Below are 144179 nucleotides of genomic sequence, written 5' to 3'. Positions count from 1 at the left end.
ACGCTTTGGAGGATTAAATATTCCGGGTGTTTATGAATGTTTCATGGTTTTCAGCAGATTTAAACAGTGATCCATCTTTTAAAGTTCAATAACTCAATTAAAGATCCACAGTTTTAAAAGGAAAAATTATTGAATATATATAGTTTTCATATGATTGGATTCATTTCCCATTGTTGGATTCATTTTTTATGGTTGATCTTTTTTATGTAGTGAGTTAGTTTTTTGGGTTTTTTTTCTATTTGTTTCAGTCGTGACTCATCAAAAATCTTAAAGTTTGGTCCGGTGAGGCTTCAGGCTTCCCGTCAATAACGCCTTCATAAAGAGGATAATCCACATGTGCACTGTCAATGAATGCATGACCAAATTCTGTTGGTTTAGATGAGATCTTTAGGAATATTTTTCTATGTTGTTTGATGATTTATAATACGAGTAAAACTGTTATTTAGCTACTGTAAAAAAAAACTACCGTGAAGATCAAGATTCAATCATCTGACAGACAGAGTGATGCCGTTTAATAAGGAACACTTGAAAAGCATCAGACTGTGCATTTAATTATATTCATCATCTTAGCAGCCTCTGTGTACATGTATAATAATGAAAAATGGCAGATGCTGTTCCCCTCGAGATGTGAATAAGATCAAACCTAAGATAGATTTTTGTTTGTCAGAGGGCATGTTTGGAAAGAAAATGTGAGAATAGATGTGTAAAATCAGTTTTGAATCATCAACGTGCAGAGTGGCTCGGTGAGCCCTTAAATCCAGAAGGTTTTTCACACCATCTGGAGTGTTAATGTGCTGCAACAGCTCTCAACACGCAGCCCCAATCCCCAGGAAATGACAACACGTCATAACGCTGCACTAGAAAGGTGCAGTTACAAAAGGTGTCCACTAGATAGCAGTCGGGTTCCATGAACGGTCCACATGACGGGGTGTGTAATTACATATGTACAATTAAATAAGTCGTAATAAGCTGCTCTAACAATGTTCCCCTCCGTTGGACAATAACAATTATATTATCTTCAAATATAGCCTTAAATTTTTATTTTTACATATATATAAAAGTTCAGTCTTCAAAATTACATTTTGATGGTGCATTCAAGGCGCAGGGAATTTTTTCTCCACGTTTCATGAAAAAAAAAATGGCTATGTAGCAAAGCTGCATGACAATGTTGATGAAAATGACATTTGTATGCATAAAATGCCAGCGTACATTTGAGCTGGCTTGGATCTAGAAACCTTACTGTGAGCTGACATAAGTCATCACTTATCACAGGGATGAATTGCTGCTTCGCTGCCCTTCCGAACGAAACTTTCCGCAGTCCGAAGAGCATGGAGACGAGCAGAGAAGCCTGATCCCGTCTGTGAGCTAGTGGCAGTGTTTTTCCATGACAGCAGCCTGCTCAGCTGAAGGAAAGCAGCCAAAGAGACACAGACAGAGCTCATAAAAGAGGTCCAAACTGCTCCAGACTTCAGTTTCACCTCAGCACTGTTAACAGACTTAATTATTTTCAAATACATAAGCACTTTTCTTAAACACTTATGAGCCAAGGTGGACTGTTAAGCTGCCTTTGCTTCCTCAAGGTCAACCACTGTCCAGGTTTACAGAGGTCTTTTGTCCATTATATCAACTGCTGAAAATTGCTTTGAGGCTTTCTATCTTTCCTCATGTTTCCTGTCTTTATTTTGAGTTCCTTACAGCAGCTTCCTATTCTAGAGAATTCGGGCTCTTTCCGCCTTCGTAGAAGCTCTCCTCATCAACACATTCAACCACGGAGACAAACGTGACTGCTGTGCTGCTGCTTATAGACTCTCAAACCTTCTATTCACACCGAAAAGGATCTATGTGGTGGTAAAACACACATGTAGACTCCAATAAAATAAGACCTGTGGAAAAAAATGCTGTCTACTGAAATACAGGCTGTTGTTGTTTTCAGTCAGTGAAGTATATGTATGTATATTTACATATACCCACAGGTATATGTACTGTACATAGAGAGAGATAGGGAGGAAGGAGGAGCGAATCTCTGGATTTCTGCAGAAGTTTCCTACTTAGAAAAGAACAAAGTTTTCATGTTGATTCTTTCTTTTGTTTCTGATGTGAGGACATGGTTTTCAAAGTAACGATGCAGACGCCTTAAAGACACGCCGTGCTTCCTTCCTGGCATCCTTCCTTGCCTCCTTCCTTCTTTCCACCCTCTCTTACCCTCCTTTCTCTCTCGCTCTGGGACCTCGTGCAGACTCTAGCCAAACACGGCTCCCTTGTTTAGGGCTGGGCGAGCTCTGCGTCTGACCACTCCTTGGGCCAATAATGGTCGCAGAGGTTTTTTTCCAAATTATAACCACTGATAAAGAGTGTTGGCTGATGGGAACGAGCGATTGCGGAGGCCGCAGAGGGCAGAGAGTATCTGGCATCGGCCTAATTGTCACAAACAATCTGCCTCATTGCTTTACCCTTGTTGCCAGGGAGTGACTGCTCTGAGCACACTTGATGGGCAAACCCTTTATGAGTGATCTCTGTGGGGACCACTTTGAAGTGGTCCGCAGCCGTTTCTCAAGAATCTTTTGCTCTCACAGGCAACGCTGGAATTGTTCGCAAACAGTTGCCGTGGCCTCTGCTGGGTTTCTGCTCCTCAATCCTGAGAGCAGGGAAATATTCCGCCGCTGTGACACATTCGATCTAAAGCTCTGCTCCCACAAAACTCTTCCTTTTTATTAAAAGGCTTCATTTTGCCATGTGTGCTCTCAAGTTATGTCGGTGCCCAGGGGTTCTAAGTCAGGAATTTTATTCCTGCTCTCAGGCTAAACCAGCAACCTTCCTGTCCCAATCCTGTTTTCCAGCCTTTTATACCGCACTGATCCCTTATTTCAGCCTCATTGTGCCCAGATGTGACCATGAGTAAACACGCAATGCACCTCTGAGAGTCTTCCAACGGCTCTACGGAGGAAAGACAAAATAAATCAGCATCAACACAAGTGAGAAGCAGGTTGAAGGATTGATTAAAGTCAGGAAGTTGTGACCTGGTCTCCTCTTCGTCCCTCCCGAGGCTCAACACCAGCCAAAGTTTGCAGCCCGAACACCCTCTGAGCAGAAAGACAGAAAGAGGAAATGACCCAGCAAACAGGAAGTCCTGCAAGGTGACCAGTAGCTAAGGTGGGGACGGTGTGCTCATGAATGTGTGAGGCTTTGGTTTATGTCAGCCGCTGGTCCCACTACACTGTTTTAGCAGTTTGAGAAAGGAAACAGCTGTGGAGAGCGAGGTTAAAGCCTGCTGCATGCAGCCGTTTGAGGCTTAGACTGCGGTACTTGCCAGTATCAATCAAACTGCGAGAGGCTTGACTTTCACTGAGCTAGAAAACCCACATGATGTTTGCACGTTCACACAGCTCAGCCGTCTACCCACCCCCGTTGAGGGTCAGGTTTTAGATCCAGGCATCGATTCATCCTGGCAAAGGCAAAACTAAACTATATGCTTTAAACCTGAAGCGGGGGCTGAACCGGCAACTTTAAGCAGAAGTTTGTCCCTTAATTAAGGGAATGTTTTGGGCTCTATGCTTTCCAGTGAGGACGTGTCACTTTCTGTGTAAATCAGTCACACCCCCTGAGCCGATCCGGCCACATCACCATGTTGGATGGCTCCTCTGTGGCTTTCTTGCCCGAGACGGTTAAACATGTCTTCCACTAATGAAAACCACAATTCTGCAAGCTGATAGATTGCAGTGTGTGTGTGTCTGGGTGTGTGTGTTCATGTGTGCACATTACAACCGGACAGGATGTTGGCAGAAATGGTGTTTTTTTTAAGAGAAATCGACACGAGACATCTGAAGTTTCTTTTTTTTTCCCACTGGGCACTTCTGCCTGTAGCTACAGTCGTTCCTGCTGAAACTGAGTTATTTCAGGTGTGCACACTTTGTCAGGTAAAGTTTCTTCACCAGGACAAATGATAGTATTAGCGCCTGTTATAGTTTCCCACGATAATGGTGCGATCAAGTTGTTGTAGGGCATGGCGGCGACCCTATTTTGCAGCTTTGACAGTGTAAAAAACAAGCCCAATTGTAGCAGGAAGTTCGTTTGTGAGGGTAATATTTAATTAGCTGGGGTGTGTTTGAGGTGAAGCGCACGACAAAATAAATCAAAGCATCCTTCCATATACAGCTGCTGGTGCGTAGCTTCTATCCAGACATGAGATGGGCAGCCAGATCCCTTCTCAGGAGCTTCATGTCGTGTTTTTGGACATCAAAACACACTGGTAAGAATGTTGTGTTCAGGACATCCAGCGTGTCTGTGTTGTGTGAGGCCTACAAGTGTCTGGTTGGTGATTTGGGACTCGATGTTAAAGCCGAATGTCTCTTGATGCACCGAAGCTCAGAAAATTCGAAATATGTGACAGAAAGGGTAAAAAAAGAACCAAAAGTTATCGTTTAATGCAACGACTGGGAGACTGTCGTGCATTAGTAGGTAACAGGAGAAACCCTCCAGGAGAGCCTCGCATGAAGCCGCTTTGGAGCAACCCCAGTACCCACATCTGTGACCTCCACGTTATTCTTGTAAAACCCTACATAACTAATGCAGCATGCAAGTCAGAAACTGAGCCGAGTGGCAAAGGAGCCCCAGGTAGCATTTGGTCTATTTGGTGTATTAGATATTCCTTTAATCTCCGGCTTTTGGTGGCCCAGAATAAAGAGCTTTATTGCGCAATAGCTGATAAATGGTTCATCGGAAGTGCTGCAATTATCATCTAAGATCAACTAGAAGTAGCAGCTGGAAGTGTTTATAGAACGATCTGAATCTGCGTGGATCTGTCATCCAGACGTGAGACTGCGTGTTGCAAATGTGCAGCTATACATCAGGCTGACTCTCTCCCCCTGGATCTGCTTCTTTTGCCACCTAGAAACTGTAACAGGTGGAAAAATGCCCAATATAATAAATCATCAATGGAGAAGTTTAAAGGACAACCTTTAGCTTTCTTAATGTAGCCCATTATTGTTATTATTATTATTATTACTACTACTATTATTATTAGTAGTAGTACTCCTATTACTACTGTTATTAGTAGTAGTAGTCACAGTAGTAGTGGTATTGTTGTTGTTATTAATTGTCATCTTTCTCTAGCTCTTCCTTCTTCATTTATTTTTATGGAACACACAGTTTACAGTTCTCAGCTATGTTTTACCTCCTTTAGATGGCTAATTTGACCATTAATGTCTTATTTCAGCTTAAATGAGGACACGTCCATGTCCAGCTCCTCTGTTGCCACAACCTTGTTTACAGATCCTTCTTCAGCGTAACTGTTGCCATGGTTGCTTATGAAACGCACAATTTTTGATCTTTATATGCAGGGAAGACATTAACAAAAGCCAAACGTCAGTGGTACCAACCAGAGCGTTTAGCAGACGTGCTTTATTTGGGGGGCATCAGTCTAAATAAATGAGCCTCTTTTGCTTGTCTCTTCCTCTTTCTCCCCAACACACTCTAATCTGACGGCCACAACACACAACAAACAGACCATGCTAAGTGGGGCTAATATTTACAGACTGGCTGTCTGGTGGATTTGGCTGGGGAGATTTGTCTGAATCCTCTCACATCACGCTACACCCAGATCTGTAGGACGCCACTCCCTCTGCTCTGGTTCCCCCTGAGTGAAATCGTCCTCCGTGAGGACACAAACAGCATAACAAGACCTTCCCGTGTTTGACAAGCCTTTATGTTTTATATTTATAATCATTATTTTATGCTCAACCTGTCAAGGAAACTCAACAATGAGAAAAACTATACAAAAGAGAAGAAAGAAAACAAATATATGCATGGAAAAGAAATAGAACTCGCAAAAATGGCATGAAAAAAGAGAACTGACATGAGAAGAAAAACAAGGTGAAGCTCTGATGGGTGTGTGGGTGGAAGCTTCTGGATGGATACAATTACAGCTGAATTCTAATCATTTAGTTTGATAATCATGTCATCTGAGCCCACACAAACAAGAGATCTAAATAGTTTTGTGATCATGTATTAATCAGATAGAAATGCATTCATTGTGTCAGCTTTGGTTTTATGGAAAGTCCAAGACATTCAAATATCTTCATACATGTGAAAATATATTTATCAAAGATTCTATTTAGGCTGTTCTGGCTTGACTAAAACCTCTGGAAGCCTCTGATGCGTCATTGTTAGTGTAATTACACATGGTTACCGATAGAGGGAGACGAGAAGCCCCTCGCGGGAGGCTTAAATACTGTGGGTTTTATTTGCATACTTATATAATTCAATGTGATACGTTGTCGGTTGAGTTTTGATTGTGTTTGTGTGAGTTTTGTGTTTCCGCTTCAGTTTGAATCTGGTTTCTTAATGACTATGTGTCTTTGTCGGTCGCTACAATGTTAAAGGTATTCTTGTCAGCGTACTTCCTGTTTGTCATAGTCCTTTTGCAGATGAGTCAAAGCACAATTAGCAGAACTTGTGCAGCATGTGTGTTCGATTTTCAAACACGTGGCTCTGTCTGAATGCGTTTGGTGTCAGTGTGGCACATTAGGAACTCGTTAGATTAGAGTCTGTTTCTGTTGGAGCACTGGGCCACATATTTGAACCGTGTGTGTGTGTGTGTGGTGTGTGTGTGTGTGTGGTGTGTGTGTGTGTGGTGTGTGTGTGTGGTGTGTGTGTGTGTGTGTGTTCGAGAGAGAGAGAGAGAGAGCACATGAAAAACACATTGGGAGAGAGAAGTGCTGCGTCTGCAGTTGCATTCCTTAGCAGGAACATGCAGGGTGAAGGTTCGGGACGAAGGGAGAGTTGGCCACGGTCACAGCTGAAATTCCAGTCATTGTTTGATGAACAGTTAACTCATATATTTAAGGTATCCAAATGCCTGGAAGAGTTTGAGCGTTGTCACTTCAGTGCCTACTTGCAGTGACCCCCAGATTCCGACAGAGGGCAGCAGTAAACCGCTACAAGTCTAGCTCAGAGAAACAGCCCATAAACTAGTCAATGACTAACGTCCATCAGCCTATCCAACTCATTCAATTTAGCTTTGTTTGATTTTGTGGTTAAAACTGCCTGTCTAAAGGAGCCAAACCACCAATAACTACTAATTAAAATAAGATTTGTCTCCCAACCATATTGTGATTATTGTAATTATCAGTCAGTTTTGGCAAATATGTGTGTTGATGGAGCCCAAACTGAGTTTGGATAACAAGGAAGAGCAAAAACAAGTGTCGGTACTGTCTGACAAGTGTTTGTACCCCCTATTTCCCCCCAAAAAATCCCTAGTTTATTGACAATATTTGTGATTTTTGAACAACAAAACAATGTTCAACAAGTCTTAATAAACTCTTTGACCAGTCAAACCAAAGTTTATGATTTGGGCATTGAGAAAAGTTATATCTGTCAGTTCCACTTATGAAATATATCAATTATGATCGTGAAGAAGAATCTGGGAAGCGTGAATGTCTCAGCAGAGTGAGATGGATGCCATGTTGCCAGAAGGAGGGTAGAACATTAACACACTGCAAAGAACAAGCTGTACTTGCTTGTGATCCCCCCCCAAGACCTCATCAAGGGTCCACTTTAGCTTGTCATCATAAACAGAGGTCACTTGGGTGAAAAGAGAGGGAGTGTTCATTCCTTCATGGGTTCATGTACTCCACTTGGAATTTTTTCATATTTACATTGCTTAATAGTCTTGGTAGATGTGTTTATGATATTTCCTCTCACTGTTTGTTTGTGGCTCTTTCTTCTCAACTAATGTTCTGCTCCGTCCCTCTTTTGCCCTCCCTTTTTATCTCTTCTCTTTAAGTTTATGCCCAGCAGGCCGACCTTCTTTTCCTCACCGTTTCGACTAGAACATACACCCTGCTGACGTAGCGCTGATGTTGCCATTGGGACAAAATTCACTTGAATCCAAAATGGGAATCTAAAAAAAAATAAATGGAAAAGCCAAAGGTTTTGTTCCGTCAACGCAGCAGGAATAAACGCTATGGATGACTTACCATTAGCTTACCTTTCCTAGCGACTTTAGCCCGGCCGTGCACCTACCCGATCACTCAGCGTGGCACCGAACACAGCCAACAATACACACTCTGTCCTAAACCTTGGAAAATCTGGAGACATATGGAAAATAAATCAGGCCCGCATTCATTAAACATAAAAGCTGTGGGCAGATTTATTTCATTATTAGGTTTCTCTCTCCCCCCCATCTCTCATCTGTCTTTAGAATCAACACAGCTTTCCAACTTCACCCCATTTTTTGGGGGACACTGAAAAATGGCCCAGCCACCAAAATTGCTGCCTGAAGTCCAAGTCTCCTACAAGACATCCCCCACTTGAACAAATGTAAGAGTCACTTTCCTGCCACGTCTGAGGAGGTGTCTCAAGGTGTGTGAAGGCCAAAGAGCCCCCTTGTCCCTGCTCATGTCTAAGTGGGCACACTAACCAAGTCCTCACCAAGTCTCCTTATTTACTCTCCTTCCTGAAGACAGACCAAGTACTCTCCTCCCTGTCACCGGGTGACCAGAGCTTTAGATGCCCAGTCACCCACAACCTGAAACCTTCTTTTTCAGCGTCCGCCGACATGTCCTCTTCATCTTCCTCACCAGCAGAGTCATCCTCCACGCCACCATTCTGTCCTGCCTGGCTACACGCTCACCCGCTAGCTTGCACCCACCGATCATTACATCTCACGGCCTGGGATCCGAACCCACCACTTCCTGCACTATCATGTCCCCTCATGTGTCCCCCTACAACCACTCACTACATGAACATCACACCTTCAAACTCACCACTCTGTCCAACACACAAGATAACTAAAAGCATTTGACGCAATAACACGCACACATAAACTCACGTACATCCAGTTTAATTGTTTAATTGTGTAGCAACTCATTGGAGGGGGGTTAAAAACTGTTTTTTTAAATATCTGTTTGCCCTCGTTTTTAACGTTCGGTACCGTCTGGCTGGCAGCAGCAGTTCAAGCAGACTGTGTTTGGGTTTTGAGGGGTCCTTTAAGATGTTGTATCCTGCAAGATGTGTGTAGATTTTCCAGGGTCTGGAGAAAGAAACCCAAGGATCTTCTGTGATCTTCTTCCTCTGTGTTACGATGCTGTCTATGGAGCACTGATCCAGCAGTCTTCTAGAGATGTTGTTCTTTCCCAGCCCTCTCAGGAAGTGCCTTCTTCAGCAGCTCAGAAGCGTTCACACTCCGGGCCAGCTCTTCCTGGATGTTGCCTCCTGACGTCTGCCACCGTCTCCGTCCTTTGCATAGATGAAATCTGTATCAGCTAAGTCAGATGCAGTCATGACATCTAGATGAGAAGCACAGCTCAATTTGGTTCCTTTGTCTGCTGTTCGCTTCCAGTGTGCTAGTTGCTTTATCTTGAGGCTTCTCTCCTGCTTGCAGTTTTTCAGGAAGCAGACGTGGATGCAGCTAAGCCCGCTTCCTTTCCTGCATCCTCATCTGTCACTCACAGGTTGAGTAACTGGAGTTCCCTCCTGTTTTTATCTTTATAATCAGTCTTAATCTGATGCTGGTTTTGCAGATGTCTCTCCTGATGTCTCCTTGATTCAAATATCGTATTTTGCTAATAAAAAAAAGTGCAATCTGTTTTTCCTATTTGTTCTTGTGACATCTGATAGTTTCTACAAATCAGCTGTAAGAGTTTTGGCATGAAAAACACCCTTCTTCTTCCTCTCTCTGGTGTGTTGAGTGTTGATTTTTAACCATATTTGACTCAACAAAGTTGGCAGAGCAACAAAGCCGCAGAGCACCATAACTGCGAAACCACAACACCAGAATTTGACTTTTTTGCTAAAATAAACATCAGGGTTTGGCAGTTTAGCATAAAACCATACAAGTGTTTAAGGTTTTGGTTTTCTTCTCCACACTTTTTCCTTTTTGAAACTCCACAGAACAGTCTCTATCTTCATGAAAGCAACAGTAAACAGAGCAAAACGGCCACGGTTGATTGAAAACATCTCGGGCCTTTGAGGAGCATTACCTGTTTTGGGGTATGAAATGGCCGCGTCAGTCTCTTCGCAGCTGCTGACACGCGGCTAACTTTGAGGTGCCGCTATCAGCTCCATCCTGCCAGCATCCTCTCAGGAAGGAAGCAGGGTCGCATTAATGCTCCACAATCTTTGGACCGCCATCTCCTGCTTGGACATCAGTTATTTTTGGACCTAGGGTGGCTCAGATTGCAACTTTGAGCAGACCCCGCCGACAGGATATCATGCAGCGTGTCACCTAGCTCCTGCATTCTTGGCCCTCGGCCAGGCTGACTGGACGCTGGTTGGTAATTCAGTCCCACGTGCAGACGGCGATTAGAGGGAGGAAAGCCCAGCTGAGCAGGACAGCCATCTTCTTTTCAACTCCGGATGACCTCTTTCCAACTGAAGTTCCTCCACAGAACCCCCCCGGCCCAGTGTGACATGAATATTTATCACCACACCCAGCAAACTCAGACATGAAGTTCACATTACTGCAAAATTTGCTGGATTTAATGCTAAGCTAAGATATGGTAGCATAGGTGTAGTCGACGGCACCAGTGGCCCAGTTTCTTTCTTTGTTCTTGTGAAAACAGATCGTATTAGCACCACGGAGGCTTTCTGCCACAAATCTAAGTTGTGATTCCAAGAGTCCATTTTCCCCCACAAAATCAAAATCAACGTGGGCAACTTCTCGCACCTTTGACACAACACGTCATGGTTTTACACTGTAGTCACGCGTCCTGGGGTGAAGCGTTTCATCCATGTCAGCATCTGGATGTGTCAGAAGCTTATTTAGCAGTTTGTTTGTTGGTTTTTGGATGACACAGAGTTTAATTGCCGTTGGTCTACAGAGCTGAGGACCAGATTGAGTCCAGCTTCCACAGGGCTGTAATGTTTCCTGAATCACTTACATTCCCTCCATCAGACACAGAATGTGCTCATCTCATGCGGTGCCATTTGGTTCATACGGGAATTCCTGGGGTAAACTGGAAAACCACATAGTTATTATGTGGGAAATATCAAAGGCCGTGTGGCCGCCAGGACTGAAGCACAGATCCTGGGAGGTTTGGAGGGGGGGTGTTTATTTTCCAAAGTAATGTATATATGGAGAGGAGAGCTGTGGCACCATCTCAACACTGGCCATTTTCAGCTAAATCTTTAAAAACATTATCCTATATGGTCTATATAGAAAAAGTTTAATTGATCAGCGCGGTCGATAGCAACGTCTGTTGTCAGGCCTGTTTTTGTGGACAAGAACTGGGTTTATTGGTGTCCACATCAGCCTGACCTCGGGGTTAAAAGGCTGTTGCTTGAGCAGCTCGGGTTACACGACGCCCATCCACCCTCACAGAGAGCAAAGGTGGTGGTGGTGGTGGTGGTGGGGGGGGGGGGGGGGGGGGGCACTGAAACGTGTGGAACTTCCACAACACCACGCAGCATTTGGCCTCCATTATGAAGCGGCGACGGGCAAATAAAGCATGCGTGCGCTCGCTGATGCCTTTTTGCTTCCAGAGAACGTCATCAAGTAGCTGCACAAACACATCGACAAGTTTCCTAAAACCTCTAGAGCTGCCAGTTATAAGTATGTCAGTGATGTTACAGGTGAATGACAGTTGATAGAGAAAAGGAGACTGTTGTTTCGTCGGTCATTGAACATTAACACAGCCCATCACTGTACACGTTTTATACAGTAAAGAAGTACCATAAAGGGTGCTGGAGCTTTTAATTAATTGCTTTAATTATTTACATTCAGGCACAACTCTCTCTACTATGTTAGATGGTCTCCAGGTGGGATGAAGGGTGGGAAATAGCACAGCAGAGTTCACACATGACTCCTTCAGCTGGCAAAAGGCTAATGTGTCTAATCATGATAGCCCATTTAGCTTCTTGGTTGCTTCCAGCATATATGTAATATAGACCGCTAATTTTGTTTAATCAGCTATCCTATTTTGATTAATATCAACATTGCTGCAGACAAGCAGTGGAAATACTGAAAGAATAAACAGGGGTGTCCTGCAGGAACCTTTCACAGCAGAAACTAAAGAAATAACCCCACAGAATCAAACTTGAAATAAACGGAATAAAGACCAACTCGGATTTTGTCCATTAATTGCCTGGAAGGTATAAAGAGTGAGGCCGAAGGAGTCAGCCATCTCCTCCTCTTTCATCCTTTCCCCGCTGCTCCAATTCCACCGCCGCAGCACCAGAACCCACCTTCATTAAAACTCACTAGAGGGTTATGAATGGGCCTGTCTGGCCTGCTGCACAGCCTTGAACGTCCAGCTGGTTCTTATTACAGACTGTGTGCATGTGTGTGTGTGAGAGAGAGAGAGAGAGATAGAGTGAGAGAACCAAGCCATCTGACACTCTGAGGGGTAACAGGTTCTGTTTAATCCCTGGCAGGTAGTTCTGATGAGACACAGAATTCAGGTGCTGCCAGACTGGATCGAGGACGGAGGAGACGGAGTTGTGACAATCTGACCTTATAAGGTGTTTACCTACGTCTTCCTTCCTTCCTCCTGGCTATTTGTTGCCACCTTCTCATCTTCCAAATGTCCCAGCTCTTCTTCTTGCTCGCTATTATAGTTTAGTCAGGATGGGATGTTTGGCTCTGAGCCAGAAATGCACGTATACAAATATATTGTGTTTTTATATGTATAGGTGTGTGTGTGTGTGTGTGTATGTATGTATGTATGTATATGCTCCATCCCATGTTGGGGTCCCTTCTTGAGCCTATGGAATGGTAGCTTTATGCATCATTGACACAAGGGTGGGCATCAAATGTTGGGGATTTGTTACAGAGAAAAAATGGGAATAAGGAGACTTATAATGGTTTTAAGTATTTTATTTCATTAACCTGTGTTGTCCCGACGTCTTTAAATTCATTTTTGTTTTCTTGCAAAACAGCCACAACATGTTACAGACTGTTTTCTTGTATGTGGAAGGGAGGATGTCAGTTGTATAGTATAAATAATTCCCACCAAACGTGTGACAATCACACTTTTTCTTTGCAGTTTGCAACAAATGTAGCACCTTCCTCATGTTCTACTCTGTCAGCGGTAACGTCTGCTATGCATCTCATGCACCATTGAGTATCAGAGCAGTGAGAGTGACAGATGCACTTCATCACAGTCGCATGGAAACTTCATGAGAAGCTGTGTAAAGAAGTCTTCACTTATAGCGCTTTGTGTTTTGGACAAGATGGTTTAAATTGAGTCCACTCCAACAACTCATGTCTCCCGACTATATATTCCCAGGCTCGAGTAAATCGCCTAACTTACAACAAGGTTTACGTTCTCATGCCCTCCCAACCGCTGCCCCCCCCCATGTCCCCCACAAACAGAGTTTTTTTTTTTCCTCCATTCCTCTGTTTCTTTCTCCCATCAGTAACACCCTCATTCACAATAATAACCTACTACCCCCCTCCACCACCACCACCACCAGCCCCAACGCACTAAACTGCTGCACAGTGCAACACATGTGCTTCCAATTTGCTTTTCTTTTGTCAAGACTTGAGTCTTCTCAGACCCCCGCCCCCTTTTGGTATTCACACACCCCCACTTTAGTTCACATGAACATGTGTGTACAAAACATGAGTCGCACATACTGAATATCGGCTAATTTTGATGCAGTCATTCTTGTATGTTGCACTATTCATTGCGTTACAGGTGTGTGTATAAAGTGGATTATATGACCGCAAATCATGGATACTGTAAGCACGGGGGGGTTGGGGAGGGAGGGGGTGTCTACCATAAACAGCAAATTATCATTTTTATGCATTACTCCCTTCTTAATGTATCCCACCCTGACACAATGTGAAGAGAAACACGTATCCCTTGTAGTTCTGATTGTTACCACTAGAGGAGCCCAAACAACACAAGACAGCTAAAGTCAGTTCAAAAGCACTAAAAATTAAATAGAGATCCACGCAGGCATGATTTTATAGGCCCCTTATCTGTCATTTCTAAAAACCAATGCTTACTGTAACATTCTTATGCCTTCCACACAGATGTGCAGTGTATTTAATTACACTTTGCAGCTGTCTTCATTGCTTACAAAAAACGACAGGTTGATATGTTTGCCAAAAAAATACTGTTAAAAGTTAGCGTACATCAAATATCAGCATTGTTTGCATCGTCTGGTAGGCTGCTTCTGCTGCTGTGTGCATTTGAAATGACAGTTTCCTTGGAAACGCTCTAATTTGGCTTTTAGACATTGCGGTTTGAGCAACAGGTGCCTGTTATTTTTGCTTTCTGCGTTGCAGACTGCCGGGTGTTGAAGAGGTGTCTTTCGTGTGCACATGCGTGTCTGCCAAAGATGCGTGCACGCAGCTCTGTGTGCTGAAGTGTGTCCTAGCATGCTAGATTTGCATCTACAGAGGGACAGAAATATGCACTGAGACAATCTGGAAAAGAAAACACCCAAGGGATCTGCAGCTTTGGTTAAAAAACCCCCGTCAAGGTGTGATGGTTATTATATTTTTTACAGTTTCTTACTTTAATTCACCTAAACAAGAAAAGGGAAAAGCAGGTCGCCGTGCATTCAACACCCAGTCACCATGACCTTTCAATTTTTCCACCATTGCACAAATGCTGGTGTAGAGAAGACACACGCTGTCTTCAACTGTGCACAGTAATCTGCTTTTTCAGAGTTCTCTCATTTATAGCAGGGCTTCACACGGGAAGCAGGCATCCAATAATTCTGTGGTCATTCAAGTCTTCACAATTCAATTACTGCACACCTGCAGTGAACATGAGCGGCTAGAAGAGTCCACTTTATTGGGACCTCATATACTAAATGCTTTTTTTGATTTCTCTAAAACATGCATGTTGTGCGTTCAGCAGGCGTTTCGGTAGTCGCATCCACGTCCTTGTGACTGAGATACTGCAGAGCCAATTTAGAGACTTCATATAAGAGTTAGAATGACTGAATAGCTGAACAAAACAGCTTTGGTATGGACACAATTGCAATTTTTTTTAAAAAGAAGCAAAAACTAATATCATGCATCAAGTGACTCGGTGGGCAGTTCAGTATTAAAGCAGCCACCGCAGACAAGTTTCCATTAAAATATTTGATTATTACCAAGGTCGTAGGAGACTCTGGGCCAGGCCCTCCGCGACCTTTGCCTGTGTTCACTCGACATAGTCAGTCGTGAGCCGTCCACCTCCCTCTGACGTCCTGCTAGCCCCAGCTATATTATTGAGAGAGTGGGGGGGGGGGGGGGGGGGGGGCAAAGAATTCTCTGGACTCGTGACCTCTGTCCAGGCTTAGGGCTGGGAGTGAGCCCGAGCTCACCATGTCACAAGACTCTCCGCTGCATGGTGCTTTTCCCTTGTGTTATTTCAACTCTCTTGTTACAGTCCTAAACCCGAGGGGGTCTTTAACAGGGGGCCTTGGGATCACAGGCCTGACTGTTAACAGCTCTGGGGTGAGAGGCCCAGGACACTGCCCTGAGCTCCCCATGCTACACACTACCCTGACTGAACTCCTCAGAGACCTAGACCCCCTCGGAGGGCTTTTGTTGGTTGTCAGTTCTTGTCCTATATGTGGATTCCTTGGTATTATATTACTGTTAGACCATGTTGTTACGTTGGCTTTTGTCTATTTTAGAAATTGTAAATAAGTCTCATTAGGTTGTTGATAATTAACCCTGACCTCTGAAGAGTGATCAGAGGTGTGCCTGCAGTTTCCAAAAATGATGAATTGCCTCGTAGAAAGTGATCGTGCATTCATTTAAATATATGCGTGTGTGTCAACTAAATATTCAGCTTTTGTTTCAGCCCCTGCTTTGACCTGACCATTTGTCTTTTTGACGGGTGCTGCGTGCAGGGAAATTTCCATCATTACCTGCTTTTGTACCAGAGTTAAACCTGTCAGAGTCCATCCAGATGTGATAATTGATACGAGATCCACCGCGACCGTCAGCGCTCTCTGCTCGTTGGGTCAAAATTACACTTGTCTTTTTCTATCTGAAGACGTGTCTCTCAAGATAGCAGTGGCACTTCTGTCATTTTGTCTTTTCTTTCAATCCATTTGAGTCTTTAGTTCCCTCCTGTTAATTTCATGATTCAAAAGTGTCAGAAACAAAGAATCCTGAGTACAGCAGAAACAACATGGGTGAGCAGTTGGTTACGATCATATTTATGTTGTTTTGTCTGTCCTGGCTGAGGATTTCCTTCGGGAAGTGGCTGACTTCAGCTGTGATGATAATGATGATGATAATGGGTGGAGGTTTTACACATTAACAGGTTGAAGATGGCGTGGTCCCTTTTCTCCATCAGACAACAATGCTGCAAATCTGAGAACACAGTGAATAGAGCATTGACTCATGCTGCATTTTGGTCTAGACTGCGTCTCCTGTGACCTTTAATGTTCTGCTACTCAGTCATACGTATCACACCTACGCTGGCCAGCCACTGGCCTTGTTCTCCTATTGTCTTCCAGCCCTAAAGTCATGACCTCCAGTGCTGCTCTGCATGGGGTCTGTTCCTATTTATAATAAAGGAATGGGGGCAAGGGAGGGTTTCCTCCTCTTGTATTGTTGCTATTTTCCAGCACTTCCTTCTTTCATTCACTGACCTCTTCTCTACTTCCTGTTTGTGCAGTAGACTGGTGGTCATCCCCAGGGTAGTTTACTAATCCTTGAAGATTTTACTCGTAAAGGGTGTGGTGTGGCCAGCATAATCAGTCTGTGTACTGGATCACGTTTCCATGTATCCAGGTGTTGGGAATATAGGTCCATAAAAACTGTTTATCTTTCTTTCCATGTGTTTTATGGCATAACTCAAGGGTCTAAACCCACTAATGTAAAATAAATGGTCAGAATAACCACTAAGGTTCTATTTTTCAAACCAATAAAAGCTGTGACCAAGAGAAAAATGATTCAAACTAAACTATTTCATTCTAGAATCGCTCTTTTGGGACAAAACTGCCCATAAAATGATCACACGTGTTACCATTGTGTTTGATTGAATAGAATCAAGAACAAGTATACGAAATTGCCTAAATTTACAGCCAAACTTACTCTTCTCTAACTTTTCCTGCCACCATTATGAATCAGTTGGCGTGCAGTTGCCTCTGATTGTGGAATAATCTATGAGTTCCATTTCAGCTCTCTCAGGGGAGACCTTTTTATAGTTTTACAGGAACCAAATCTCCCATGTGGTTTATATTTATTTGCATGAACGACACAGATTTCTTCATTATATCTCTGTTATTTTCTTCTTTTTATTTTCTTCTTGCAACATAGCCAGCATCTGTAAGCAGAGCAGGACTGTATATCTTTGTTTTTTGGAAGCAGCCAGGGAATTAGTTCAGAAGTGGAACCTAATTACTCTTTACAACTGTATTGCCAAGGCTACATTCACAAGCTGTTGGGTGCCAGTCTTTTGTTTTCTGGTGACTCAAATGTTTAGATGAAATTTTGGACACAAACAATGCATCTGATATTGCGATTCATATTAAACACAATGCGCAACAATGAGACACAGCTTGGGTGATATGAGTTAATAGCAACACTGACGCGTACTTTGTTGCCCAGACGATGACAAAACTATGGCCGGAAATGATGTAAATGGTGACCTGCTGAAGCAAAAACATTGTATGCAGGGGGTCTCATGAGAGTCTGGCTGACAATGGATCAAAAATGAAACCAGGAACAATGGAGCAGACGTTATTGACAACATTTACGGCTTCAAGCAGATGCTAGTGTGAGAAAAAAAAAAGAGTGTGGCTTGATTATTTGGATTTGTGTGCTGCTGGAACCAAGGCTACAGCCCACCTGGATGTTCCAAAAGCCTCATCAAACAGAGATGGGAGGCTGAACTCTAATTCATGTCCGCTTATCTTTTTCCGACATCTGTTTGCACTAGGTCTCCCAGATGTTTCCTGCTTGGCTTCTGCTCATTTTTAGATTGGCCAAGGGCCTACACACTTGCCTCTCCTCTCAGACCAGAGCTGGTGAAAGGCCTTTGGGTCCCATCAAACATGTTTACCTAAAGCCCCATGCTGATAGCAAGTTGGCGACGCGGCTAAATCATATTCCAAATGTGTAAGTGGGAGAGGCAACTTATTTTTGATACGGGACAAGTGCTCTGGCCTCACCACACTGGAATGGGAATCTTTTCTCTGAGTTCATTTTTCATCTATATTATATTATTACATAATGTTGTGTTTGTGATTATAAGCTGACTCTAGACAGGACTACGTGCTCTTGGTTTGTTTGGAAGGCAGCCAAATGTGTTAAACTGAAACATGGACATTCATTTTAAATGTACTAAAAAAATCAGTTTTAGGTTCAAATATTTAGTGATGATAGATATTGGGTGGACTGTGCTAAAAATCAGTTTTTCAGTTGAAACTACTTAAGATGACCAATAAATGTTCGTTTTAAAGCTTTGACAGTGCTTGTGTCAAGCATAAATGGGCTACTTCCGGATTTCAGAAGCTTTTTGGGTTCTTCAACTGGGAAGCAGATCCCCAGGTATTTAACCTCTAGTGGGGTGATGTAACCCTAATGACTGATGATGACAGGATGGGTTAAGAAACCTCAGGATCTCCTCCAATGTGACAAGACCATAAAGTGTTACATTTCTCTTAGTTTTCAGACTTTACAAAAGTCTTTCAGATAAGGTTAATAATACTCAAAATCCGAGAATACATCAAATCATCACACTTTATGTTGTGCTTTGAGGACATGTATTTTTGAATCAATGAGGAAGTCAGAATATTTAAAAATGTCATCAAAAACAATTAGTGGGGAATTACCTTCTATATACTGTATGTGTCTGCAGTCAACAGGCGAGAGGCGGGGACAAGTCCACACATGTACTTGGTATCTGCTCTCACACACACACACTGTTCAGCAGCTCCAATCACTCTAATGTGTGTTTTTACAGTTTAGGTGGAAGATGGAGCATGTGGAGGAAAGTCACTCAAGCTCAGGGAGTGCTGGTGAAGTCCTAAAGGTCCTGTTCCTGTGTCCCAGAGATTGAGCCTGACTAACTGAGGACGGCAGGGATGAGTGTTTTACTGCAGCGTGGCCAGAGTTCAAGCCAGTCTCTTGCATGCTGCTGACTTCTTCCTTCCTTTGTGACAGCAGTGGAGTCTGTTTGTCTATCTCCTATCCCGTCCTCCTCTTCTTGATATACTGTACATCCCCTAATCTTCGTCTGTGAACTTCGCTTCCCTCTTCCTCCTCCTGTCTACCTCCTCATCTCTTCTTACTGTCCCATATTCCATCATAGCAGCGAATAAAGAAAATAATAAACTCAAACAAAGTTGGAAAATGATTTATCATCACAGTCTTATATACTGATTCTTATATTTGGACACACAGCTTATTCCAAATTTGGAAAATTACTACAGAATGTGTCTCTGAGAGACTTGTTCTGAAATATAATGCTTTCAGACAGAAGATGATTGGTTAACGGCACCCATGCATTTGTATAGAAATTGTATTTGTGTTTATATATTCTCAGCACATTCTGGTGTATTTTGCTACGCGTGGCATTGTGGTTTTTCTTTGTCAGTGTGTTGGTTTCATGTGTCACTGTGAAACTGCGCTTATGTCATTTTTCCCGTTACTTCACTTGAAGCCATGTTCTGAGAACAGGCCCTTTACAACACCATCCCAATGAACGGAAATGTACTGACACATTCAGCTCATTTAAAAAAGCCTCCTTCTCATCAAGATATGGATGGACTGTAAGAAAGCAGAGAGCGACTGTAACCTATCAAACACCCTCTCTGTAAACCTGCCATGGATTTTGAATTATTTCTACTAAGCTTTTATTCCTGGCAAGTTCCTGTACTCACATCACTGGCACCCATATATGCTGGCTTTCAGGCAATGGGATCCATTTAATATCCTCCTACGTTTCATTTGAATTATAAGGATCAGGAAATATTTATAGGATGTACTGCCAAGACGTGTGATGCTTTCCAGACCATTTGGCAGAATGCAGAGTGCCCCTACAGATGGCTCTTTTATTCATCTCACCTGCAATTTTTTACTCCTTGTTTCTCATTTTTCTTTCATAAAAATGATCTAGTTCAGCTTTTTACCTTCATTTGTACTGTTTTCGGAGAACAGGGGGAAAAGGTGTATCCTCCAGGTTTCCTGTTAACTATTTTAGCTTGTTGCGGAAAATCCTCCTTCCACCCACACACACACACACACACACACGCCCAGATGCACACACACGCTTGCTCACATCTCTTTATAATAGACAGCAAATAAAATCCAATAGTTAAACTATCTTTGATGTTAAATATCTATATGTAGCATATCCATCCACCCATCCATCCATTCATTCCTCCCAGCCTAGCTGCCTTCAGCTGAGAGGTGGGATGGACCCTGGACAGGTCGCTAGCTCATGGTATCGCCAACATATAGACAACCCAATTTTTTTTTCATCTGTTTCAACTGTTATTTTGATGAAGAATCAATTTCCATCTGACTTTTATTTAATCTGTCTTGGGAATAAAGCATAGCTGGCAGTTAGAGGGTTAAACATAGTACAGCCCAACACTGGCAAAGAGATGATCAAGTGCCCCATCTGGATTTAATCCCACCTGGGTCCAAATAAAAATAGAGGCTGGTTGAAGACATACCACTTCTTGTTCTTTAGTGACAGTGGAAAGGCCTGTATTGTCCGGTTTGAATTCAAGATAATATGTTTTTTAAATTGCATTCATCACGGCTGCACTTTCTCTCTTTATCTGTGGATGTTTTGCAGGTGTTGGAGAGGAGTTCTCCACATTTTAGTCCCTCTGGAGCTGTAGAGGAGTTGGCCGTGGTTTTAACGCTGGATTGAGATAGGCCTTTGAACCGTGGGGTCAGCCCCCCTCCTTTGAGCCTCCTTTCACAGATAAAATGCTCAGTTAGGACATGTTGAAAGGATATGTTTCCAATTTGACTCGTGCCACCCTTATCCTCTGTGTCTCCTCCCCACCCCCATCATCTCCCTATTCCCCTCTGTCTGCCTCCCCGTCTGCCTCGGTCCACGTGTCAGACAGCTGATTAATTCTCCAGAGGAGAAAGGGGGGTGAGCGAAAGAGGTGAATTGATAAATCATCTCTTTATTCAGTCTAAGGTAAATAAAAACCCCACGTCTGCGCTCAGAGATCCATCGATCCAGCCTCTGACACCCACAGATGCTCTCGATTAATACCTTCCCAGCTTCAGTTGCTGTACAAACTGCCCCTGCCTGCAGAGCGCAGGGAGGACTCTTCTTTCTCATTCTCCCAAAGGGCCTTTTCTAAGATTCCATCAAGGATATCAAACATGCTTCTGTCAATATAAATTAATGGGTAAAAATAACTCAAACTAGACATTATTTGTCCAAGGTTTTTGCAGAAGAACGTGGGTGAAACCATTTTACATGAAGCTCTTGTTTAGCTGGTATGAAACCCAGCGCATGTGAATGACACTACTCAGTCTTTACATGGTGTTAATGCACAGTTAATGTTCTTTAACAGAAACACTGAGTATCTCTTAATTTACCTATAGATTCTAGAACAAATGGTTCCAAGAAATAAGTGTTACCTGCTCAAGAGTAATATTAATATAATGTGCATTTCCTGAGTTGAAAATGTGATCCACAAAATGAAAATAACAGTACTTAGAATGATTAGTGGTTTGTCTCGGTCTATTTATCATGATGTATACCTCCGAGTACAATCCCTGACAATAGAAAACCTACATGTTTGCAAAAGCTCCTTTTCCCTAAACACAAATAAATAATCCATCAGTCAGGTAGATCAAACTGCATCATGACAAATAATGAGGCTACAAAGATGAACGATGCGTAAAGAATAGACTGATGTAAACGTGACGTGAACATCAGCTTTTGTGTGTCACACTTCATAAATCTCAATGCCTTTGGAGACAAAAACTCCAACATGTGCTGTAACTCACAGTCAAATCAATAAGATTATCATTAATGTGCTCTATAACATCAGTAGAACTGGGGTGGATTTATTAAAAGCACTTGTTTCGTTCTTGCCTGTCAGTCCAACAACTCTGGAAAGTGCTCACGAACAAAAACTGAGAAGATACCCATTTGTGTTTTCATGTGGTGTCGCTTGTTTCTGTTCAGCGGGAAAACACGTATGGAAACTTACAGATGTGATGATTTAGATTGTGCTGGCTGAGTGTGTTTGGTTTTGCAGATACAGTAAAAAAATTAGTTTGGGTGGAGTTTATGATAAATGTGGTTTCCTGTCTTTCTTCTTTTAGCAAGTGTGTGTACCCATGTGTGTGTGTGTGTGTGTGTGTATGAGTGTGTGTTTGAAACAGATAGGGCTATTGAGCTGAGTATTTCTAACTAAACAGAAACTGGAAAAGTTCATCAGCTCAGCAGAGCACAGCCACTCCGGAGTGTTTCTGTGTTTTACTGGGGTTACACTGTACGTGCGCGCTGATAATTTATATGTGAGCACTTCACCTCTTGTGCACTGTGTTTACAAGAAGAAGGTTGCAAATGGTTGCCTGGTCAATGACACCGAAGACAGGCTGCCTCCTTCCTTCTCCTCCTGCTCAGAGGATTTATTACTGTGGTGTGTGCAGCCCGTTTATCAGCTAACAGGAACTGGCAGACTTCAAGTGTTACGGCGCTCTCCTTCCTATGTAGACCTGCAAGTTACTTAGAATTACACATGCTATACATCTGCACATCTAAAACCATCTCCAGACCACTCAGAACACCTCACAGGTCTGAAAATTAAACTTTATAAACTCTGCCATTAAACTCTATAATTCATCCAAACCCACTCAACAACAATAATTGTCTAATGTTTATGTTGTAATTTTACTTCTATTTTATTCTATACTTATGTATGTATGCTTATAATGCTTATAATATGTATATATTATGTGTATGTCTCTCTCTCTCTCTCTCTCTATATATATATATATATATGCTTATAATATATGCTGTATATATGCTTATAACGTTCTAATCTTATTTGTATTTATTTATTCTATTTCTATACTTTGTAAATACAAAACCTAGACTACAGTTATATTAATCCACATTAGGCTGCTACTACAATTTAATTTCCCTACGGGGATGAATAAAGTACATCTTGAATCTTGAAAAATCTTGAAGGTTCGCAGAGGCGCCTGGTTGCTGTGAGCACAAATGAATTTGTTTTTATGTACGTTGAACTTCAATCAACACTATGCCCACGGTTACAGCAGTTAGAGCAGAACATCTCGTTGTCGTGGGGTTAAAACATTTCCTGTGAATGTCAACACTAACGTTCTCCTGTAATGTCTGCCACTCAAGCCAAATGATCTCCTCTAAAGCACAGCTGATCTGTTTATTCTGAAAGTTGCCCTAAACTTGCTGTTTGGGGTTGAGGTCTAATTTTAAGGGGCAGGTTTGTTCAGATCTATCTCTTGTGTGGTTATTTTTCTATTTTATTCTTTTCTCCGTGTCCTCTTTACCCCTCCCCCCAATCCCAATTCACTTAATGTGTTTCACCTGTGTCTAATCATCCACAGTCTATTTAAACCTGCTTCCCTTCGCTCCTGTGCCAGACTGTCTTGTGTGAAAGTGTCTGGTCTACTTCTACTGTCTTGTTCTGATTATATGGTTTTGGGTTATGTCGAAAGATTTGGGCTGGTTTTCCTGGACTAATTTACATGAAGAACATCTTAAATCAGAGTTCAACCTTCCCGACCAGTCTGTCATTTGTGCCCTATTGAAGTCCTTCTTAAGTGGGATTGAACCAGTCTGAACCAGTCCATCAGCTTCAGTGTTCCAGCAGATTCCTTCTGTCCCGATAAAGAAAATAATGTTTATTTTAATGGTCAATTCAACAAAAACAGCCGCTACCTCTTCACCATGTATTATCATCCTTCTGGCCACCACGGTGTGATAAATATAATTCTCAAACTTAAAGTGTATTGGTTAAATATTATCTAGAAATAGTTTAACTATCCACCACTATCTGGGGGTGCTGGAGTCTATCCTAGTAGTCATGAGGCCAACATAAACCCTGGAGAGTCACCAGTTCACACACATATTTGCACACTCACATCTAGGAGCAACAACCTCTCCGGTCAACCAGGAACCAGAGAAAACAACTCATGAAAATCCAAAATTCAGTGTCTCAGAAAATTCCTTCTGGGAAAAGTCCAATTATACTTGAGGTGTCACACTGCCTTTAACTAGTCTTCCAGTCTGGTTCAGGAGGCTCCAGGCAGAACACTTCTTACTGGACATTAGACGGAAGCTGCTGTTCTCAGAGTGCTGCATCCAAGCACATGAAAGGAAATGTGAGAGGAACCCAAGCAACAGGAACAACCACAACCTTAAGAGGACTGTGGAACTAAGCTCGTTCAAGAATAAGGAAGAGATTCATGAGGAGCTGGAGCTGCAGCTGGAGTCAGAGTTTTAAGAGCCACCAAACACAGATGGATCCAGGACATGGACTGTAACTGTCACAGTCCTGCTGTCAACCAGAGACAAGGACTGAGGTGTCTCACCTGGGCTGAGGGCAAGCAGGGCTGGATGGAACTCTCCACAGTCAGTGATGGTTTGAGGAGCCATGTCCTCTGCTGGTGCTGGTGAACTGTGTTATTATCAGGTTCCAGGTCAGCACCAGAAGATTCTAGAGTATCTCATGCTTCCTTCTGCTGATAAACTTCGTGAAGAGGTTGAGGCAGCCTTGGGCTACTGCCCACACAGCTAAAACAACTGATACAAACCGATATGATTCAATTTCCCTGCGGGGATGAATAAAGTACCTTGATACCTTGTTTAAGGACCAAGGTATTCCAGAAAACTAGCCTGACCATTTGAGTTTGACTTTTTAAATTGAATAACTTAAATAAAGTTTTTGATCATCTTGTGCTTTATTGAGATTGATCACACATACTCCAGTTGGTGTTCGTGGAAAAGGAACCCTGAATTTTTAGGTCTTTATACCTGCAGTCAGCTCTCATCTGGTCATCAATGTGCCTGTGAGCCACCTGCCCTGAATGTAGCTTCCCTTACTTTGAACCTGGTTACTGGTTCCTCTACATGGCCACTATCTTGGCCAAACTGAAGTCTTCTCCACACCATGAGGACACATTTTTGTTTTATTATTGTTGTTATTGTGATTATCATTATATGTTCGCAGTTTTTAAACCATCAACACAGGTTTCTTTTATTTGTTCCTGTAAACATGACAGCCTCCATCAAAAATAGACTTCCTGTAAATTCTCTATGGAGGTGCTCCAAATACATACCATAATGCCATGAGCAAAACACCCAAACAACGGTGCCCCGCCAACACAACTTAAAAGTGATCAGCCGACAGCAACCTTGAGTGTTATGATGTGACAGACAGGCAGTACGAATATGTTATTACATATATGAACAGTCAGGTACATCATGAATTTCATCTCCCTCACGCAACCTTCTAACTGGAATCTTATTTTGTTCCTTTGCTTTAGCCAGAATTTTTGAACCAGCACTTCTTCCTGGGCTACTGGCCTAACTTTTGGCGTCAGTTTCTCCAGTGTGCCTAAATGTCTAGATTTTGATTCTCTGTATTTTCTTCCATTGGTTCTACATCCTCAGCAAACTGTTCCACTGGTTTTATGGCTACCAAGCCTTTTAACTGGTCTGGTATATAAAGTGGAAACACTTAGAGGATGAAAATGAATTATTTCGTCTATATTTTTGCACATCTCATGAGCTTGATTACTTTTTTAGTGTAACTTAGGATGACTGGCCAAAGTGTGGCAACAAAACCAACCATTTCAAAGAAAAAAGTTTGGATGAACGGACAGACATTGCATAAAAGGGTTAAAAGACTGGATTTTAGCTAACCGATTTTAGGATTTATATGTCAAGCCGGAGCAACAGTTGTGTGCTGTGAATTATTACGTAATGACAGCTTGAAGCTTTTGTATTTGCGATGCTGTTTACTGACAAAATAATCTTATTTGAATAAGCCATACCATAGTTTTGTGACTAAACAGAGTGAAAAGGTGAAAGCTGAGCAGCAACATATCTCGAATCTTAAAGGTTTGGATACAACAAAAATTTTACAGTATTTATGTCTTCACCGGCACCACTTGATGACCAGTGTTTATGCGAACCTACATCAGAATGCTGAAAACAGAGGAATAAACATTTTGCAATGACTTTATCCAGGCCTAGATTTGACCAACATGCTATTATCCTAAGAGAGCTGTAAAGAGAGGTTGACTGTTGGGAGTTTACTGGCTGTTGTATTGATCTTTGTGGCTTACCAGCTACTCATATATGTCATTTTATATCTGCAATTGACGCTTGTCTTTATGGTTTGTGCCTTAAGACAACAGATATAGCTTACCTACTGTGCTAACTTTGGCATGTTGAAACATGCTGATCAATGCACACTGCCTTGATATCAATAAACAATAAAAGCAAGTGCTCACAAACCCTGAGGAACTGGGGCAACATTGTGCAATCCCTCCAAATGATGCAAGAGCCTACTAACAAAAGGAAAAATGTTTTCTAATTCTTATACTTCGTCACAAGAGTAACCTGCAATGTGGATTGTTGTCATGCGGCTGAGTGTTTTCCCAAAGATCCTACACAGGACACTCACCATTACAAAAAAGAGAGAAAGTTCTTCTTAAACTCCCTTTTCCTATGAAAGTTAAGTAAGTGCCATGCTTTTTTACTACACACGAGTCATCCATTGACTTAATAGTTTGGCCTAAGTCCCTGACCATAGTTGTTCCTGGAGTCCACTCCCCTCTCTCTCTCTCTCTCTCTCTCATCTGTCTCTTTATCTCTCTCTCTCTCTCACCAGGGCTGGTGAATACAGAGGGGAAATGGTGAGAACAGTGGGCCGTAGCCTTTCCCAGCCACAGAAGATTGCTGTGGAGCAAGGAGCCCATCTCTCGCCTTGTCCTTGGCCCCTTGGCCCCCGTAATGTGGGAAAAACTGGGAGAGTGTCCCACTGAGTAGGCACTCCATTCTAAACTTGTCATTAAACCTTCTAAGCTATAACCTTAGTCAGACTACTGAAACAGACACAACAGTAGCTGGCGTCGGGTTGGATTGTTGGCCATGTATTCACATTTTGGTATAGACTAAACAGTGCTACTCATTTTTGAGTAAATGTGGCTTAAATTCCACACATGAAAATAAAAGAAAATCGTGAGAAAATGGCTGACGTAAGTCAGATGATAGTTTTCTTATAAGTCTCTGCTTTTTATCAAATTCCTACTTGTCTTAGTATTTGTTGCTATTGTAATAATAAACCATGTTGTTACTGGAGACTTATATTTGAAGTGTAAGGACTTGCATTCCAGCTGCAGAGAGCAGGAGGGATTCCGTAGAGCTTTGAGGAACTGCATTTTAAGATAGCGGCTGATAATGTATGGCTGGCTCCGGGTCCAACACGGTTATCATCTGAAATGACTCAAAGATGGACATTCTGGAACCCTCCAAACTCAGCTCATGAAATGAGAGGCAACGTAAGTCAGACATTTCCGTGCTCCTTCATATCCTATTCTAAATTTCTATATAGCGCTCAGTCGACCTCCTGTATGTGTCCTTGGGCTTTCTTCTTCTTCTGCAGTCTCCCATCACTGTCCTTGTTGTGTACCGGAACACTGGGGTAATTCAACTCTTTGCTTTCGTTCTGTTATTTACCAAACTTAGCTAAGCATCTAGCTGTCCTTCCTCTGTATCCCTGGAACATGAACATCAGTCCTATTGAAACTGCTCTCAGACATCATATAATGCATTTTTCATGGGGTTTAGTTATTTATGCTTGGTGCATTTATGGTTGCGCCTGGCCTTCATGCACAGACCATGCAAATTACACCCGAGGTGGTGTGTTTAGGCTCAGCAATTCTTTGTGGCCTGAGACAATATTCAGCATAACTTTCTCTTCAGTGATAAACGCAGCCAGTTAGAGTTCAGGGCAAACCCTCATTTGAGGCAGATGTGGTGTTTGCAAGTACTCTTAACTTGGTATGACGGAGACAGCCAGGAGAACGTCCACAGTGTTTCAGTTTGGACCTTGAGACATCCAGGATACTTGCGCCGTGGGGAAGAAGCATGAGAAGATGGTTTGTGGTAATGGCAAAAACAAGGTCTTGGCTCAACTCATCATGTGAATGCTTCCTCTGACACAGTCAGGGTGCACAGAATGTTTTATTGTAGAAACCAAGTCACATTAAATATGATTACATGACAACCACAGAGAGTTTAAGCATCTCAGGTTAAGCATCTCTTATTCAACAGCATTGAAGTTCTGTCTAATACAGCTCCATGGTGAAGTATAAATAGTTAATAGTAGTAGGTTTTCTTGGCATAAAGTCCTTATCAATTATTAATTATCAGTGTTCGTCAATCATGGAATCAACGTGGAGACGAGAGGAAGTTCAAACACTGTAGCCGATCTTAAACTTGTGTATTTGTGTAGAGCTACACAGCTCTGCCTGCATCCAAACACCTCACTGGCAATGATGCTGGTCTGCACTGGAGAGTCTGTCTTTCCATTTCGGTTTAAACAGAAGTTGACAGAGTATCCACATTCAAATTGTATGCCCTTATTAAATCTTTCTTTGAATTATTGCCATATTTGCCATTGAGGGTGTGCAAAAGGATTTTAAAGTGTACAAATATTTGGTGTTTAGCTATTTTTACTGGGGTAATGAAGCGTTACATAACTGAAATAATCAGTTTTATTCAGTATTTGGCACTACACTCAACATTTTTATGATACATTTTGAGTAGAACGTACACACAAAAGCAAAGGGGTAGATGGATGGATGATAGATGATAGAGAGAGAAGGAGAGAGATGGATAGATTGGGATAGAGAGAGAGAGAATCTGGTGTTCTCAACGTCCACTTGAACTAAATTTAAATCGTCTTTGACCCAGGACTTTAAAGAGGTCTCTGTTTTCTATAAAATCACAGGCTGTTTTTCTTCCCTGACTCCTTTGGTCCCCTTTAGCTGCCAAACACAATAAAAACTGAAGAGACAAAGGATATCAGTACCAGAGACTCCCTTCATTTTCTAACTAGCATCTTGCAACAAAATACAGCAGGTACTCATCTCAGTGATCAGCAGTATTTGAATAGACAGGAATTGTGAAGAATGGATCAGGGGTTATGATATTGTCGTATCATTATCATATTATTTCACACAGTGCGTTAAATCCATTTGAATCAATATTATTAACACTTACTCCAAAGAGAATAATACTGCAGATTTAGTTTGGTGGCAGCTTTTTTCATTCCTCATCATTCCCTCTTCTCCTCTTCCTCTTTGGAATCCTCTTCTACATCTCTGTCAGCTGTATTAACTTTTGCTATTGAGCAAACCCAATGGAGTTTTGACAAAGTACTGCAATACAGTTGAGACTTGTTTGATATAGTCCATCACAGGGGCCTATACACACACGCACAGACATGCTGATCAGGTTCCATTCAGCCTAATGTGCATACTGGTACTCCACTTGCTTTTCAGTCCCACAGAACCTTAACCTCTGAAGCTCCAAATCTCCCAACGTCTTACTTCATTCATAGCGTTTTTTTGCACATGCATAAATGTGCTTAGATTCCTTAAGTGCACATAAAGTTGTCCTCATCTGTAATACATACAAGGCAAGAGGAATATTTCCCAGCCAACAATGAAGAAAGCTGGACTAAAGTCCAAACTATCATTGCTGTATTTACAGTCTTTTGAGGTTTAACTAAATCTACTTTGTGAAAACGTGAAGTCCAAGCTGATCTATTACCCAGCCACCTCCTCTACAAGGTAAGCCAAAACAGAGCATGCATCATATCACAACCCACATCATCAGCCAGTTCTCATGACTCACTGGGAGATGTGGAAAAGCAGGTGTTGAGGTCTTGCTTTTCATAGCTTTTTTACATAAAACTAAGCTATATTCACACCACACAAGTCTTGCTCTGTTTCTTGGACATTGGAGGAAATTGTTCACATATCAGAGGGTCACCTAGGGAACCGGGAATGATTGCATAGGAGTTTTGTTTTGGGGCTTATCAACTAAAATCAGCATCATAGGTGTGCACTGATTGGTGGAATACATACAAAAGACTGCCACCTGGCATTTGTAAAAGCCTCAAAAAGCACATACTCAGTCACAAAGATGGAGATTGATGGGCTAACAGTGAAATCCAGGCATTTCTACTTCTGCTTGGCTCATACCTCTGGGCATTCCTATGGCAAAGCAGTGGTTGAATAAAATATAAAAGTTAAAATGCCATTTTTAGTTGCTGAAAGTGCAGAATGCTGTGATAAATAACATTTCTGTCAGCCTGCTTTCAGTCATTTAACAGTTCCTTCTGGCAACACGAGTAAAACCAAGAAACAGACTCTGGGGGGAAATTGGTTCTCAGAAGGCTCCCCCAATAGCTAAGGGCATTCCTACGGTTATACAGCATTCAAGCACTCTAATGGACTTGGCGACAAAGCCCCGAAGAATTGTGCATACATTTGATGCATTGGTTGTGATTAACTGCATTTTAATTATTTTTCATTATTTTCATTATCTGGGCTAGTGACATGTCCTCACATCTACCGGTGCCTCTCAGAAATATATGAACTTATATTAGTATGTGAATAATTACAGTTACTCAACAATGAATTAGATTGTTGTGGTTCCAATAAATGCTCTAAATGTCAAATCGTGTTTCAAAGTGCAGGGATCTGCATATAATGGCTGCTGGGCTAGCTGACAGGTGAAATACTGGCTGGTGGGTGAGCTCGCTGGATGGATGGATAATGGGAGGGTGGGTGGATGGATGGATGGAGGGTGGGTGAATGTAACTCAAAAAGTGTTTAGCATATTAAAGAAGAATTCATGTAATATTCTCCAGGTGCTTTATTTACTCCTTTATTCTCCCAAGAATCTGCAAAGACAACTGAGTAGTTGATGAGCTGAGTATTTGTGTGTATTTGCTGGAATTATATGCTATTCCTAAAAATTCAGCCCTCCAGTTTTCATTTTAAACAGTTTAGTTGTTTATTTTAAGTTTCACTAATTGCTGGATGGATGACTTAATTAGAAAAACCCAAGCAACCCCATTGATAAAGAAAGTTTATTCTGTCTAACTGAGACAAAGTAGTTATTTCTGCAGGGAAACTTCAGATTTATTTGCGTGGTCAGACTGAGGATTAGTCTTTAACCACCAGTCAAGACTACCGTACTGTAAATGTACTGTAAATCAGGCCATGCCTATAAGACCAGTTGGGTTGAGGATCAAATGGAACAAAGGCCAGTGTAGGTCGAACCTTTAGCCCCTCTGGAGCCCCCCCTTTTGTTTCACGGCCATTATGTTTACTGTGAAGGGGACTCTAATGACAGGTATGTATAGTAGAGAGTAAAAGATGTATTTGGATGATTCAAAACATCCTGTAAACTCATCTGGGCTTGAACACCAAAATATGTATCTCGTTAATGTCTCCATCTCTGATAAATATTTAGATTGGTCCAGCCTTTAAACTTTGGTAAAGCTATTAAGACCTGTTTGGAAAGAATTCCAAATTTCACTCGAACAACTTCATAACTTCCATGTTATTTGTCCCAGGATTGTTTAACCTTGTGGACCAGAGCCCATTAAACGGCGCTTCACAAGAAGAGTCTTAAAGACACCAACAAGCACGAAGAGCTGGATTAACAGCTTAGCTCATGTGTTTCTCTCTGCCTACACTTTATCAGCATGCTTATTTCTGAAAATCTATGGGAAGCACCTGCTACAATAAGCGGAATTTTCGGCAGTTTGTTGACCTGTTGGAGTGGATTTGAGGCCACAGTGTAACCACACAGAAAAGCCCAAGTTGAAAGTAAGAATTTCCCAAAAGTAACTGGCACCCTGAGTTGATGACCGTTGTGTTCTCATCCAAACCTTTACTTACTTATCACGTCAATCGTTGCATTTCCAAAAATGAATATGCAATAAAACATTTTTTATCCCGCCAAATTCCACGTTCTCTGTTCTTGGTCACAAATGTATCTAAACCCAAAAACATTACATTACACTAATTCAGTCTCTCTCTCTCTCTCTCTCTCCCCTTGCTGTCTGCAAAACAGAGAGAGGGAAAGAGAGAGAGAGGCAGTCATTTCACCATCACCAACTTTGATTGGAAGCAGATGTTGGCGCTGGCCAGGACAGGGGAGAAAATCTTTCGGAAAATTCTCAGGGCTCAGCCTCGTTTTTCTGGGCCCTGGCCCGGGCAACCAATCACCGCTCAGCACCGGCTGATCTTGGGGGTGAAGTAAGCCTTCTTATTGGCCTGAGATTCAAACGTGGGCGTCAGGAGCAGATGTCCTGGGAAAGTTTCGGAATCCAAGTCGACCCACAGTAAAAGAAAAGTGAAAACATTTGCTTGCTCAACTGGACAGTGACCAAAGCCTCTTTTAATCCAGCTAAACATGCCCTCTCTCTCTCTCTCTCTCTCTCTCTCTCTCTCTCTCTCTCTCTCTCTCTCTCTTCCCTATCCTCCCTCTCCTCTATGCATTGTCTATCTTTGAGCTCCACATTGAGAGTGAAACCTTTCAAACTAAATATGTTTTAAACAGTAAATAATTCCAAAATGTCAAAAGACCAGAGCGTAATAAACATTAGATGTTTTCAGCTTTGGGAGACATGTTTGGGATCAAGGCTGGTACAACTTTCAGGAATGATGGGAGAAATTAACAATGTTAATGATGGTGGAGTCCCTTCCATAAAAACGATGTAACATTTGAATCGGGAGACATCTGTACTGTAAATTGTTGAAACTGAAGCAGGGATTTCTTTATATAAACTCAAATACAGTATAGCTGTACATTTAAAAAGCACATTTTAGTCTTAGTAATTGGGAAGCAGTTTTTTGAAGTTCTTAAGCTTCATGTTCCATCTAAATGCAGTTTGTCCCATCAGAATCTATGCTGTCCTATCCCATCTGCAAATGTAAAAATCATATAAGTAGACACTGACAAGCTCTGTCTGCTTCATCACCTTTCATCTAATTTTTTAAAAGGGCTGAAATGAATAGAGCTGGCTCCTCATTGTTTCCATCTCCCATTACTCATGGTCACTCTCTTTCTTTAAGAAAGCTTTGTCCTGTTTCGTCTCCTAACCTTCATCTATTGCACCTGCCATTCCACTTCTCATCCCTTGTTTTATCCCTCCCTAACCCCCCCTGCTGCTCCGTCTCTCCTCTCACCTTCCCTCTTGCCCCATCATCAGCACTCTGATTTAGTCACAGTCTGGTTCACACACGGCTTCACCTGCACACAAAGAACAATTTCTTCACTTTATTGTGCCAGTCTATATCCTATTCACAGCCAAAGCACAGCACAAATCAATCATCTTTCCTAATGGAAAGTCCACATTAACATGAGAGGCCACTCCATTTCCGTCCCAGAATGCCAGGTCAACTGGCGCCTGGGTTTCAGCCATTGCTGATCCAGGGACCAGTGGGCACTCTCATTTCAGGTGAGATAGCAGGGTGCTGCCGTTAGGTCCGGGGTCCGCTATGGGGGTCAATGGTGTATTAACTGAGGATGCGACAGCTGCAATAAAAATGCAAATTACCAGGCAAAACAGGCAATGGCCTGAATCTGCCCTCCATAAGTCTGGATAATACAGTCAGCACACCTGTCAAGACATGTGGTTCAACACATCTCAGACACAACAATACAATGACGGAGAGGGCGGAGGAGCAGGAGACGTAACAGGAGAAGGACGGGCGAAGTGAGCAACCTTGAACCACTTCTATCTGGCAGCCATTATAAGTTCGTCAAACCACTTTCTGTTATTTTTAGCACAAAATTTTCTTCAATCATCAATGTAAAAGTTTGAAATTAGGCAACGTTAATCTGTGTGCTTCCTGATTTCTGGGAGTCAGAGTTCCATTGTGTCTTATCCACTTATGTGAGTTAAGTACTGCGACCCCTTTTGCTCAGTCATTAACACAGTGAATAGGCCACAAAATCAGGGTCCTCGACGGACTTTTTCTGTTTATGTTAGCGTACATTCTTCCAAGTCCATTGATCGCGTCAGGGATGCTTGTCTTCAGTCTCTCTGTCCATGAGAAGGGTCATCTTTGAAACAACATGCTGGATGAAACTCCCTGGACATCTCTGTGTTCACAGAGGCTCAAGTCAACCATGACAGACAATGAGACATGGGGAAAGCATGGAGAACACATCCCCGGGACGACGTGATTTAAGCTTGGCCTTCAGGGTCCACTGGGACGCTGGTCATATTTCACAGCTTCTCTGCGTAATGGAATCATTGAGTTGGCCCTAAACGTCACATGGCTTCTCAGGCTAAAAAAAGACGCTAATTTCTTGTGGACCAGCATCTTCCTTTCATCCAAAGTCAACGTCGTTAATCCAAAAATGCACAACACAAAAAGTGACAAGCGCTCTAGCCATTAGGGCGCACTTTGTATACTTTCACTGAGGTTTCCTCTGGCAACCTACCTGCCCTGGTGTTCTTCTGTACTTCCCCATGTGGGTATTTCCTATAACACGTATTGTGAAATCCAAAAACCTTATTCAATCACACCTCAAGGGCAGAAATTATCCAACCCATTCAACAATGGCATCCCAGATTGTCTGGAAACTTGTTAAGAAATGGTGAATATATTCTAACTAACAGCCATACAGTGCACATGAAATAGCTTCAGAAAAATTCTCATTATCTGAACACGTTGGACGGTGAGACACCCCGGTCCCTCTCCCTCGGTTATGGCTCCATGCAGGAGACAGATATATCTAGGTGAGAGCCTTTAGACAAATATTTAGATTAGAAATTTGACAAAGCGCCTACATTCCAGTGTCAGAGAGCTGTGAGAGCTGCTGGTGACAGGATGATGCTTTTTGTCAGAAATAGTTTCTGTGCGACTGCCAGGTGTGACAGGCTGGTGTTCTGAAAGACTTCCTCTTTTCTGTGTTTGTCTTTCAAACACCGCGTTAAATCAGTGGAGGCTTTATCTCAGCGGAGTGGAGAAGAGTGGAAAAACGCGGCAGACGCCAGTTTTATGTCTGAGTGTGCCTGAGTGAAATCAAAGTGTCGTGGAGGGTCGGAGATGTCCGTTACTATGGCGTACTCCGGCTTTTCAAACCCTGCCTGGTGATCTGCATCTGGTCTGGATCATCGCTCTGGAGGCGGAATGAGAGAAGAACCACCTGGGTAACCCCCGCCTGCCCACTGCCAAGAGCACAGCAGCAACACCAGAAATATTTAAAACCTGTAAATGCATGTGATTTCACGTTATTTATAGTAAATCTGTTGAGATGGCCTATCGAACAGCATTGTAGTGCCTATGTACACTATATACTTCCCATTAGTCTAAACTGCATCTACTTACTCTACATTTACGTTCTGATTGTGTAAACCTGGAAAAACACCCTAACTGGATCTGGATTTTGGCCCCAGACTGCAGCAGAGAGGCCAAACAGCTGTGCAGCTCAGGGCAGCAGGCCACAGCCCTGTATGTTTTCTATCTACAGTGGAATTTATATGAGCCTGAAGTTACAAGCACATGAATGGGCCCCAGTGTGTTCATTCTGTTTTGACGTCACTTCATCAGTGCGGGTGGGACACTCCGTGCCCCAACAAGTATTTCAGAAGAACTTTCTGCCTGCTCAGAAGAATGAAGCAATGTGGTTTTGAACCAATTCTAGATTTGTCAACTTTTGTTGCTACTGTGTTGAGAAATATTGCAAAATGTCCATCTAGATCATCTATAGATCAGTTCAGGTCATGTTCTCTGTGTACAGAACTAAGAGACATGACCGGAAATGTTGCTTTCGCAACAATCTGCAGCCATTCTCGCTATTTGAAACGGATGGAAATCTAATTTGCTCCAAATCAATCATAGTTAGAGTCCAATCATAAAGGCCCTGAGGCTATTTAGTGATCTTATATCAAGATATATCTGTTTTCTTGGCTTACGTTACCTATTACATCCCAAAAGCTACATATCCCAAAACATCAGTGGTGCAAAGTAATAACTTACTTGCCATCCAGGAAATACTTGACAATAATAATTGAAAATGAGCATCATTGTGGCAGTAAATTAGTGTAATTTCAACAACTGCAATATACACGGTAACGTGATGAAATGTAAGAATGTGCGTGACCGATTTCCGATTGTTAGCAGGTAGCATCATGTGAGGCCACCTGTGGTTGATTTGGAAATGAATAACTGTACTGTACGGCGTTCCGAGCGGCCAAGAATGAGGCAAAAGTCGCTGTATAAACAGTCCATTGGAATGAAAACCTACTCACAGCCTTTGTTCACATATATTTTATAACATTTTGAAGTACAGTAAGTACAATTTAGAAATAGAAGCTACAGTTTATAAAACCTTTCCAGCAGAAATCATTGATGGGCCAGCATCAGCCTTATTTTTCTCTAGCAGACAGGTCCATTTTTGCATAAAACAAAAGATTAAAAAAAACAAAAAAGTCGCTACATTGTTTTGTCCTGCGCTACCTTTTAAGTCCCATGAAAGCACCAGCTGTCTGCATCTCTTATCTTTTATAAAATATAAATTATTGAAAAATATTCAAATGTTTGTGAACTAAATACAATAAAAAATGATCTCATAACAAAAATACAGAGACACTATAAAATGTACAAAAAACAAAACCAAAAAAAAAAAAAAAATCCTTCTATATCCATTTTGAGATATGCGTGTATGTTACATACTACTGGTGTTTACACACATTTCCTGACTATGATTCCATAATACATAAGACCTGCAGTAGATCATAATTTGTGACATTCAACAATACAACATTTTAGGTAACAAGGTTTTCTTTAGCACATTAACTTTGAGCGGGGGGAGGCCAGTGACAGTCGTCTTAGTTCTGTTTAAAGCTCTGCAACACAAAACAGTGACAATAGGGGGAAAAAAATAATCGAGAAAAGAAAGAAAAACAGTGTTTCAAAACCTTGACACGAAGCAGAAAACGATGCAAAGGACAGTGCGGCTGTTCGCTCATGAACTTGTTGGATTCGGTATCCAATGGTTTCAACTGCGTCAACCCAGTGAAACCCAACAGGAACACATACAGCATCTCCTCTTCCTACGTCCCGGACCCAAAGCTCATTTCACATAAGATGAAAAGCAAAAGTCGACTCTTTTCAGAGATGCGAGAGAATCTGGCATCAGTGGACGATGCATGCAGCGCGGCCGAAGACCTCACATGAGCTTTGGTTATTATTCCTGCTTTGTCTCTTGCTTATTTGTCTAATCTGGGTCTCTATAAAGCGTTATGAAATGCAATCTGTACAAATAGACATCGTATGAGCTATTTTCATCCATCTGGCTAAGATACAGCCACTGTAAACAATAAGATGATATTCCGCTTTGGCATTTCCCATAAGGCCGGAATGCAGCCATAGTTCCCAGTCTTGAGGAGAAAATGCTGCCAATTAACTGGAACAAGAAAATCTTTACAGTGATTTATGTTCTGGACAAAAGGCCAATGTACGCAACCTGTTCAATTCCTTCAATGCACAATTCCACACATCACCAGCAACTCCACACCTCTCAGATCCACCTTCATTTATCCCGTAACAACTTCCTATTCTTTTTTTTTCCTCAAGTGTCTGTTGCATTTGAATACACTGTACCTTCCTGAGTGGTGCACAGAAGGAGAATTAAATTAAATGAAATGGCTTCCTTTAAAAAGAATTTGAAAAATCTGCATAAAACTATGTAAATAATGTTAATACTGCCGGTGGGTAATGCAGAACGGTGCACAAGTTTCAGTCATCATGGGTAGCGAATGTACGTCAAGCAGAAAGCATCAGTTTCTGAAGCAACGGTTCCTTTCAGTTGAATACCCGTCAGACGTTCCTGAAATGAGTAACCTTGTCGCGCGCTGCGCAGCGCTGCGCTGCTGTCGATAGTGTTGTCTGGTAATGAAGCAGCTTATTACTGCCAATGCCTCTTTGGAGAACCTAGCCGCTAACGTCTGCTTCCACTTTAAAACCTTCATTGACAACATAAAAACAGTCATTCCAACATGTGGCTGGCAGCTTTACGCTGGCTCTTCTGAATGTGGATGATATAACACTGGCTCCTCAGACAACTAAATATAAACAGGTATTTGGTCCACGTCTAAAACTCCCTCTTTTTGACAAACGGGAGAGTGATCACATCTGTAAATAAAAGGGAAACAGCCCAGAGTTTGCTCGGATTCTGTCATCCTCTTTCTCTCAGCCTGAACATTCTGCCCACTATCTGTTCACACTCACGGTGAAATGAATCTCTGATTAGTCTCAGTCTTTCCGTCTTGGTCCTCATGGTCTTCCCATCGTGCTACTTGGGCAAAACATTGGACTCTACCTGATTTGCTTTGAGCTGCTGCATAATACCAGCACAGATCAGGCACGCACGCGCGACACATGTCTGGGACTTTAAAAAACAACCAAAAATAAACCCCATTGGTCTGAGAGATGGATGCCTGATGTTGACAAAGACCATAAACTGACCATAAATTTAAAAAACAAAAAAAACCAAACATTTTGGTCCCCCCCAAAAAGTTTGCCGTTTCTTACAATTAAGACCACATTCCTCGCCAAAGTCCGCATGGCTCCCGAACGTTCGCATTCGTTCTTGTGCTTTCACTCGTCCGTGTCTGGCTTCACATCCAACATTGCGTGGAGCTCTTCGGGCGTGTACCCAAGCAGGCTTTTTAAGTCACAGACAAAGCGGTAGACGTAGCGTTTCCCCGACGTCTTGTGGATGATATTTTTGTCATAATAATAGCGAAGGCCGCGGCTCAGCTTCTCATAGTTCATCTTGGGCTTGTTTTTTCTCTTTCCCCACCTCCGAGCAACCTGAAAACATAAGTAACACTTGTGTCATGATGAGCCATGCATTAAAAATAACCCCTCACTTTATACCTGCTTATGCTACTTTATTTTAGGTCATCTCAACAAATGTGAAAAAAATGTGTCAACCTTTAAAAAAAAAAACAGCCCAGAGGAAGGAATGCCCATGTTTTTAAGACAGTTAGAAGATGTCTTGTTCATCTGGCTAACTAATCAGGACCTCCCAGCACGTGCAACAGTGACCAGCAGGGTTGCGACCTCTCACCTCATCAGGGTCAGAGAGCTTGAATTCCCAGCCGTCGCCTGTCCAGCTGATGAAGGACTGGCAAGACTTGTCGGTCAGGAGCTCCAGGAGGAACTGCCACAGCTGGATTGGGCCACTGCCTGCAGAACAGAAGGCAGATATTTAGAAATTAATTTGATTTACACATTGTTAGACAGAACAATTGCACTTTTTTATGCACACATTGACCAAACAACAGTGAGAGAAATCATAGATCCTTGCAAGGGTAAATAATCTTGAACATTTCTGGCACATCAGCCTTCTAATCTGGGTCAGGCTTGAAGTCCAGCAGTGGAACCAAACGTCCTCTAAATACAACGGTTCCATTCATCACGCCTTTCCTTGTCTGCCAGTTGGAGTATGTGAATTTCTACTGTGTCCGTATGCGTTCCAGACTGATGAAATCACCAGTTTAAAAAAGGAAGGCTGCTTTTATACTTGTACAAAACATCCTAAGTCCTGGAGTATAGACTATATGATACATTGGGCAGAAAAAGGAAGCAGTGGTCATCGGTAATAGCACGGTTTATGCTTGTTGAATAATAAATCAGTCTACTATAAACGGAACTGCAGTGATATTAAAGGAAACTTGCATATCATTTGGAGAAAAGTAGAACAAAATGACGGCTGTGTGCAATTGTTTCAGAGTGCTTTTCGGTGCAGCGTTCTTTGATCTTGTGGGTTTTTTCAGCATTCGTAACACCCACTGTTGAGGCTTGCATGCAGATGTCACACCTGCCTGTGCAGCACAACCGCCGAAGCAAAACTGAAGCTAAGCAAAAAGTCACCCCTCTCCAGAGCCCCAGAAAACCAAGCGTACTCTTTTACAACGCAAACAGGCCTGTGGGTTTGAAACGGCACTCGTTCACTCGGGTTGCTCCTGTTTTGATCGCAGAAGTTGCAACAGCCACCCAGACTTTGGTTAAAAAAACTGAAAAAGCAACACTTGCACCTTATCAGGCTGACAGCTTTGACTCATTGCAAATGTCGGCTACAGTAACAGCCCACATAAGGGTGGACATTTACCAGCACCCCTCTGCCAGAGTGTAGGTGACCCTAAAAATCTAAAATTATCGGCATGTCAAGATAGGATAGTAAAATATGCTAAAAAGAGCGACGGCAGCATCTGGATACTGTACCAGAAAAGTCACAGAAATTTGATTTCTTTCTTTTTATTTCTCTCTTTTGTACATTCACATGTGGACAAGCACATGTAAGTAGTAGCAAACTCCTTCTGCTTGACATTTTCAATATGGCTGAAACTGAATAAAGCAGTCTGAATGTCATATGTATATTTCCACAAGCTTAGGTTTATGTTACCTGTTGGTGTAACTCTTTAGCCTAAGGATTTTCATACCATATTATATCATGCTAGCCACATTTTATGGCCAACCTGAACTTCTGTTTGTATGTAAACCTGTTTTTAACACACACTTTAATGGCTACTTGCAGCCTTTTTACACAGTAGCTCAAGTGATGCGCGGAGGATCATGAATGAACATCTTATTGTTCCCTCTGCAGCGCATAAACCCATGTGAACCAGCCACCACACATATGACCAGTAGAAGGTCGACAACGTGCACTCTGTAGAATGCAGTGACAAGGAGATTTTTTCTTGATTACTTCCTATTTTTGAGGCCAATCTAAGAATGTTGTGATTTTCCTCCATGATAGCGGAAAAATCCCCAAACACGTTGGTATTAAGACACTGTTGCGCTATTGCAACATAAGCCTGTGCGCGTTACTGCAATGACCTATTACCCGTTCCTAGATGTGTGATTCAAAGTGCTCATAAAAACACACGTTATTTTATCACCTCCCCATTCTGATCTGCATTGCTGAGTTCATGTAAAGATGGCACATTTGATTTCCAATATAATGGGAAAAGGTGGTGCTTTCAGTGCTCAGACATGCACAAAAGCATTTCAAGAGCATAAACACACATAACAATTCCCATAAAGCTGAATAGAACTTCTAAATGTGAAGTTTTTAGTAACAAGGTCATGATTTATGGACTGAATGTAGAATTTACAACACATCTGTCCACCAAAACTAAAAAACAAATGCTACAGGAGGGAAAAAGGAGTGTTTAACTTGTGAACTGGGGTGAAAAGTATCAAAAGATGCATTATTAAGAAGTAGTTCATAGAAAAAATAAAATTTTCTATATCACTCAGTTTGAGTATTTATAGAAGCAGTAGCTGTGGTTTACTCCCCATCTCTAAACAGCATTTGTATATTCTTAGCGGCAGCATTCAGGCGTTGCTTTGACGAGCATACAGTTATCTCCACATCTTATAGAGTCTGGAACACGTAGAAACCAGCCCGTGGATGACGTTGTATGAAGGTGCCTCAAAGATGGAGAGATAATTTTACCCGCGTATGCAAGGGCAAGCACAATTTTTACATTTCGGCACCGTTGCCAAGACGACGCAGGGGGAAAAAAAAGGACAGGTTGAGATGTGGTCTGCAGATAAGAAGTAGTTGAGAAGTGAAGACAACAAAAGAATCCAAGACAGAAAAGGAGAAGAGTGAATAAGAGACTCTTCTTTGCCCACAACTAGAGCGTGCCAAGCTGAACTTTTAGAATTCACACACACACACACACACACACACACACACAGAAAAACAAATGCTGCTTTTAAAATTCATATCATATTATATAATATCATAAATCTTGTACCTGTGTATCCTGCAAGTGCCGCTGCCGGAATGACGGGTTTGTCCTTGCTGAGGTCCGAGCGCTCCCTCACGTAGTCTTTGAACGTGCCCTTAGGCTTGTGGCCGTGCAAGGCGGTGGGATAGTCTTCCGAGTCGAAGCTGTCGTAGGAAGGTACCCGCTGCAGGCTGCTGAAAGATGACTGACTACTCCAGGACTGGGTCAGCCGCTCGCAGCTCTCAAAGCTCTCGATGCTCTCGAAGGAATCCTGGCCACCAAGCTTGCCTGGAGGAAGAGGGCTCGTGTTATTTTAAGTCATTTTATACTTTACATTAGTCTCCCACCACTCGTAACTTTGTAGCAGTAACCAATCTGACAACAACAACATAGTAGCAAAAAAACTATGTGTCTTGCCAAGAGGCTACAGGTCCAAATATGCTAGTTTTATTTTCGATCTTAGCAAAGGATAAAGGAGTTTCATTTTATGGTGAGTTAATATCAAATGACAGACAAGGAATAACACAGAAATCTGTTAAAATGGATCCATGTGTGGCCATCAGTGGTGCTGAGAAAACACTTTCCCACGTTTACAGACGCCCGGTGCTCAAAAGCCTGGTGTGCTTCATGCACGGAGATTGGCCCAGATACCTTGCAGGAAACCGTGAGAAGAAAACCCAGACTTTATGGCTAAAATATGTAAACCATGTTACTAATTCCTCTGTAAACTATCAGCGGGAGAGGAAACACGGTGGAGCAGTCAGAAACGCAAACAGCTTCTTGAGAAAAGCCCACGCTTGTAATTCGGCACGACACGTTTATCTCGAAAGCAAAGGAGAGGAGAGCGAGAGAGGCAGAGAGAGCAAGAAAGGGTTAACCGCTTACATAAAGGTTAGACAACAAGAGAAGACGTTGCGGCTTGGTTTGTGTATCACTGACAAAAACAAGTTTGCTTTTTTTCCCCCCCAGTTTGGTGTCGAGTGCAAGAGACAGGTGCAAACCACAAACCATCTAGAAGGGCTGCTTTTTGTCTTTTAATTTATGAACATTGATCTGGCAAGATAAATTTCGGTGGCTTTGGCACGCAAGCCTACAGGCAAATATTCTCACGCAAAAATATTAGGACAAGTACTGAAGTCACATTCTTCACCGCAGTCCTCAGGGTTATTTTTACCCCTCACCTCTGAGACGCCCGACACACATATTATCAGGGGACACCACTTCTTGCTTGACGGAGAAGTAGTCCCCCTGCAGTGGGTTGAGGGGCGTGTCCCGCAGGATGACAGCAGGGTACTCGCTCTCGGTCTTCAGCGTTAGCAGCTCCTCTGAGCTGATGGGATGAAGCGTCTGGTAAGACTCTGTGATGAAGCCAGGTTCAGAGTACTCAGATGGGGGGACGCACTGAGCATGCTCCACACCGTAGCCTAAAAGGTGGAAAAAAAGGAGGAATGCAAATGAGATGAGAGGAAATAATGATGATTTCCATTCACATTCTAAGCAGGATGGACAATGTAAACATTAAGGGCTTACTGAAAAAGTAGTCTGAGGTATAGCGTGATTCCTGGAAGTTGGAGGTCAGTCCATTGATGGGGTAATGCTTTGTATCCTCTTCATGAAAAATGAATAGAGAGTGAGCATCAGTGACCCTGCCATTGATTTCATGTATCGTGTAATTGCATCCAGCATTATCAAAAATTAATGAAGCCTGGCTGAATTGCGACTTCCTGCTCGGCTCCAATTACAAGGGAAAATGCCAACAGAACAGAGTGCAGAGCTGATATCACTATTTCTTAACTGTGGTGGTACGCGAGATAAAATGCCTGCGGCCTCAATAGGTGCGAGTGCATCGACACATTATGCCAACCTAAGAAAGAAAGGCGCTTACCTTTCTGAAGCATCTCTAAGTGTTCCCAAAGGATGTCTCCCACAAAGTCAGGTGCCAGGTCCAGGAAGCGATCCTTCCCCATGGCACAGAGGAGAGCTCCATTCATGCAAAATTTGTCAAAGTCGACATTTTTCAAACTGAACTCGTTCACTGTCCATGTTAGCCACTCGGCCACGTGGGTTTCAGTCCACTGCCTGGGATCTGAGGAGATCAAGCATGAGTGCGATCACATATACGTTCAAGATATACAATTAGAATCATTAACGCTACTCTTGTGTACCATTATGAGCCCTGTTAAAATGCTCAAGTGAAGCAAAACTTCATTCAGTTTGCTATTGAAACTTGTCCATCGTGAACACATTATTGGACAGGATGGATGTAAACAGCATCGGGAATAACAAACCCTTGTTTGTAGATGCAGGACAACACAACCAAAGAGTCTGATGGTTTGAAACAGCATGAAGTGCCTCTGACTCATTGTTTTACTGCACGTCTGTCTGGGAGTCTACATTCCTGAAGTGTTGCAACCGGTCCGTCGGTCAGTCAGTCATTCAGTCAGTCAGTCAGTGTGTCTGGAGCCAAATGTGTTTAATGCAGCTGAAGGTGTGGAAGCTTCCCGACGTGAGAGAAGCTTTCTGATAAAAAGGTCTGACTCAACAAGCACAATGATGTGATGAACAGAGCTTTTACTGGATGTGGATTTAACTCAAAAAAAGGAGCTTAAGGCACCAGCAGTTACATTTCTTACCTTTGGGAATGCCCAACCGCTGCTGTTCCTTTGTGAAGCCACTGAAGGTTGCTTTCAGAGCTTGGGACATCATCTCTTTACTTCCTGGTGTAAGGAGGGGGACATCTCCACACTCAGGGTCTGTGAATCACAAACAGCAAACGCTGTAAAATCTTTACAACGGGAATATAATAATTCCAATGTGTTGCTTTGGTTATTGCCCACGATTATGGACTGGAGAACCTTGCGTACGTGCTTCACTTCACACACATCAACAACATCAATGTAGAGGTATCCGACCGTGGCCAACAATTACAGTTACAACCTGTCTAGATATAAACTGTCTCTGTATCTGAATTAATCCTAGTTAGCTCCCAAAATGTGTGATGTGACCCGTTTGCAAGGTGTTGGCCATTCTGGTGCAGTGATGCAGTTGTATAAGCCAGCAGAAGGACAGTATTTATAAAGAAAGGTTTATGCCGCATGGTGTGTTTAGGAAACTATACATGCACTCCTTTAGTCTCTCAGCCACAGTCGCAACATAAATCCAACTCATCTGGTCCTTTGTGTGTACATAAACACACAACTTTGTTTGCAAAGACTACAAACACGAACATTTCTTCCACCAGCACATTCTGGGTGGGATAGCAGTGCCTGGTGCCCATCCGTGACACTGCGACCCCATGCTAGCCCTCCTACAATGTCCCCCTTAAACAGTGGGCCCACTGTCACCAGACCAAGCATGGGGTCAGTCTCTCTGAGGGGTTAAAGGTCGAGAGATGGGGTGATGATGTCACCTTGGCTACTGACGGGTAGCTAAGAAAGTCGGGGGTGGGACATCTTAAGGGTCTCAGCCACACACTAGACTTACTGTTCTCTGTTCACAGCCAGTGGCCAGCCAGTAGGGAACAGAGCTCTCTTTGATGGGTTTAAATAGTGCCTGATGTCCTGGACTCATCTAATTAGATTGGCCAGGCTGCACAAGTATGGACGGATGGGTTGGAAGCGAGGGTGATGACAAGGCGATCAGAGGAAAGACCCCAGGCCACTAGAGTAGTCTGCTAAATAGCAGTCTGCTGGCGTTGCAGCCAATATCTTGTAAAATGACACAAAAATGTCCCAACATCTCTAATTAGCTGGCCTGCTTTCAGTGCATGATTAGCAAAAACGCCCAATCAATTTCTACAGCAACTGTGGACCAAATCGCGACCTCTTGCTGCGGCAACACTATTTTCTCTGATAAACCTGCTCGGGAAGAAGGGAAAAAAAAGATATGTGCTTTAACAATATATTATCCTTGCAGAGTTCCAATAACTAAAACTGCTACGAAAATGAACACAGGTCATAAAAGATTTTAAAGGAAAACTATTGCTGCAGGGGAAAAAAGTTGCACCAGTTGCCTAACCCAGATGTTTTGGCCTCTCCACAGGGGCAACATACACTCCATGCTTGTTTTTAACCACTTACTGACGTCTTGACCTCATCTGGAATGCTCAGCAGCTGTCTTTCCTTTGCAAGTGTAACCAGTGTCTGTCTGGCTGATTGAAAAATTAGGTCTCCCACTTTCTTTTCGCTCCATTTGGGTCCATTTTTTGGCTTTTCCTTTCCTCCCTCTCTATTTTCCTCTATTTCGAAAGACAAAGACCCTCAACAGGACAAACAGGAGCTCTGTTTAATTCAATTGGGTCTGTGATAATACTTTGTTCTGCAGTGGAGAATAAACAAAGACCTTTGTTCACGTCAGACAAAAAGGAAGGCAGAAGATTGGAATAAACATGTCATGACAGTCGCGTCGTTTATGACGGTCGACATCAGACGGTTTCATTGAGAAAGTACGAACCGGGACATTGTTGTGCAAGTTAACGGAGATTCAGCGGTGCCTGGTCTCGGCTTGATCTCCGAGTAAAAAGGAACATGTTGCAAACGGCTGCAAACTGAGATGGGAGATGAGGCTCAGACAGTCGCCGCTTTGATGTGAAGGCAAGAGGAAAAATGTGGCAGTACATTTAAGCAGGGTTGAGGGGAGCCTGTCTGCACTTTCAAACCATTTATGCCCCTCCCTCTCCATTGCTTTTATCAAGTCGCCTCTGCCCACGCAGACTTGAACCCACTTAAGCACTAAATCCTCCATCAAAGACACACAACACAAGTGAGCATGAGCATTACCATTAGGCACTTAAAAGAGACAAGTACGTCAAGCACGCTGGAGTGGTTTAAAATGTCATCTGCAATTTGTGTGATTTTTCATTCATTTTAAAATCTGTAAAATAACTTTTCCTTACTAAGAGCAAATTAAAATACCACCTAAGAATGGGACAAAATGCCAGATTTTCCTTTTTAAAATGTATTTTGCGTGAACCATACAGACCGCAGAGAAGAAAGGCAAAATAATTTACCACGCAACAGGGAAAAGCTTTTCTCACATTTTTGCAAATGGTGTTCTTTAAGAAAACTTTAGAATTGGCTTTTAAAATGTTTTGTAGCACGCAGCACGACTGCATGGGAGTGACGTGGATCCCAGTAAAGTTATCTGCGGCACAGTTAATGTAGCAGCCTGCGCCCATTAGCGAGAGGAGAGGCTGCAGCTAAACAAGTTCAAGTAAGTAATGAAATTCTGATAGGATTTCAATGCCTGTGAATCCCATTAGACACACAATGGTCAGGACAAACAGAGAGTTAGAGCATCCACGAATTATCACTTTCCACATCGGACAGTGTGGATTAGTGTGTAAAATGAGTGCCACCCTCTTAGCCCAGGAAGTGTGAGAGAGGAAAGTGGATTATTTTCACTTAGAAAACTTTAAAAACGACCTTGAGAATCTCGAGTGGAAACAACACAAAGCCATTTTCCATACATGTAGAGGCCATAAGAAATTCTGATGGAGTAAGGCCTCTCTTTACTCTGAATGTACAGTAATAGGATATTGATTAACCGCTCCCCTATTAGTCCAGTTCTGAGTAATGGACAGGCTGCTGAGTATGACGATATTTCCCCAAGGGATATGACTGACGGGCCGTATACGCATTAGCCAGCGGGTGCGCTAAAGCAGCAGCACATATAAATACACATATACGCGTAAACTGAATTAATACGGCTCTTTGTGGCCGCTGAAGCGTGGGCATGAAATTGGGATTTCTGTGACTGGGTCTAGAGTCTGTGGCGCTGGATCAGGCATGGCCAGCCTGGGCAGGGCTGGGAAAGATAGCGGCTGAGTGCTGGGGGTTATAAGTCACTCGCCTGTAACATGAGCCCATCACAGGATAAGTGGGGTGGGCACAGCAGAGAGAGTGGGAAAGAGTGAGAGATGAATGAATGGGAGGGCTCATACCGTTCCCTTCCCTTCTCTCCATTTCTAGAGTGACATCACCGCGGGATCGCTGCCATCTCTCAGCCTCTGGCGGAGAGTCGGCTCATTCATAAATCCTGGGCTGCTGCAATGATGCAACGATTCACACAGAGCAGGCCACCAGACCAAAAAATAAAGGACAGTATGCTTCCAAACAACACAGCTATAAATAGCCCTTTAGAGTTTTAGCCAGAGCCAGGGTGGTCTCAACAATACCCCTATGATGGGTTCCTGTCTCTGCTGCCAGCATTTCTGACCCCATCTACTTCATTTCTCCAAGATACAAGGTTATTTAAACCGCATTCATTCCACATCTGTAATCATCGGGAAGTTGACATTTTTTACGAACAATGAACCATTTCTGCACAAACGTTTGGGAGTTCTGGAAAGAAAAAGAGAAAGAAAGGCAGGCAGCGATGTGCGCCCTCTTGCTACTGAATGTACCTGTTTCTTTGGGGGTTGTTTCTTTTCGAGAGCCAAAGAGTCAATTTCCTGTGGCTAAGTTGCCATCCCTAGGGAAGTGAGTGATGGGTTCAGTTGAGGGTCAAATAATTTCCGACTTGTCGCCGAGGTCTTACACCCTTCCTAAATAACCCCACAAGTCAACAGGTACATATCAGCAGACTCGCAAAAAAGGGTATACAGACATATAATTGTCTCTTTGAGGCCAGCTAGAGCGCCCGCAGCAGAGCAGAGGTGACGCTGGTATGTGAGAGGCTCTTTGATGGAGATCTATATCTGGACCCCTGGTTGGAGAACACAGGGTCATAAAACTGACTTCCATGAAGGGGGCCATTGAGAACCACAGGGCGATACAACCATGCTGTAGTGGGGCAACAGGAGCAGGGTGAGGTGGCGGCTGGGATGTGAGAGGGCGGCTTGTTCAACCGTGGCAATTTAGACTTTTCATTTCAGTGACAACCAGGAACAGACATGGCGTCTTCTCTCATGTCAAAGGGGTGTTAAACTTAAATCCTGCCATCGCGGATGATGCTGACACATAGGATCTATTCTTAGGTTGGCACGACTGGCTGCTGGCTGCACCGCTGAAGAACAAGCCCGAGGCGGCTTAAAAAAAACAGCTGTGCAGGATGAGGCCTGCTGCTGACATCTGTCTTTGGCCATGAAACAAGAGTGGTCCAGGATGATCACAGCACAGACATACTGGCTACTGAAGCTGACTGTAAGTGAGACTAATACCCCATAGCTGCCTTTCTTACTTTCCACTTCCTCCATCAAAGAAATCACATTAGCTTATGATGTAAAAGTGCATCAGGACTAAGGTCTCACCACTTGATATGGCATTACCTCTGCAATCGGACGCACAGCTGCAAAACATCGATTCTCAAAGCTGAAGAGAAGCTATTTGAACAGTTTTGCTCTGCTTATTTTTTTTTAAACGTCAGCAGCCAAATTTTCCAGCATGTCTGCATGCAAAATTGTAAATGTAACTTTTTTTTTTCATAAACTCGAAGAAACAACATAGGTTGTGACTTTTATTCTGAACATGTTGAACTGATGGGAGAAGCGGTGTAAACTAGATGGGATTCTTTTAGGTTTCCTGTCTTCGGATAGGAAAAAAAAATCTAACAAACCTCCCACAAATTCTCCATTAGGTTGAAACTGAGTCAAAAAGATCAACTCCCCATCATGTCTGCAGGTGGAAACTATGATAGAAGCACTACATGTCCAATAGTATCAGACTGACATGTTATGTCTCCGACGACAACAGTGGCAGAGAAATGAGAACTTCAGGATGTGCAGGTGTTGTTAGCATGGCTGCGTCCAGGCTGGCAGGCCAGCATTGCTGTAAACAGACAGAGGATGCTCTGGGGGGGGACTGTTTAGGCATTTAACCAAACACACAACATATCTGACAAACTGTTTAATCTTAGTGTTCTATTTTTTCCACCAAACAGTGCTTGTCCCATTTTTTAGTCCAAACTGATACATTCCACAACCCTATTTATGATGCCACCATGGGACCCTACAGGAAAACAGTCACACATGGAAAATGTAGCAGCGATTTGTCAAATGACCGGCATTCTTGATGCATGCGCGGGTTATTAGTGATGCAAACGCTGTCTTCAATTATATTACATGCACAAATGGGCGTGCATCATGTTTGAAGTCCATTTATAGTCTACAGATGGATACTTGATGAATAAATTTGCTCCAGACCACAGTGTTTTCATGTTGCGTGCCTGGCATTCCACCTCCGTTTTACAATGACTAAAGTGCTTCTCACAGCTTTCTAGTTTTCCTCTAATGCGACCAAAAAATGACTTGTGGTTCCAGCGTCTGAATGGTTTCGGCTTCAGACGATGAACGATGCCCTTCTATTTAAAGCACTCTGGAGACTCCATGGCTGATAACAGTGCTGAAATATCAAAAACCCTGGCTACGCCTCTCTTTATCTCGTGTTTGGTATGCTGCGGGGGTTTTTAACGATGATGTGAATCACCTCCGTTTGGCTGATTTTGCTGATGGTAACCAAAATTTGATAACTGGGAAGCGTTGCGCAATAGGAGATTAAGTGATTTCACTTGCACACCGCTGCCGATGTAAAAAGTCACGCTTCTCCGTACATTCCTCCATTTAAGACACGCACAGTGACTCACTGGTTTTAAAATGACTGGACATGAGGGGATATCTTCCTGCTTCATTTGCCAATGTGACTGGACATGACGACAGCACTGACCATACCTTGTAAAATTCCTGCTCGGTGACTCAGTTGTGACACGGCTGGTTTAAACCAGGCAAAAAGAAAACAATAAAAGGAACAGTTTCTTTATAGAATTTGGCACCTATATAAAACAGACTGAGCTTATTTCCAGCTTAACTTCAACCTCTTCCAAGGCTCCTGACACACATGTGCCTCCTATCTGACTGCCACTGAAACTGAACTCATCATGAACACACCACAGTGTTGCACTTTGAGAACAGAGTCATTCACCCACACAAACACACCCTGATTTATCACCCTGTGCTTTGACAGGTGAGCAATTCATTATGAATCTGATGCCCTGGCTCTGACACGCATCAAGTCTGTGGCTTTTCCCCAATTGTTCTCGTGATTACAAAAGCAGCATGCGATCCAGGCTGACTGCAAAAACAGCTGGTGAGCAGCAAACAGACTAAATAAGAAACCAAAGGGAAGAAAATCTGGAACATCCATGTAGAAAATGAATGACATGGCCCCACTGGAGGACATGTGAACAGCTCTGCTCATCTTCCAAGGGTGATTCTGAAGGCATGGGTTTTAAAGTAACCTAGATTCCAGTTTGCCTTTCTGAAAACACAACTGCTAAATATGGAACCACAACAGACGCACCAACAAAATGAAGTACGAAAGCATTCAAGCTGAAATGAGTGGGTGGTTATGGAGCCATTTAGGGGCTGTGGTGAGTTCGCAGCCTCACTGGGAACACAGAGAATGGAAAATCTGGTGGGAGCTGAAACCAGCCCAACCGTGCAACAGCCGATCCTGTAGCAGGTACAAAGTGTTACGACTGAGACACTGCTGAAAGAATTGGCTGGAGATGGGACGGAGAGCACTCCCTGGGAACACACGCAACACAACACACCACATCAATGCGCCATGAGGAAAACTCATGTGGCCAAGACACGGGAAGCAGGGGAAGAAAGGGAAAGGAATGAAGGCGGCTATGTGAGTGGGCGGCTGAAAAGTGTTTTCTGTTATGCAAAAAAAAAATTGTCAATGCAACCAGAAAACATACTTTTTCCTTCCTTTTCACTCTAGCTCGAGCTAAATAGTAGTAAAACCAAAGAATTGGATTGCCATGCAATATTTTTTATAGGCTAACAACGCACCATATCAACCACACCTTGCGCATGTCTCGAGCCAGGCCTCAGACCCACCAACACCTCTGCAAACATATGCTCACTATTAGTGGACTGTTGTATCTGGTGCTAACACGCCTCACTTTATGACTAAACTTCAAGGCGTGGAGTCACCGGGGAAGCACTCACACTGGACCCACGCAGTGTAAGTGTTTTATGTTTTTTATGGACGACACACAGCAGATGAGGAGTTGAATGAACCAAACTCCAAATGAATAATGAGGGGAGACACATTTTGATGTCATACAAGGTGCTTTACACAGGGATTGTGAAACATAGCAGCAACAAAGCCCTCTGTCAGCACATCACAGGGGTCATAGCAGATCGCACTCCACAAAATATTAAAGCCTGCCCCCGCACTTCACCCATCTCAACAGCTCAGAGACTGGCACTTTGTTGGTATTCACCCAGTGGCCTCCTTGTGCTTTTCTGTCTGACGAGCACAAGGAGGCCCATTGAGAATGCGGGGACGCTGCCTTGGCACTGACAGTATGGTGAAAGGCTGCCTAACACCATGTGGGCACGGGCCGAAACAGGTCAATTTGTGATCTGGTATCCACACCAGATGAAAAATGAACATGCTTGCTCTGGCTCGATTCATTGATGTGCCACATCAAGAAAGGGCTGGATCACCCAGACTGTTTGCACAGCTGCCAGGCGGCCGCGCGCGCTCAAACACTAGCATACATTACGGAGCGCTGCTGAAAAAGTGCTGATACAAAGACAAATAAGGAAAACGCTGAAACTCGCGTAACAGCCTCTGGTCAACAACGGGAGGCACCCAAAATATGTCAGCAGAGCCATTTGTGTTGCAAGGCCACTGCACGTTGATGTGCACGACACATTGGTGCCTTATAAGGGATCATAAAAGAAGCATCAGGCAAACACCAGCAGTTCTCATCTGATAAAAGCCCCCCACTCCTGCTTATGACAATCAGCAGGGTACGTTCACAAGCATTCCTGTCCGTCACTGATGCCTGGCCTGAGGAGCCAATGAGCAAAGTAGAAGAAGAAGCACTCAGTGGGAATGCTTTGGGTTCTGTGAATCATTTACAGTACTTTTCAGCGCCAAATGGTATCACTTGGAGCAGTAACAGCGTGACTGTGGGTGACAGCTTTGTTAATGATGCGCTTAACCAAACCTGATTTGCCTTTTTCACTACTGTAACAGCACTGTCAGAAACTGGCACTCGAACTAGACAGGATACTTCCATACCTTGTTTGGGTGCACCTCTGACCCCAGCTGCATGTCACCACTTTAAAGCAATTACCTCAGGCCATAGGTAACCTGACACTACTCATAATTCTGTTCCAAATCAACAGAAAAGTAGGAGGTGAGAACAGTTGGAAGGAGGCTGCAGGTGTGTTTAGAATGAACCTCACTAAAAAGACAGTATCATTAGCAGTACCGGCGCTTACACTCTGGGACAGCTGCTCCATTCACAATCCCAGAAATCAATAAATGTACTCTGGCTTTGGAGCACTTATCAGTTTCAACAAGTTGCAAGGAGGGAGTGTGTTAAGGCCCATTATATACCAGCAGCATAGAACATTAATGTCTCCAGGTCGGGCTATAGTGCATTTATCCATGCGTGCATACCACAGAGTGAACAGAACAGTGTGTGCAACTGTGCGTGTGTGCGTGCATGTGTGTGTGTGAGAGAGAGCGAGAGAGAGAGTTGTAAAGAAAAGATGTCTGGTCTGTGTGAATTTGTGAACTGGTCCTTGGCAACCCCAGCTTTAACTGAGCGTTCAACGTGAGCGTAGATGATAGTCAGAACTGGCCTCGTAAGACAGAGCTTAACTGCAGCTTTCAGCACTTTTGCGAGTGAGAGCTGTAGATGTGCAAACCTCTGCTCTGCAGGTATGAAGCAGAAGGTGGTTAATGCGGTGACTCACAGCTCCTTAGTGGGACAACACAATCAGTCTCAAATTTCCATGATGCACAGTGCTGCGTGTAGGTCTTCAGATGAGAAAACACAAGGAGGGTTGGTTGCTCTAAAAAGCTGAGAAATGAAACCACTAAAGGTCAAAAACAAGCACAACCAACAGTTGCGGGCATCACTGAGAGGTGGCCTCAGCTTATCCTGAGGAAAACCAAGAGTTCCAGGCAGAGACCAGCTGAATCATCACCTCAGCCTGCCTCTAAAAGTCTGTTTCCAACACTGGATGTGGAGGGGGGGGGAGCTGAGAAGAAAGGAGAGAGATGGAGACAGTGGTGGGGAGGGAGGGAATGTGATTAGGCAGTTCTGCTCGTCTCCCAGTCTGGCTGAACCCAGTGGCCTGCCTCTCCCAGGGTGGCACAACAGCAACAGAGATGGGTGCAAGACAAGATAGGAGATGCAGACAGATCTCCAGACAGATGAAAGCAGAACAACAAAGAAGAGTTTCACTCATATCAGCAACACGGCACCTTATCATCAGTCTGAGCAACACTAATGATAACGAGGTCAACTTACTTTAAAAAAAATAAATAAATAAATAAAAATAAAAAACACATTTCATGTAACGCTTTCATAACTGGTACCTCCCTCACTGATGTTGGATTTAAAAGAGAAATAAAATGCAATATGCATGTCACAAAATATACATAACTGGCAGAATTATGTCAGATATATATTCATATAATGCCACGGTGTTAGAAATTGGCCTAATAAATATTTGATAATTAACTTTTTGGTTTAGGATCTATAGACAGACGTTAATTTGGAGGTCTTGAGCAAAGGGGGTCGTTTTCTTTTGCACATAAAGCGCAGTTACTTTAAAACAAGGCTAAAAGTGTGAGTGACGTAAAGAAATCACTTAATATGTCTGCATCAACTCAAATCATTTTTTGTTTTTTTACTGTGAGTAAAACGATCTCTGACTTTTAACACCTGAGTATGAAATGAGGAGCCAGAGAAGTCCGCGGAAAGGCGCTGGATGCTGTGGATGACAGCGCGTCAGAGGCGCGGTTGCGTATTTTCTCAAGCGTCTCTTATTGTGACAGATTGAGCAACCTTCACATTCGCGCCGCGTACGAGGTGTTCCCTGTCAGAGGAGAGGAGCACCGGCAATGTTCTCCTCTGATTACGCTCCCACCAGCTGGTTACGTGCCAAAGACGCGCCGCCACACTGGTGGAAGCTGTCACACGCAGAGTTGCTACTTACCTTCCATTTTTTCAGCCTTTATGATAGTTAGCGTCGGCTTCATATCGACAGCTGCCGTCATGACCATCGGATCAACGTGACTTAATAACGCCGCGTCCCTCCTCTCTTCTCACCAAGAAAACACACGGGGAATCTTTTCCTTTGGCACTCCGAGTGGCCTTTTTTCTCTCTGACTTACGAGAAATAATAAATGAATGAAACCAAAAAAGAAAAAGAAAAACCAAACAAAAACAAAAAAAAATCAAATTCTTGTCCTCCTAACTTGCCTTTTCTCCTTTCTTCCTCTCCTGTACATGTACACACTCCCTCTTTTCCTCGTTCTTTCTCTCTCTCTTACTCTCTCCCTCACTTACACTCCTTCCTCTCGTCTCTGGCTCAGGGGGCGGGGCGACGCGCAGAGCGAAGCGCGACGACAGCTGAAGGGGGCGGGGCTTCGCGCTGACCTGCCATTTAGTCACAATTCAATTACTATGTCCCGCCAACCAAGGAACGTTACACAACACACACACACACACACACACACACACACACACACACGCACACACACGGACACGCCTTCGCAATCTGTGAGAACCATAACCTCCCCTTTCACGTCATCCATTCTGTTCCTGTAAATTACGGGCGTTTTATAGGCATTAAATACTGGAGAAACAGTTTTAAAACTTTTGCAGATGTTTATGGTTGTTTGTTTTTTTTAAATCCTCCACCAGTAAATAATCATTATTTACTTCAAACAAGTGATTAAACTTCAGAAATAAATCTTTAAGAGGAATGAAGTAGGACACAACCAAGAAGTAGGTTGGATTCTTCACTGGAAATCACCTAAAACTGCTACAGATGCCTGGAGCACCTGAGCAGCATCTCCTGAAACACAACTGCTGGCGCTAGCGGGCTGGACCAGAACCCTCACCTACTGTCGTGTGGTCAAACTGAAAACTTAGTTCTCAAGCCATTTTATTCTCCCCTGATATAGCTACTGTAATATAAGGTGATCTTGTCATGCATACCTGTTTAACACACATCTTTAAAAACACTGACCAGACACGAGGGGAATCATCAATCTTTCAAGGACTTAGAATCCTAAAATTGCTGCATCCCAGAGCTGCAGGTTGGTGTGAAGCCACGAGCCAAGAATTCTGTCTGTAGATTCCTGCTTCCTCGTAATGTGTAACTCACCCTCATAAACACCTCAGAGTGTTTCCTGTTCCCCTTGTGCTCATCAATAAAAACAATCATGTATATTTTTCTGTCCATCTGTCTGGACACCAATGTGTTTTTAAAAGTTGGACGGATGCTAAAGCTCCTCCAAAGCTAACACCGTTCTTGCGAAAGCAGCCTCGTCGTGTTGTTCCTCAGGGTTGCTCATCTTCAAAAGTCAGGAACAGTGGCTGTGTTATGCTGGAAATTGAATCAAGGTATTTTTTTTCTGAAAAGATTAGACACCAGAGAGCAGTGGGATTGACTGGACACAGCAGGTCCCTGTACCATTGCCATTAGAGACAAATAAAGCCATAAGGAAAAAAGACATAGAGAACTTCTGTGCTTGCTAATAAACAAATGAGATTTTTCCCAAACCCTATTTGTCCCCCAAGTATCCAGCCTCCTCACAGCAACCTTGTTATAGAATGTCACATGACACAATGTCCGATGCCCGTCAGTGAGCTACGTCTGTGTGCGCAGTATGGACATGGAGACAAGGGAGCCAGCGATATTGATCACGTATAGATTTTCAAACCGGTGGTACTTCAGAGGCTCCATTAGCAGCTCCAGATCAAGTTTCACTGGCCTGATAGGAGCCTCATCTGGGATGACTGCTGGTGGGCTTTGTGGTGAGAAAAGCTGCTTCACCAGCAGCAAAGTGGAGGGGTGAGAGAAATAATGGGGGAGGTGCATATGTGTGTGTTTGTGTGTGTGTATTTGAGGGGGGACAGTACCTCTCACTTATCTCAGTCAGTCACTGTGGGACTCTCTCTGACTGAACCTCTTTGTTTTCTGTTAATGAACTCCCTAATATCTGTTCTTAAAAGGACAACCCGGGTCCTTACGTGCCTGAGGGCAGCCATTAGGAACTTTAATGGTGCTGCTGACTAATATCTAGGCTGGCGTCACTTTGGCCCATTTTATTTTCCTCAGACTACTTTGATTTTTTTTTCTTCACAGACTAAAAATCCCCATTAGAAGTTTGAAGACACTCGACAAGTTTGTTATGAGTGAAATTAGTGAAATATGAGTGAAATGTGGAGGAGCTAAGTGCAGTCTCATAATAAGATGGTTCTGGTTCTATGCTGGCACTGTCCTTTCAATCTAGAGCTAGTATGTTCTTCCCGTCCGATTAGGGAGACACTAAAATAGCTCCCAAGTGGATTTGTTGCCCCCTCCCCACCCCCATGACCCTGATTAGGCAGGGCAAGCGGCTATTATAAAAGAAAATGATGGATGGCTGACTGACAAAGTTCAGTTTTGATGATATTTGCCATCCCGTGAATAGATTTGAAAATGTATGCTTATAACAGGATCTGGATTCTGCAACCAGATCAGTTACTGGTCTCGCTGTAACTACTATTACAAGTTAAAAAAAATGTTTAGAAGGAAATATTTTATCATCACTTTTAAAGGAGGGAAATCTCAATATCCAGCCAATAAGAAAAAAAATGTGTTAAACCCAGATTAAAATATAATGAGGTTGCTTGAGGGGTAAAAATCCTACAGGTTAAGCAGCGCTACAGCAGAAACAGATCATCAAGTCTCATGGACTTCATAGGGGTCAAGTATTGCCCTCAAAAAGACTTGTCTTATTCTGTAAAGCATTGTTGTTCGGAATGCTGTGTTTCAGTGCATTGACCATTTCGGTGACACGGGCAGCCTGCTGTACAATGACCCTGAAAACAAATGTGTTTAAATGTGCAGGACACTGACATGAGGGAGGGAGCAATGTTTTTAAGAGCTTTTTATCAACTCTTAAGGGTTTTACATGACACAATGCCTTCATCAGACAAAAGAAAAGTGTTGGTATGAAGAAAAACATCCCAAACCCGCTTCTCCTCTCTATCTGATAAACACCGTTGCCATGGTTTTCATGGTTTTGATAGAAAGGTGGTTTCACTTATTTGGATTGCAGTGGTTGTGATGCACTGCTGCTCGTGGGCACACGTTTTCCTGGATCCTGACAGGCACCTGCTTCCTGTCACAGAGGTGTGTTTTAGAACAATCCATACAACCATCAGGTACTCGTCACCTTTGCTGTGAGCCTCATCCTTGGTCAGACTGGAGAGCACACTACATTCAACTAGTAGTCAATCACAGACATGAGAAAGAGAGAGAGTGACGAAAAGAGTGGGGTCCTTTGTGGAATAGTTCAGTCTCATCTATCAGTCTGATGTGCCACCCGCTGAATTTATTCCTGCTGAGATCAGAGGGTTTGCTGGGTGTAGCTGTGTCTGTGTGAGCATTTATCTCTCTGCACCTCAGATTCCATAATCTTCACTGAGAGTCCACTTGTGTGTTTCACTTTGTGAATGTGTGTTTTAGTGTGTGTGTAAATGCACAGGGAGGGAGGCAGGAGCCTCCCAGAACAAAAGCACCGCTCTTTTCTGAACAATTAGCCTCGCTAAAAAGGACATCTCTTCCTCCATTAGCAGCACCACGTGCCCCCCATCACTCCATTGTGCAGATAATTCAATTATACACCCCCCACACCCTGCCAAGTCTCTTTAGCCTTCCAGAAATCTTTCTATTCCTCCTCTGTAACCAGTCTGCTTGTGCATAGAATTGCCCCAGGGTTCCTTCAGCTGATAAGAAAACATATATGTAATATGTGAATTTCATATGTCACATTATGAATTTAATGGTACTCCCCAACTTGCTTCTTTAAACAAGATGTTGCTTTCAACTCAACACTTGCAAGCCACATCTGCAAGCCAACAATCTATTGTTAAAGATAGAACTCTTAAAGCAATCATTGTTCCTGAGAGCGTCTAAATATTGCTTGTGGTTTAAACATTATAACAATGACATTACTCTCTTGGGATTAATTACAGTACCACCTTTCCTGATGACTGAGCATCTGTTGCATCATCAGCCGTCACACATTAAAGTACTGAATGTTCCTTAACTGAAGTGATGTGTAATTAGTCACCGCCCTATCAAGAGGAACTTACCATATGGAGACTTCCTCAAAAAAAGAACTTGTGAAAAGTTAACATGCTAACATCACACAATCATGACTTTTGTTTGTCAAGAAAGACAGTCCTGTCTTGTGAAACGCTATAACCTCTGGAACACCTATGTCCTCACAACTGTGATCACATCACGCATTTCAAGTCAAGGATAATGGCAGCAACGCACCTCATTCCTCCACAGTTGTCTGTCGTTTTTCCGTGTTTCCCCTCTTGTTTTGTTTTATTGTCAGTGGGGGAAGTGTGCAGCAGCCTGATTAGCATCACTGTTTCCTCCTTTCCCATAACCCCCAGACCCCCGCAGACTGCCTGTTTACTTTTAAAAATAAAAAATGGGCCTGTGCCTGTGAGGACGTGCCCCTCATCAGAGGCGAAAGAAGCCCTCCGCCCACCCCTTAACCCCCTACGTACACACTCCAAACTCAAGGATCTACATTTTGAGTCAGCCCCTACGCCAGGTCCCAGTGACTTATCCCACTCCTTATCTGTCCTTTCTGTATTCCACACACTCCACTACCCCCCACCCTTCCACCCCGCTCTTCCCACTGTCCAGCTGTCAAATCACATCAAGTAAAACAGGCCAGTGGTCCCTGAGTGCCAGATCACAGCTGTGTCTGTGTGCACTAAATGGGAGGGCATGTTTAAATGTACAGTGAACTCTGGGAGTTCTCCCCCCACCCCTCTCTCTCTCTGTTCTGCTCATGTGCATGTGTGTGTATGTGTGTTAAGTGTGTGGGCGGGTGTGCCTTCAGTATGTGTGTTAGTTGCATTACTGAATGGGAGGATGTAGAAGCACACAAAGGAGTGCAGGTTGTGCATTTAATGAATGAATTTGTTGATAGTGTGCACGTGTATGTGTTCAATATCAGCTCACGCGCACCTCAGCTTTGAGAGATGACACAAAAGTGCACACTCACTGTATTTGTTCCCCACATACACACCCAGTGAGGTTCCACAGTGGGAATTTGCAGCAGCAGGCCTCGCAACTGCTGGGATAGTGAAGAGTAGTGCTGAGTTAGTGTAAACACGACTGTGGCATGGCTGTTGTCAGGAAGCAGTTTGTGTGACATTGGGCTGGGAGCCAAACATGCAAAGGTTCTTTAACATCCCCGCCTCACATCTGCTCTGTACTCTTTCAGTCTCACACTAGCACATTTCAGTTTAACCTCACCTATGCAAACGTTGAAGAAATGACTTGAGCTTGCTCATTTAAAAAGAGCTTATTCTCTCAGTGCCCAGCATGGATAAAGTAAACTGGCCCTTTATTTTTTAAATTTCAGATCGCCTTTAACTATGATTAATATTGAAAACCCACTTTTCCCTTAAGTTTGTGATAAACAACTTTGCAGATTTTCATTGCTGTATATTAGATAAACAGTCTCTTTCTCATCTTTGCTTTTAATGTTGCAGTTGAATGAGTGTGACCTTATATAATTAGACATAATAGTCAACTATACAGTATACAGTAACTATAAAGTCAACTACTTACCCCTCTGGAAATGCTCAATGAAACAACACATTAACTCCAGCATCATTCTCAGTTAATACTTTTATACCTTTTTAAAATTGTTGTATTATCATTCCAATCTCTCCCCCCATTGATGGGTATCGCTGGAGAGAGATGAGTCAAAGCAACGGCTACAGCGTGTAATAACTGTGTCAGAGTTGAGTTAGGCGCCGTTGAGGTTAGCCCACGATCAGCATCGTGTGCCTGCAGCGTGAACCCTTCGGTAGCTCGAAATGACACGAGCAGGAAGACGCAAGATAACTGAATCAACATGTCCAGGTGGCTCGAATGTTCTTAGCCTGTTCTGCAGAATTCAGAGGAAGGCAAAAATAGGTCAGCACCCGGTCACTTTTTTCCACTCAGTAATGTTTATGTCAACGGTTTAGCTCTCTGGGAGCAATGAAGTGAGAGATCCAAAGGAGTGTGTCTCTGGCAACAAACATCAGCAAATCCCATCAAATCCTGACTCCCTCACACACACACACACACACACATATGCACGCTCAGCCCCCCCTTTGCATCTCCAGAGACCAAACAAGAGGCTTGGGAAAAAGATGGCCGCCCTTTGCCCCATTGCATCCAGCTCAGGGAGGTGATGGAGTTGGCTTACACCCCCCGCATCACCCCCACCCTTCTCCTGTGGCCCGAGTCCCAGTCCAGGGGCATCAATCACTTTTGAGGATGAGGGGCCGAACACAGGCATATTGGAAGGAATGTTCCAGTTTAAAATAAAACTCATTAAAAGGAAAGAAAAAAAGAGTTGGAAGCAAGACAATGCAGGGTTATAAAGAGAGATGGGGGGAATCTCTGTTGGAGCTAATGCCCAACCTCGACAGCATCAGCAAAAAGCTGGGTTTTTGTGTGCGCTTGTGTGTGTGTGCGTGTGTAAAAACTAACTGGAGTGTAAATGTCTATTTCACAAGACTATCATTTGTTGCTTGATCATGTTTGCATCTCCAGTGTGGAGTGTGTAGCTACAGGTGTTTACATCACTAAATACTGGCTCACAGAGTGCAAAGACATGATTGTTTAAATAGAAAAACTGACAATTCTGTATTGACCAATCATCAAACCGCAGCGCGTCTCATTAGAGATCACCGAGCTTGGAGATGCAGGCTCGAGTGTCCAGGTTCCCTGCTGGAGTCTAAAAGACTGGATTACTTATAGGATTGAGGGGTTTCGTTGTGTAAATGGAAGGAAACGAGGACGCCTGAGCTACTTGTGATATGAAACCATTTCTTACCTGCAGGACTGGTTTCGTGACCATTGGGTACTTCCTGGAGGGGAACGTCCTGAACATACAGCGGTTGTGACGGATAGTACTGCTGCTGGGGGTGAACCACACCTGGGAACTGGGGGGGAGCCCCCACTGCAACACCTCCACTTGGCCTCTGGACACAAGCAACAAGCTGTGAGATCTCTTTGGTGGATATCACAGTATCTCTATTATTATTAGTAGTATTATTAGTATTGTTATTATTATATTATTAAAATCAACCAGCATTAAAACATGTAAATACAATTGGATGGAAAAATAATGTGTCATTTTTAGCATGTAAAGAATTTATTTTGCAAAACAGGAAATGTCACAAAAGGTCACACTGGATGACCTGATAGCATCACTTCAGGTTTAAGAAAACATTTTGTTTTCATTACTTTTCCTAAAAAGATAACCCTTCACAACTACATTTGATGGATTCACTTTATCTCCCGTGTTGTTTTATTCCTGCTTATCACTGAAACGTTCACGTAAGAGGTTGCACTGGGCTGACAGGGGAGCAGGAACAGATAGACTCTATGTGAATACTAGAGATCATAAGGGGGAGCACAGTCTATTCTGAGCTTATCAAATCCTTTGATAACAAACAAGAACATTCAATAGATATTGTTGCTTGTTTTTGTCTGAAAATGATGTGAACAGGGGCCTTAGGTTTTTCTCACAAGTGCCTGCAGATTAATGCTCTTTAACTTAACACAGACAGGCTAGAAATGATGTTTTGTCATTAAATAAATAACACTAACATTTCCATGTCCTGTGCATCTATGTCCTGTATCATATTCCATTCCAGAAAAAGGAATGTAGTGCTGAAGAGCTGTCATTTCATGTGTAACACGGGTCAACAGTGCTTCCTCTGGCGAAGCCTGAGAAAGGTGATTGAAAGGTGTTAGCTTGTCGCATGTTAGACGTTTTGTGTGTCACTGACAGACTGGCTGACATCAGATAAGCATCCCCCATTTAAGCACAGTAACATTTATCAGTGATGCTGCCTGCTTTATGGATGGCAAATATGAGCAGGAGGTTGAGGGAGGCCGGTTTACGAGGTTCTTCCGAGGTTCTGCGTGGGACGCTGCCTTCTCCTATCGGTCCAAGATAGATGGGAGCATGGAAAGGGAAGCCATGTGGATTATTTACAGATTAGACTGATGACAGCACGTGAAATCAGCTGCAGAATGTTTTAAAATGCAAAGATTAGCCAGTAATTTGGAAATTCGTAACATCAAGCACTTACTCAACTTTATTTTGGATGGATTTTTTATTTCACTGGAGCTTGAGATGAAATTAAACTTCAACTAGATTTATTTTCATGTATAGCCATATTAATATATGGGCAGTAGAACAAATGAATGAGTGAATGAATGAACTGCCTCTGTGCTCACTGCTATACATTTATTGCTACTGTAATTAAATAAAGATGCTTGAGGTTGTGAATTACAGATTTATGAATACTTTGAAAATGTGGTAATATCACGCAGAAAGTCTGGAAATCTTTGTTAAATGGCAGGTGCAGTTGGAAACTTGTTATTGTAACGAAACAAACCTTTAAAATGAAATGATCATGAGTGGAATGTACTTTGCACAGCACCACATATTTTGTTTTACTAGATATAGAATAGTAAGAGCACTTCCAATGTAGAAAAGAGCCAGTAGAACTTGCAACAAAAAGTCCTTTCTTAGGCAACCAAATTCAACCGATCATATTGTTTCATCATTTTAGCTCAATTTTCAGGACAGTTCAGTGTTGCATTTAAAATGGTGTAATAATGATACTTCAGTTTACTCCAGTACGTTTACTTCAGTATGTGCACCTTCAGCCTGACCTGTGCTTTTAGATAGTCATGCGTGATTCCAGGGCTTCCAGAACATATACATATGTATGAATGGATGGATGGATGGATGGATGGATGAATGGATGGATGGATGGATGGATGGATGGATGGATGGATGGATGGATTAAATGCCAGAAAAATAAAACAAAGTGAGACTCCCTCCTTTTGTACACTAGAGGATCTTGTAGATGTTCTACAGTTGAAGATCTTCCTTCTCCTCGGTTTTGTCACACCTGGAATCCCTATAGCAGCAGCCAATGCCATGATCCTGGTTTTCTGGAAAACCTAGTGCCGTATTTTCATTCTCTCTCTCCCTGTTACCCCATTAGGCCCACCTGGGCAGGAGCACCGGGAGCAGCTGAGGCCAGGCACCAATCAGCTCTCTTTAAAAGGCTGCCCTGGTTTTCCCACCAGTGCCAGATCTGTGTCTGCACCAATGCTATGTCTTATGTTGTTCATCTTTCCCTTTGTGACATTCATTGACTGCTCAATGTGGTTGTTTTTCCAGTCTGCTGTGTTGAGGGTCCTCTGGGGTGGTGCCCCCCCCCAGCCACAGTGCTTTTATTCAGTACTGGAGCAGTAGATACTGTTTTCAGTCTCTTTCTAGATCCCTGGTACTTTAGTCGACCAAACTACTAATAAGCTGCATCACTCAGTGGTCTTAAAGGGAATGAGAGGGTCTAACCTCAAAGTAAAATTGTCTCTTTAATTGGCAATTAATCCTCCTCAATCATCATACCAGGAATACATATTGCTTAGGAAAATCCAACAGTCCCATCTGTAAGACCTGCACCCAAGAATAAAGCCCCCTGTTGTATCTTCACAACTAATTCACAGAGGTCTGTGCGAGTAGAGATGCAGAAGTGGTTTTACCTTCTGACCCGGTCTGCCCTTGTATACAGTTGTCTCATTTTCCACGGCAAGCCCCAACACCTGAGCCAATTAGGAGCCAGGAAGCTGTATCGTTCTATGTTTTCTATCAGGCCAGGTTGGGGGTTTCCATTAGCATATAACCTCGGTCTCTTATCTTAATGTGCCAATGCTCTGCATACAAATGGAGGCATTTATTTCGCTGTTCCTTGGCCTTTACCCGTCAAACGCTCGTCTGACAGGAATCCCAATGTTCCCAGAGACCACCGTCTCTGACTGTGTATTCAGCACTCTCATTTGGAAAGTGTTAAGAGCCTCGGTCTTCTTGCAAACAGAGTGCTGTGAAACACTAAGCGCACGAATTCGCTGGCAAAAGTGTTATTTAGCTGATCGGCGGACTTCGGTTTGACTGGTTAGTAGCGAGGTTGGAGGCTGATCGGTCTGACTGTATACAACCTTGCTGGCTAGAGAGGGTTGCATCTCAGGTGATTGTGCAACACAGGATTCACACACACACACACAACTTCACAGAAAAGGAGCTTGTTCAACAACTCTGTTTGCTAGCGTTTGATAAAATCACCAGGAACAGAGTGTTCAGATATACTCTTGGTGCAGCTTTGGAGGATTGAACTCAACAGGAAAAGTGGTCAGATAGTGTTCCTGTAACTTTCACACACAGTTCATATGCACCCCCTGCCTGCATTCCTGCACTACCATATGGTCCAGCAGCTAATACACACACACACACACACATATATCGGCCCATTTTGTTGCACTCCTGGCAGGTAACTGAGGCAGCCTTAACTCTGACGTAATTTACGAGGTAGGTCTTACCATCATGCCCAGATGGTCGCAGGGGTGAAGGGCCGGGTAGGAAGAAACTGGATCCAAGTAGTAACTCATCCCGGGGGCTGCAGACAGCAAAACCAGGGCCTGCTGAATGGATCAACAGACTGATGAGTCAGGGTGGAGCCACCCATCTATCACAATCTGTTTACACCCTGTGTGCAACGTGTAGTGTATACTGTGTGTGAGGTCTTTAGTATGTGTACATGTGGGTGTTTAGAGAGGGCAGAGGAAAAGGTTTTAAAAGGAAAACCAATCAGGGGAGAGAGAAATCCGACCTGCATTAAAATGTCCTTCACTGCCAAATTGTGTAACAGATGAACGCGAAGCTCTGCTGTCGGAACGTCTGATTGTATAGAAAAGGTATGTCATTGGATCTGCTTGGTTCTGTTCACTGAGGGGTTTTTGCTCCCTATACGGATATTATGTGAAAATTGGGGTATCAATTTTTAGCTGATTGCTCCGTTTTTTCAAATTAGAAGCTTGTTAACCACATATTGTTGTATATCGGCAGATAGACCAGAATACACCAATGGGAATGCAGTGATCAGAGGATAATATATAGTATTATATGGTATTCTATGGGATAGTCAGCATTTGCTCCCCCATCCCCGGGGGATATTGACGAGTAGTCAGCTAATGGCATGTTGTCAACTAGAAAGACTGAAATGGCACGCACACCTCACTTGTCAAGTTTTTTTTTTTTCTTTTTTCAGTGTAAACCAGTGCACCAGTGAAAAACTGGTCTGTAGTTTTCATGATAAAATTTCTGACCCACTGGTAAAGGAGAACCGGCGTAGTCCTCATTGATCTGAGCACATTGCTGAGGGCCTTTCATACAGAGGCTGGCCAGTAACTTTTCAGTCACTCCTCTTCCCTCCTCTTCTCATCTGCCTCATCTCTTTCTTCTCCTCCTCCTCTCTTCCTTTCATCACTCACATTTGGCTTCTTGCTTTACATTGCTAACCTGAATCGGCATCAGCTAATGGGTGTTCAAAACCCAGCAGGATGATGGCACCCGAGCAGGAATTTGGTGTTTATGGGCAGCGGCAGGTCCCAGCCTCTTCACATTCATATGTTAAGCATATTGGCAGATCTTAGTGTGGCAGCTGCTGCCAGACTGAGAGGAGATGGAGCCACATACGGCATCAATGCATGCAGATGTGCATCAGCTGAAAAACATTCACAAGCTCTTGTCTCAGCAAAGAAAAAGTATCACACAAACTCACCCGTGTTCAAATCAGTGCCTCATTCAAGCTTTATATTTAGGTTGAAATGAGATTTGACGCGTTAAATAACAGGAAAAAGCAGCTTTATTTTTGTTAAAATTATTCGTCTTGATATTTATAGATCGTAGATTGTGAAAATTAAAGAAAATTCCGAATAAAAACCAAGAACCAAATAAAGGTGTCTTTTAAAACGGAGCCAGAATTGGACAGCAAAGTTGAAATTTTCTTGGAGTATTGACAGCAATGATGAAGGAGCCATTAAAAGCGGTTCAATTATCGCGCCGCGGGGTTTCCGATTCTTCCGAATCCTGAGGGAAAAAGCCGAGAACTTTAAAGCCAAACGGTGCTCCGCGGTTTATTCGGCTGGAATGGAACTTTGCACTTACCGACTGTGGAGTGAGAAGTTTCCCTGTGGAAGTGGAGGAGCTGCCAGCTGTGCGCCGCTGAGATGTTCTACCTGCTCACAGCGAGTCCCGCAGAGGGAGGAATATGAAGCGCACTTTTAGTCCCTCCCTCCCTCCCTCCATCAGACCGCGATCCTCTCCAAATCCTGGTCCGTTTTCAGTTCCATGCGTCCTCGGAGCAGGTGTCCTGTCAATCCTGCCTTTCATTCACTCTTTTCCCCTCCCAAACACCAAAAACGTGGTCGCTGATAGAAATGTCTATGTTTTGTGTGTGTGGGTTCAGTATAACGGAAGCTACATTTAAAATTAGCCTATTTATTTGTTTGTTTTCTCGTCTTCTTAAAGTCTACTGGGGGGGGGGGGGGGGGGATAGCAGGAAAAAGGCAGGAAAACATCAGAGGGAGACAGATAGAGGGTGGGGAGGGGGGCGGGGGTTGACTGGCTGATCTTCCTGCCATGCTGTCAGCAGGAAAAACAACCCTGCCTGAATGTTTAAAACACACAGAACTAGTACATTTTTTCCCTGTTTTTTTCCCCCCTAATTTTGTTCTGTAGGTGACAAAACTTCCATCAGCGCAGCGAGCCTGGAGAAAACCCGCAAGCGTCAAACCACGTTGCCTCGGAACTCTTGAGAGAGTCAAATATTTCCTTCCCGACCGTCACATCATCCTCCACCTCATAGCGCATAAATGCAGCCAACAGTATGTGAGACACTGATTAAAGCCAGAGGAGAAGCATTGACTGGTCTTCTGCGAAATGAGAAGATGGAGCTGCATCCAGGCCCTGTGATGGAGCCTGCTGATAAGCAGTTAGGGGTGAGAGGCCGTGTCTATTTGCTTATTTATCAGTTGATTTGTTTGGATTTTTGTTAACTTCCACACTGTGAGCATGTCGCTAGCGTTCCACTGCCTCGCCGCCAGGCGCCATGAAGCGCTGCCTCTTTCCCGCTCTTGCTCTCCATCAGATTAACACTTGTGAGTCGTCTGAAACACCTTGTGACTTCACGATAATTCCATGATGTGCACTGCGGCATTTGTTTGAATTAGAAAGTGCACGGTTCAAACTTTCTGACAGCCACCGCTCTTAACGGTAAATCATGTGTGTGTTGGAGAGAGAGAGAGGTGGGGTCAAGTCCAAGGTGAAAGGCGTGAAGAAGCATCATCAGAGGCTCTGTGGCAGGAAGCCTGCTTTTTTTCCCAAGTCCCTGACTGAATCCCTCTGCTTTCAGTGGGCCTCAGTGCCTCGGGGCCCCCTTGGGGAACGCAGATGGGCAACGCGTAGAGGGCAAAAGGCAACGGTATGACTTATTTCCATGTGGAGGGAAAAGCATGGGATGTGACGAGACTGGGCTGAATGGAAGCGTGGTTGAATGTGATCCAGATCCTCAGCCTATGCCCTCACAATCCTGTTTCAATTAGATGGCTCGGCAGTTCAAAGACGCGGTCCTCAAGCCTCTTTTCTCCATGTGAAGCCACTATCATTGCATTGCCCCCTTTACCTTTTGTCTCACCATCTCTTTGCCAGCTTTGACTCCTCAAGTCAAAGTGCTGCTGCCCTTGTGGTTCACATTAAAAGGATCTGGGGTGCTTTTCCTGCAGGGGGGGTTACAGTATGTCCTTTATCAGAATGGTTGAAGTTAGCATTGGTGCATCTACAGATAGGGACAGAATTACTGTAACACATCTCCACCGCATGACGTTGGAGATGTGTTACAGTAATTCTGATGCATTATATCACATCGGTTACATCTCCAGCCATCGAGGTCAATGTGTAAAATCTGCTAGGCACTCAACAAAGATTCACCCTCCGTGATGCGTTGCCGTGTTGCATTTGCTGTGGGATATTGACAGATTTCTGTTCTCTTTAAAAGGGCAGACCGAACCACTCTGTGCTCAGCTCTCTGGGTCTCGGTGAGCAGCTCCAGACTGCGAGTCCTTTCGTCTCATTTTCTCGTTTTGGATCTTCCAAAGATAGCGCTGACAGGTGATATTAATGGCCTTTTATTAGTATCATCCTGATTGCTGCAGATTTTTGGAAGTGAGAGAGAGAGAGGGAACAGATTAAAAAGGAAAAGATAAAGAGAATATGGAAGTCCTCCGCCCACCTCTTCTCACAGGAGTTCGCCTCTCTTTGATAGCCTGCCTGGATCTGTTCCCCCCCTAGAAACTGCCCTGCAGATGTTGTTGGTGCACGCCGACTACAAAGAAGGGCCCTTTATGAGAGGAACGTCTATTTTGGGCCTCAGTGTTTCCGAGCTGCGGTGCTGAGCAAGTGAAGCACAGGCCTGATCTTTCTACCGATGAAAACTCTGTTTTATTCACTGCCCGCGATATTTTTAGATTAAAGCTTGCTTCTAATGAATAAAGCCAGGATGTAATATTTTATGACGGTATCAATATGCAGGCTCTCCAGTAGGCCTGGGTCTGAATAAACCTGCGCTGCCTTTGGCACCGGTGGAGAGAATGTGGGGGACAGCCCTGGTGCCTTTGTATCAGGCCTGTTGCCGTTCGTCTGCAGTTTTCTGTGATTTTCTCTCTCACCTTTACCCACAAAATTGCAACTGTGGCAACCGTGAGGCAAAGGTCTGGGGGTGGGGGGGCAATAATAGCTCTTGATATTATCTTTAATTAAAACACCAATCCCTCAGCCAAGTTGTCCAAACACTCCTAAATAGAGCCTGTAAATCAGACAAACATCCTCAATATTTGATATATCCGAGTGTGCACTATTGCCTCCAGATGGTTTCGGTTTCTCGAGCCTTTCACAAGGGATGGTACAGGACAGGGATCTTCTGTCCGAGCATGCCTTTTGACAAGCTGAGTTCCTCCAAGCCACATGCTGAGGGACTGGATTTCTGCCGAGGCCACGCTCCGGCTTTTCTTTTAGTCTCTCCTCTGTGGATGCATATACTGGGGCTTTTGTCAATAGATGTTCTGTCTAATTAATGGCTTGTTCACCGCCATTTCTGATACCACGCCAACTAAAGCGCCACAAGCACAAAACTGAGAGCAGTGAAGACAGTGATGATTTTTAGAGTGAATTCATGCTGCCATTCAGTCAAATGTTGAGCTGAAAAACAACTGAGAGATACAATCATGGAAGGAAGTCGGAGTGTGAAATGTGCACGGCAGAGGTGAGCGTGAACTCATCACTTCAGCAGTAGTACACAGTTATGGGAGGTTGCCACAACCGCAGCGATAAGCTCCGGCAGCCTTTTGACCCCTCACAATCAGCTGCAGTAAGCACAAAAAAGAGAAGAAATGGTGAAGAAATGAACCAATTATTTTATTAGTTCATTTAGCTTTCACGTCGGAGGTTGTGCCACGTCACACGTGCGCATTAAAACCGTTAAATGTTGCTCGTCTCAATATTGCCGAATCTTGCAAAACCAAGTAAGATGAAAGCGGGTGGAAAAAATGAGCAGAGGAGGGAGGAAGAGAACAAGATGCTGAGTTTAACATGCTTCAGTTGATAAGCTGTTGGAGTGGCGCCAGAGTACTCCCCCAAATACTCACACACTTACACCACACCCAATGGCTAGTTTGACCCTACATACACACACACACAAACAGAGCACTGCTCACTATTGCTCTTCATTAGTGCCCCAGAACGAGATGCTTGTCATATAATTAGCCGAGGAGGTTTTCTGTAACGCTCTCATTACAGAAGTGAGAGAAGGCGAGGGGGGGTGGAGGCCTAGAGTGAGACGAATGTGAGACAGAGTAAGAAAAGCTTGTGCCAGAAATGAGTGTTGATAACAGCTAGAAACACACTGCCTGTTTGCAGCAGGATTTGTGACTCCAGTGCGCCAACTAGAGAGGGAAAGTGGTCTGACAAGAGCTCAATCATCCCTCCCTTTTCTGTAAACCACTTATTCTATCCAGGGTCCCTGGGGAACAGAGCTGTCCCAAATATACCTCAGTTATTTGTTTAAATTATTTGAGTGTTTTGCTGCAGCCATTCCAGAACCATTTGTCAGATCTAAAAATGAGGCCCGTATTATTTTGTTTCCAGGTCAGTGGGTAAGCGACATCATTAGCTTCACTAAAACCTGTTGAGTTCACACTGATAACAGTGTCGGAGCCTCTTGAAGACCTGTCAGCTTTGTCTGGTCCGTCCAGTGATTAGGTGGGTGGTTCAGGCTGCAGATGAGGCCTTATCAGTGTGATGAGAGGGAAGAAAAAGGCTGGTTTTACACCTCCATGCTGTATCCATGTGCATGTGCACAAGAGTAAGACCTAAAAAAAAACAAACACCTGACACCACTTAAAAAATAACTTTTCCAAGCATCATAAAAAACATCTGCCATCTAAAATATAATGCACACTTCCATTAAACTGAGGACAAATTTACTGTGTCTGTCCTGTGGCTGTGTGGATGTGTCCCCTCAGTGGTTCCACAGATATCACATCACTGTTTGTTTTTTTGTTTTTGTTTTTTTGTGATGATGATGAGCAAAAACCTGCGGGTTAGAAGATAGACCAGCTAATACGAGTCAGAATCCTCTATCCTCTAACTCAACCGACTGTCCCCACTGGTCCGGTGACACCTTGTGGTTCTCTAAATTGGTCAGCAAAGATCTAATTTTTCCTCCTTCTGCAGTAAAGTCATTTGATTGGATTGGACCAAAAACTCAGATTTGAATTATCGGCATGAGGAGCAGAAAACTGTCCCTTTTCCTGTGTCACCAAATACCTGCATTGTCTTGACTCGCCTCTGTGTTTGTGTTTAGTTCAAATCCATCTTAGAAGTGATTTTATTAACAATATTCACTTCTGCTAATCTGACCCATGACCTCGCCCTCCTGCTGGTCAACAGTGGTATTACATCCCGAGTGTGTTGGACTTGGGTTTGGCCTTTTTTGCCGTGTCAAACTGCACAGATTGGTTGAGGTGAGCCTGTCTCTGGTCCGTGACCGATTCCCTCTTTATCAGTCTCATCTTACGTGGAGGCAGGTTCGGCTGTTGACGTTTCAAGGGAAACGTTACCTACGTTACAATGACAGCAAACTTTGATTTTTCCTACAGAGAGATGGGTGTCGCCACAGCATTGGCATTTAAAGGTATTTGGTCATTTGCGCCAATGATTCATCGGGTGAGCACAAAACCCTCCCTTATCAAGATTGATGTTGTGTCCCAGACAAAGCGGGCACATGAAACTGCGAGCCGGGGCCGTCTCTCATCACCAAAGTCTGAGAGAGCTGTTTTTTTTCCCTTCTTTCCATTTTTTTGTGAGCAGTCTCTCGTTGCTGCTCCCACTCCCATTTACTGCAGCACACGAGAGGTTATTTTTAGAGCTCACTTGATTGTTTAAGGATGTTAAGTTCACACTGTGTCATGGATTTTGAGGGAGGAAACTGCTAGTTTGCTTTTTGCCCCCTAACCTCCTCTTCATTTCCTTCTCTGTATCCTCTTGTTGCCTCTCAAAAGCCCTTTCCCTCTCACCAATACACTTTCTTTTCCTCATATACCCCTGTGTCTCTCCCTCACCACTACAATCAGACCTCCCTCCTCACACCTACACACTTCTCTTGATCCCACCTTCTCTCTTTTTGTCTTTGTTCTACCTTTTCCTACTGGGAAAAGAAAGGAACCGATCTTTCAATCTGCTCTGTCATCATTTGCGACGTTCTGCTTCTCTGCGTGTGGAAAAAGCTTTCAAAGTGGCACCTCACAGTCTGGGCTACAACTTTTACATTTTACAGTAATAGTTGCAAAAGAGAGTGAAGAATAAAAAAAGAAAAATAACTTCTCAGGTTTCTTTTGAAATACCTTTAAAAAAAATCGCGCAGATGTAGTTTGTAGAAATATAAGATCACATACTTTTTACTAAAATTACCTAAGAAACAAACTCAAGACATTTGAATCTGCATTCAAGTCATAATAGCAATAATAATCTTTAACAAACCTTGTCTTTGTGTTGCAATAACTATGTTCTGGGGGTTTGACTGTCTGACATCGCGTCTTTCACAGCTCAATTCTGCCCTCTAGCATCGCATCTCTGCAACTTGCGCAGAGGTCCTGGGTTTGAGCTGAAGAGAAAATAGTTTTGTGGAGATTTTTTGGCCATCTCAACAGCTGCTGCCACTCTGCCCAAGTGAAACCAACCTCTCCTCCCTCTGACACTGTCAGAGACAGCCAGGAAACCAGCACGGCCACCTACCGGCTTCTGTGCGTCTTACCAGCCTTTCCAAATAGCTCTGGCCATATGTTAACACTTTGCTCCCCACACGCCCGTGATGACAGCATCGCCGTGTCTCTTTAAGGGCTGCTGTGGAATGCTGTGGTTTGCCAGGCGGCTGGGGTAGTGCCCTCGCCCACACACACAACAGAATCTAAAGTGACAGTAAATGACTGTGATTCACCCTTCTCTTTCAGTTTTAAATGCCTTTCAGTCCATAAAGACGCAGTTTGCTTCAAATTGTATTTGTCGATAATAGTTATTAGTATTTTAAAAGGTAATTCATACTGATGGCCACACTAAAGGACAATCGGTAATTAAATAACGGCCACATGCCTCAAAGGGCTACATTTTGCTGTGCCGAGAGCCCTCTAGTGGTAAAATGCGGTACTGTGTTTCGGGATGAATAGGATCAATAGCAAGCCCCCTTTATTAAATCCAGATTTGACCGTCTGAAGGCACAGATGAATGATTTTGTAGTCTGTTGAGCAGCCCACATCGAGTTCAGGCTGTCAGACATGTCTGGGGGAAGTGGGGGAGGAAAGAGAGATGCAGGCCTCAAAGTAAAAGCCTTGAGAATACACTGCTGGGGTAAAACCCTAAACCTGAGAGCTCAGTCTGGGTGAGCAGCCGTCCAAGAAACAACACTTTTCTTATTGAGCCAGTGGGCCAGGCCCAAATGAGAGGTGACAGCATATTCATTTCACTCCCTGTTTTTCTTTAAGGGTTTTTAAAGAAAATAACCCAAAAAAAAAAAAAAGACTGCTGAATGGTGAACAATCAGTGGATTTACAGTTCAGGGGATGATTTAAGCTTTCTAAATGGCTACGCTTGCCTTCAGCTCTTACTGGCTTGGCATTTATCTGGACTAACACTCATTTTTGGAGATTTTATCTCTAGCCTCTTGTTGACATGAAGATCCCTCATTGTCGCCTGGCATTAATTTTAGCAGTAAAGTCAGCACGATCCTCACGTAGTTTTGGAAATAAATGCATAAAAGGACAGAAATTAGCCCTGTTTTAACGGCTATTTGGACAATGTGAAATTCCTGCAGCGGTCCAGACACTCACCCAAACTCAGTTTTCTTGATGAAACACATACCAAAACACGCTTCGTGAAATGATAACGTGCATTCTGTCTTGACACCACATGGCCACAAGCCCTCATGTCAGCGTACCCCCATCCCACCCCCACCTCCCCATACCCCCCGGGGCTGAAATACCAGCACTGAGTAGAGGAGGTCACATAGTGGACAGATCAGTCGTTCACTTCACATGGTGAGTGGTGACACGTCAGGGGGCATCGTTAATTTATAAGGATGCCGTTACCTTTATAAATGCTTGCCTCATAAAATCACTGTTTCACTTTAATTTAATACTTCCCCTTGCTAATTTTGGCACTCTGTGGGAGCTACGCTGTGTTGATTCAGGTAAAAGCCGGCCTCAAACGCTCGTTGTTGTCCTCTCTGGTTCGTTAAAATGAACTCCTGGTTTATTTTGCCGCACAATGCATCATTTTAGCTGCACCACAGGGGTGTGACAGTCACCCTTTTCCACGCAGCACACCAAACAATCCAAACTTTCAGACTTCTCTCCTCTGTGGCTTCACGCTGTTGCACATCTGGCTCGCCATGCTTGCAAACTCGCACTGAAAGATTTGATATTCTGCTGCCCTGCCTTCCCTGGTGCCACACTGCCATTTTCTCTCTCCCTGAGGATCCCAAAAAAGGGGGGAAAGAGGTTTGGAATGAGACCAATCTACATCTCTAGATCATCAGTAGCCCCTTCAGCTAAATAAATAACTCATTACAGTTCAGAGTAAGGAGCTTCATTTACTCTGGCGATGTAATCGCACATAGGTTGCCCAAGTCATCTCAAATATGACTCTTGCTGAGGTCTCGAGAGAGAGACTTCAGAAAGGTTAACATGCCATTGAAGCCAGCCTGGCAACAGCAGACTGAAACATTAAATGTGAAAACAAAAGTAACAGAACTCAAAACGAACCGCTTGAATTTGTCACAGCACAAACACTGAGACAGCCTTCAAAACTTTGAGTTAAAGGTAATTACGGTTCATAGTATGCTTTCCTTCAAGGAACCCACCCACTCAAAAGAAACCAAAAAAACAGCAGCTGGTGCAGCTGGTGAGACTTGCATAAAAGTCGGCCGTATCCTGTTTGCATTTGCATTTTGTCGAGAATGATTGAGACTTCTGACCCCACCGAGAGGATGAAACCTGTTTCTCTTCTCAGACAGGACAGAGCTGACGGCAAAGAAGACACAAATTCAATCCCAACACTTTAGAAGCAAACCAAACAAAATAGGCCACTTGCAGGGGTGGCCACGTGACCAGTGCCGTCGCTAGGGCAACAGTTTGGTTAATAAAGACAAATGTCAAAGAGGGGAAAAAGCCGCAAAGAGGCTGCAGCTCGGGCCTGGCATCAACTCTGCAGGGGAAATGTTTGAGTTTGAAGATGTCTGTGGGTTGTAGGATAGTAAATAATAAATGTGTATTTAAAATGTTAAATTAGTGCACATTAAGGATGCTGGTTGTATGTTTGAGGGCCTGAAACGTCACCTCGATATATTGGCTCAAGTCCCCGATTGATGAATTATGAAACCCCTTACCGTAATAGCACTTTTAAAAATATATATCTGTATTTTCTATATTTATACTATACATTCTTTATATATATACTTGATTAGACCTCGCTGGATTTGCTATTTCCTCTCCTACAGGGGAAGCTGGAGATGCGTTAACCACCGCGTCAATAACACCCTTATACGCTGTTTAAGAAGATGAAGCCGAATTCAGGGTGAAATCATAATCTCATCTCTTTGGGATTTTTTGTTCTGCGGTTGCAAATTAATAGTTGTTGTTTGAACGTGTTAGAAAACTTATTCTGCTACATCCTGAGGAAGCCAGCGCAACAGGCGCATGAATGCCATTTTTCAGTCAAACGGATGTTGGGATTTCCGTCTATTGTTTGGTGCTGGGAACACTATTATCACTGTTGTTGTTTTTAATCATGCCATTAGGAAACGCTGCAACAAACACGCGCCGATAAAAGATGACCTTTTTACCAGGTGGCCGCAAACACTGTCAAAGATTAAAATGTTGCTGTTTCGTAACGATGACTTGATGATCACTCACGCACGGAGCTCTACTCTCAGGTGCGGTTTGGGGTTGTTTTGCGTGAAACAGCGACCTTGATGAGGCTGTAAAAAAAGGCTCCGCTCGGGTGAGTCTCCTCGCTGTGAATTGGCCCCGGATCCTTTGAGGGGACTCTTGGGCGAAGATGGGGGCAGCGCTGCGAAGGAAATGGAGTTAGTGAACTGAGCTGAGGTCAAACGAGCAGGAAAAGACAAATCCGCTTTGGAGGAACCCACGCCACTGGGGAACTGTCACCACCAGCAGCCTGCTGGAAACCTGCTCCCGTCTCCCTCATCATCTCTGTTAAAAGATATTAAACTTGGTACATCGCTTAGTTTTCGTTATTTCCCCCCACAATGGATTCATAAACGGCTCACCCGAAAAGGTGCGATTCAAATACCAACAATAAAAAAGTTTTCCAGAGCAGTGGAGTTCTGACAGTCTGATTTATTTTCCAATATATTACTGGCAGGTAAAAAAATGATATTATTTTACTATTTTAATGACCATTCAACAGTTTCGTTCACCGTTCACCGTCGTTTTTGTCGCGCTTGTGCGCCACAAAGATGCTCCTGATTAATTCACATCTGTTTTATAATTGTATCATCATTTCGAACTTTTGCAGGAATGAAATTGAGGCACAAAGCAGATTTACGAGGCTCCTTCTCTCTGCTTTTCCCTTATTTCACGGTTCAGTGGCCTCACAGGCGAGGGGAGGTTTTCTCTGACTCTTCATTGGTCGCAGCTCCGCCGCCTGAGCAGCATTTCCATCCGCGCACCCGGCGCTCCTTTAGCCCCGTTTAAAATAACTCACTCTCTTCATCGTCGCAAAACGACTTCTGTAGGACGGAACTCTAATTTTCGCCCACGATATTAAAGATAGATATTTTTTATTTCACCTGAGGAGTAAACAGACTCGAGCGACGGAAGTCGGCGGGACGTGAAGCGACAGGTGAGTGGGAGCATGAGAGAAGAGGCAAATTACTGAGCAGTGAATCGTGCAATTTGTTTAATCGGTGTAGATGCAGCGAAAGTTGCAGAGGTTTAATCAAACGTTTCCTCATTGAGCAGCGGCATCATTGACATCGCCACGGTGACCAAACCAGCGAATCGATTTCGCGATTTCTTACTACGGGTTTATTCAGGTCTGAGTCAGCGTTGCGAGCTTGTGAATCGAAAATAACATTTGCATGGTCGTGGTAGCTGCGTTGACTCCCTAGGTGCAGCTTCTCTTTGGGGGATTCTGCGTGGACGCTCGGAAAACTCGTGCGTATACGCGTATTAGTTGGAAATGAGTCTGCTCTCGTCTATGATGGATAACAGCGAGGTAAGATGCTTAAAATGTAACACTAGAGGGGTCCCGGCCCACGGGGCTGTCTCGGAGGGAGGTTCACGCCGTTATTCACCAGTCCTCCTCCGCCTAATTGGCTGCAGATGCGCTATCCCGTGCGCGATTTTTTTTTTTAACCGCGCAGAAATTGGCTGGTTTCTGGAGACTTTATGGGTCGAGCCCATAGGTTCGCCTGCAAGATATAGAAAAGAATCCCCGGGACCTGCACTATCTAATTAATCCTGCAGCAGTCATTATTTGTGATAAGCTCTAATCGCACGTTTTATTGATTTGTTGATGTGTTTATTTTCAAATTGTGTGTTTCGAAGCGACTTAACACCCCAAATATCCCCCAAACTTCATTTTACTTTAGTTCTTATGCTGGTTTTATATAATGTGGGTCTGTTTTTGGTTCTTTTGTTAAAAGCACAATGATGAATAATAGTCATACTGTACTTTAGATCTGCTGTGTAAGATGTCCACTGGCTTCCTAATGAGTGTTCTAAACGGGACACCGTCCTCTGCCTGACCTTTCACCCCGGACTTTGTAAGCTGCACTTATTAAAGCGAAAAGTGTTTCAATATGTGGTAAGCTTTAGGGGAAAACGTGATGGGGGTTGGGATGGGGGCCTCTTCTTCTAGCTGCCCTGGTCTTATTGGACGACTTCGGACCAAGTCACCCGTGTTACCACTATAGGTTTGTCATGTCGCTTCGCTGGTATAGTTAATGTAAGGACAAATGCAACCTTCTCTGTATCTGTATAGCTGACTGAGGTCTCAGGCAATGAATATACTCAGTCTGTGTGTGTGTGTGTGTGTGTGTGTGTGTGTGTGTGTGTGTGTGTGTGTGTGTTGGGGCACTAAGTAAATCTGACTTTTCCTTTATTTTGGTGGAAGTGGTAACCCCGGCCTGTCCCACATGTGGAAGTTCAGCAAAACCGCGGTCATTTCAAGCATTTAAAATGATGTTTGAATGACAGCTAGTATAGTGGTAATAATAATAATAATAATAGTCAATCATTATTAGAATTGATTGTTAACAGCATCAAAATAAGTAATAATAATAATCTTTTTCAGAGTCCGTTAGCCGAGCATCCCCGTCTGCAGGTAGACATGTTTCAAACTGTTCCTGACACGTCGTCTTACGTCAAGGTAAGACATCAACGTCTCTTCCATCAGGTAATGTGGGAGGAGCCTCGGCCCCTGCTCTTATTTTGAAAAGCTAAATCTTCAAAGCTCCACATTTTATGTAATTACACTATACTTCAAAGAAAATCAAGAGTGTAGGAAATTAAATCTAAAGGAATTTCGTTTTTTTGGTTTCGTAGTCCACAGGCCTCGTGAGTAAAAGAAACAAGGCCTATTTTGTTGTCTGTTCATTGTTAATTTTAAAATATCAGCTGTGTGTTTGTTGTGAAAATGACTGGAGTTTGACATAATATCTTCACATCTGTTTTTTCATGAAATATTATTTTTAATCGTGCAATGGATAAGAAACATCAATATATAGCGAGCGTCTGAATTCGTGTGTGTGTGTGTGTGTGTGTGTGTGTGTGTGTTGGGGGGGGGGGGGGGGGTCCACATTCATCACGATAATTTGCTGCGACGGAGCCTCGTTAAAAACGGCCCATTGTGAACATCGAGCCGAGGCGATATCTTTATAATCAAGGCTCTTTTCCTTTTCAAAGAGGCGTCGCGGCGATGTTTTGAGACCTTATTTCCCTTTGGAATAAGGACTCTTTTCATCCAGCCACTGTGGAGACCTTCGGGGCTCCGGACAATTGCGGGATTGTTGTGAAGTTTTTGCAGAACATATAACATATAACGAGTCTTCCTCTCCACTGAAGACCGATTTGGATGCGTCCTAGGAGGAAGACAACAGGCCGAACGCTGCGTATTGTGAGTGATTAAGGGCGGGTGTGTTGTTGCGTGCAAGCCCCTCACATGCACATTCGGGGAGATGCTGGTCAAGGTGACACGCCTCAGTACCAGAAGTGAAGAAATATTCCTCATTCGAGCGAATGCATGACCCAGCATTTGGTTTTGTTTGTTTAAGGCCAGGCGAGACGGAACTCTCCAATAAAAATAAATCTCAAATTAATGATGGCCCAGAGCGAGGGGCCAGACGGTGCGTGCTTACAGTATATGCGCTGCAGACTCCACTTTTTTTCCTTCCAGTGTTTTGACTCGGCCTGTCTTTTGGAAGGAATGGCCAGAATTGTGACACGTAGCAAGCCTCGCCTCGGCCTGATGGGCTATTTATTTGTTGAAGGAACCCGCCGGAAACCGTGACAGTCGTGATGGACAGACGTCGCCCACCACCGCGCATCAGCGTAAACACAGAGGTTGCGCGTGTCCGATTAAAGAGATTCATTCATCACTTTTCTTCTGGGGATTGATTTTATTTGTCAGGCGTGGTCAGAAGAAACCAAACTTTCACTCGGGAGACACACGTCTTCACACATTAAAGCCACCATAGCGTCACAAACTAATGCTCAGCAGAACCTTTGCATATATGTCGGCCATGACTGGCTGCGTGCCCCGGTGCAGAGACAGAGCACGCTGTCTGGCTGTCTACATCCAGCGTCAAGCCAGATGTTCTGTGGTTTGCTGTGTAAACCAACTTGCATCTGTTTATTGGCCTTCCAAAATGTTTGGTACCACTGTATTCATTATGGTCTTAGTTCTTGGCCCCCAACTCAACATGTTCTGTGCTCGGGGATGGCAGGTATTTTATTTTTCAAAGGCCGGAGTGGAAGCCTACTCAAATGCAAAGCGGCTATTTCTTGTATTAACATGGCGTCTGTGTTGAGAGTTTATATTTCGATGTTGTACCCTGCTTTAGGGGGAAGAGAAATGTATTTGCAGTTATTAGATACTAATGGAAAATGCGTATGCAGACGTCAGACATTGGAATGTAAGAAGAAAACGATACGAAAACCAGCCACTGAAGAGTTAAACAAGGTGTCTCCCTTAATTACAGCAGCCCGAGCTGGCCTCAGGCAGGAGAAGCCTTGACCCTTAGCAGGATCCAGATGTGGTGGTCCCTAGGGTGCTGGTGGTGGAGGTAGTGGGCCCCCGCAGCCCCACCAGACCCCCAAGCGGAGAGCAGACAGGCCGGCCCTGCTGTCAGTCGCCGCGACGGCTCAGTTGTTCCCTGAGGCAGGAGCCCAGAACACAAGCAGCACCGAAGCATCGGATCCACAAAGTGGGGTTAAAATCTGGGTTCCAGCGTGTGAGTGGTTGAACAAAAGTCCGGGTGGAATCCAAAGTCGACTGGCTTTAGGTCCCTCGAATGAAACGTGCACGTATTCCTGCGGCGCTGCCGGGCTGGTCTGGGTCCAGCACCGAAATTATGCTTGAATTGATGAGGGTAATTTTACGGTGGAGACTAAGAGAAAATACTTACGTGGGGGTTGGGGAAGAAGGGGGGTGGGGAGGGAGGGGGGGCACCGGAGGGGGAAAGAATTAAAAACTCAGTAACAGTTAAAATAATATTGATAATATATTCCTAGCTGACTTTCAAAGGCTGTTCAGATGCGCACGTGTAGCGCAGACGCGCGGATTATGAGCGCGGTTCGAGGCTCACGGCTCTTTTTAATAACCATGTCTCAGGAACAACAAGAACTGGGGGTTCGGGTCTCTGATGCACATTCATAGCCCCCCTTCCCCTCCCCGGTGCGAGAGAAACATGTGTCAACATTCAGATCAACTTTATTTGAGCTATCAATTCCTTCCCGGGATAAATATGCTGATTTCAAGGGGATGGAGGCACGGCATTGTGGAGTGTAGGCGTGAAAACATGAGGTCACACAACTCAGTGTCGTGTGACAATAAACGTCAAAGCAGAAAAGCTCAGACGAGCGTGAGCAGAAATAAATGTGTTTTTAAAAGCGGACAAATGGGAGTCCAGAACCCTCCGCGCCGCCTGTGAGACTCAGTGGGAACGCAGCGGTGTTGGGAGGCCGGCTACACAGCGATGGCGGTGCTGAAGGCAGGCAGTCATCCTGTAAATATTTCCGAGCAGAAAAACATAACAGCGGAGCGAACACTCGATTGTTTCCCTCGCTTATCTCTCCGGGACAGTATCCTGCTTTTTTGAAGGCAGGGCTTTCGGCGACACACAGCTTCCTTTTCAACCTTCTCAACAGCGGTGACTTCACTTCCCAAATTTAGAGGAAAGAAAAAACTCAATCCGGTAAAAGTGTCTTCGTCTCTCCGCCACATACCGGGGGCTGGAATTAATTCAGGAGCGTGTCATGTTTGGGATATTGTCGAGGTCCGCTGAAAATTGCGCAAAATGGACGGAACTATTAAGGTAAGGGTGGAGAACGGGGTGTATGAGTTTTTTGGGAGACTGCTTTGGGGAGATGCGCCTCCTTTTTTTTGAAGCAGCGGGCAGAAATGCCCCTCTGTGCCGAAGTGTGAGCGGCGACCTGCAACGAGTCTGACCACGATGAGCGGCTTTTCCCCCCGGTTCTAAAAGCGGTATCCAGATTTCCTTCCTTTTCCTTTTGGTTTTGAAACTAGCCACTTTTCTCTTTTTTTCCTCTAAGTTGTTTTGAGGGCTCGTGTGTGGATTCAAAGTTTAGGAGAATCTGGAAACTGGATTTGAGGGACATAGCGCACCTCTGCCCACGCCTGGAAACGGCGATTCTTTGTTACGGGCTGTTGATTCTGGCATCTACGTACAAGTAATCAAAGAGTCCATCGGTTTGGTTCGATCGTGATGAGTTGAGCAACAGCCAGGACTGGACTTATCCTTTGGTACGACGCGTCGAGCTGCGCAGCCGCGATGCGACGCGTCGCCCGGCTCCGTCCGGAGATTCTGTCGTGTGAAAAGTAGGATGATCTGGTCTTTATATAAGATATTGCGTTTCTTCTAGTTGATTTCTGGTGCACGTAACTCCGACTATTGTTCAGATAGTTTCACGAAAAGTTGCCATCTGCCGTGTTCACGCAGCGCGTTCACGCTTATTCACTTTGCAACTTTTCGAACCGCACGCCTTCACGGTGATAGATGTGTCCAGAACCTTTGGAGCTACGCGGCTCTTTTGGAGCGGGGCTCGACAGAGCTGCTCAAAAGTAACATTAGCTACTGGCTACTACGAGTCAAATTCCAGATGCACAATGGCTGCAGCCTCCAGATGTTCAATGGGAAGTCGAGATGCGTTCAGGCTCTGCTTAACAAGTGTTGCTCTGAGGAATGCTGCGTTATTTGCTCCGATTTGGGTCGAAAAAAGGGAACGTCTTGTTTTCTTTTGGGAATTTAAAGCAGCGGGTTTGTGGCAACTGGGTGTGGTGTGACTCTGAGGAGAGTGTAAACGTTGGTCTGGCCAGAAAAAATGTAATGCGCATATCGTCACTTGAAGCCAGCCATCAACCGGCGCTCACAGACTTTTCATACTTTTAGTATGAAGCAGGGATGGATGTCATTCCCCAATGGGCTCCGTGAACGTTTCAGCCTGCATGGCCGCAGTAAAGCAACGCGTTGTGATAATCAGTTGAATCATAATTGAATCTGCGGGTCTGCGGGCTGCTGGCGTGCTCGCTAAAAGAAAGGAAGAGCTCTCTAACCATGAGAGCTTCCTGTTCTACACAATCTTTTCCTGACAGGTTTCCTCTTCCTCTTTAAACAAAAGACAGGAATGTCTCCCTCACCTCACCCTGGTGTGCGTGTCTGTGTGTATGTGGGAGAAAGAATCACGCGTGTAGTCTGGATGCGGACCTGTTGCGTTCACGGAACAGACGCGTCGTGACGCATAAGGGAGATAGACTTGGCTGATGTTCACAGGAGGGAGGTGTCTCCCAGCAGGTGTCACACTCACGCAATGCTGCTGCACTCCAAAGCTGATGGATCTATCTATCTATGTGTGGGTCCTTTAACTTTTCCTCCGTGAAAGTAAAAATAAAGTGCTGAATCCAACCGCCTGTAGATATTTGGAGCAGTGGTCTGTCAACCTTTCAGTTTCTCCTGGGTGATTGTGTGCGTCTATTTTTACAAACTAACCTAAATGCAGCCCTGATATGGCTGCACCACTTGCCAATCATAGCCTGAATGGCAGGCTGATATGTCACTGTAAATGTAACGAACTGCAGTCACAATTGCTGCCTGGGTCCTTATCAGGCTGTATTGAGACGTTCTCTCACTCCTCTGCACTTTATCATCCCCAGACTGGCCAGTGTGCTGGGCTCAGATAGTGGGTTTTGCTATGGATTCACCGATAAGATCACTGGAAAATAGAATCCTGGCGAAAAAATATTTATTTTTATTAAATACAAAAGTTGGATGTGTTGCTGTAATTCAGCCTTTTTCTCTGACGTGTTCAGGATCACGGATGCCTCAGATGTGGGTCGGTGGTGCTGCAGCAGAGGGCACTAAAGCGCAGCGCAATGTCTAAATATTTTAGAACGGAAATGTTGGCACAGTTAAGGATGAGAAATGTTACAAACGTCACTGGATACGTTTATGGACCAGTTTCAGCTAAATATCGTGATAGCTGAAAAAATGTATGAGAATCAATTTGGCCTGAGCAGTTAAAGTAGCTGAGGCTATTTTCCTTTTCTTTCCCTGCTGCTTCTTATTTGAGAAGTCAGTAAAAATCCAATGGGTTCGGTTTTAATTATACGGGAATTAACTATTAAATGTAATTTTAAAAAAAATGGTGATTATTATAGTTAAAATTGAAGCTTACCGTAAAAAAATAGAATAAAGATGGTGAAATATCATCCCCAAAGCTGCTGCGTGCGTGCTGTTAATGTGACATACACGTCACCATATGTCAACCTGGAAACATATCAATGAAAATGCTTCCAACAAAAAACAAACAAATGGAAAAGTGAAGACATTCTGCCAGCATTAAACGGTCTCTGAATGGAATGATTCTGGAGTTCTGTGGATCACGGGGATTTTGTTCTAATAACAGGGACATGCAAACGTCTGCATGCTGAAAATATTGATCAGTGGATATCAGATAGCGTTCTCGCCCTTGGGGCAGATATGTGGCATGTTGGAATGAAATTAGACACGTCTCTCCGTCTAAGCTGTGCCATCAGATCCAGATGTGCATCAAACCCCAGTCTAAGCCTCAGCAGGGACATATGGCTGTAATGATTTGGCTCAATATTCTGAATGTTTGTCGGATTATTGTAAAAACGCAGCAAAGGCATCCAGTTATTGCTGACCAGTAAGGAGCTGTGTGCCAGTGAAGATTTGCGTTGAAGAGATCTCAGCTGGTGACATCTCACAGCCCTCTTTCCTCACATACAGATGTGCTAAGCTGCGACATCTGCGTGCTAAAATGTGACCCATCAGGTTGATAATCCATGCTTTACTTCAAAGACTTTACATGAGGAATATGCTGGAAACCTGGTAATGTCTGCCGGCGCTGAGTTTTTGCGTTTGTTTTCTTTAATAAACTTACATTGTTCCAGCTGAGTCATGGCGACGGGGTCAGCGTTGCCATGAACTCTTCTCTTGGGTCTTCAGTGATACATGTCGGACACGTCAGACCAGGAGACAGGAGACAAGCTGATATTTCGGCCTGTTTTACTCCTATGGGCATGACTGCAGTCGCGCTAGCATCAACAGGAAGTTACAGTTGCTACGTGGGTTGTAAACATAAACGAATGAGGATGTCAGATTACGATATCGCCGATAACACCGCGTAATTGTTGTAAACAAAACAAAAATACACAACAGAATGGCCGGAGCTGCTTTTGCAAGGCTGGAGAAATCGACACGGCTTGATTTTTTTTTTTTTTTTTTTTTTAGAAATGTGCTCTTTTTGCTTTCTTCTGAAGCAGTAAAAAAGAGCACGGCTGTCTTTTCCAGCTCAATGAATTTGGTATAAACGACTGCCAAGGGACAGTCTGCTTAGCTTAGCATAGAAAAACAACTTCTTAAAAGTAAACCGATCAGTAAGACAAGCTCTGTTTAACCAACATGTTGCATTTCTGGCTTTTCCATCATGATGTCAGAGCATGCAGAGAGTCTGCATACAGATGAGTCCATTGTAGTTCTACATTTTTCCCTTCTTAAAAACTTTATGCTGATCAGAATTGCTGCATTGTCTTGTTCCTTTTAAAGAGCTCAAATGTTTTTGGGGGAATAATCTTCACACTATTAGACATGATAAGAACTTTGATAATGATGGGAAGAGTTATTCATAAATCCTTCATGGTATTTTTTCCTTTATAATGAATGATATAGCTATTTTACAGATGCAAACCTGACAGCAGTATGAATGAAATCTAATGAATCAATTTTCTCATTCAGTTTTCTACATTAATCAAGTCGCACATATTTGATGTTTGCTCCTTTGACCTGCAGGAGGCGCTATCAGTGGTGAGTGAAGATCAGTCCTTATTTGAGCCTCCGTACGCTGCTGCAGCCCCTCTCCCCAAGACAGACATGACTGCATCTGGCACACAGGACTACGGGCCGACTCACAAAATCAACCCCCTGCCTCCACAGCAGGAGTGGATCAACCAGCCAGTGAGGGTCAATGTCAAGAGAGAATACGAGCACATGAATGGATCCAGGTACAGAATAAGAACTCCCCCCGTCTCTCTGTAGGGAGGAATTAGTCTGGCCTCATTAGACAGTCTTTCGACAGACATCACAGATGATGATCCCACGAGTTTTGAGGTTTGACACTGTGAATAGGACTAAACTTCACTTTTACCTCCTAATCTTTAAAACGCTTGGCTCTGGTCAGTGTCGGACGTAAATAATTGTGCCGACGGCTGGAAGAGGAAGAACCCCCTGTTTTTCTGCTGATGGTCTTTTTTTGCTTGTGTGTTTGTGCAGCAGGGAGTCTCCGGTAGATTGCAGTGTGGGTAAATGTAATAAGCTGGTGGGGGGTAACGACGTCTCTCAGATGAACTACGGAAGCTACATGGACGAGAAGAATGCCCCTCCCCCAAATATGACCACCAATGAGAGAAGAGTCATCGTACCTGCTGGTGAGAACAATCTGCTGACCTCTTGCACAGTCAGGGACTATCTGACATGAAATGAAGTCACTTTAGGCAGCTTTTTCAAGATATATAGACACCGATATTTGTGATAGTTGGAGGAACTGAGCTGTTTTCTGACTGCTTTTATTGCTATTTCATTGGAAAACTGTTGCTCCAGCAAATTTTGATTTCTTTTTGACAAAATTCCCCCCCCAGACTCGCATATTCATTCAATCCGTTGGCCAAAATGTGAGTGTGAGATATTGAGGTTATGCCGCAGCTTTCAAAAAATAATATTTCCAAGAAAATGCTCCTTCCCCCCCCAAAAAAAACATGAACACACGCATTTCACTCCAAGAAAAATAAATGCTTTTGGTTTTGTTATTCATTTTATTCCATTTTTGCCATTTCAGTGGTGAGTCAGGTGTTCAAAGTAATGCAAATATTACCCATATTTGACTTCCTGTGAAACAAGCTTCATCAAAAATCCAAAAACGCTGAATAACTGAACTCTCTGATGACCTGGCCAACTATCCAGGTCATCCTATCTACTGGAAGCTGACAGATGGGATTTACACAACAACCCCCCCACCACCCCCGACCCTGCACATGGTTACAGTCGTGTTGGATCAGGAAGGGCTGGAACAATGAATGAATAATACTCCCAAAAGATTATTTACCTGAAACCATATATTCTCAACTTGTTCAAATCCTTTCCATCTGGCATGAATAAGATAGAATACATTATATGCTGCTGCCGCTGCTGCTGCTGCTGCTGCTGATACACATTCTGTTTCCAATTTGTTCATTTCTCAAACTGTCAGATATCAAGCTCTCCCCACTCATCTGCTCTCTGTTTAATCGTCGTGAAGTAAGTCGACTTCCTCTCTGTTCTCGGGCCTTCCTACAGACCCGTCACTGTGGTCCCAGGACCACGTACGCCAATGGCTGGAGTGGGCCATTAAAGAGTACGGCCTGTTGGAGATCGACACGGCCATGTTCCAGAACACAGATGGCAAAGAGCTGTGCAAGATGGGCAAGGACGACTTCCTCCGGCTGACCAGCATGTACAACGCAGAAGTGCTTCTCTCTCATCTCAATTACCTCAGGGAAAGTGAGTACAATTTGTGCTTTTTAAGGCAGAAAAACGACAATGATTAAAATCCATCTTGGAAGGATGGTCAGACCTTGGAAAAGTTGATAGATAATTGATGAAAAACAGAGCAGTTTCATCTTCGGGCGCATGTGTGCGCGCGCCTTAGCTGGAATCTACAGCGACGTTCGCTTTCTGCCAAAGAATTTACAGCAAATTTAACTCTCAATCAACACACAAGCCTCTTTTCATATACTTTCCTGTACTTTTTGGAGCAGAAGCGAGGTTAAAATAGTTCCAGACTCCAGGGAAACAACATGACACTTTTTTTTTTGTCGCCACACTACACTCACATTACCATTCACAAACAAAGAAACTGCTTTTACTGGAAACTCATTTCTCTATAATGGCTACCCAGTATTGAGCAGAGCTGTGGAAAGCGAGTGGTTTTTCTACCCTCGCCTTGATAACCATCGGCCACATCCCCCCACTTGAATCGACAGTGCCATATTCCACGTTGTCTACGCAGATGAAGCCCAGGTGCATTGCCCCAGGAATCGTGCTCGGCCTGTCGGCTCAGCGCGGCAGAAAAGGGTTGATTTGTAATGGTGGTAACTGGAATGGAGCCTCTGTACTTCTCTCATTCTGTCAGTGGAACCAATAACAGGTACGATCTAAGCATTTCACTGCGTAAGGCAAGACGTTTTCAGAGTTTGTCCCATTTGAATTCTTCACATTCTGCGCCGGAATAAAAGAGGACGTCTTTTTTTAATGTCATGACACCACGTTGGGTGGGGCGACCGATGGCTCAACTAAATTTAACACTGCTCCCAAGAAATGGTGATTGGCTCTGGCATGATGTAATGGGAACTGTATTTTTGTGGGTGTCAACAGTTTTCTTGGTGCACGGCGTCTGGGCCGAGGGAGATTCTTGCCATGAGTATAACAGCCTCATTGTGCGGCGCTGCAACGGGTGGATTTGTCTGACCGCCACTGGGCACGCTCCGCACAGCAGTTTTCATTACGTCCACTGGCTGTGTGACTTAGCCACGCTTTAGGAGCGCTGCACCACAGCTCTGCCCATCACTAGCCTTTTTTTTCTTTTTTTTTAGCTCTTGTATATTTTGGAGACAGAAGAAATGTCTGGAGAATCCTATCCACTTGCCAGTTAAAATTGCTTTGGATCCGTTCCCGACAATCATAAAGACGAATGCTCCCGTCCCGCGTCTGGACTGGCTGACCTGTTTAAGGGCGAAATCTCTGAGAGTCGAATGGCGTGTATTGTTGAGGCGAAAGAAGCCATGTTAGCAAATGAATATTTAAGGAAGGCTGGACAGAAGAAAGAGGAGGAAAGTTGAGGCTGTCTAAACAGCCCGCAGCGCTGATGGTTTTGGAAAGAGGAACATTTTCTCTTTCGACACAGCAGCACAAACAAACACAATATAGAGGAGGAGTAAACCCACGGAGAAAATGGGCCTCATTCGCCTGAGCTCCGGCTCCGACCTGGAAGTCTTACTGATTACAGGTCATGTGATGTCTCTTTCGCCATTTGATCCCCTCTTACCCCCAGTCTATCCCCCAAAAAATGGACTCTACGAGGGGGGTCCAGCAATAATTTCATACACATCTGTGTTCGTCATGAGCACATTGGGTTCTGTTTATTGAACCTCTGATTAACATTCCTCAGAGTCATTAAGTCTTGTGTGTATGAATGGACAGCACAGAGCAAGGACACACGTCCCCACCCTGCAGCCATACCATAACAAAACGTTCCTGCCACCTCATGGGGGCAAATACTCAGACTCCCACCCTGGCACGGCACTTGGAACAATCATAACATCTGTCTGGCTCCCCGGCTGCTTGCTCTAATCAGAGAAGTTGCCCGTGCATTATTTTGGCGTCATTGTCGGTCAGTTATCCTGATAGTTCTAAACGATGGCTGCCTGCACTCCAATGTGTTTTCAATTTGGAGGTGCAATTTGAGAATTTGCTCAAATTAGTCCGTCAGGGAGGGGCCGTGGATTGTTTGCTTTATCGCACCCATGCTGGTTGGTTTGATACCACATGTGCGTCTAACGGAGCCCAGTAACGGAAACCCCCCAGACAGGCACGCGGAGGGAGGGAAGGGATGGAGATGGCCAGTAACATCTAGCGAGGAACGCGAGAAAACAACAATAAAGCGGAATCGCTGCAGTTGTTGCGTGAGGATCAGAGCAGGAGTCCTGACAGACCCTAAGTATGAAATATAAAAATATAACTCTGGAAGGTTTTGGGTTCTTTTTTTTTCTTTTTTTTGAAGAACGCTGTGGAAATAGTTCTATGTGGCCATGATTGAGTGGTGTTGGAGAATAGTAGTAGCTCTGTTTCCCAGCTGTCGCTGCTGCTTGTGTGTCTGGATGGATTTACAGTGAGGGAGTTAAGAGAGAGAGAACGAGGGAAAGGGAAAGTGATAAGTCTGGGCTTCTGCACTGCTACCCCAGAGTGGGGGACATTCTCGAGCCCTCAATAGTTTATACAGACCATAAACATCTGGGCTTGAAGGCTGAGTAAGGAAAAAGGAGGACTGGTGGTCTCTCTCTCTCTCTCTTCACAACATTTTTATTGAGCTCTCCTTGCATTAATCCCTTCTATTGGCAGATTATCGCCGGTGCAGGAGCTAAACGGCCTGGCTTTCCGCCCGCTCCGCGCTGTCAGCCACCATCGCAGAGCGACTCCTCACTTGACTGCTGGCCCTCAGACACTCACTCTGCAACAGGAATTTATGTACATATCACATTAGCATAAGTGGAGGTGGATAATAAGCACTTGCTATTCATGTAAACAGTGCAATGAGCTCATCTGTAATTTAGGATAGCTACTTAGGTCCACGATAATTGTACTTTAACCTAACTGCTGGCTACGAACGGTGATCTGGGGTCCTTCTGCCAAACGTTGGACTTGTCAGTGATGTTTTTGCTTCTTTCACCATATATATTCCAAAATGGGGCCTTCTTTAATACATACAGATATTCAACCTTTACTTTGTGCTGTACATCATGTAATGTAGGTTCAATATTAAGTAATCAGACATTCACCATTACCCTCAGTCCTTCCGGGGGTTTAATATAAATGGGACGGTCTCTATTGGTTTGATAGAGCCTCCGCTGAAGCTTCGATCATCGTCTTTCTAATACTGAGCTTCAGGTATGTGTTATAAGATGATGAGGTCCAGCTCTCCAGTATCCAGGGAGTCTGGATAAACTGCAACCTGACCAGTGCACAACACTGTAATTCCAGAGTCATTACAGAGCAACCATCTCCTCTTTCAAATATATCTTTGTCATGTTTGAGTGTTTACTGTCTGCCTTGGTAAAACATCTTTTTATCTATCAAAAACCCACCTTTTTTTTTGCAAATCCACAGGCTTTTATACACAGGGCACATGTCACCGATGAAAAACAGTCAGCGTGATGACTGAGAGGCTGTTGCTGAAAGGCTGTATACAGTGGAAATAATGGATATGGAGGTTTTGGTCAGACAAACATGTTTTCACTTCAGAATCAGTTAAAAAAAATACAGCTATGTATATAGATAAATACTTTTTGAATGAATAAGAAATGCGAACAAAAACAATCTCCTCTCATCTCATCTTGCTTGCGCGGCCTGTCTGAGAGAACATTTACACGGGATGTTTTGGACCTCAGATCTGTTTTGGTTTTGAAAACTTTCTGGAATTCTTTTAAAGACTAGGTATAGAGCTATAGAGGTATGGCATAGAGCTGGAAAAATAACTTTACTGTTGCCGGGAGGCCCTTTATTACCCGTGAGATGGCAAGATGCCAAAAAGTGGGTGACTAAAACCCTGAGTTTGTTGATCAATCTCAGTCCACATGTCTGAGTAGCGTATAGCTTTGCAGGATAAACACTTTGAGGCTGGAGGTTAATCGAAGGCTCGTAAAGTCCCTCCTTACTTTGGTGGATGGAGAAAAGCGCCATCCGACACTGAAAAGAAGAGAAAAGAAAAGTGTTTGTGAATGTTATGTAACCTGCCAGACTGTCTGCAGATGTGGCTGGAGATGGAAGCGGAGGGCGAGGGTCCGAACGGCCGGCCCGTCCTCCCGCTGTGCTGTCAGATCAGCTGTTTGTTTTCCAAGAGAGGCAAAGACGTCCAAATAAACAGGCGGCGCTGCCACGACTCCGTCAGCTGTTGTCGCTCCCATACGGCAGCCATGAATTTCTCTGTGGGATGCTTTGAGGTTTTTCTCAGCAATGGCGGCCTGCTTGCCTGTCTGGGTCAGCCCACATATGTGGCGCACAGCAGGAAAAGGGTTAAAGGCATCGCTTGCTGCTCCCTTCCTCTTTCTGAAACACTTTCACCCCATTCTGAAGATTGTGCTTTGGTGGCAGCTCACCCCTGCGCGCTCACGCTTAGCGTGTGGGATTATTTTTGTACGGGAAGCTGCGTTTGATTGCCGTGCAGGGAATCTGCTTTGTACAATGGCTGCCCTGTTCTGGAGCCCCCAGGTTTTTAAACTAGACCCAGAGCCTTGGGGGTGCCGTGGAGTAGGTCAAGACGGGAGGGGTGCGGTGTTGGGAGGTTAGAATACATTTGTGGAGCACCCTGCTCTCACCCCACAGCCACCCCCTAAAAATAACAGTTCCCCTTGTCTGCGACCGTGGGCCCCTTCCACCCCCAGCCCCAGCAGCAGCTCTGGAGCGGCAGCACAGAATCCGACATCTGATTTCAACTAAAGCTCATCACATATTTAATTTTTGCTGTGAATTTCCGCTGGTTTAAATTGTTTTCGCCGACCAAACAATTTAAGAAGGTTGTGCCTTCGATACTCGGCAGCTCCCTGCCGTCGTCTCACTGCCAAATCTCCACAAGTAGAAGCTGCTCTTGTGTTTTCTCTGTGCATTTTTTGGGTCTGTTTTTCCACTCGCTGATTTATGCCTGGGGGTAGCTAAAATTAAGAGAGCATTTTGGTGCCGCCCAGGGTGCCTGTGTAAGTGGAGGAATGCAGCACAGACCTCCACACCATAAGGTAGAATAAATAGGCAACAATATGCATGCAATACAGTTGTATTTGATTTTGAGATGGTGAGAGTTTTGTTGAATTTGAGACTATGTAGGATTATATTTTTGTGACATAGACTGGAATTATTTTTCAGGACCGAGCAGCACCGTTATTTTAGGATGGACGAATGAACCGCGTGCTGCCACCTGCTGGTTGTTTAAAGCCACTTACAGCCTTTAGTCAAACTGCTTTAAAATGTTTAAAGAAAACACACTGTAAAAAATATATAGTTTGATATTTATATGCTGATAATTGGTGAATCAGGTGTAATAATCTGTCTTCACGTCTCTTTTGGGAAACAAATCACAAAATGTCTTAAAAATGCATGAAAAAGATTTAAAAAAGGTCAGACATATCTCTAATATAGGTTAGCGCGCAGTTTGTCTCTATAAAATCCTTTTCTTCTTGCAATTATTTAAGTTTTGCAGTTTCATTTTAACACAGTAACTGTAAAACTGTAAAAACTTTTTTTTTTTAAAGTTAGGACAGTATAACAGCACAACAGTGAGTTTATTATGAATAATACTACAAGATTTAGTTCCACTGATGCCTTTAGACCGAAGAGAGCCAGAGACTCCCACTGAACGTGGTCACTTTCAGTCATTCATTCATTAGTCTGACCTTCCACTGGTCTCTGTCTCATCTCCTTACAGGTAGCTCATCGTTATCCTACAACACGCCATCTCACACGGACCCGTCGCCACGCCTGGCCGCCAAAGACGGTAAGTGCTCCGCTTCCTTCTGCTCTGCTTCGTGCATATTTGGCCCGATGCAGGTGCCCACAGATAAAGAGATAAAGAGCAGGAGACCAGAGAGATATGCAGATAGACGTATTGCTCACAACCCCGTGTGAATTTGTATTGAACGCGCACACAACCTTTGATTGCTGCCGACAAAGCTGTGTGCAGGTGCACCTTTTATCTTACGTAATACAGCCGAGCTGCCGGAGCCGCGGCCTTCTATTCAGGACAGCAATCTGAGCCATCGGCCAACACGGAGACAAAAGCAGCACGTCCCCAGCAGGGTGGGGACAGGACAGCATGGTGTCAAAATGGCTGATTATTAAAGAGACAGGAATAGCGAAGAGAGGCGGAATCAGCCGTGAGGTTATTATATGATATAGTATTCACTGTCTCCACGATATTGTATAAGTGCATCTCTGTCTATACATTAACCCTACCAAACATGGTAAAAGTTAATTTATAGATCAAGAATATAAAGATTTCTAGAAATTAAGAAACTGCATGGTGGCTTCCTGTGACTCAAGTTGGCACTTGATGCTTGTGTCTTTAGTCTGGATGCCTGTTCACTGTACAAACACTGTTTTGTGCTGATACAACATGAGCTGGGCGAAGGCCGGCGAGCATATCTGGACATAATAGGTGCACGTCCTTTACGTTCGCTATACGGTGTCAACAGCAGAGACGGGAGAAAAGACTGCAATAACAGAGATAGCCTTGCTCACAGGATGAGAGGCACTATCGAGGCAGGAGAGGCGGAAACATGGGGTCTGATAAGTGTCCAAGAATGCCCTCTGCCTCACTCTATCTGCTCCAGCGGTGAGAGTCAGCAGCCCGTGTTCTTGTTCTCCCTGCAATAGCAGCGGGCTCATGTGCAGGACAGATAAGGTTCTGCTCTGTCACCCCTCGACCCTGGCCTTCCTGGTTCTCAGCAGCAGGTATTTAGTCTGGCTGGAATAGAGGGTCACTCCCTTTAGGAGCATTTCCCTTTCATGAGAGGTGACTCTACAATGGGCTCCCGTACCAGCGTCCCTGACACTTCCACTGTCCACACTTGGGGACTTTCCAACGAAAACAGATCCACCTAAATTCCACCGCATTTATCTTATTGACCATTGCACCAAATTCAAGCTTACAAGAGCCATTCCTGCCATTAAAAGTCAAACAAATGGGTGAAAGAAGGTAGCAGCTGTGAGAGGTTGTGGCTCAACGTGGAAAGATTTCAGGGAAAAACCTTTATCAACATTTTCTCCGAGCAGCTTTGCCAGATGTTCGACTTCATATTGCCTTTTGAGAAGAGCGAAATACCATTCAGGCTCTTTGGGGTAGAGTAAGCACGAGCATGCAGCGGGAGACGAGTCTTAATCTGCTCCAGACTCTGTGGTGTAAAATGTAGCGTTATGAATAAACCGGAGCAAATAAAAGAGGGAATGCAGAGGTTATGAAAGGGAGTGTGTGTGTTGGGGGGGGGGGTCCATACATGTTCTCCTGTAACATGTTGCAGCACATATTATCAGAATTTTTCATAGTTTGTGTTGCTCGTGTTACACTTTTTAGCATTGAAGGTTTCCTGTGTTTTAGGCAGCCTGGCTACTGATTACAGAGCCGCCTCTTCTCTGAGGACCAAACGGGGAACTTAGATGATTCATTATTTATTAGGGTTGTCAAAGCGGTACTAAAGCTTGCAGGTTATTTGAGTGTGCGGGGTTGTTTAACCTGCATCTCAGCGGAGTTGGGAAACGGAGAGAAGACGAGCAGGCGGCTGCAGCGTGTGAAGCCTCAAGCCCATCAGGCCGGGAACAGATGAGGCCTGAGAACCAAATGTTTTATTAATATTTAAGCTGGTTTTAAGCCACATGTGATGCCAGTTATGATCATGGGGTAATACTGTGGGGAGTTGAGGCATGCGTTCATAAAAAAGTGCGTTAACAGAAAACACACACTCGAAAAGCTCAGAGTTGAAAACAAATAAAAGCGTTTAAAGATACGCGAGCAAAGTAAAGAAAAGGAGTTTTGCGTCTACTGAAGTGTGTGTAATTATCAGGTTGTGCCGCAGATTTGGCTGTAATCTTTTAAGAGGCTGTGATATAATCGTACACGTCACCTTTGCTAACATCTGGACTAGCAAACAGCCCGTTGCACTGATAACTGAGTTTAAAAAGAAGACCCTCTCGGGACAAACCATTGTTTTTATGTGCACGTGTGTGTCTGCTGTGTGCACTGCATGCAGGCCGCGCTTCTCCTGCTTCCTTCTCTGTTGCGCCGTGTAACTCCTGACATCATTCTGCTCCTCTTAGCTCTGTTATGTCTTATGCACCTGTATTACGGGTATTAGAAAAAAATGCGCTCTGTCTGGGTCTCTGAGGTTAAAAACAGTCTAGTCTTTCTCATTCTGCTCTGTCTCTCCCTCCGTGCTCAGCCTCCTCGCTCTCCCCCCCCTCTCTCCCTCTTTCTCTCTCTCCATCTGTCTGTGTCTCATGCTCACCGGGCCTTGTTTTGACTAACTGGTCCTGAAGTGGAAGTCTCTCAACAGTGTGCACCACACCCCAGATCCGAGTGGAAACTGGCTCCAGTCGCAGCCAGAGGAAGGCTTGGAAAAAGGAAGGTGGGGGGAAGGTTGGGGGAGGCTGGGGAAGAGGCGGCACATTCGAGTCTGTGTCTGTGTTTGCATTGCTGGCTCACCATAAGTAGCCACAAAAGACCCGACCCTTATTGGTGCGTTCCACCTACGTTGCTGCTTCGCCGCTGTCACTTTCACCACCTTTCATCCCATTTTTAACAGCGTAAAGAGTTTTAAACTTCTTCAGCTTTTACCAAAGACCATCGTCAATGTCCTAGTTCAGCGCGGACGGTGCCGTGCAGTTGCCGCAGAGGGCCGGTGTAAGCTATTTCAACATTTATTAGACTGGAATAAATGTAAACAGGCCGTCGTAGCTTCGCGCCCACATCATTCCCTCACCCACTCACGTCCCGGGCTGAGTCCTCGGCTGCCTGCTCGGTTCTCAGCCTCCGACCTTCCTAAAGCGCCGAGGCTCTTGACCGTATCGCTGAAACTGAAGGAAATCAAACTGAATTCCAATCATGGTTGAACAATTTGCATCGTTCATAGCATTTCAGCACAAAAACACTATTTTTCCCTGCGTCTCCTGTTGCCGTTGTGTCTTTTTCCAGGTTGACTCATTTGTTTTTGTTTTACCTTTTTTTTTTCACCAACTTACGTTCCTGACTCACTCCATTTTCTGTCTGCGTCTCTACATTTTCCCCTTTCTCTTCTTTCACCACCTCTCTCGTGTTCTCTTCTCCTGTTTGTGCCTGCTGCATCGGTGGCGTTTTCTACCTTTTTAAGTTGACGGGGCGAGGTGGGTTTGAGGGTAGGGGGGCGGTTGTTGGAGCGTGGAGGTGGGGGGAAAGGGCCAGTAAAACAAAGAGAGGTTGTCTGCTGGCAAGGCAGGCAGGAAACGCAAATCTCCCAGGACTCTCCCCCCGTCGCTGCTCCTTGACTATCGTGCTGGCCCACGCCAGATTGAGGCTGACAGCCCCTGTGAGCCCCTGCAGCACTATGTTATTTGTCCATCCTTTCCCATTTTTTAGTTTAGGGATTTATCTTTTATTTTGTTCTTTTCTTCTATTTTAGTAAAAACATAGACATCAGAGCATCCATCAGCACTAAATGGTTTATATGTTCCTAATCATTCCCTCTAAAAATTTAAATTTAAAGTTGATGTGAGCATGTGTAGGGTTTTACAACTTAAAAAACAACAAAGCTTTGTAAAGAACAAATTAATTGTTTCATTCAATGGTTCATCATTTATTTTCCAAGGTAGATTCATTGAATATCCACATTTACGAAACGTCCATTGCAATTATGTGTAGTTTCACTAGACTCCACGCGGGGGCAGTGTTTCACAGCCTTTTAAGCGGATCACTTATGAAGAGAAAGGTGATGAGTGTGTGTTTACCAGGACATCCTGACAGGTGCAGCACCACCAACCTGGCAGCGCATCCTTTCTGATAATTAAAGTTCCTCTAATGTCAAGTCTTACTTTTAAACTCTTGTTCAACCTGTCATTATCAGGCCTGAAAATATAATTGTTGTCATGTGAGCTGACAGCATGTATTGTACTATTGTACTGTTGATTTAGAATGGTACTGACATAGAATATAATTTTAAAAAAGCAGTGGTGCGGCTGCATTAGCAGACAGTCAGGCACCGAATCCTGCAACATGCACACCAAACACAGTCTCTACAAATGTATAGATTTTAAATGCCAACACTTCTCATTAAGCTTCTCCCAAAAAAGTATGTCCTGTCTGTCAGGAGAGGGGTGGTGATTTGACCTTTCTGAAGCTTGCCTAGCTCAGCAGCAGCCTCCATCTTCCTCCAGTTTCTGCCCGCTGCCCCTCTGGCAGAAGCTATGCTGACAAACTTTTTGTAGCTCGTGACAACACTGTCAATGGATTGGGAGTGTGCCACGATCACATTTCCCTGGGTTCTGTCATTTGTTTGAACTAGTTTAATTAACAATGATCCAAACATAAAGTGTGCTAGCCAGGTGTCCTGGCTAGACCAGAAAACTGGCCGTGGAAGGCATAAAGCTGGTTTTATCTTCCAGTGCCCGGGTGATTGATTGCCACTGGATGTGGTCCAGCTTCATAAGCAGGTAGAATACATACAAACAGCCAGTTTGGCTGATTGTCAACGTGTCATAAAAGCTGAACGTGGAGAGGGATGGGGCTGACGGGTTTCCTACCTGATCCTCTTGTATGGTAATTGGTTTATAACCAAAACAAACACTTATTTATAGAAAGAGTGGTGCAAACAGCGTTAGCTAGCCTTAGCTAGCAGCCATATCCTGTCTTGCTGCTTGAATGTTGATATTGTAAATGATGAAACTGTATATTTTATTCTTTCTTTCTTTCCCACCAGACTCTTCTTATGATGCTGTACGACGGACCGGATGGTCAAACAACATGCACAGCGGGAAAGGTGAAACCACTATAATCATCCGTTTGTGTGTTTTTGTCTGGACTCCTCGCGCACAGGGGAATTTTATTATTCTGTGCACATTAAAACACAAAGACACCAGATTACACTAAAGCACCTGCTTGATGTTGCGTTTGACCCGTTGAAAAGAGCTGAGAAATCCTGCTTTTGACAGTGTCGATGTGTCCCAGTGAGCATTTACGCAGAGACGCGCAGGATGACAGAAATAAGCAGTTTAAGAGGGAGAGCGTTGTCGTTCTGCTCTAACACAACCAGAAACAGCGTCATCAGATGCAACTTGGGAGCAGGAAGATTTAAATTGATGGAAATAGAGATGAAAATGGAACTTCCAGGGTTAATCCACGACTTTTCTTCTTAGGAATCTGGTTTGAAGGAATCGCTGACATGATAGATCTTGCCAGTGTGCAGTCGAGTTATGACACACATCACAGGCAGAATTGATATTTCTATAGTACTAAAAACAGATTAATAGTCATTTTATAAGAGCTGGGTCTTTAAGGTCATGCAGTTTCCTGGTTATTTGTTAATGACCTGTGGATATCGTTTATATTCTGTCCTTATATCTAAACATGTCCTCCTCTTCTCTCCCTCCAGGCTCACCAGTAGTGACGCAGAATGTGACCAAGTCAGCTGAACAGCCCAGAGCTCAGCCAGGTAGTGACCAAGCAGACACGTTAGCTCACACAGATGTCGATCTCCATTAAACACTCTTCTCTTCTCTACTGCAGCAATTTTAAACCACGGAAAACATCAAATTTCTAAGCTTGTACACCTTCAAAATGGCAAGAATGCTGCACCAAAAATACAAACCCTAAACCAAAATCAAGCGCCATTATAGTAACCTTAAATGTTCCAAATTAATATATAATTACTGTATGATTTTCTGCCTTTCACCCAGCCACTGAAAAACCATTGAAAAATAGATATGTGCCGATATGAAGTGTAACATTGTACTAAATGAAAACACACAAGAATTTTCAATCTTAATTTTTGTTTAAAATTTTGGACCTTTCCTCTTATTAAGCTGTTTTCAGTCTTTGTCACTAATTACTCAGACTCATTATTAACAGAGGTTTGTATAATAAAGCTTTTCTGCCCCTCAACAGATCCATACCAGATTCTTGGTCCCACCAGTAGTCGCCTTGCCAATCCAGGTGAAGTTCAACACATTTTTGTTAGATAGATAGATAGATAGATAGATAGATAGATAGATAGATAGATAGATAGATAGATAGATAGATAGATAGATAGATAGATAGACAGACAGACAGACAGACAGACAGACAGACAGACAGACAGACAGACAGACAGACAGACAGACAGACAGATAATCCTTCCTGTCACATCACTGTAATCATTGATTAGCATTAGCATGTAGCTCTCCTGCTGGTCCAGGTGTGCCAGGGCAGCCGTGTAATTGATTGATCTTTTTGCCCTGTAGGTAAATAATAAAATTGATCGGTCCTCAGGTTGTGACCTGAGAGGTTGTTTTTGCACAGGACTGATTGTCGCTAAAGCTGCTTAAGATGGTTTGCTCCGGGCAGATGTTCCACAGGTCCGTGAGCTCTGAGCTGTTGAGATGTTCCTCGATGTACGTGTTTGTCTGTGTAGTTGTGTGGTAGTCAGGAGAACACGTCTGGCCACTACACTTGATCCAATGTTTTACTTCCTCTGGTCGGGCGATCTTTAAACTGGTGGAATTTAGGGCACTTGTTCCTCAGATTGACATGAATAAACCCTAACCCACTATTATAAACAGGCTATCTGAGTGGTCATTCTGCAGCCTGTAGGTAGCATCCTGCAGCGCTAGCTTAGCGTTAGATGGTTGCTAATTGGACAGTGGTAAGGGACAGGCCTTGGCACATGAAATGGGCAGCATTTTGGCTTGTAAACTCCAAATCTGGAGCCTCTCAACAATGTCCTTGGAGATGCATCCTTTGTTCCACACGTCTATACACATGCAAAGACAAGCTATAATAATAGACTCGAAGGACGTGTATCTAATGACTTGGGCTTTAGCACGCAGACATTACTAATCATTGACATTTTTTACAGAGAAATACTGTAATCTATTTGTCTCCACCATCAGGTTCAGGTCAGATTCAGCTGTGGCAGTTCCTCCTGGAGCTCCTGTCCGACAGCGCCAACGCCGGCTGCATCACCTGGGAAGGCACCAACGGAGAGTTCAAGATGACGGATCCAGACGAAGTGGCCAGACGCTGGGGGGAAAGGAAGAGCAAGCCAAACATGAACTACGACAAGCTGAGCCGTGCGCTGCGCTACTATTATGACAAAAACATCATGACCAAAGTCCACGGCAAACGCTACGCCTACAAGTTTGACTTTCACGGCATTGCTCAGGCGCTGCAGCCGCACCCTACAGAGTCATCCATGTACAAGTACCCCTCGGACCTAGCCTACGTGCCTTCGTACCACACCCACCAGCAGAAGGTCAACTTTGTGTCTCCACACCCGCCATCCATGCCAGTCACTTCCTCCAATTTCTTCGGACCCACCACTCCATACTGGAGCTCTCCCACTCCTGGGATATACCCCAACCCAAATGTTCCTCGCCACCCCAACACCCATGTGCCATCCCACTTGGGTAGTTACTATTAACCACCTAATTCTGACCATTCATAAGCCCTTGAAAACTTCCCTCGTCTCACTGTAAATTCCACAGTTGGTGATCTGCACTCCCAGTGACGCTGAAGCAACGAAGACTGAGTCGTTTGGGGCTTGTCTTCTGAAGGAATCCTCCTTATGAATGAAGATTTTTCTATTGTTTTTAAGAATCTATGAACAACTGGATGCGTTGATCCAATGGAATACTACTTAGCTTTACAAGACTAGCAATGGCTTGTTTATGTTTTTGTGCCTTCTCCTATCCTGTCGTCCAAAAAAGCTGCCTCCCGGCCGAGCTACAGCACCAGACATGGGCCCGTTATTAATGGGTCTCAATCTGCATCCTCCTCAGTACACTTTGACCATTGTGCCTTTAAGCATGCGCCTCCTTCCACTCATCTGCAGTCTGGTTGGAGTTTCTTATTCCCACCACATCTAGCCGTCTGTTTTTACATTTAGTTTGCATCTATAGAGTCTTCTGGGATTCGCTGGATCGGGGAGGCTCTCAAAGAGATGAACTTTTCTCAGCACTGAATGAAATGAGGCAACTGGAATGTGCCATTCATGCTTTTGGTTATCCTCCAAACTGGAAGGCTAGAGAAGAGTTAAATGCTGGAGAAGCTAGCGCTGTACATTTCTGCTGACCTGGGTCAACTCTGACTTCACACACTTGCTGTGTGTGTGCGTGTGTGTGTGCGCGTGTGCGCGTGTGTGTGTGTGTTTGGAGTTTAGGTGGCCAAGGTGTAAAGTTGACTCCACTGCACTCGCTGAGTCAGCACATAATTGCAGTAACTTGCAGCAATAATCAAAGCCAGGTCAGCTGTTTTTCAGGGGGCCCACACACCAGGCTACTAAGTGCTTGCCATGTCGTTGCCTTTCAGCCACGTTATTTTCCAGATGTTTGTTTGCTCCAGCATGTCAGTATTAATGTGAATGTCTTCTGGTTTGTGAACTGCGCATAAAAAGGGATACGCGTCGGCAAAATCAAAATTTGTCAGATTGTGGGCAAAATTGTTTTATTTCTAACACTGTGTATGATTTTTTTTTTAAAGAACCATGGAAGCGCCTTTTTGCAAACTTTAACACTTACTTTGTCTTAACCACTGCTTTATTTCATATATTTCCTATTCACTATAAACGAAACGGCATCGAATATTTAAACACGTGACACATATCCTCATAATCAGCATGCCAACGTCTCCCGAGAAGTCTGACAAATTTTTGATTTTGATGTGCACTCTGGCGGAGGTCTCCATTGAATAAGGTGAGAAGCGTTGGGGGTGGGGGTGGGGGGGTGATGTGGCTCCTCAGGAAGTGGAAGAAGCGCTTCAGCAGGGTTGGATCCAGGTCAGAGAGCCGCGGGTGTCGCATCGATTGTCTCTCCTCACGGATCCAAAGCTCCCGCCAAAGGGCGCTTGACTCTCATGCCAGGATTTTTATCCCGATATTAAACATATCCATCTTCAGGTGTCCAAAGCTGTTGATAGCAGAAGCATTCCTTTTGAAAACGAATCGCTCGGGACTTTGTCTCTCGGACAACAAAACCAATGAAGTATGACGAGGTGAAACAAAGAAATCCTCAGATTCGCAAACGCTGTGCGTTTGTCAGACGTATGTTGTATTATTTTATAAGCATCAGACAACTAGGCATTAAAGCAACTTACTGTATAAATTATGCAGAGTTATTTTCATATGTGACAGTATAAAAGTCAAGATAATTAATACGAGTTGACCTCGGTCAAAAATGCAAACCTTTAAAGTCCATTTCTGCTAAGTAGTTCAGCAGTGTAAGCATTTTTATATATCTGTACATTTGGGCAATACATTTTAACTTGTTTTTCTTTTAATTATTATTATTTCTGAAATGTGCTTATAACACCCAATGTGCTTTTACGCACGAAAGGTATTTTTCTAGCCACAAGTGCCTGCTTGATAATCATAATCCAGTAACCAGGGATTCCTTGACTCGTAATGCACGTTTGATAATGACTGATCATCTTTCCTAAAGATCCATTTAAGATTTACAGATATCATATGTAAAAAAAACAAACAAACAAAACACAAACTGCTATCATAGGAACATTTAATTCATAAAAAAAAGGACTGTAACCCTAACGATCACGTCTCACACGCATTATCGTTCAAAAGGGATCTGCGCTACTTCCTATATGCGATGTATTTTGGATATCAAATGAATTTATATATATATATATATATATATAATGTATGTGTATAATTTTACAATTAACCAATGTTTTATTATTATTGTCATTCCTGCAATGTATGAAGTCATACCTTTTGAAAAAGGGCTTTTGTATAGGTAAAATGTGACAAAATAAATGTTTTTACCTCTAGATTGTTCCCTGTTTTTTAGTTTGTTTTTTTTCGTGTTTTGACCTCTTGACGCTACACTCAGAGAGTTGTTTTAAAGACAAAAGTGTCCAAAAAAGCCAGCAAGCATAATCGCACCTTGTTTCAAAAATGGCCAATTTTTCCGGATCCCTCTTACGTACAATCTCATCTGTTATTTGTGGACACAGTGGCGAGCTGTGTTCACTGTCAACAGCTCCTCATGTTATTTGGCCTTTGCTCTGATGTCACTCTCTGAATCATGTCTGTCTCGGAGTCTGAGGCCCTGAGGTCACAGCTGCTCAGTGGAAGTTTTCACAAAGTGATTGTGTGTCAGGTTATTGCAGGTTTTATCTCCCCGAATCTGTACATCTGAGATTGCACTCAGCAGGAATCCGACAAAAATGTGCAGTAAGAGTCAAATTACTGCTGAGAGGAACGTGTCAGTAGTTTGTTATATGCACAACACACACATGTGCACTAATTTTCTCATTCTCATACAAACGGGCAGAAGCCTTTGCTATCGTGAAACGCTGATATCTAACTTCTCCTATCTGGAAAGTCCAACTCAAGTATATTCAGGTGAGATTTCTCCGCTGTCTTTGCTGTTATGAAAAGACGTTAGTGAGCAAAAATAATAGCAAGTCATTTCTAACAGAGATATGAAAGACATGGAAAAATGGCCTCCTATCTCAGCATTATTGTTAAAAATGCTCATTGAGGTGCGCGACATCTTCCCGCTGTCCAGGTCCTCTTGGACGACGTGGACTTATTCACCAGTGTTACCAGTATAGGTTTGTTATTTTTAGGTGGCGGTATAATTAACATAAGGACAGAGGCACATGAAACCCTGTCTGTGTCTGTACCGATTTATCAGTCAATAAATCAATGGTGTGTGTGCGTGTGTGTGCACGCATTCTGACACCTTGGTGTGTGTGTGTATAAACAGAAAGTTGAGGATTTCTGTTATGAATAGGTACGGGCAAAACATGGCACCACAAATATCAGTTTATATCCATAATTTAACACCTCTAGTGGTTACGTTTGGGTCGCTGTTTACTGTCACTACTTAAGGGGAAGGGATGAGGGCTGTCACCTGTCACTCTTGTTGATCAAAGCATTAACAAACAAATGGAATTTTGAAACAAAAAAAGGGACGTTTTGATTGAAAAATAGGTTTTAATTCCATGAAGCGTTTACCCTGAGACTTGAATGGAAAAGCAAAAAAAGAAGCAAAACACCTAAACAGCATTTATCTTCATAACTCATAACTGTTTAATATTCATAGGGGTTTCCAAAGAGCCATGGTTTTCCAACAATAACAAAACAAGGACGATAACATTGACGATCCAACCCTCAATAAAAAGAGCGACCTCTGGGTCCAACCCGTTGCTTATTCCAAAGCAAAGTCCAAAGAGTGCCATTGTCGTACGGATTCCATACTTGACCGCCCAGTCATGGGACAGTGGTGTCCACTCATAGCAACACTGCTCCTTCAAATACTTGTGAGTTTTACCCAAAGTATAATACATATTCTTCACCAGGTACTTGAGGCACGACATAACTCGGAGCTGCTCATCTTCATCTGAGATTTGAGACTTAGTAAAATTGCAAATGCTAGTACAGCTTTCTGTTTCTCTTCCTGAATCACCGTCTTGCGTGAACAGGTCGTGTGGACATGGGTTTTTGTTGCACAGACAATGATAGGCGTGGTGCATATTTACATTCAAATGATTTATAATGCCTGTCCTGACACATATATTGTAGCTTCCTTGTGTTCAACAAGGACGAGACACAAATAGGAAGGATTTCATTGTTAGTTAGATGGCTCTTGTTTCGTTGTGCAGTTTTTGCACCCATGTGGGTGTTTCTTTGGTGACTTAAAAAGTTCAATACGAGAGGTGTGAGCCCCTGCAAGTCTTTGATTTTCTAATAGTTCACATCTTAGTGACACTGGGAGGATCTTGGATGTCAATCACTTCGAAGCCCTCGTTATCGTGTCCATCTCTAGAGTGGTGATGGTGACCCTTAATGTTGTGGAAGCAGTAGGCACAGTGTGCAGTCGCCACTGGTACCACCTTTGAGAAGTTGGAGAAGTCTACTCTGTACTTGCCCTCTTTGTTTCGGGAAATGATGGGCAGGAAGTTGTAGCCCCACATGATCTCCTGAGGAATAAAGGAGGTCCGTACTTGGCAGGAAGAGCTGGTGGACTCGGCTGTGCCGTCCAGGAAGACGACCAGCTCGAACTCCTCCTTGTGGAGTGTGTCCACTGCCATCTCAAAGAAGGGACTACTCTTGTCAATGATGTGGTAAAGCGTCAGGGGACAAACAAAGAAGAGGTTGTCCTTACCAGCATCTACCATGAACTCAATGTTCACCTGGTCCATAATGATCGTTTCGCCATCTGGGGTAATTGTTGTCCTCAGCATCTTGCCGTAAATCTGGCTTCCGATCATCAGGGTTTTCCTTAGGTTGGCCACTCTGATAGACAGACAAAGGGTGCCATTTTTGGGGCTAATGACAGCCATGTCACTGAATGTGATGGTCTTGGCTCTTTTCTTGGGTAATGATATTTTGGACAGGATGACCCCACACATGAAGCAGTTGATGATGGCTCCAAGGAGAGACTGAATGACGAGGAGGGCCACGGCGCCTGGGCAGAGGGGTGTGACTGCGCGACCGCCGTATCCAATCGTTGTCTGCGTTTCAAGGGAGTAGAGGAATGCTGTGGTGAGTCCAATGACGTTATCTACGCAGAACGTGTGGTTTGATGGTGGTTTTTGCCACGTCAGGTCGCCATTACTGCGCGCTATCCAGTACCAGAGCAGGCCAAAGAGGAACCAGCTGAGGGTGAAGGAGGCGATAAAGATGAACAGGACAAAACGCCACCGGATCTCCACAAAGGTGGTCCAGAAATCAGCCAGCAAGGCAAAGTGGTTGCTGTAATGGATGTTTCCATATTCGATGTTGCAGCGTCCATCTTTAGTTACCAAGCGGGTCCTGCGGTGTCTTCTCTCTACCAAATAGTCTTGGAAATATTTGTTCACAAATCCAAACATTCTTTAAAAGTCCACGACCTGCAAGACATTTGAAGAAGAAAACATGGCATAAGCAGATGAACAGAGGAGATTCCACTAATGGCCTGAGTTGCAGTATGTGTTAAATTTTCTTCCTATCATAAGCAGCAAGCAGCAAGAAAGTCTTGTCTCATCTTTTAATACAGATTAGATCACCTCAGATCAAACATATTCCATAAAGGTCGCTCACTTTGAAAATAAAGTGAGGCACGTTCTCAGGTTGTCTATCATCCCAATGCAGTATTTGAAAATGTCAAGATGACATTGCTCAGACAGTGGGGTGTAAAAAAAAAAGGGGGGGGGGGTGGTATTTGGGTATATAGTGTGATTTACAGCTTGACAGATTCTCACTGTTTTCAAGAGGTTTAAGCAGCTCCTGTTCTGCTTAACTTTAAGTCCCTCTGAGTACTCCTACAGCACTACAGTTAAGGTTCTGAAGTCATGAAACGAGAACTTTCCAGTGAAGCTTATGTTCCAGAAAACACCCAACAAATTAAAATGTTTGGTCCCATGCAAGCGTCTGGACACAAGCATTGGCTCTGTTTGCTAGCTTTTCCCTAGCACCTAAATATAAATATAACATTCTAATTGGCCCAAGTCTGGCCGAGTTCTCATAAGTATCCAGCTTGATGGGTGGTGACTGGAAGAATTGGCTGGGGATTTCTGCTCCTGCCAAGTTATGAAAAGTACCCATTTGGATCACAGTACACTTATTTGAGAGATACAAGACAATCTGCGCAGCAACTTTATGCTGATGTTCCAAGCTTCAGGGTGCCCATCTTGTCATCTCATTGAAAGGGGTGTGATAATCACTATGTATTGACTCAAACATTCCAAACCTAATCATTAGGTCACAATGTTGTCATACCGTAACGAGACATGAGCTGTACTAATGTCAGGTCTTTAGCAATTTAATTGTACGTATAACTCCCTAATGACCACTTTGCATTAAAAAAACAAGTGCGTGAATCATGACTAATGTGATAAAAGAGGCCTTTAAAATGCGACTCCACAACAGGTTGAATTCATCAAATATACTGATAAACTAGTGATGTTTAAAGAATGCATTGTTAAATTTTCCCAGTTGCCCATCATCTGCAGCTTCCTGCGTTTTTGCACTGTAATAGGAGTGCATTTTTATAACACACACTAAAATGTATGTTGTCATTTGGCGACTGTATTTGCACAGTTTAAAAAATACGGTAAATGAAAATCTTGGATATGTGTCTCGGATCCATAATCAACGATTCACATGAAAAAAATGTGCTGCCTCCTTTCCCTCCTCAAAAATAGAGGAATTAAGTGTTCCCTAATTGTTCTGAGCAGTAAGTTCATGTCCCATAATACTTTATTATTTCCTACTCTTTTTTTGGTGCATTTTTCTTGTAATTTCAAATAAAATTCTAATCCTACAGTTTCGACAGTGTTTCTTTAGCCATCTATCTGTCAGATAAAACCTACTTTCTTTGTTGCATCTTTAGAGAGACTTAAGAAATAGACGAGTTAAAAGTTAATACAATATACTGAAGTGAAAGTCATAACTTCACCCCCTCTTGAGATAAACCCTAGTTTACAAAAAAAATCTGTTTAGCATCTAAATGAGATGATTTAAGAAAAAAAACTTGTCAAACCAGTATTTTTGTTTTTGTAATTTAAGCTAAAGCACAGCATAGCAGTGTCGGCCTTGATACTAAAGACTATCAAAGAATGAATAGAATTTACAGCTAATTAATTAAAAGCCTCCACATTAAAAAATAAAAATAAATCACAGAGCAGTAACTTTGCCCAAACTCAAAACTCACCTCTATGAGCTGAAGTGAAAGTCGCTGCTTGTTCAGGGGATGTGAGACCAACAGTTGCTCAGCAGTCTTGCTGCAGTAAACAGTTTAGGTGTGTCCTCCTGTTACGTCTGCCCACTAACACCTGTTTGCATTTATATTGTCCTCTGATGGCGTGCTAGTCTCCGCCAGGTGATGTTTACGCCTACTAAACCACTCCTCCAACCACACACACACACACAAACATGCGTGTGCGCGCACAAGGTCTTGCTCTAATCAGCTGTTTAGCCCACAGGTGCCTGGTACGAGGGGCCACGCTGACCTCTAGCCACTAGACTTCCAGTCTTTGCTCTTTTCAGTGTAAAAGCAACACCTGCAGGCACTATCTGTGCTGCGTGGTTCCGCTTCTATGTGTCGCTCTAAAGAGCATGACGGACGGACTGTGTGCAATTAGTTCGTGTACAGATGCACACACACGCTTTGTCATGTTTACAGTGTGCCTTTGAAGCGGGTAACTGGAAATCTGCTGCAAGGGTGATTGGGAAGAAACAGGAGGGCAGCACTACATTTTGACAATGCTCTTTCGCATATTATGGGGCTGCCCTGAATCTATGAAAGCATCAGGTTTATTGACACATTTTCTGTTTGTTATAGTCATAAAAAGATGATTTAAAAGTCTCTTTCAACACAAACATTGACTTCTTCTCTACCAAAACAGCAGAGCTCTGCTCTGCAGAATATCGGGATGATTGGGAAATATAGCTGCAAGAGAAAAACTAAGAATCAGAGCAGAGCTTTAAGAGATTTATCCAGCTGTGTCGGGGTAAAGTAGGATGAACCTGAAAGGAATGTGGAAAAAGTTGTGAAATGTGACGGGGTTCTATTGTTCCCATCTGAATTAAGTACAGCAGTATTACCTTTCAGGCTGCAGACTGCAGATTCTGTTGACAGGGACAATACATTACTGTTGACAGAAAACAAGACTGGGCTTGCCTGGATTTCTTTTTTCCAAATCTATAGTCCTGAAAAAATAAGAGATTCTTTTTATTTAAACCCCTTTTAAACAGAGAAACAGATTTCGTGCTTAAACTTGATAAAGTAATTTAGGAAATAATGTAGATGTTTAGCTGTGTACTTTTGGATTGATGAGATTTCACCCCTATCATAGCTTCCTAATGTTGGTAGGAATGCATTAGCTCATATTTAATTGCACTGTCTGGGCAAATAATCATTTTTGGACTTATGGAGGAAACCTGAAGCCAATAAATGTCCACGTCCTCAACCTATTTGTTGTCAGGCAGCGGTGCTAACCACTGGCCACCTTGCTAATTAAGCTGTGCCGAAATGATGTGGGTCATTAGAATATTTGCAGTATCCATTCCAGGATCCAGGATTTTAGTGCTGATCAAAAACACTGATCTTTGATAAGAAATTCATGTCCATGATAATGAACCCTCTATTGATATGTAGGTATTTTACCATGGTACCAAACAATGGAAGGTCCTCTCACCATCCACTTCAATATGTAAATTAACCATTCTGGTTTCTACTGCAGTTTCTGTTAGTCCACTTCAAAGAACAGACATTTTCAGCCACATTACCTGGTAGTAGAAAGACTTTTGTTCATTATTAATTCAAATTCATTATTAATATTATTAGGAAACAAATATGCATTCTCTGAAAACCAAAGTTGTTACAATTGTAAATCATGCATGGCTCAAACTGTGTTTGTTTTTTAAAAAAAATAATAAAAACCTTCACCAAACCATTGATTATGTGTAAAATGATGTAATATTTTGTGTTTTCCAGATTTGCATTCATGAGATATGTGTTTGTTCTTTCTGTTGTTGGTCCTGGTCGAGGTTTCTTCCTGCTAAGAGGGATTTTTTGTTTAGGGGTCAGGCTCTGGGTTTCTGTAAAGAGACAATCTGGATTGTAGCAGTTGCAAAACAAACCAAAAAACGGAGTGAACTGATAACAATCATTAATACCCATCCTGGATAATCAGGTCAGGTGTCGTATTTATTCACACATATGAGAGAGATTCGATGTCAAATTTTGTAATTGCTGAGTCACATTCACAAAAGAACACAGGAGTCTTATTCAAACATGGACATCAATTCTTGCTTGGATTCACAGCAACACTTTAAGCCATTTAGTCTCTGACTTATTTGAATAATTATCGCTCCGCCGTGACGTTGTTATTTACTGCATCGATCCACGGGGAATCAGGACTATTTAACCAGCTCTTTGTGTCTGATGCTCTGTCTCCGCCGGGAGTCTGCCACTAATTAACCCGGCTAACAAAGAAAAGATGCAGCTAGAATGAAGGAATATGCTTATTTCTGTGGGTGGATGATGAGTACATGAGACTGAAAGAAGAGAAGCTGTCTGTCGTCTTCCCCCTCTACAAGTGTGACACGGAAAATGAGACAGAAAGATCCAATTGGAGAATAGGAGCTGAAAGTAGCTGGATAATATGCCAATGAGAGCCATTTTGCTGGTCAATCACGCCACTGCGCACTTATATCAGAAATACATTAGGCAGCAAATGCTACAGGTCAAGTATTGGATTCCTTATTGGTAAACTGTGCTTACTGCCCTCTATACGGAATATTACGTGAAAAATGGGGCAACACGCATCTCATAAACTTTGGTACGACATCAAGTTTGATGTGAGTGTCAATATTCCATGTTGTGTGCACAGAAAAAAGTCTGAGAAAGAGGACAAAGAGAATGCGGACTCGGTCCTGTTAGAGGCCCGTATTTATTCACATATACTAGAATTTAGCATTTACTGCTGCTAATAATTCCTGCTGCATTGCTATTGGTTGTTGTTGTTACACTGTCTGATTGTCATCCTAAATGTCTTACACTGTTAGAATTTTATCTAAGGTTAACTTTGGTCGCAAGGTGTTGACGACGGTTGTCCTTGAACCTCTGACACTATGACATCAGACCACCGGTTTAGGCCAAAAATCACCTAGTGTGTACTGGTCGTAAGCCCTTAAGATTAAAAAAAAGATGGAGAACAGGTGTTTCATGTCTTTAAGATTATTTTGTGGTAAAATTGGTGGAAAATGCAGCAAAATCCATTTGTTGTGCCTGTAAACTGAAGATCTTCAGGCATTAAGGGAAAATACACCTTTGGCTGTAATTTGCACATGAATAGAGGTGCACATTGACTAACTGGCCTATGAGATGAGATCCCTGGCTAACTAGGTTTGTGGGGATTTTCCATTATCAGAGCTTTCGACTGTAGTTAAACTGGATTCAAACAACCACCCCCTAATCCTCCACACACAGTGATTCTGTACTGATGGACTAAGATGCAGATTCATGGTAATTCTCTTCCAGCTTACAGTTTTGCAGGATGTCTCATTAGTGATCAAATCATCATTTTGTTTCAGAGGTGTTTTGTTAACAAGTTCATGGGTGAGGGCTCCACAGTGAACCCTGCTGTCCCAGAAACACCCCCTCGTGTCATCCTGACCTGCTTCTATAATTCAGGGCCCAGCAGGACTTCGGCCTCCTCAACAGCAGCTGCTCCTCTCTGCTGCCTCCCATGCAGGCTTGACGGAGCAAAAGCCCGGAGTCTCAGCTTTTACAGCATGTTGCATATCTATATTTTAAGAAAAATAATTAGAAACATAGAAAATATGTGACAGAAACTGCTTTAGAAAAGTCGTGTGTTAATAATCCCATATGCCAGATCCATGAAGGCTCATAGACGAGTCCATCTTTAACATGTCAAAAAACCAACATTAATTCTCCAAATGCCACTGGTCACAAATAGGTAATATACACCTTTTATTTAGGGTACTTAGGGTACTCCACATGGCAGGACGGTCCATTAAAATCGTCAGGCTCTGTGTCTTCAGGGAGTTTGACTTACCCCACCGAATCCATCAGCAATCTGGCAAAGACACAGAGGGATCACAAATGTACTTTTGTTCTCGACTCTCTCAATGTTATTGTGTCTTCCTGTCATAAACCTCCACTGGAAGTACTCTATGCTGATTAAACAGAAAAGGAAGCATGAAACCCTTGTTGAAAGCTCCCAATCACTCCTCTGGATGAAGTTTAATCGGTGCAATGCAAGTGAAATAGGAGCCGGTTCGGTTCCCAACACTTTCCCATGTCAGACTTGGTCTAGATGACAACAGGGGCCAATTTTGCAAATGCAAGCATATTTTCTATTAAGGTTTCCTTTATATGCAAAACATACCAAAACAACAAACTCCATTTGGGTTCTGCTGTTTTAAATTACCGGTAAACAAGTTTTAAATATAACAAAACACAGACCATCAGGTCCTTAGATTTGTCATAAGAATAATGAGCATCTAATTAAAACCGTGGCTTTAATTAATTATAAACAAGTGTCAAGAGCCTCAGCTGTTGTATATTTCCCCGAATGCTCTGACGAGATCAGACAGAATTGAAACAAATTGTAAATAGACACGGGACGGAGCCGTCCCAGTAACGCCTCTGCTTCCAGTCACAATGCCATCTCCCTTTGCCAGCAAATTCCCAGCAATGATACTGGACCGGAATAATGCAGAAAACCAGTTCACGCATCAGATGTTTGTGCACAAGCAGAAAGTGGCTTTATATGGTTTATTTAATCTTAAATTTGAACAAAGTGTAACGGCTGAATTAAAGGTGCTTGATTGATTTAACAGGGGCCCTAACATGGGGGAGGTTTAACCAATAATGGGAATATTTGCTGTTATTATTGCTTCTACTGGAATATCTTACAGCAGGACTATGGTCCAGAGCAAAGTGATGTACCATCAGAGGGATGGATTTTTGATTAAACATTACTGTTGGTGATTTAATTACTGCAGTCCCACACACACAGAGACACACACACACACAATATCCCCCACGTCTGGAGATCTGCACAGTTATTCTGCCCACAATATTATCATTGACCGGCTTCATGCCTGTTAAACAATAACAAAATATTTCCCTCTACAGCTCAGCCTGTGAAATCCTCACATTATTGCCCATGTCTGTAGAATTCATTATGGATTTCAAAGCTCCTGGTGTCCGCCTGGTTTCAGACTAACATCCTTCATCCATTGTGCCAGTAGATGATAACCAAGGCTTTGTTGTTTTGTTATGCTCAAACATCATGATGAAGCTAATAATTCCTATAGTAAGTTGTAAAACATGTATTTATACTTTCCTGAGTTTGCTATGACACCATGCTATAAAGTAAAATAGAGGAGATGGAATCTTTGTGTATGTACACGACTGTATTGTGGTTATGTGTGTGGAGTTGTGGTTCGTTCCATAATTTTCAGATATAGTTTTTATTGAATGCATGCATTGCCTCTTGAAACATTTATCCCTGTGCATTGGTCTCCAATTTGGCTTAAGGTGTAAGATTACATAGCGAAACCTTGATGCAGAAGCTTCAATATTTTAGGCACAAATAAGAGATGAGTGCATTCATGCTGAGACCAAAACTTTCCCCATTATGCCCTTGTAGTGATCTGTTTACTGCTGCTGTGTTCCATTCCTGCTTCTTCCTATTGAAAGCTGCGCTTAACAACGTAGCTCATTGTGATGCCACAAGCCCTGACAAGAGGATCAATCAAAGCTAATGAAGCCTAGGAGGACGTGAGAGAGAAGAGGGATGAAGCCAAACAGAGGAGAAGAGGATATTCTGACTGTACGGCAGACACAGTTGAACTGCTCTGGAACTTCCGCCAACATTTCAGTCAATTTAAAGAAAAAAGGAAAGAATTTACCATCATCATGGCAGTTCTTCCTAATGGAACTTCAAGATTTAAAGTGAGAAAAATCAATAATTGGGTCACGTATTGAAAACTACAAAAGAAGTACACACAGCTTTGCAAACTGAAGGTGAAAACAGTGAGAAAACAGAAAAAAATCTAAAATTCATGTTCTCTTTATTGACTTTAAAGCCATATGTAACACTTATATAAGGGTCTTTTACTCTATATTGTTAAGAACCCTTTGAAAGGACATATAATGAGATTGTTGTTGTTGGTGTTAGCCGCACGGCATAAGATCATGAAATTAGTTCCACAATCCCTTAAGTTTCCACCGAGCCTCTTCTACGACGCTTTATTAATGTTCATTTTGATCATTGTGAGCTGAACCCAGGCAACTGAATGGATTATAGAGGCAATAAGGTGGAAGGGGCTCAGCTTTGATCAATAATGGCGTTTCCCCAGGAGCTGAAATAATTACAAATGCCCTGGATCTGAGGCCACCAGAGAATGGTCCACAAGGATTTGCTGCCTAAGGAGCAGAATTTACACAACGGACACACGGTCATTGCCAATATTAGCACCACTACCTCCAGAGTGGGTCTAGCTGGCCCACACCGTTCAGCCCTGAGCCAAGTCTAACCCAGGCTCATCATTAGTGGAACCCACCTCATTGATGTTCCACAGTCCACTCTCATTGCCTCCCCCGCCAGGGCTTCACAGCTGAGGGAGGAGATGGGGGTGTGTCTGCCAGCCGTGCCTCTGCGCCCTTACATATCTGCAGGGAGAGGGAGGAGGGCTGGAGGGGAGGCTCATTAATCTTCCCCTAAACTCAACGCAGGAAGTGGATGAAGAGGCAGTATCAGCTGCTTCTGTTGCCCCCCCCCCCCCCCCCCTTCCCTTCTGACCATCGACCCCTCTTTCTGTCTTTTTGCTCCCACTGATATCTCTCCTCTTATCTTGGGTCAAACCTACATCATTTTTTCAATGTCAAGTGTGCATTAAACAGCATCGGCTGTCCTTTCAGGTTTGGACTAAATGAGTTTAATGACAAACATTCTGAATGGATGCAACATTGCAGCGATGAGCTATGCTGATGTCACAAAGGCTAGTCCAAATTTAGGGGAAAACAACTTTAAAAAGCCTTTTTTTTGCACCAGGAGGTTTCTTTGCATTTTAATTCTTTGCACCAAGGCTGGTTGTTATAAGGACATGATACTAAGATTGAGGCCAGTTCTTTTATTTATTGATTAATTTAAAGAAAATTACTGAGGAAACCTACAGGTTAGCCCCACATACCTGCAGCATAATCCCATTTAAGGCTTTCTAGCCAGGTTCAGTTTGTATTGTTTGAGCATCAGATGGTAATTCCATGTTTTCCTGTTAAAAGACAAGACAAATGTAAAGGACTGATACCAGAATGATTCTGAACACAGCAGTGATGGAGGTGTCAGGCACATAAAGACATCTTTGAAATTGAGGACAAAGGTGAGCGCAGCATTCAAATACAACACGCCACCATCGTCAACAGCAGTCCAAACTGTTATTTCCACCAATATTTTACCATACACGACGAAGAGCCCAGCCTAATAATAGGAGCTTCAGGTTTCTGCAAGATACTGAATCTGCCTGTCACAATGGTCAAATACTTAAATTGTAGGTATTTAAACACTGATCCCAGCTCAAATGATTGACTTTCTCTTAAAACTGAACTTGCAAATTTAATAGTGCTTTCTTAACTTTCTTAAAATGCTTTAGTTTCACCTTTGTTGCAGCATGGAGACACACGCACTCACACAAACAGAGTGATGTTCAGGATGTGTGCAAAAAGGCATAAACATGTATTTATAGAGAACATATCCTGGGAGACAAAGAGGTCCAGCTTCTGTGTAAGTGAGGAAGAGAAAGGCACAGTTGAGATAAAGCACACACATTCTTTCCATTTCATTTCCCTCTCTTTCTCATTCTCATTCTCTCTCTCTCTCTCTCTCTCCCTCTCTCGCTCTCTCCTTATACACATGCATACACATGCACAGAGATACCCCCTCTCACAGAGGAGTGAAGAGCGAGCGCTGGAGAACAGAAGGAGCTGGTTGGCAGGAGAGAAGCAGGAGCCTTGTTGTGTGAACAAAGCCAGCAAAAAAGTGTGCAGTCCTGGGGAGAAGAGCATCCGTGACATGCCTGGAAGCAGAGACCTGAAGGTAGGTGTTCATGGCGCACAAGCAGCGGAAAGCAGGAGAAAATGAGGCTGTCACGCAGCTAATCTACGGTATCAGTGTAGCTCAGCTTACAAGCAGCGTCTTCTCAAAGGATCTCTGTGTGAACTTGCATGCTGTGACTGCATCCTATCAGCAGCGGAAGGCACCAAAAAGGGTTTGGCAAATGACACAAGTATTGCAGTACTTGTAGTGATGCAGGAAACCAGGAGGTTCTGATTAGAAAGACACAAACAATAGAAAAACAACGTGAGACACTTCAAGGGAGAGAAGACAGCAGGCAAGTGATGCTGAGGAATTAGCCTCAATAACTCTCCTCCATCAGGTACATTTGAATATCGCTGCTGCCGTTCATCTTCTGTCGCTGCAGAGATTCAGGAATCATCACACCACGCATCTTCTTCTCGTCATGTTGGGGGCAGGGTAATCAAAAAGGCGATAGAGTTCTCTGACGCAAGCAGGGAACAGCCGGCCAGCACTCATGCGCTGCGCTGTAGTTGTGTCAGTGCAATGCAGGAGTTTTTACAAGCACAGCAGGCGCCGAACTGCTAATCACCATCTATCCAGAGACGACCGAATTGCACGTGCGGGGGTCTGTTGCCACCAGCGTGCGACGTTTTCAGATGTTCAGTCAAATCAGATGACGAAGACCGCATGGTTATATAGTACGAGGGGGTTTTATGAATTTTGGAGGGTGCACAAAAGCAGTGAGAGGAAATCATTTATATCGATTCCTTTGAAACGCGCTCACAGCCGAGGATTGGGGTCGTTGGCTTTAATGTCCAACGGTCGCTAGATCCTCCTCTGGAGCCGCAGTCCAGTGCACTCATCTTGAGAGTTGTCGCTGTAAAACTTTGATGGCCGTAGAATGAGGTTAGCAGGGTAAAGTTGTTAAAGGTCCTCCTCTTTCTTCTCTTATGTCATTTGGGAATGTAAAGACAGCATAAAGGCAGCCATGCATTAAGGCATCATTTTTTAATATGGTGTTCTCAGGGAGGCAAGTGTATAAAATACTTGTATCGCCGCACTTTGACTTATTTTATTATTAAAATACATGATTTAGCACATTTTGTTAATGATTTATTTTTAATGCAACTATTACCAGCTTTGTCAAAGCATGGTTATTTAATTTTTCCTCTCACCAAAAGCTAAAATGCTCACAAGGTCCTGACATGACACATGTCTTTACGTTTGGGAGTTTTAACTCGAATGTGGTGGAAGCAGAGGGAACGCCTATTGTGCAGAAATGATCAATCAGCAACAAAATCCACTTAATATCCTTATAATTGTGATATTACTATGGATGTGACTCACTCTGCTGACACCCCCACCCCCCGGTCCTCGCTGTCCTTCTCCTGATCCGGTTAGCATCTGGACAAAAGAGTTTAAAGGGGGAATGTAATGCTTGGCAAGAGTATTGAAAGAAGGAGCACTGTGAATAATTAATTAGATCTGTTTATTTAGTCAAGGCTTTGTTCTTCTGGGATGTAGGGGAAGCTCAGTTCACTGATACCACAGTGAGGCATTTATGTCAAGAGCTTAAGAAGGCATGAATATGATTTTTTTTTCTTTCATGTTCCCTAGAAACTGCGTGTGTGAGGTGCCTAACAGGGACAGGCTGCATATATTTGAAAACAGTGTCAGCAGTCTCAGCCTTTGTCATCCATTTGGAGAAACAAGGAAGTCTGAGGCAGTTTGCACAGGTTTGTCGAGCAGCGTAACATTTCTGATGCACTCCCGTCACTCTCTACGCAGTCACTAATGCAGCCTCCGTGCGGCAGATGCGTCGTCAGTTCGGTGAAGAACCCCCCAGTCCCCAGCCTCGGCTGTCTTTTCTGTTCGGAGACCTAGTCTGAAGATAAACAATGCTACCCAATGCTTTTGCATACCTTGGGAAGGATGCAGTGAGATCTCATTACCAGAAGTGTACTCTGATTACATTTTGTCCACCTCAGCAAAACGTTTCACTTCGACATCGCATCTCATCCTGCTTAAGTGGCTCTCAACGAGTTTCCAGAACAGTTCTTATCAGTCAGCAGCAGGTAATATGGAATAAAATGAGAGGTAGTGGTGTCTCTGGCTCCTGTCTTAGTTAGTGGTGCTACACCAACCTCTATCTGCAAGGCATATTTTAAGCACTGTGATAAACTGATGGAGTGGATCCTTGAATCTCTCCAGTGTGCAGGTGATTATAATCCAAGTCAGACAGATTTAACTAAATTGCTTTCATCTTTATTGTTCTGCAGGGTTCCTCCATCACATTTAGCTTCCAACCTGTAATTAGGCTTCGTTTTGCTGTTAAATTAGTATGTAAATATCATTTTAATGGCGGATGCTAATGGTGAATATTTAATCTAATACTTAATGGAGCTTTCAAGAAAACTGATATATTTTGTCTCAGCAATAGTAAACGACCCTACACAGATTCTCACCTAATTAGTCAGACTTTTCTCCATTTGTTTTAGAGTCTCCAACTGAGAACCACTGTATTACACTGCAATTACCCCTGCTGGAGATGGTGGCTTGCTCCCACACACTGACAGTTAAGTTGATTCACAGTACAATCTATATAATGGCTCAAGGGCAGTTCTTCATGGACCATGCAAAGAAGGAGTTTTCAGTATGTTCACTCCCTTCACTTTGAGTGTTTAATAAAAGCAGAGGTCACCTATCACTGCAGTCTAATTAAAATGTAAGAAGCAAGTGCATTCATGTCTTCATCTGGTGGAATTTCTTTCAATGGTTTCTATGGAAGCTCCAGTGAACCGTGCGCATCCGTCACCCCTGGGAAACACATCACCGTACATTTGCAGCTCATTAACACACACGTGAAAAGCTGCGCCGTTACTAAGGCCTAACGGTTACCGAGGGCTTCACGTTGCCTCCCAAATCCACCACGTCTTATGTCAGAAACTGTCACTCTTAGAGGTCATTAAGACAGACGTCGAGCTAGAGGCTGTTTGTTGGGAGGATTTTCAGATGCACAGATACATTCTGAGGACGCGGGCTTCCCTTTCAGCTATTCAAGATCACTCTCATTTATGAAAAAATGCCACACCATTCTGGAACTGCTGTAGAACACCTGCTGTAGATACCTTCTTCCTGCTGCTGATTATACAGCGATAATGTCAATGCAGGATTATATAGCATCGCACAGCACTGCTGTGTTTACACCTCAGTGCTGGAGCTGAATACAAATGAATCAGATTTCTTCCAAACCTTTTCAGAATTGGAAAAAAGTCATTTCAAATAAAATTATAAAGCACACCTTGCCCCTATGTGATTCGTGCTAATAACACCAGATGTTTTCATCAGACTCAAGTAATATAAGTATCACGTACAAGTAAAAGAAAATCAATGTCTATATTCTCTTTGTATTTAGTAAAAACCTGTATATTACTCATAACACAAGGTGTCACATTAGGTGAGATGCATTATGTGAACCTCGCCATATTGGTCCTTCTCTTTTTGGATGTGTGTATCCTTTGTCAGACACCAGTGTGTTCTTCCTCTCACATGTGTTTCCATCACATCTCTCACACTGCAGGACAACATTATGAAGAGGGTGTTATTTGGCTGCTGGAGGTGTTATGATTTAATCCCAAACCAATCTCCTGTCAGCAGCAGCCAACGGATATCTTGACATTAGGTGCAAGCTAGGAATAAGATGGGATGCATCCCTTGAAAAGTCATTGTAAATTACACTCTTATGGTGTTATACACTTTTAGCGACCATGTACAGGGAAAACCCTTATTTCAACTGGTTATTCTTTTTAAACAAAATTATTTAATGTTATCAGCTTTTTCCTACATAAGAGCTTTATCGATTAACCTCGTATAGGACATTAGAACATTCAGCCTCAGAACAAAAAGGTTCAGGGAAATAAACATCATTGATAAGTGAGAGCGATTTGCTCATTAATTCTGTCGAATGGTGGTCAAACAGATGGGGCTTTAATTGAATTTCCTGGACCACGGGGCAAAGCCTTTCCCCGAGCCAGTTCAGCAACACCGTTTCCAGATGTTCTGTATTTCTTTTTTTTTCATCAGAGGATCCATCACGCCATTTGAGTCCTGAGACACGTATGACTGGCATTTATGACTGCAAAGATGACTTCTCACTTAAGGCAAAGGCAGGTTACAGACTCAACCCTGAACACTTGACAGCAGAGTCACATGAAAATATTGACTTATTGTCTTTGCTTATTGTTGAATAAATCATATTGTGCTTTATTCCGATTTACCAAATTGCTTTGTTTTTGTCAGTGCCACCCTCTATGTTATGTAGGAGAGATGTGTATATTGAACATATTTCATGAGTCTGTATGTGTGACAGAGAGAGAGGGAGAGAGAGTAGAAGAAACACACAAAGAGAGAGAGAGGAAGAGAGAGAGAGGGGAGAACACAAGAAGAGATGGAGGTATCATTAGGGAAATTGTTTCTCCAGTGTGAGCTTGGCATCTCTGTGTGTCACTCTGGAGAAGGTCATCCATGAGAAGGACACACAAGTGGATACACTCAGCTCACTATCGGGCATGGAGACATGGCATGAAGTTTGTGCGTGTGTGCGTGTGCGTCTGCTAGGCCCGAAGCCAAAGTAACCGGGGCCGTTTTTAGTCATTTGACCCGCCTGCCCTCAAAGTGTCATAAGTGAGCAGAGATAGGGACACGGTCACGTCGTTACATGAACCAGTCTTAGCTTGGGTGACAGAGCTGGTAACCATGACCCAAGGGGAGGAGAGATGGAGGGTAAGGAAATCATAAAAATTGAATTTTTTTATTGCCCATGGCCAGAGACATTAAATAACAGACAGCATAGCAGAATGACTCCACCATTAAGATGCAGGGGCTCAGGTCATACATTTCCTCATGGGACATGCTGATTGTACTCCTTCCTTCGGCTTTCCCTTTCAGCTGCTCCGTCTCCCATCACGCGATTGTAAATAATAATCAAACAAAAATAACTAAGTAGCCCCACTATACTGCCACATTTTTATCACGCATCACAGGCTGCTACTCAGTAGGCTGCCATTTGTAAGCTTGAACCGATGCAAACGCTGTGTTTCCAGGTCACAGTTGCGGTTATCACACAGTTTTGTTTTTGTTTTTTGTTTTTTTACAGTTGCAATATACAGAAATGCAGAAGTTCCTCTTATCATCCGCAAGTTAAAGGAGACAGGAACAAACATACCAAGCAGTATTTAGAGCATCTACGAAACAAGCTTGTGTGCAAATTTCAAGCAGGAATAGGCTTTTTCTTTAGGGCCATAAAAAAATGATTACCCTCATTTGATGGAAAATAATAAGAACAATAATAAAAGGATTTACAATTATTGCCATTAAGTGAAATTTATAATCCGGGCAATTTTTTTTTTTTTTGCAGAAATGTCATTTTAATGAAACCCTGCCTCAATTTAGTCCTTGCTCTTTAGTAAAACACATAGAGCTGACAAAAAGGCTCCCAAAGACGTGAAGCTGTAGAAAATTCAATCCTGAAGCATGTGGTGTTTAGTACAATGCCGTCCCTGGGGGGACGTTATAGAGGTTGCCACAGTTTACAAAAGAAGAAAGCTCCCGCTCTCTGTGTTCTGTGGAGATTATGGTTTACAGCATGCAGCATCAGCAAATAAGGAAAATGTATGTCCTGCAGATATCCCTCTGGAAGTCAGTTCCCTGATTTACTAGTACCCCTTGGATTTGAGCACACCAGATAAGTGCTGTTGTTATCAGGACAGCAACACTATTCAACTAAAGCATCCTGCCACTCTCTTTGTAACAAGATAAATGTTTGTGACTCTCTAAGAGCTCAGAGATAACGCACCACGGCCAAGTGTGCATACCTTTTTTAATTGCTGCCAGTTACATCCACTCAAAATCTGCATTCAGGTACATGCTGTGCAACAATGCTCAGTTCAGGAGAATGCAAAATATAAGGTTGCGTTCAAAAGCACCGCTTCATTTGTTCATTTTGCAGATTTTGCAAATGTGCAGCTGTCTTCTAACAAGCATGGTGGAAGCCTCTCTTTATCTTTTGTTAAACCTGTTATTGTACAAGTAGTAATCTTCTGTGGCGAAGTCCCTGATTTTGCGTTGCTAGGCTGCGTTGTCGATGACGACGAGGTCAGTGATCTACATGTGATCTGCGTAAGCACATTTGAGAATAGGAGCAGAACAGAAAGACAGCTGAAGAAAAGGAATATTTGAGCAATATTTTAACTCCAGGTTTGAGTTTTAAGTTAAAAGGTCTCCTTAGCATTAGCAACCACTACTGTGTCTCTTCTGCCCTATTTTTCAATGAGAAAAAATCCCATCATTGCTTGTATGTCGAAGTTAGCAACGATTTTTCTTGGTTTATTGGAGGATTATTTTAATTATCAGTTATTAATTAAAGAGAAACTAAAGAGCAAAACCACTTTTTTTCTGCTGAAATCAAATGCATTTGGATGAAGTAGTGTTGTTGATTGACTCTGGTCTAACTCTTGACATTTTACTACCAGTATTTCAACATGGCATAAATTCTGGCGAGTACCTGGACGTGTCTTAAAGGGAGCACCACTCATAATCTAGGCATGATCTTTTCCCCTCAAGCTGAGAGGCCAGTATGAAGCTGTTAGGTCATTCACTTTTAAATGGCAGAAATCCTGTACTGACACTTGATCAAGGTTGGCTGCGTTTAGTGGTCGGACAGGAAGAGAGAGAGAGAAATGACAGCGAAATATTGAACACGTAGGCAGTAGGGTGGGATTTCAAACATATGCCTAAAAAGCACCCAGTTTCCCAGTGGTTTTTATTTTTATTTTTCAGTAGCTTTGTGTTCTGTCCTCCTTCCCTGGTCCCTTCTCACATGCCCGTCACGTCAGTCTGCCCTTTGCTTTGGGCTGTCAGAGTCAACACTCCATTCCTGTGTGGGTCCGGTCTGTGACGTGGCTTTTGACTTTGCATTGCCTCTCTGCACCTCATGAGTGATCAAACACTGAGAGAGATGACAAAGAAATGTCAGGTGTTGTTCACCGCCAGAAACTCATATTGCTTTGCTTGGCTGCTATCAAATCCCGTGTATCACTTTGACTTGTCATTCATTTTCAGGAGGCGTTTTTCAAGCAGCGTGCGGGCAAATGTCCACAATCCAGCTGACTATTGCTGAGTAAGAGGAAGGTGCTGCTAAATTTACAGTTTTATCACGTGCCACAATCATTTATTCCAACCCACAGCTGCTGCAGAAGCCCTCCTTGAATGTTTTGGGAGACATATGTCTGTCTCTTTCACATTTTACCACACAGGTTTGAAAATATCTGTTTTGCCTTACAACATAGGGAAGGAAGAGAAAAGATTTAAACCCCACTCAGTGTGGACAAGGTCAACATTATGCCCAGTTACTCAAGCTGAACTCCATGAAAGATAATGTGTACATCTGTATTCTGTATTAGATTAGATGTAAAGTAAAAGAGACAACTGGATTATCTGAGACAGGAAGTAATTAGTCTTCTGTCTCCAGCTGATTTGGAAAGCACAGCTGATGGATGCTCCCTCTACATGTGAGTTGCTTTGTCTGTAATGTGACTACAGAACATGTTCTGCTGGTAAAACCCCAAAAAAGCTCAGAAAAAGACGATGTGCTGTTTCAGCAAGTTTCTAGTGCCTTAGCAGAGGTGTGGAGAGACAAGTGTAATTCTCAGGGTGCGAGGGGTTAACCTCATGAAATGCAGATGAGCTTTTGATGTTTAGTACAAGGTTGGTAAAGAGTCTTAATTTTAAATTGATTTGCTCTCATTGTTACATGTTATAACAGTCAGTCTTATTAGAATTGACGTACAGGTTTAGTTCGTATCATTTTCTTTGGTTATATATACTGTATACAACAAAATCCTCTACACTATGATGTTACAGGTCACAAATATGACATGTTTTCTGTGATTTGACCTGAAGAGGTGGCTATATATCAAAATAAATTGAGGATTTGTGGCTTTCCTAATTGGACTGGTTGGTGAATATCGTCATATTGACAAATTGAAGCAATTTTAACAGCAAGTCAAAAGTAATGAGTCCAGGTGTAGTAACATATATCAGCATGGAACGGTTATCATAGATGCTTGTATTGTACAGATGTAAAATCTAGATGGCTGAAGGTTAGATAGATCATCCAAATTAACGTTGTGCGCGTGGTTTGAAGACAGTGTAGCGTTGACCTTTAACTATTGATGTATTGGCCAAATTTAGTGGGTGTGATCGATGCTACACCAACTGCCACTTTTAGTTCTGGATGTGCAACACATGTGCATCCCGGAACTCTCTCCATGACTGAGGAAAGGTGAATTGCAGTGTGCTGATTGCCAAGGCCAGGCAAGGCCAGTCGGTAATGGCTTGCTTTTAGCTGTTTTAATCCTCCTCACCAGTGATTTGGATTAAGAAACGACCTATGGTTGGCCGTAGGATTTTAAATCTATGAAACCTGTCGAGATTTTGTCTTATATGAGATGAAAATTTATAGTTCCCACCTTTAAATTACTATTCCCTTCCTGCTCTGCTTGCATATTTCAAGACAACTTCCAATTCCTTCTCTGTACAAGGGTGTCGCTTTTTTTTTTTTTTTTAAATTAATAAATTTACCATTATTTAGCCAATGGGAAATGTCCTCGCTCCAGAATATATCTACTTAATTATTATTTAGGGAGTTTACACTGTGCTGTCTGCTACTACAGCATTCCATTTATATGTACTCTGCTTCTTTGTGTCTTACAGGTGTTGAGGTTCAGCTGAGAATGGCAGGAGATTCTCGAGTCCTCATGGACCACAATATGGAGATAGGAGTGACACCTGCTCAGGTAAGCTAAACAGCTTTAACTGGTCATGGACTGGACAGAAGTAAAAAGTAAATGGATAAATATTGGTTATAAAGGCTCTTTTAAAAGGCTGAACATGTAGGAAGAGCCGAAAGAGATAAATGTATGCGAGGCAAAACTATCAGCTGGGTTTCAGGGACAGTGAGAATGAGGCGGATTAAAAACTGTGTGCTGCAGACTGATAAGGAGTGGAGATACAGATAAGGTCATAATAATCCAGGAGTTACAGTAGAAAGCAAAGCATGAAACCGAACCTGAATATCGGATGCACACATAGTTCATTTAACTTTGCTGGAGAAATGTATTAACAATGAAGAGTCACCCTGCAATTTATCGGTTCTATTCTCTAGCCGAATGTAATTAACACTCTTTCTGAAGTGTCACCACCGAGGCGAGTGACAGAAAATATCTTGCAATTGTATATGCTCCAAAGGCTGTAGATGAATGGCAACTGTGAGAGGCGTATCATCTGAATCGAAAACCCACCCGGTGGAAATGAGAGTTTCCTTCAAAGAACGATGGTGCCCTCTCTATAGGAGACAGCCCACTGACGTTAATGAAGCATTGTCATTAGCAAATAATTGCTTTGATGGTCCATAAGCTTTGTCTTGCCCTTCTTGTGAACAGCTTTCTGAAGCAAGGATCACTTCAGATCGATATCGGAAAAGTCAATACTATAAATACAGACTGAGCCACTGTCCATATACACAGAGCAGAGCCACACAACTCCTAATGCAAGGGTATCACAGCTGCACTGTGAGTGTCAGTGAGAGCACGATAGGACATTCCTTTCCCGTTGAAGTGAGCACAACCTTGCGGAGAGAACCAGGTTTCCAGTCAGCGATGGCGGCGCCTGAGAATGCGATGATAACCATGAATTTATTTGACAGCGTCAGTTTTCATTCGACATGTCTTTCTCTGTCCTGTCCAATTGTAAAAGACAAGCATGCGTTTCCACAAAATCGGGGTTAATCAGTCAGTGCCCGGATGCTTTCCTGAGATTAGGAGCTAAACCCCTCACTGTTTCCTTTATATACACATAGAGATAGATGGATGGATAGACATACATGCTGCAATCATTAAAAATATATTGTTAAAGCCCCAATTACATTCATTTTTTATGCAAGAAAGGTACATACATGCAGTGTGTGCACCCAGGCATATGCCTCTCTGTTTAAGGATGCCTGAAGGCTCCGTTAGGCAAGGATTGAGAAATCTGTTCTATCCAGACTTGCCAATGTCCCAGAGGCTGTGAGTTGAGGGAGCACAGGGGACAAAGATGGAGGTAGGGCACAGCTGTGGGGCCAGATCGCCACACTGGGGCTGTGCCAGCAGGGACAAAAAAAACGTAATGTCCTAGTGCTGTGTCCTGGTTTCTTTCTTTGTCAGTAGTCTGACATCCACATAGATGCTGCAAAAAGAAAAAGTCACAGTCTGTAATGGCTTCAAAAGCACTCTCTCACTTCAGAAACCTGGTTAAACTTGGCTGAACTCTGTGTTTGTCGCAATGCTTTTGTGATAGAAGTCTACAGAAACACATGCTTTGAGAGGAGACAGATGTTAGAACATGCAATTTGCTATTATTAACAAATATAGTTCAATATTACGACTGACATTTATTCTGGTAGAAGGATGCAGAGGTTACAGCTTTCCACAAGTCTTGCCTTGAAACTGTCATTGGATGAATGTCAATATTTTGCCCTGCTACTTTGATTGACAGTTTGAGATATGCGGTCACCTGAACATTGGGATTTTGCTTCAAAAAACTAGATTGCAACCCACTTCTTACGATTTCTTACGAAATACACTCACTGTTCTTCCTTGTTTCAGTACAACATTGTTTAAACGTTTCTGTATTCGGGTTTAATTTTGTTTTGTTAGTTCGTTCAATCATTCCTACCGTTGGCCAGAACTCTCAGCCTCCCCAGTTTGAAAGATTACCAGCTGATACTGATGTGAAGGTAGTTGATATAAGAGAAAATGATGCAGAGGATAGAATTACATGGAGAGTTGATCCTCTGAAGGGAATAGCCCAAAGTAGTTGAACATTATGTCATCTGCTAAGGGAATGTATCGATGCTATTGCATATTTAATCACGTAAACGTTTCTAAAATTGAAGTTACATTTTTGTACATTACATGTGTAATACCAAACATTTAGCCTTTGTCCACTGCTTGTTTCTCTGTTCTTCATCTTGATGTCTGCCTTTACCTCTTTCAAGCTCTGCTCCTCTCTCACCACAGGTGAAGAAGCTTCCCAAACACTTGCGGGAGCCTCAGATCTCAACGGAGCGGACCCACTTGATTTCTGACCCTGTGAAAAAGCCCCGTCAGCGATATGTGCAGAAGGATGGAAAGTGCAATGTTCATCATGGAAATGTTAAAGAGACTTACCGTTACCTGAGTGACTTGTTCACTACACTGGTGGACCTACGCTGGCGTTTTAGTCTCCTCATATTCACCCTTGTCTACGTAGTGAACTGGCTTTTCTTTGGCTTTCTGTGGTGGCTGATAGCGCTTATCCGTGGGGATCTGGTACACGCTGATGAGGAAGGCTGGACTCCTTGTGTGGAGAACCTCAACAGTTTTGTCTCAGCGTTTCTCTTTTCCATTGAGACTGAAACCACGATTGGTTACGGATACCGAGTAATCACAGAAAAATGCCCAGAGGGTATTATACTACTTTTGGTGCAAGCGATCTTGGGTTCCATCGTCAACGCCATGATGGTGGGATGCATGTTTGTCAAGATCTCACAGCCAAAGAATCGTGCCGAGACCCTCATGTTTTCACACAAGGCTGTCATTTCAGTGCGAGACAACAAGATGTGCCTGATGTTTCGCGTGGGGGACCTGAGGAACTCTCACATTGTCGAGGCATCAATCAGAGCGAAGCTGATCCGCTCACAGCAGACCAAGGAGGGCGAGTTTATACCACTCAACCAGACGGACATCAACATCGGCTTTGACACGGGGGACGACCGGCTTTTCCTGGTGTCACCGCTCATCATCTCTCATGAGATAAATGAGAAGAGTCCCTTCTGGGAGATGTCACTGGCTCAAATGGAGAAGGAGGAGTTTGAAATTGTGGTTATCCTTGAGGGCATGGTGGAAGCCACAGGTATGGAGGGAAGGGTGCACAGGGAGGGAGGTTTGGGAGGACACATGGCTAATGAACATACAGAGTGAGACACAGCTTGTTCAAATGCTTGAAGTGAGTTGAGTGGGGAGGATGAGAAGATGGATAAATGGATAATGAGATGGAATAAGCTCACAGGGAGAGCTACAGCACATAAGAGGGGTGGAAAGGAGTAGCTGTAAGTGCTGCATATTGCAAGGGGTAATAATGCGACGGCTGAGCAGATTTAATGCTTTTAACCGACTCTGAGACATAGAGTTATTTATGCATTTTAGCTGTATATTTTGATCTTATAAAATAGGTTTATGTAGCATTGAGGCTGAAGGCTGACTCTCTGCTGACACTGAAGCCCACACATCAGTGGTCACCTCACAGTAAGAGCACATCAGTCTCCATCCCATCATGATTATGCAGGAAATAGAGAAATTTAAGAGGATCTTTACCATAAGCTAGTTGTTGATTTATGATTCAGGGGTGCGTAAAGTCCCTATCAAATATTATTTACATGCTGCTAGTGCATCAAATATTTGCAAACTAGTTACCTTTTTGGATGGGGATGTAGTTGTTGTCTGCAAACAACTGGGTTTAAAGTCTTTAAAAACAACACACACACACACACCAAGCAATGGGATGTGATCAGGCGAGGCTTTGCACGCATCAGAATATTTCTGCTCTATTTCATTTTGACTTTTCCACCTCAAAAGCAGCAGTCATCACGCTTCCTGCTCACACTGCTGTGTGCTTGACTCAGGTGTTAAACAAGTCACACAAGAACAAACCTGGATCAGACCTAATCTCACCTTTCTAAATAGTTGTGAATTGTCAATTACGGATAAACATTGCACGTTACTATTAATGTGCTATAAATATTAATGCTCAGGTCCTTAAGGTGTATTTGCTTTAAAACTAAAAAGACTGAGACCATATGCGTTAACACATACAATTAGTGAAACGTACCACTGAACATATACCATATTAGTATTATAATTGTAATGGGCTGATTACACAGCCAGGAATCTGACTTCTAGACTGTGTTTTGCTGCATTACAGTGAATCAGGCTGTGTATTCTGTCTAAATTTTCAATACAAGCAATTGTGCAGTGTTTTTCTGTGGCACAAGTCCTCTCACCATCATTATAAAATGGATAAGAAAACATCAGCAGTGTCTCTGAATGACAGGTTTAAGGCTTCTCAGTGCGCTTTGCTGTAATTTGTTTTATACATGAGATTATCTTCACAGTGTAAACAGCATCATTTCACATTTTAGCAATACCAGTGCATATTTATTTATGAATTCTCAGCAAACCCTGATACTGGTACTGAAGTATCAAAATTAGTCACGCGGTCTGCCAAAAATAGATATCAAGAAGCACCTTTGACAGGCCCAAAAAAACCAATGAGAGATTTACAGATAGTTTTCTCAAATGGGTCCACCTAAAACTTTATTTATCACATTTCATTTTAAGTTAGATGAGGAATCTAGGCCATGTGTATGTAGCGAGGACAAGAAAGATGCAAAAGCATCTCTCCTGACACCGGCTACCACGTCAGCTCGTTATCTGCGCCTGTTTTTTCTGCCCAATCTCAATATAATTCACCATCCTGAATAATATGAAGAGCAGCATTATAGAAAACAACAGCTGGGTGTCAGGGTCACGTGAGCTGGGTGGTTTGCATATGAATACACTCTAAATCTGTCACAAAGGACCATGTGGACATTGTGAGCAGAACAGGAATGCTTTTAATGAGGATCGCTATTTAATGCTTGAGCTGCGTCCGACTGGTTTGGCTTGTGTGTGTCGTGTATTGTTGATTGATGCAATCAATATTCCTATGACAGGAATGACATGTCAGGCGCGGAGTTCCTACCTGGATACAGAAGTGCTGTGGGGCTACCGCTTCACACCAGTTCTTTCCCTAGAAAAAGGGTTCTACGAGGTCGACTACAACAACTTCCACGACGTGTACGAGACCAACACCCCCGCCTGCAGTGCCAAGGAGCTTGCTGCTAAGCTTCGGGAGGAGCCGCTGTTGCCTCAGCTTTCGCTCCTCAGTCCGGAATCCAAAATGCAAACTCTGGACCCCTTGGACCACCTGAACAATCCCAATCTGCTCATCCAGGATGAGGACAAAGAGGAGGAATCAGGAGCTGACAGAGGAGAGACCAATGGCTCAGCCGCTGCTCTGGAGGAACAGGCCCTTGCTGATGGGCTGTCCGGCTGAAGTGATGAGCTGAGATTTAAGACTGGATGATAGGAAAGGACAATATAATGCTTCATTTAGTCTACGGTCAGCTTTTTCCATCGCAGCGAAAAACAAGAAGCAAACATGCAATACAGTCAGTCTGTAGTGTAGAGCAGATTTGCAGAAATGTTCGGACACCACCAAAAGCGCGACAAACGCTTCAAGGGTAGTGGGACAGATTGTCTTTTTATCAATATAATGACCATTTACTGAGATAAAAGCTCAAGTTTCATTAATCTAAACTTGATCTGAAACTGGTAGCCATCACAAGAGTACCACGGGCTTCTTATGGATACTCCAATATTCTCATTTTAGAGTATCGATTCAGATTTTTTTGATCACTATATCTGTCTCATGATCTAGCTGATGTCTCTGACAGCTTTTCTGTGGTACCTTTTATCTTTGTTTCAAGTGTGGGGATTTTTTCCCCCTTCCCTCAGTGTTGCTTCCACAGTGTTTAAAGTTCTTTCTATATACTCAGGCAAAGAAAAAGGACAAGTGTTTGGGTAAAGCATAGCCATTTCCCAGTCCCGTTCATTCAGTGTTATTACCCGCATTGCTCTCACCAAACCAATCCAACCAGCTAGTACCTCATTTTATACTGCTTTGCAGGTGGCAAAAGAAGGGTAATACTAGACAAATACTGGTAACAACTATACAGCCTATGCTTTAAGTATTAAAGATCAAAATGATTTGCTTCAGCAACTAAAATATGAATTCTCAGCCTTCCCCATGTATGTAAAGCACAATTTATACACATTCATATTTTAACAGCTTCCCGAGCAAAACAAAGCAGTCAGTCTGGTGTGGCTGTGTTGAAATATTTAAAAACCTTTTCAACCTTGGAGGTTTTCTGACTCTTACTGTACCTCTCACACTGTCAGGAGCAGCTTTTCTATGACTTCTCTCCCCAGCCCCTCACCTGCAACATTGGCTTCCATTTTCCTATCATTTTCTCTAAATTTTACCCTGAACTATCACCTGAATTCTAGTTTTTTTCCACATGTTTGACGTTCAATTCAAATTTTTGTTTTGTACTTTGAGCATTAAATAGTGCATTTGTCATTACCATAAACACTGTCTTGGAAACCTCCCCTGGGACTAACATGTTTTTACTTTTTTCTAACCAAACACATGTAAAAATTTAGCATGCATGAACTAGCCCTTTGTGCTTCCAGTTGCTGATTCAATTTAATACACTAAGAAATACAGGGTATTTTGTAGGCATGCAATTTATGAGATTTCTATAATATATTATCAGATAATGTATTCAAATTAAACTCTTATTTGTTGGAAGAAAATCGTCTTTAACTTTCAAATCTCCCACTTGTAAATGTATTGTTTCATTATCATTATTTTACAGCTGCTTGTCCAGTCTTTGTTTTAATTTATTGTATTCTATTGGTTAAAAAAATATATATTTGTCATTAGAGAGAAAGAGCTCATCTTTCACTTCTTGAATGACGTCTGTTTTCTGTGATCTCATGAAAATAAACATAATGCGGTTTAAAGAACAACATGCTCCAAATGGATAACATCTACTGTACATGGGTGTTGATTAGCAGTTCAACATGCTCACATGAGAAGCATTTTGGTAACAATACACATTTACCCCTCGGCTCTTGTAAACCAACCTTGTCTTGCATTGCAGCATTAGGTTTGAAACAAAACAGGGTTCTGCATGTAGTACGAGGGCAAATGCATGTGTGGGTATCGTCAACAAATGACACCATTGACAGTTTAACAGTGGGATCTATAATGCATTCTCTGGACTGGTGCTAATTTAAGAGCCACAACCAAAGAAAGGCTGGAAAAGGCTTTGTGAACCGGGATAAAATGGTGCTCATCACTCTAAATATGTCTGATCAGTATTATGGACTGCAAAAAGTTATCAATAACCATCTGGATTGTCTTTGCTACAGCTAATAAACCTAATATTTTTAAAATCATACTTGAAAATGCTGCTGCTTAGCAACAAGATGATATTTCCAGAACGCTGGCTGGCGTTTCAATTTGAGGGTGTTCTACAGTTAGCCTTCAGTTTGACTTTTTTGTTATGTTTGTCTCTTGTTTTGCTTTTTTCTCTCTTAAATGGACCACATGGCCAGAAGTTGCTGTCTGACATTTCAGCAGGTGCTTTGATGGAAGCTAGAAACTGAGTTTGATCATTTTGCTGAGAGGACATTGAATAAATGGTGTAGTTTGGTGTTTTACATTGTAGGAGCTCCACCTGATGGGGTCGCTTCTCTGGCTGAAGGAGGTGCCTGTCACTGCCCTGTCCATTCCCTTTAAAACAACCTTTCTTTTTGTCTTAAACAGGTTGTATATCCATATTTGCAAAGTCCTGCGGAAAGGGAAGTTGAGAGAGAGAGAAATGGTTCCCAGGTAATGAAGACAGTATGAAACTGCTGTACTTACCCTTCCCAATGTTCGGATACAACAGTCCTGAAAACTTACTGTACGACAAGTGGGCTCCTGTGACTGCAGGCACTACATAGATCCTCATACATCAGAGACCACACAGTTATTTGCCATTCTGCAGGACATCTGCAGGACAGTGTGACACAGAATTCACTGGATCGCAGCAATGTACTCTCAAGGCTATTCTTGTCTAAGCTTATAAATTTGGGAGCTGAACGGGCGACAAGCTGACAGTCTCTGATTCAAATCTGAATAATACACGACGGCGAATATGAAGCATCCGCTGAACTGTGCGTTAAAATAGGCCCCTGTGGCAGGTGCATGAGGAGCAGAGACATAATATTCATTCCCAATCTTAAACCGGAAGTGCCCGAACTCTGGCCTCTTTCAGGAGGAAGTGAAAGCACATCGACTAACAGCAGACGTAATGGTTAACAGTGAGGGATTGGACCCCACTAAGAAAGTAACTTGCAGTAGTTCTTCCTCTTTCTACAGCTAATATTCCCTCCCGCTGCTTAAATAATGCATGTTCATGACAAAGAAGGGAGCACATCGGCCATTAACAACTGCGTAGTCAGAATAAAACATCCTGCACAGAAAGGGAATTACATGCCGAGGAAATAAATCTCATGAGGAAATTCACTCTGGTGTAACACTCCCGCTGAAGCTCGGCTTTGCTTTCAGTTTTGAAACAAGATGACCCCAAGAACTCCCACATACAGTTTTTCCACTCTTTCGGTGACTTCTGCACCTTTCCAGCTATTTCCTGTCTTTTCCCCGTCACTCAGTAAGCCGTAGAGGACAGCCTATATAAGCTTATTATGCATTCAAACCCCTGCACGGTTCTATAATGGTAAGTCTGTCGTCGTTCCCCTACAGTTGTTCTGCTGTAGCTATGGTGATATAAAACACTCTGCTGATTGCATCCCTATCTTAGCTGAGCACTTATCACCACATACAGTAGGTCAAATCTGTCTTTGTTTATTATGCATGGATGCACAGTCATGTGTACTCATTATGGAAAAAGATCTTAAGAATTTAAATGTAGTAGAATTTAAGTGTTTGTTCAATAATTTAATCAAAATCAGCATGTTTCAGTCAAAAGACAAAGTTGATGAGAAGAGACCAAGTAGAGTAATAAAGAGGATGTATTCAAATACAAGACTACAGTATTTGTGGAATATAATACAACCCGACCCCCAAGATGCACCAGTGGCAAGAAAAAGTCAATTTTAACAGGAAAAACCCTTGAGCAGGACCATGTTCATATAGGGGGGGGGACCTCCTCCTGACTGGATGAAGAAGGAACAGAAGGGGGGACAGATGGAGGATAGAATGGACATACATCATACAAATATACAACAAGGAAGCAACATTGATCAAAGAATAGTGACAATTTAATTCCATTATATAAAATCTATAGTTTATGATTATCACACAGCCTCCAGACACGTTTAAAGAAATAACATCTGAACTGAAACTGCAACTAAAAAAAGCCCCACACAGTATAAATAGAACTGTGTGGGGCTCTGGAGGACCAAACAGGCGGAAAAAACCTGGTAACAAAAAGAGAGCGAGAAAATGAGAATCTTGATCCGTGTTCATGAGAGGACGGCGTCAGCCTGTAAGGAGGAGACACGACCGCAGAACCGCAGGTTCTAAAAGGAGCTGCCTCAGCTACACAGGCTGACAACACTAGAAACGTTCAAGGATTAAAGGATCCCACTGATAAAAACTGCAGTCAGTGCTGCAGCGCTGGCTGAATATTTTTACATGTTTTATAAGCACAAATACATTTATCTCATTGAAAATCTACTGGATATTTGGTTAGAAATCTAGAAATGAATCACTTAATTAATCACATTTGTTGGGCGTTTCTGCATTTAAATGGCCAAAAGGTCACGATGTGTCACATATTACTGGTTGTTTAAAGGGAGAAATGAGTCAAGTTCCAGAGAAAATTGAATATTGTGGAACAACAAAAATGGGCTTCTGGGTTTTTTCTAGTGAAGAGAAAAGATCTCAACTCCCAAGTGGTCTGTCTGTTGCTCAGCACCGGTGGCCATTGTGCATTAACATACAATCAAAAGCAAAACTATTGCGTTAAAGGTTCATTCAATGTAAGCTACAGCATTCAGCACTAAACTGTTGGTGGATGAAGAATTAGCAGACATCTTTGCTTCTATTACTGCTGCAAAGCAAAAGACTTCTGTCTGATGGCTAAAAATACCAAAATGAAGTTGGATATTTAAAACAATTCACTTCACCTCTTCACACACACTTTTCAGAGCTTTAAGGGTTTTATTTTAAGCTCTATGAGCCAATTCTGTCAACACAGGCTTTGTTTAAATCCATAGAAACCAACGAGGCATTCAGGGCCCAAGTAATAGACAATGGATTAATTAATGCTGCCCTCTGGCATCGTAGTCCAAACCCTGTCTCAGAGGGTAATATTGTGGTGAAATATGACTTGAATGTAAAGCTCCAGCATGAGCTGCTGACTGGCTGGAGTGTGTAAGCCACAGCTGCTTTAGAAGCTCACAGACTCATCAAGGATCAGCGTGCTTCTGCTGTCACACTGCAGCATCACACAGGCTTGTTTACTCTGCAATCTCCCTGTTTCCTATTTCGTGTGTGTGTGTGTTTGTGTATGTGTGTGTGGGTGAGAGAGAGAGAGAGACAATTCAAGTGAGGAGTTTAATTAATGTGATGATTATAATACTAATCCTGCTTTATTTATCTATCTTTTCTCTTGAAGCTGCTGAACTCAAAGATTTGAGGGTGATTTCTTAAAAAAATAAATAAACACAAAAAAGAACCCAAAAGGAAATTTCAGTTTCTAATTAAAATACAGAGTCTGTCAATGAAAGCGAAGCTCTGTGAGGTGCTTGTATGTTAATGTATGTCCAGACCTTCCTCTTTAATTAAGCTAAACCTGGAAAACGTATTTATTCTCTTGGGAAAAGCTTCCACCTCGTTTGAGTCTAGATTCTGAACTGGTGAGGATAAAACGTTGAGTTCCAACGACAGCCTGCTCTGAAGATCCTTTGAACGTGTAGGAGAGGAAAGTCTCCATGCATTAAGAGATCACACTTCAGTGGCAGAAATAAATCAATAGGTCTACATAAATCAACAAATAAAGGCATCGCTTGGCTTTTCCTGCAGCTTTCTTACCTGCAGCCACTTTTTATCCATTATGGAGAAGAGCACCGGCTTTGGCTGCTGAGAGTGAACTTTGACTTTCAGGAAACTCTTTACTGTAGGATGCATGGAAGGGAGGGAGGAAGGGGGGAGGGAGGAGCTCACAATAAGCATGTAACACTTTTATTGATTAGCGAACACTTAAAATAAACAGGGTGTAAATCAATATGCAGGCTAATGAACTGCCCTGTGGAAATAATACAAATGAAATGAGTACAGGGTCTTCCTCTGTCAGCTGCTGTGGGGGGGGGGGGTGTAACGCTGCGGCATAAAGGTAGCATCGGGGATCACAGGAGAGGCAGTGATGATGATGATTTTCACGGATGATTACCAGAAAAATGTAAACCAAATGAAATGTCTCATTTCCAAACATCTGGTGCAGTTTTGCAGCCTGTTAAAAGCAAACTGCAGGAAACCAAATGTCCTCATGCAGCGATAAAGGCTATTCTATATTTATCATTTCATCTCTCCCTGGTCCTCTCTTTCTTTCTCTCTCCCTCTCTCCAGTTCACTGAATAGGTAACACTCGTCCTCCCACACATCAAAACAATACTAGAACAGGAAAGAGTGGTATCCAGTTCTCACCTACCAGTGCATGACTAACCTGTTTCTGGGCCACTAGCGTGTTAAACAAGAGCAGAGCTGGATACAAACTCTGCCCCCACATGAAACCTATCAGCGGATTATTCAGAGTTGCCACAGTCGCAAAAATCACCCGTCAAACTCGGAAAAACGCAACGTCTTACAGACCCATTTTAAGTCTGCAAAATACGGCCTTTAATGCACAACACATCCAAACCCTAGAGAGGATTCTTGGTGGTCTTATCCCGGGAAAAGTTGGTTATCCAGGGTCAACAGGGTCTAAACTATAAAACCCGGTGCTCTCAACTCCAACAGTGCAGAAGGCTGTGAAGAACCATCGTTTCTTTGAGTGTTTATCCATATTACTGTTGCTCAACTATAATTTTAATTACCTTGTGCAAATGGAGGGCAACCCCCATGTTAAGAATTTAAAACACTGTTATTTTTTCTAAACTTACCCCCTGCCTCATTTCCTTAATTCATGGACTCAAGTTGAGATAACAATTACAAGACATCCACGGAAGTCTTTGAATTTATCCTCTCCAAGAACATTATGTCCAAATAATATATTGTATATCATGAATAGATAAAGTGTGACATCAAATTATGACTCTGAAAGTGTTTTATTCCTTGTACACTGACACTAAACATGTGAATGTTAGCTTCACTCTTCTAGTCTTCATGTCCATTGGGACTTTAAAAACATCCTTTAACTTAAATAAATTAAACATGTTCAAAAAAACTCCAAATATCATCACTTCTAACAGCTGCAATTATACTAAGAGCAAATTTATTTGGCCAGCATGAACATAGATTTATATTTTTAATTAAAAATGGCCACTTCCTCCTCCCTGTCTGGTCCTCTTTGTCCTGTCAGGTGTCAACACAGTTGACGTCATCTAAGTAGACCATTTATTGGTTTAGAGATGGAAAAATGTCCATTCCAATGGACGCAAGGTCCAAATTGCCGTGTTGTGAAGCAGCAGAACAATGAAGGAGAACTCTCTTCTCTCTGTGGTAACATTTTATTTTTCAATTTCCTCCCTCAAGGCCCAAAATTGTGCCCACTCGGTGTTTTGCTTAATGCTGTTTTTTTTAAAAATGCATCTTCCTGTGAGCTGAAAGCAAATTTAGCGCTAGCCATTTTTTTTGTAGACGTGCTGAGAAACTATCATTCCAGCCGACTGGGTTGCACGGTCAGCACCAGGAGACGACGCGCGTTTCTCTGGCTGCTGTAGGCAGAGTTGGAGTTTGGAGAATCAACCATGTCTTGTTGATTTATTGATATTTACAATATGCATCTCTACCAAACAACATCCCTCATTAACTCCCACTCTGACACAATGTATTAAGGAGCGTTCCTCCAGTGTTGTGCTGAAATCCACTGGAATGAAACACGTCAAGGGGCATCACAAAGGGTTGTTGACATATTCAAAGCAGCGACGCAGCATTTCCAGTCTGTAAAATGTACATTATGACATTTACGTGCCTCTGTGACCTGCAGCTGTTCCTTAAATAGTGTTGAGCGTGAACAGTTCTTAGAAGGTTCTTCCTTATTCTCATGTTGAGTTCACACCTGGGGCCCAATGCTGGCGCCGTATTTTTCCGCCTTCATATAAACAAAGCCACGGGGTCACAGAGACGCTTGAATCCTTCTGCCCGTGTTGCACGTTCTGCTTCCCTGTCACTGCATGTCCCCCCCTGCAGCCAAGCTACTTGTTTTGCCTGTGACCTTTCAGCAGATTCCCCTGGTATCTCTGCAGCCTGAAGTCATCTGCAGTGTGCTCGATCACAAGCAGCATAGCAAACACTTCCAAAACGGTGCAAATTGTAGGTTAAGTATTACATCTTGGATGGTGTGATTCTCTTTGATGATTGGTCACACGTGTTGTGCACATTCTTATATCTAGAGATGTTTCGAGGGTGAAGAATCAGTAACACGCCACTTACAGGCTGTGGTTTGTTGTTTGGCCTTCAGCATTGGATTAGAACTATATATAGACAAGAGATGTGGTAATGAGTACCTTTTGGAAGGAATATCTGACAGCACATGCACTCCCAGTTCCGTAATCTATACTGCAGATGCTTTGTTTCCCTCACTGGTTCTGTTTTTTTCTCTGTCTGATCCTAAAATTCTGCCTGACGCTCACAGGTTGGTTAATCTGCATATGAGTGTGGACGTTTAAGGACCATTGTAACATTTATTAGATATAGCAGGTTCCCGGAGAAAGAAACATTGCGTAACTGATGCTCAGATGGAGATTTGTCATATGCTTTCACTCAGCTATGTCCTTGTGAATCAAAGTCACACCATTTTTGAGCCTAAGCTCGCAGTTCTCTGACTTGGAGGCAAAACGTATGATTTGTTTCAGAAGGATCAGGGTGGTTTCTGTTTTTTTTTTTTAAAAGAGGAATGGTATCTTCTGTGCAGTTATTAGAAAATTGTCGCAGTAATGAGTGCAGGCAAGCAAGGGCAGAGATGGCGAGGCGTTGGTGGACAGGCCTTGCAGCCAAACAGGACTCTCTCTTCACTGTTTCTAATTAGGAGGAACTCACAGCATTTCTAAAGTCGATAAATGGATGGTCGTTAGCTTTCCTCCAACTGAAATCAATTGTCCAATAACACTGAGATTACTCTATGAAATCAGGGGCAGTCAGATGTTCCACATATAAAACTGCAGGGGTGACAGCTTTAATTCTTCTAATCATATTAAATATCATCATTGTCAGAAATCTGCTCAAGCTCTTACCCACAGCTAAAGCGAGAGCACGCAAACAAAATACCAATAAATGCTACTTTGGAAAAATAAGAGGGGAAAAATTTAAATGCATCGGTCCTTGAAACTTTGTGAAGAAAAATTAGCATTCAAGGATTTAATTAATGTCTGGACATGGGCAAAAGTTTTGAAGGTATTCATGCGTGACTTAACTAAAGTAGCAGCCACCCTTTTTGTTCTAATTGATTAGGTTACACTACAGCAGCACAACTGGGAAAACTTTGCAGGAGTCTGTTACCAGCACAAGAGAAATGAAGAAACTTCGAGAAGAAATGCCAGGTGCTACGTGTCTTTGTCTGAATATATAATCCACTGGACACCCGACGCCACGACAAACAATGGTCTTTCCAACGAGGACAGGTTTTGCAGTCCTACTCTTTATTGCATCACAGCTATTGTTTGTTTTTGTTTGTTTTTTACCTGAACTGAACAATATGCTTCGTGTGTTTTTACAGAACACTTTGTTGCAGTTCTTTGTGCCTGTTTCTCAGCAGCACATGAAGAGCCGATTAATGTTGAGAATTAGCACTGATATTCCATATCCTTCTTTCTTAATATGACATTTCCACCCCCTAGGACTCTGCTGGGGTCGTTACATAAGGAGACCCAAGAACAGACATATATGTCCTACATACGTCTGCAGATGTCCAGGTACTCCTCCCTGTCTCACTGTAAGTCGCTTTAGACAAAACTGTCTGCTAAATGAGTAAAATGCAAATGTAATGTAGCTTGATGGCGCCAGTCCTGGGACAAGAAACCTGTTTGTGCCCTCGTACGTAAACTGTCATCTCCTATATATGGATCTTTTTTTGCTGGGGGGGAAAAAAAACGATATTTCCACAACAGCTTTAACAAAACTTTACATAAAACTGCTGTAGAATGTCCCTGTCACATGTGTGTGTGTGTGTGTGTGTGTGTGTGTGTGTGTGTGTGAGGACTCAGATGTCAATGTCTTTAATTAATAGCATGTAGTGTCAGCTCACTAGCAGACTAGTAAATGATAATTAATGCGTGCTGCCATGTAAGGAGGACAAAAGAAGATGGAGGGAAACAAGAAATTAAATGTTGGCAGTGTTTCTTGATTTTAGGGTACTGCCAAACAGAAGCAGACATTTAAGTCCGTTTAGTTTAAGTATCAAATACTTTAATGTGCAAAAAGGCAAATGAATAATACGAATCTTTGATCCATCCTTTACCTATCCCAGCTGCCTATCCTGGCAGTCCAAATTAAGCATTATTATCATTATTATTTAATAGTAGCAGTACTTTAGTACTGAATTCCTTTTTTTCAGTCTCTATCCTGCATTAGAATTTCTTGCATCGAAAAGGCTCATGGACCTCTTTGCAAACATGCGATCTCGTGCAGAAAATCCAAATGAAACCTTGGCTGATTGTATTTATTTTGTGTTTATTTAATAACAGTCTGACAGCAAGTCATTGGAGATGTGGCACTCATGGACAGCACAGCTTTAGAATACTAAAATGAACCACAGCAAACGTATGAATATGAATAACACGTAAATGCAGCTGTGATTTATTAGAGCCTCAATGACAAACCCTTTGCAGTAAATTCTCGGTTTGGTTATCATGTGGCCCCCGAATCATATACTAAACAAAAGTCATGGGAAATAATTATGGGAAGAATTCATTTGCCTGAAGCAAATATGCAAATTTAGCTCATTATTGTTTTGTTTACATCTGCTTCACATTCAGTGTTCAGCCAAAATCCCCAAATTGTTCATGACAAACTGGGATTTCATTTGAATTCTCCAGACATGTGATGGTTGATAGAGAACATGTTTCCTGTGCTAGCTTTAGCATCAGCTTGCGTTATTGGCATGGTCATAAAATGGAGACTTTTAAGCAAGCAGAGCCACATTATTATTATTATTATTATTATTATTATTGTTGTTGTTGTTGTTGCGGTTGCAGTTGCTGTTGTTTTCGCAGACTGGTATTATTGATGTTCCTTGGGAAAAAATCCGAGGTAACTGGTACATTTACGATCCTAGCAAACAAAAAGTAGAAAGTTTAATTTAAATGAGTTTTTTGGGTTGGAATTACATTGATTTCCAGCTTGTGTTTTTATTTTTATTTTTTAAATTGAAATAGATTTATATTTCCTGGTGTAGAATAACAATCAGTTGTCAAAATTAGACCAGCAGGTCCTGATGCAGGAACTAAAGGAGCTGTTTTTAAGCCATGTTACTGGACCGTAGAGCTCATTTCCGTGATTTAAGATCAGTTGTACCATCAGACCTCACATCAAACTAGAGAATGTCTCAAAACTACAGACATGCTTTGTGTTCTTTCCTTTCTCTCTTTTAACACTTCAGAATTGAACTGATTTGATTTGGGGCTCTTTAACAAACATCAGGATGTTGAACGTTAAACACTGATGAATGGAAACTGGGAATGTTGGTTATGATGGTTAAAGTTGTCTTTAGGATAGCGCCTCCAGTCAGTGTGTCTTTGGAAATTGAGAGCATCACAGAGAGAAAAATGGCCTTTGGGATCCAGGTTCTACTCATTATGAGGCATTTCAGAACTCCTGTGTGCTCCACACATTCACTCCTTTACTCATTAGGTAGCAGTTAAGGGTGATCTATATCAGATATCCTACCAGACCATGATTAATGTCCTGGAACATTAATTAAATGCAGCCTTATTTTGACTCCCCTCCCCAGCGTGGCTGTTGTTCAGATAAATGGACAATTAGACACCCATCTTAATTAAACGCTGCTAGTGAGAAACCGTCACTCTCACTCCGAGTAGAAGGAGATAACAGAACCGGTCATGAAAGTCAAGCTTGATCTGCTAAATTAGCACCAAGTAAATTCTCAGTCGAAGCTGATCTGTTTCATTTTAATCTGTAGATTTCAAACTATGCAGTAAGCAATTTATAGCTTATTCAGAAGATTCCACATAGACTTAGGATGGTTATGAGTTCTTGCATGGTATTTGCCCCCAGATTCATTGGACTCAGAGTTGGGTCCACTCATGTGAGGGGCGGAGGTCACCGAGGCTGTTACAGAAGTCCACAGCAACAGCGCCACAAGAGGTGGGTGAGATCCATCCTAAGCAGTTTAGAGTTCGGGATGTTGCCTTGACTGACGTACGTGTGCAACATTGCATCGGCATCCGAGGCAGTGTGTGTGTGGAATGGCAAAGTGAGGTGGTGGTCCACAGACCAGAGAGTGGGTCCCAACACTCATTTGAGCCACCCTGGGAAGGGCTATGCCCGGGTACTGGAGAGGAGGGTGCACCTGGGGTCAAACCTTAGATTCAGGAGGTGGATTTGGCCCTCGTTGTGGAACACTGGAACAATTTGTCTCCCTTATCAGGATGCTGGAATGGAAGGGATCAGGTTGTAAGACTGGTAGACTGGTTTGTAAACCTGTCTACATCTGTTTTGTAGCTTTGGAAATGAGCGTGTACCCAGAGATCCCCATGGTCCCCTACCCATAAGGGGGGATTTCCCATCTTGGCCCAGAGGAATTACGGATCTTGTTCACCGGCGAGGGAAGAATGGATCGGGAGATTGACCGATGGATTGACGCTGAGTCGATCTGTTCTGACGACCAGCCAACATCACCTGTCTCGGCACGTTTTAGGTGACGACTGAGACGCCTCCCGACTCAGAAGATGATCACATTTTATGAAAACAATGAAAAACTTTTGCACCAAAAAAAAAAAAAATCAGTGTTGGGGAAGAAAACGTGATGAAGGAATCGAAGTTTAACTGGGCAATTAACTGAAAATGCGTTGGATGACGACAGAAAATGCTTTAATCTTTAAAACCATTAACTATGACTCTTTTGTGCAAATATGTGTGCACATGACCAGACTCACATCTATCACTGTACATGCTAATTAAATAAAGCAGGACCCAAGGAAGTAATAAATCTCCAGCTGCTCCTCCCTGACTCTACCCCTGGGATAAACATCTCCTTTGAGACCAATAAACACATATTACACACACAGGCAAAAAGGGAGTAAGATATAAAACAATTACACCAGTTTTTGACAAGATAATCGTTTCAGTTTTGTTCAGCTTTGAAACACAACCTGCAACACTGAGGTTTCTAAAATTCTGGACCAGTAACAATGACTATTGTCCAGCTTTAGAGGCTAACTTGACTTCTGAAGTCCAGATTCTAGATATATCTGTAGAATAAATTTGTCCCCGGGGCTGGAGAGGATGGCCAACACTACTATTAATCTACAACGGCTTAATGCAGAATTAATAACACTTCCCAATTACACGGTTTCGTAGCAGCCAAAAAGAGTCTGAACTCACGATGCTCTCATTATTCATTGCACTTAGAACGAATTTATAAGTTCTGCCATTTATCATCATACTCATTATGGAACATCAACACTTTTAGTAGATTAAATGAGTAAATAAAACCATCAATAATTTCACTGCCCAAAGCCAAAAATGTCCTAAAGCAGTCAAACACAACATCGCAGTGTTAAAAAGAAATTAAATTCACTTATAGTATTTAAACGTTGGGCGTGCTCACTGAAGATGATGAATGTGTGTGTGTATGTGTGGGTGTGGGTGTGTGTGATTTGCTGTGCGTCCGGCTTTGGAAGCTGGAGCAGAAATGAGCAGGTGATGAAGACATTTTGGTGATTTCAATGATAAAGCAGGTCCCGTTGTGACTTCACACACACCTACCCACACACACACACATTCACACACACTCACACATAGTCTCTCTCTCATGCTACGTATACATAAATAAACGTAAAGCGGGCAGTCTTCCACCAAGGTTCTTTTCATTGCCATCAGCTAATCAAGGACCTGTCCCTCATCTGCTTAC

General features: G+C 43.1%; 4 protein-coding genes across 20 annotated transcripts; 2 read left to right on the top strand and 2 right to left on the bottom strand.

The window, feature by feature from the left end:
• Positions 1-36234: 36234 nt before the first annotated feature.
• ets1 (v-ets avian erythroblastosis virus E26 oncogene homolog 1) lies at positions 36235-66972 on the bottom strand. 4 transcript variants are annotated; one of them, XM_057049391.1, is made up of 10 exons: positions 66825-66972; positions 65198-65299; positions 61629-61776; positions 44364-44483; positions 43616-43816; positions 43261-43338; positions 42912-43154; positions 41758-42018; positions 39057-39175; positions 36235-38797 (listed from the first exon to the last, which is right to left on the bottom strand). In XM_057049391.1, the coding sequence occupies exons 2-10, from the start codon at positions 65264-65266 to the stop codon at positions 38582-38584; spliced, it is 1455 nt and encodes a 484-aa protein (XP_056905371.1). In that variant the 5' UTR covers positions 65267-65299; positions 66825-66972; the 3' UTR covers positions 36235-38581. The 4 variants fall into 4 exon arrangements, with proteins under 4 accessions (XP_056905371.1, XP_056905372.1, XP_056905374.1 ...); XM_057049392.1 differs by having other exon boundaries at positions 65198-65296; positions 66825-66841; XM_057049394.1 differs by lacking the exons at positions 61629-61776; positions 65198-65299; positions 66825-66972 and adding exons at positions 54704-54868; positions 54966-55068.
• A 9943-nt stretch (positions 66973-76915) lies between these two features.
• Positions 76916-103339, top strand: fli1 (Fli-1 proto-oncogene, ETS transcription factor). 13 transcript variants are annotated; one of them, XM_057049416.1, is made up of 10 exons: positions 76916-77126; positions 78582-78656; positions 85837-86048; positions 86317-86471; positions 87376-87579; positions 93269-93337; positions 98283-98342; positions 98955-99014; positions 99467-99514; positions 100450-103339. In XM_057049416.1, exons 2-10 carry the CDS (start codon positions 78618-78620, stop codon positions 100977-100979), a joined length of 1377 nt encoding a protein of 458 aa, XP_056905396.1. In that variant the 5' UTR covers positions 76916-77126; positions 78582-78617; the 3' UTR covers positions 100980-103339. The 13 variants fall into 13 exon arrangements, with proteins under 13 accessions (XP_056905396.1, XP_056905395.1, XP_056905400.1 ...); XM_057049415.1 differs by having other exon boundaries at positions 76922-77126; positions 78582-78683; XM_057049413.1 differs by lacking the exon at positions 76916-77126 and adding an exon at positions 77472-77501 and having other exon boundaries at positions 86320-86471.
• Positions 103340-104585: 1246 nt separating this feature from the next.
• Positions 104586-108368, bottom strand: kcnj1a.1 (potassium inwardly rectifying channel subfamily J member 1a, tandem duplicate 1). The gene is made up of 2 exons (XM_057049422.1): positions 108214-108368; positions 104586-106411 (listed from the first exon to the last, which is right to left on the bottom strand). Exon 2 carries the CDS (start codon positions 106391-106393, stop codon positions 105272-105274), a length of 1122 nt encoding a protein of 373 aa, XP_056905402.1. The 5' UTR covers positions 106394-106411; positions 108214-108368; the 3' UTR covers positions 104586-105271.
• Positions 108369-115940: 7572 nt separating this feature from the next.
• kcnj5 (potassium inwardly rectifying channel subfamily J member 5) lies at positions 115941-131986 on the top strand. Of its 2 annotated transcripts, none has more exons than XM_057050006.1 (4): positions 115941-116134; positions 124889-124971; positions 127234-128107; positions 129966-131986. In XM_057050006.1, the coding sequence occupies exons 2-4, from the start codon at positions 124909-124911 to the stop codon at positions 130346-130348; spliced, it is 1320 nt and encodes a 439-aa protein (XP_056905986.1). In that variant the 5' UTR covers positions 115941-116134; positions 124889-124908; the 3' UTR covers positions 130349-131986. The 2 variants fall into 2 exon arrangements, with proteins under 2 accessions (XP_056905986.1, XP_056905987.1); XM_057050007.1 differs by lacking the exon at positions 115941-116134 and adding an exon at positions 116341-116474.
• Positions 131987-144179: the final 12193 nt, after the last annotated feature.

The sequence above is a fragment of the Takifugu flavidus genome, chromosome 12 (genome assembly GCF_003711565.1).
Source record: "Takifugu flavidus isolate HTHZ2018 chromosome 12, ASM371156v2, whole genome shotgun sequence".
Lineage (NCBI taxonomy): Eukaryota > Metazoa > Chordata > Actinopteri > Tetraodontiformes > Tetraodontidae > Takifugu > Takifugu flavidus.
Note: the sequence above shows the minus strand (reverse complement) of the source record. Positions and strands in the feature narration are given on the sequence as shown.

Bases quoted from the DNA above. Each gene is read 5' to 3' on its own strand.
- kcnj1a.1 (XM_057049422.1), bottom strand. From the start codon at position 106,393: ATGTTTGGATTTGTGAACAAATATTTCCAAGACTATTTGGTAGAGAGA.
- fli1 (XM_057049408.1), top strand. The intron at 78,684-85,836 runs GTAATGTGGGAG...TTTGACCTGCAG, and splicing joins ATCAACGTCTCTTCCATCAG to GAGGCGCTATCAGTGGTGAG. The intron at 99,015-99,466 runs GTAGTGACCAAG...GCCCCTCAACAG, and splicing joins ACAGCCCAGAGCTCAGCCAG to ATCCATACCAGATTCTTGGT.
- ets1 (XM_057049391.1), bottom strand. From the start codon at position 65,266: ATGAGTTACTACTTGGATCCAGTTTCTTCCTACCCGGCCCTTCACCCC. The intron at 61,777-65,197 runs GTAAGACCTACC...GCTTGTGTCCAG, and splicing joins GCGACCATCTGGGCATGATG to AGGCCAAGTGGAGGTGTTGC. The intron at 39,176-41,757 runs GTACAAGATTTA...TCTGTTCTGCAG, and splicing joins GGCACTTGCAGGATACACAG to GCAGTGGCCCAATCCAGCTG.
- kcnj5 (XM_057050006.1), top strand. From the start codon at position 124,909: ATGGCAGGAGATTCTCGAGTCCTCATGGACCACAATATGGAGATAGGA. The intron at 124,972-127,233 runs GTAAGCTAAACA...CTCTCACCACAG, and splicing joins TAGGAGTGACACCTGCTCAG to GTGAAGAAGCTTCCCAAACA. The intron at 128,108-129,965 runs GTATGGAGGGAA...TTCCTATGACAG, and splicing joins GGGCATGGTGGAAGCCACAG to GAATGACATGTCAGGCGCGG.